This window comes from Asterias rubens, chromosome 14 (assembly GCF_902459465.1).
Source record: "Asterias rubens chromosome 14, eAstRub1.3, whole genome shotgun sequence".
Classification (NCBI taxonomy): domain Eukaryota; kingdom Metazoa; phylum Echinodermata; class Asteroidea; order Forcipulatida; family Asteriidae; genus Asterias; species Asterias rubens.
This window is the reverse complement of record NC_047075.1, coordinates 4,967,612-5,076,626: the sequence shown is the minus strand read 5'-3', so window position 1 is coordinate 5,076,626 and position 109,015 is coordinate 4,967,612. Positions and strand designations below refer to the sequence as shown.

The 109,015-nt window shown below is 39.0% G+C and overlaps 5 protein-coding genes and 1 long non-coding RNA gene across 7 annotated transcripts in view; 4 read left to right on the top strand and 2 right to left on the bottom strand.

Annotated features, from left to right (window-relative positions):
- Positions 1 to 2,833, top strand: part of LOC117299091 — a 5,472-nt gene extending 2,639 nt beyond the window's left edge. Inside the window, exons 3-4 of the mRNA XM_033782516.1 lie at positions 100 to 384; positions 1,910 to 2,833. Of these exons, the coding sequence (XP_033638407.1) occupies positions 100 to 384; positions 1,910 to 2,185 (561 nt within the window). The 3' untranslated portion in view covers positions 2,186 to 2,833. The remainder of the gene's footprint in view (positions 1 to 99; positions 385 to 1,909) is intronic.
- A 17,269-nt stretch (positions 2,834 to 20,102) lies between these two features.
- LOC117299713 (carbohydrate sulfotransferase 14-like) lies at positions 20,103 to 53,086 on the bottom strand. 2 transcript variants are annotated; one of them, XM_033783268.1, is made up of 5 exons: positions 52,982 to 53,086; positions 31,574 to 31,717; positions 22,644 to 22,714; positions 21,747 to 21,929; positions 20,103 to 21,280 (listed from the first exon to the last, which is right to left on the bottom strand). In XM_033783268.1, the coding sequence occupies exons 2-5, from the start codon at positions 31,689 to 31,691 to the stop codon at positions 20,609 to 20,611; spliced, it is 1,044 nt and encodes a 347-aa protein (XP_033639159.1). In that variant the 5' UTR covers positions 31,692 to 31,717; positions 52,982 to 53,086; the 3' UTR covers positions 20,103 to 20,608. The 2 variants fall into 2 exon arrangements, with proteins under 2 accessions (XP_033639159.1, XP_033639158.1); XM_033783267.1 differs by lacking the exon at positions 52,982 to 53,086 and adding an exon at positions 45,050 to 45,271.
- LOC117299715 lies at positions 35,844 to 41,925 on the top strand. The gene is made up of 2 exons (XR_004520098.1): positions 35,844 to 37,369; positions 41,499 to 41,925. It is a non-coding gene; the product is annotated as an uncharacterized LOC117299715 (long non-coding RNA).
- Positions 53,087 to 61,308: 8,222 nt separating the features above from the next.
- On the top strand, positions 61,309 to 80,512 carry LOC117299392 (large neutral amino acids transporter small subunit 1-like). The gene is made up of 10 exons (XM_033782932.1): positions 61,309 to 62,009; positions 65,647 to 65,772; positions 67,336 to 67,444; positions 68,699 to 68,743; positions 69,701 to 69,824; positions 71,228 to 71,331; positions 74,058 to 74,154; positions 75,030 to 75,179; positions 79,058 to 79,235; positions 80,391 to 80,512. Exons 1-10 carry the CDS (start codon positions 61,469 to 61,471, stop codon positions 80,453 to 80,455), a joined length of 1,539 nt encoding a protein of 512 aa, XP_033638823.1. The 5' UTR covers positions 61,309 to 61,468; the 3' UTR covers positions 80,456 to 80,512.
- A 3,841-nt stretch (positions 80,513 to 84,353) lies between these two features.
- On the top strand, positions 84,354 to 84,842 carry LOC117299585 (lectin BRA-3-like). Its single transcript, XM_033783135.1, has one exon. It carries the CDS (start codon positions 84,354 to 84,356, stop codon positions 84,840 to 84,842), a length of 489 nt encoding a protein of 162 aa, XP_033639026.1.
- A 2,879-nt stretch (positions 84,843 to 87,721) lies between these two features.
- Positions 87,722 to 92,171, bottom strand: LOC117299523 (CD209 antigen-like protein E). Its single transcript, XM_033783067.1, has 2 exons — positions 91,972 to 92,171; positions 87,722 to 88,420 (listed from the first exon to the last, which is right to left on the bottom strand). Exons 1-2 carry the CDS (start codon positions 92,127 to 92,129, stop codon positions 88,078 to 88,080), a joined length of 501 nt encoding a protein of 166 aa, XP_033638958.1. The 5' UTR covers positions 92,130 to 92,171; the 3' UTR covers positions 87,722 to 88,077.
- Positions 92,172 to 109,015: the final 16,844 nt, after the last annotated feature.

The following is a 109,015-nucleotide window of genomic DNA, read 5'->3' as shown; positions in this document are numbered from 1 at the left end:
CCATACATTATCGTAAGAAACAGTGAGACGGTTTGTTCCGACTTATTAAAATGTCTTAAAATTTTATCGCATTGGTTTCTGTATGTCCTTTTGATGTAGGTCAGACAAACAACTTTAGCAAATGGAGAAGTAGTCGACGCTTCAAGAGGCTGTATACCAGACTCTGACTGTTTTAACGGTTGCTCTGGGTTTCTTAGTGAGTCACAAGAATGTACCTCTTGCTGCAATGAAGACCGCTGCAATAGTGATGTACCCTATTATGGAGACGTTTCCTGCTATGACTGTTATAACATCCCAATACTAGGGACCACTGCGTGCGGTGAGCCTTTCAACCCACGTGATGCCAAGGTTCAAACGACTACATGCTCACATGGCAAATGTGCGGTAAGTAAAATAACCTGTAAAATGCACTTGACACTATTGGTAATTACTCAACATGATTATTAGCATAAAACCTGACTTGGTAACGAGTAATGGAGAGCTGTTGATAGTATACAACATTGTGAGAAACGGCTCCCTCTGAAGTAACGTAGTTTTCAGGAAAGAAGTTATTTTCTCACGATTTTGATTCCGAGACCTCAGAATAAGATTTTGAGGTCGCATAATCAAGCATCTCAAAGCACACAACTTCGTGTGACAAGGGTGTTTTCTTCCAATATTATCTCGCAAGTTCGAGCATCGACTGAGCTCAAATTTTCAGGTTTGTTATTTTATGAATATGTTGAGATACACCAAGTGTGAATACTGGTCTTTGACAAATATCAATAGTGTCCAATGTCTTGAACAGTCCGTTACACCGCCAACGTGTGGAACTGGCTAGCTTTTTAAAATTACTCTGCTATTGAATTTAGTGAGAATACAATTTCCTTACTACAATGGGAATGTCAGCATCTTTTGATTAAAGGGACACGTTGCCTTCTATTGTGCGAGTTGGTACATTAAAAGCGCTTGAAAACCGGTTGTTATAAAATGCATATGGTTAGAAAGATGTTAAAATTAGAATATAATGATTCCACGAATTTGCATGTTGTTTTCCCTATACGTCGTGAAGTGTGGAGTCAATTTTTTGACTCTACAAAATGGCCGACCATGTTAGTTCACACAATAAAAGGAAAACCGTGCGATTTCGAGGCATAATTAAATGTGTGGACCATTATATCCTACTTTTAAAATATCTTTCTAATCACGTGCATTTTGTAAGAAACGGTTTTCACATGCTTGTCAAAGACCAACTCGCCCGATCCAAGGCAACATGTTCCTTTATAAGATGTCATCATCCATCAGTGAAATAAAGCAGGATCTCAAAATGCTCGATGTTTTTCTTTTCAAGCCCCGTATGCAATTGTGCTTTTTGTCTGTTTCTTTTTTGATTCATTTTCCAGAAATTAGTTAATTAGAATTGCCTCTAGGGCGAGACACTACAAAAACCCATTTGTGAGTAATTTCGAATATTTTCTGGCACTATGACCTGCAGTCACAATATACCGCTTACATTTGAATTCCTCAGACCATAGCGACAGTTGCCATGCCACATAGTTCAGGACAAGCTTTTGCATAGCAACCTCCAGATGAGCAAACCCCTGTACCACTGTGTCATACACATCCGATAAAAATAGTGTATGGGTGTTCACCGTCTCTCTTACGTATAACAAAAGCTTGCTTGGCCCCCCTTATCTTATGACATAGCAACTCTCTCGATGTCTGAGGAATTCAAATCTTAGTGGTGACTATAATATTGTTCAAGTACGTACCATACAATTATTGAAATCTTAGAGGCAAACGGCTTTGTCGCACGCAATCTAAATTCCGTGACCAAGTTGCTCCCTATCATTGCATGTTTCGGTTTCCTCAAACTAAGTAAAGATACCTACCGAGCTTGTCTGATGGAGTTATTTATCTTTCCCATCAGGTCTACTTTCTAAATGAAACATCCACAAAGACAGTTCTGCAGAGAGGATGTCCATTGACAGAATACTTATGCATGTCGGATAAAACCCAATGCATGGAAGACATGTGTATGGACTGCTGCTCGGGTAACTTATGCAACGGACCACCCACTGTAAGAAGTGCTAACAACAATGGACAAAACGCTGGAAACAACGGGCAAGCTACTAATCGAGACAGCAATGGCTTTAACATGTTAGTTATGTCACTTGCCAGCATTTTGCTGATGATTGGTTCATAGATAACTGGCGGATTTGATTTATTGAATAGCCGCCTTCTTTCGAGTTGCAATGACATTAGTGTCTTGAAAATTTGCAACTCGATAGAATGGTTGATACTCATTTTGATAAAAGCTCTTATTTTGATTAAAATTGGCTGCCGTCCTTGGTGAAAGTTGATACAATTTGTGTGCTGTGCTAAACATTAACATTTCGTGCCATTGGTTGTTATTGAACATTGTAAAATCGAAGGCAAACACAACAAACTGCAAAATAACAGCAGATCACATGCAATATCTAAATTCTAAACTGTTAAAATAGTTGCAATTATGCAAGAAAAGGGAAAGAAACAAGTACAAAGTTATATTTATTACGTTTATTATATTGCGTTCAATGTTATAGTTCGTAATTTATGTTTTGAATAAGATAAAAAATACAACACAGTTGTATTCAATATAATCATCATATTGCTCTAAGTGTTATCGTTTGGAATTCCATTAAGACACCATTGCGTTAATTGTTATAGTTTGAAATGAATGTTTTTGATTTGAACTCGATACAGACACTGAGTGTTTAACAGAAAGTATCGCATACCGTTAAAGCCATTATACACTTTCGGAACAGAAAACAAATAAAAGTTCACATATTTACAATTAATTCACAGGGTTTACAGAAGGTAATGGTGAAAGTCTTCTCTTGAAATATTATTCCATGAAATGCTTTACTTTTTGAGAAAACATGAAAACAATTATCAATTCTCTTTATCGAGATTTACGGATTTATTTAAAACTCGTGTTATGACACGGCGACACGGCGACATTATGTCGTATTTAAATTTGTTTGGCATTCCACTAAGACACCTTTGTGTCAATTGTTATAGTTTGAAATTCAATTTTTGATTTGAACTCATACAGATACTGAGTGTTTAAAGACATTATACACTTTCGGTAAACAGTATTGTCCAAGTCCCACACTTCGTGTATCACAAGTAATAATGTATAAAATAACAAACCTGTGAGAATTTAGGTTCAATCGGTAATATGGTCCAAGGCGTCATTGACTTCATTTACTTGATTCCCTCTTTTAAACTCTTTTAATGCACAATGGGTGAATAGATGTACCCATCGCGCTATTCGTGAAAAATAATGGAGCGATTTAACAATAGCATGACGTCACAGGTGTGGTTTAAGCATTGAAAAACAAATGACCTTCGTTTCCGCATGGATGATATACCTACGACGTCAAGGTGTGATATTAGGGTGTGTCAATCACGTGATGTATTTTTCCCGAACTAGTCGTATAAGCGTCACGTGAGTCCAATAGGAATTCACCAATGAAGCCGCGCTGCTTTTACACCACGCTGTATACAATCTCACGAAGCACCAAAGCTTGCTTCTTGATCAAAGCAATTCTGGTAGTTTCCCGAACTAGTCGTCTATAGCGCCACGAAGCCATGAGGTATACAATTCACCAATACAGCCGCACTGCTTTTGCACAACGATCCCTGTACATGTACATGTAACACCACAACTTGCTTTCTGATCGAGGCAATCTTGGTATCTACGGGTTGAATACAGTATGCTCTCTGCTACCATGATCAACCTTTATCACGCCAGCCATGCGTTGAATCCTCTGATGCTGATGACGTTAATCTTCTTGTTAGATAAGGGTTTTCCTGGATTTATGACCATGTGCTTATTTAAAAAATATTGCCATCATAAAATTCAATGTCGTCGTGGTTTATGCTTGAAACATGACATTTATTATTGATCGCTACGAATTACCACCCTCTTCATTCCAGTTTTTGTTTAGTTGATATACATAATCAGAAGTAAATAATAATTAATCGGTGCATATAACTACTCATGTTTTTTAAAAGTACTGCAATACAGCGACCAAAGGCCGACATGTACAGTTTACCAAACAGTCATTAAAATATTTCATATATTAAAAACAAAATATTAAATATAAAATAATTAAACTCACACACAACAACTTTGTGACATTAAAACATAAAAAGAGCACATCATAATATGCTGATTGATTAAAATTCAACCATTGCTCATGATCCAGAGATCCTCGCCACAAGATAGAAGTGGGAACAAGTAGCATCGTTTAGCGCACAATAGAAGCTAGATCGAGATGAAATATAAAATGCAGTAAAACATATAAATAAACAAATTAACAAATAAACTTAATGTTAAAGGAACACATTGCCATGGATCGAACGAGTTGGTCTTTGAAAAGAGTGTGAATCCGTGTGTTATGAAATGTATATGGTTGGATATATATTTTACAAGTAGAATATAAGGATCCACACATGTATCGCTAGAAATTGCGCGGTTTTCCTTTTACCACGCAATTTTGAGGCAAATTTGTGTGGATCATTGTATTCTACTTTTAAAACATCTTTCTAGCCATATTCATTTTTATAACAAACGGTTACGAACGCTATTTAAAGACCAACTCGACCTATCAAAGGCAACGTGTCCCTCTAAATTTTATTGAAATCACAAGAAATGGTTCCGTTTTGATGATGCCTGAATTGATTTGTACTGCAATACCCGATGGCTCTTGTCCTCATCTATTTTTGAACAAAATCCGTTGATAATCGACAGATTTATGAGTAAAAAAACACCAAAATTTGTGGGTTTTTTTTGTGCGCCGTTTTAACTGTTGCTATAAGCAGCGCGCGCGTACAGCACAGCGGCTGCGCCCCCACAGCCTCATTTTGGGTAAGAATTATGACGTCATGCATAAAAATTAAGAGAGGCGTATGGGACGGGATCATTGAGAACGGATGCAGGCTTTAGAGCACGTAGTACGGGGAGATGGAACGGGAAGGTGGACGGGGGAACGGCACCTTTTATTTAACTGTTGCTATGGGACGGGTTCATGGAGAACGGAGGCAGGCTTTAGAGCACGTGGGACGGGGAGATGGAACGGGAAGGTGGACGGGGGAACGGCACCTTTTATTTAACTGTTGCTATGGGACGGGTTCATGGAGAACGGAGGCAGGCTTTAGAGCAAGTGGGACGGGGAGAGGGAAGGGGCAGGGGGACGGGGGAACGGCACCTTTTATTTAACTGTTGCTATGGGACGGGTTCATGGAGAACGGAGGCAGGCTTTAGAGCACGTGGGACGGGGAGAGGGAAGGGGCAGGTGGACAGGGGAACGGCACCTTTTATTTAACTGTTGCTATGGGACGGGTTCATGGAGAACGGAGGCAGGCTTTAGAGCACGTGGGACGGGGAGAGGGAAGGGGCAGGGGGGTGGGGGTGCGGAACGGCACCTATCACGCAGCTCCATTTTTTCAGGACACATGCATCCGTCCTCAAGCACTGTAATCAGATCATCAACGGTGCACATTGTTATGCGTAGCAGTTATTTAGGTTGTGTTGTCAAAACTGCAAAGTTTACCTGTCTTGCGCTACCCGCAGTACAGGAATTTGTACAAAACAAAAAACATTGCAAAAACGCGTACAAGTGCGCGAACGAGGGATAATGAACGGACGGGAACAAATTTCGTTCGACTGGCAAATAGTGCAAAACGGGAAAAACAGGACTAGAACATAATGATCAGGACGGGAACAAAATAACGGGCTGGCTGGGGAAATAATACGGGAAATGAAACAGAAAAGGGACTGTGATACGGGACCGGACAAAAATAAACTGAACGGAGTACAGACAAGGTCAGTGTAATTGGTATTGTGACGTCACTCTTTGCTTAGCAGTTAAGATTGATACAAAGTTAAGATCAATCTTAGTGCTTTGTGGTATCGATACAGCGGAAATCTAGCGGGACCCGCGTCTGTATTAAGTAGAGCAGTTTCCATCACATTATTGACGACCAAATAATGAAGTCAATTAAAATGACATACTGAGACTAGTGCAATGTTGCAGAAGAGTAAGGTAGATGGTGGGGTGGGGGGGGGGGCACATATCGCAGGGCATACGGACCAGGCATTAAGCCTTTTTTATTTTGTTGTTGATGGCAGACAAACAAAATACAAAGTTTTAGAAGGCACTTAAGACCACTTTAAGACAAGTCTGGTTGGATGCGGAGGCCGCACGCGGAGCAATCTCTTTGGATAACACTGTACACATGTGTTAGCCAAAACAACACCAATTTATAGCAGTATGAGACATGTAAAAGTCACGTCTAGTATAACTAATGAGTGTTGTTTTGACTTAAACGTTTAAAGAGTGAACCAACCTAGACCCAAAAGCCTAAACAGCCAATAGTACGCATACTAATGTTGTATCTTTAGACTTGAACCTGCTCAAACAGTGCTCTTTCCAGAACCGAATCGGGATTGTTCGTATTTTGGAAATTTATACTTTGTGTCAACAAAAATAATACTTTATAAATATCACAGCCTCAGGTTCTGAGGTAATTTGGTAGCTCATTCATATGTGCACTTTGGTCTTCGGCACCGATACACAAGGCATGAACTCTGGTCTATATACCCCAAAAACTCAACCAAGCTAACCTAGGAAATAATTTCAGGTCACAAAAAGCTGAAGGTAACACTGAAACGCTGCGGAGCGGGTAGACATGGTTGCGATCGTTTAGCTTCTCTGGGTCGACCCCGGTCTTCCCCAGGTGCGTTCGAATAGCTTTGACGTCATCCCATGGGCTCACCCGGGTCAGCCCCCAGTGCCCTGCTTGTGGAGTGGGTCGCTTTTGAGCTGGCCCCGGGTGCATGAGGTCTCCACGAGAGCGGTGAGTGGTCGTTCGTTTAGCTCTTTTCAGGGCTAACCCGAGTGAGCACCGAGGGGAGACCCAGGGAAGCTAAAGAAACCAGACATGTACAAAGAAACCAGACATGTGAGGCAAAAGGCATTGCACTATCGGTAATTACTCAAAATAATTGTAAGCATAAAACCTTACTCAGTGATGAGTAATGGGGAGCTGTTGAAAGTACACAACATTGTGATAAACGGCTCCCTCTGAAGTGATGTAGTTTTCGAGAAAAGTTTTTTTCCACGAGTTTGACTTTGAGACCCCAGGTTAAAAAATTGAGGTCTCGAAATCAAACATCTGAAAGCATGCAGCTTCCTGTGACAAGGGTGGTTTATTTTCTGTCATTATTATCTCGCAACTTCGACGACCAATTGAGCTCAAAAAAATGTGTACAGGTTTGTTATTTTATGCATTATGTTGAGATACACCAACAAGTTACAATACTGTTCTTCGACAATTACCAATAGTGTCCAGTGTCTTTAAACCAGTGCTGCATCTACAGAAAAATACAAGTCCCACATTCCCCTTGATGGGTGGTCATAACAAAACAACGGTCATTGGTCTACTTTGTTGATGAATATACTTTTACAACAGTACAATATAGACATATTATCTGTAATAGCAGAATAATAATTTATGGCAATAATGATTGGTTGGTAATTGTTTTTATATTTATTCCAAAGCGGGTCTGAGGATTATCCAAGGCCACACATTGACTATAAAAATTATACGAGCCTTTCTAAACACAGTATGCCATTAGTACGTATAAGTTTGTCTTAAAGGATTTTGGTACTTTTTGTAAACACAAACACAATGTCCACAGATTTACATTAAACTTACACCGTTTGAAGATAATGATAGTAGAGAGCGTACCTTCAAATATTAGTTGCTGAGGTGCTGTAGTTTTTGAGAAATAATAGTAAAACATTATCATGAAAATACGTTTTTACGTTTTTACATTTTTGTAATTATGATCACTGAGACGACAGTATTATTATTTTATTGACACTGTTTTACTCATTTCTCAAAAACTACAGCACCTCAGCAAGTAATATTTGAAGGTACGCTCTCTACTATCATTATCTTCAAACGGTGTAAGTTTACTGTACAAACCTGTGGACATTGTGTTTTTTGTCCTACAAAAGTACATAGCCCTTTAATACAAAACGTCTATCTAACGAGTCTCCTTTTAAAATGGCCGACATTGCAAAAGTGCAATCGACATCTCTCAAGGCATTCATAATAATCCATACTGGAAATAACAACTGCCCCTGTTGTCGCGCATATACAGTAGTTCTATCTCCATGCTCATTAGAGGTGAACAGCTGTTACGAGCATTTTAAACCCATTAAACCATTCAAGTATAACCTACTTAACAGATTATTTTAACCATTTACTTTCAAAAGGAATTTGACATAATGAGCTCAGAATTTCTTTAAAGTCACCTGGAAGTGGTATTTTTTTAGAATAAAGCTTTTGTCACTAAAATAATTGTATGTGTTTTTATGAGAGGAATGTGAATAAAAAGTTATCTAAGGTTTAACAATATTAGTTTTGATTGTATTTACAAACTTATGAGTAGGCCCCGACCCGAGAGGGCGCTGTTCGTGACGTAATTCAAGGCGCGATATTTGAAGAGAACACTTGTAGTCAGGCCCCCGTACATTACGTCTGGGAACATGGCACATCAAAACAAATTTAGACACGATTTTACACACATACGTACATTGAAACTTGAACATGTTGAACGCCTAGTGGTTTATACAAAAGCCATTGCTGCTATTTTTATTTAACTATGCGACTTTTTAGTGACCAAATGGGTTGTAAGATGTGGGTCTGCCTACGTATTATTATAGAAATACGGCCACGGAGCAGACTGCACGCACGCACTATGGCTGCTGTATAAAATGTGCGGACGGTCACATAGGACCTGCACGCACGGTGAATCGCATGCGGTACCAACAAAAAAATCGTGTCACTTGGCAAAAGCTAAAAACATACCCGAATTTTTTCACGTTTAGCAAATGCTTCTCTGGGTTCGTCACGTCTTTCAGATACCTTCTTCGACTTCCCACTAGCTGGAAAAATTGTTGGGACGGCGTCTGTTTAAGAATGGCTCTTCTCGTCATGTCAAATGAGTGGTGTATCCCGGATTCGAAGCAAGACGGCTCGAAGTGTTCGCTGCATAGCGCTGAAAAAGACGTCGGACCGGACCACTTTGCTCTAGTTAATCTGACTTTCGCAGCCCACAACCGCCTATACTTGGGATCTGCAGGAAACAGATGAAGACTGACCCCATCTTTGGTTGTTTTGCTGCATCCAGCAGCAATACACCTGGTCGGCATTGCCGGAAAAATTCCAGAAAAAAAACCCCTTTTTCGTAGCGTACAAACTCACGTCTTAGAATCACATGTACTTTTGCACGTGTGTTTATCTACGCATCGAGGTGGGTCTATGTTTGATCGAGGCAAAGTCTTCCTTTTCCTACGTCACAAAAGGGATAGGCGGAGTCAACCCCCCAAGCACTTAATTAATTTTTTTAACATATAAATCGTGACAAACAATTACTTTTATTGTTTTATTGTTAATAAACATATACTCTTATGTTTAAAAGAAAAAAAAAATCCTATTTCCAGGTGCCTTTAAAGGCACTGGACAATTTGGTAAGTGTTAAAGACCTGGGGCCTTATTCATGAAGCCTTCTTATAGAAGCACTTAGGGAGCACGTATATATTTAACCCCCCGAGAGCTAGGCCGAAACTGGCCGAATCGTCCGGTGCTGTAATGAGCATCATTATCAACAGGTGAATGCACACCGCTTGGTTTGGTACCTGCATATTCATGATCTCCTTGCCCCTGCTTCCTAGCTTTTGGTACACAAAGGAATAGATGGGTGACTGTTAATCCCTGATGACTTGGACAAAGCCCCTTTGTGCCCGGATTAGTAATCAGTCCTGGCCATAAACTTCTATTGTAAGTTTATTGCTGGTTTCTACGTTATGACTGCATTTGCAAAAAATAAATAAGGAATGATTTCTTCAACTAAATTCTGCTGTTAAAAATATAAAAACACTTGGTAGGCCTACTCTTTCGTAGGAACAAACCATAAAGGTTGGACTTAGGCCGTTCCAACTTGATAAGTTTGTTTACGGATCGCGGCGACCGATTTTCTGAAAAAAATTGAACAAACATACATTTTAGGAAATCCACAATGTTTATTTGTTTTCGCCCGGTGACGAATATTTGGTCCGATTATTTATAAAATACATCATATTTCAGTTAATTTTTTATGTTTGAGAAACGTGTTGCAATGCATCGACCGGCCGGTATATGCTACCCGGCTCTGCGACGCAAAGAAAAATCCGTCGGGGCAAGCCTTACCTCACAAAAAACAACAATGTATTAATATCCATTATCGTTCAGCACACGTGGATAATTTATAGGCACTGAAATATTGTTATCACACCATATTTTGTGTACTGAAGCAAATTTATTTTGAAAATGTTTTTAAATAAACAAACACTTGGCGGGTGAGTGGTATTCATTATTCTCGGTAGAAAAAAAAGGAAGGAAACATTCGTGTAAAAAGAGGGCGCTCTTTAGTAGGTTCCCTTAATGTATTACGCACGCAATTGTATCAACACGTCTAGCACACGACCTGTGGTAGTGTTGTCGTGAGCAAACCAACACGGCAGACCCTGTGCAACTGTACATGCATGGAGGAATAAATCAGTTGTTTTAAAATCAGCAAATTAGTGTACGTCTCGGTGCACATGACTTGTGGTAGCGAAATAAAAGTTAAATCAATCTGGCTGTTTCAAACAGCCTATTCAGTCTGAAGTTGAGGGCAGTAATCCTATAATCCCTTAATTGCCAACCACTTGACAAAGGACTTGTCATGCCTTTTGTTGCCACCTGGACCCATCCAGACCCAACAACCATTGTGTTGAGGTTGTGAAGGTTTAATGAGCAAAGGTGAGCAACTTTAACCCCAGATATGCGGATTATTCATGACACCAGTCATTTCTTTTGTAAAAGCTTTCAGAGCGGAAAACCTTCAGGTTCTGCCACTTTCGGTCTAGCTCTCGGGCGGTTAAATAGATACGTGCTCCCTTACGTGTTACTAGTTCGTTCTTAGCGAGTTGCGTCATATTCACGAAGCACTCGTAACTTCAATCGAGTGCGTAAGTCCTTACTAGTGCTACGTGGGGTGTTTTCGGCTTCGGAGCGTTTTCTTAAGCCCTGTTTTTAAACATTCCTGGCCAACATTTCCTGAGGAATTGAGCTTTATGTCAATAACAACAACTTTTAATATGTTCTACAATCCTTGCGAAATTTTCTTAAACGTTGCGAAATTTTGGAGAAGTTACCAACCTGTTTATCACTTTTTAATAAATTCTTCTTGATTTGTGTTATTTTATTTCATCATTATAATTTGTTTATTTATTTATTTACTTCACTTACGAGGGCTTCTCACTTGGTGTGTCTCAACATATGCATAAAGTAACAAACCTGTAAAAATTTAAGCTCAATTGGTCGCCGAAGTTGCGAGATAAGACACTCCTGTCACACGAAGTTGTGTGCTTTCAGATGCTTGATTTCGATACCTCAAATTCTAAATGTGAGGTCTCGAAATCAAATTCGTGGAAAATTACTTCTTTCTCGAAAACTATAACGTCACTTCATAGGGAGCCGTTTCTCACAATGTTTTATACCATCAATCTCTACCCATTACTCGTTACGGAGTAGGGTTTTATGCTAATAATTATTTTGATTGATTACCAATAATGTCCGCTGCCTTTTATATTGACGGTATCCCTAGTTTGATTATTCTATAATAATAATGACAACTTATAAAGCGCAGACATCCATCAAAGTGCTCATGGCGCTAAACACAAACAATATAAACATTAACATTATATACAATAACAAAATTTAAAACGTAAGTCTAAGTTGAGAAGAAATCTAGAACATGTGGTATAGAAATACAATACAAATACAGTATTTTGGAAAATATCCAATGTAACAAAGATAGCAAAAGAGACATGGGAAAGTGGCTGGTGCTCTATTCAAGTCTTAGGATCCCTCACTGATAAAGCATAGTTGTTAAAAATCCAATGTGGAGCTATGTTTTTTTTCCCAGTTTACTAAACATCATCTTCCCTTTGAAAACTGGCACAAAGGTGTTATATTCTTTGAATCGTACGTCAAGTTGTTATATACCGTTTCACTCATGTATATATTGTAAAAGTCCACTTTGCATTTAAAAAGAATATGTTTTTCCTTTAATTGTCAAATTTCACGTCCGGTTTGAACCGGAATTCCAGATCAAACAATGTTACGCTGTGTGCAGCGTTTGTTTAGTATTTGGAGTCCTTTCTGATTACGTATAATCAAACCAAACTGTGTGTTATTGTGATGATTTGTTTTAACCTTTAACAGCCACTAAATGATTATCTCAATATTCTAACTATTACCTTCTTATGGTCAAATAGACGTCGTGGATACCGGTTAAGAACCATTTTACTCTCAAAATTTGCATTAAGTAATAAATAACGCGAGTCAAAAATGCACCCGGCCGCGCGGCTTCTCAGCCGAGAGTCAAAAAAACGGCTTATCTATTATAATGACCAATTGACGCCAGTGACGATTTTTGCCCTAATTCGGTTTGAACACAGTTCTCCAGCTTTGGCAAACTGAGGGCTCTATTTTCCACATCAGATAGCCGCCACTGACGTCACGAGTCCTTTGTCGCGCGGGTTTGTTTAACCCCGCGTTTTTCATAAATTTGGCTTGAAGCAATATGGAGAAAAAAAAACATTATCATAAAACCTGTCTTGATTACGAGTACGGGGAGAGGTTGATAGTATAAAACATTGTGAGAAACAGCTTCCTCTGAAGTGACGTAGTTTTTGAGAAAGAAGTAATTTTCCACGAATTTGATTTCGAGACCTCAGATTTAGAGTGTGATGTCTCGAAATCAACCATCTGAAAGCACACAACTTCGTGTGACCATGGGTGCGACACGGGTGTTTTTTCTTTCATTAATATCTCGCCAGTTCGATGACTGATTGAGCTCATTTTTTTTACAGGTTCGTTATGTTATGCATATGTTGAGATACACCAAGTGAGAAGGCTAGTCTTTGACAATTACCAATAGTGTCCACTGCGTTTAAAGAGTATCAAAATAAAGAAATAAGTACCTAGTCATATCATGTTTACGCAACTTATACACTACAATATCAACTGGAAATATGTTACTTTGAATCTATTAAAAGACCGGCGAAAACACTTTTTTTAAATTTGAATAATTTCAAAAGCGTTTTTCTCGAAACATTGTGTTTCAGCTGCGTGGGCGGATTCGCCACTTCGTGAAAACGGCGACGAAATATACCCCGAACTCATGTTCTTAGCGCGTGCCAAGTTACAATGTTAATGTACAGATTAGTGTAATCACTGTTTTCCGTTTTCATGTTTGTATTTCAGCGAACATTTGCATCGTTGAGAGCCGTCAGATGTCGTCTTACTACGGTCCAGTACCGGAGCAGGATCCCGGTCAGCCTTATAACAAATACCACTGGGTGAAATCAGCAATGGATAAATTTCAAAGCGGATGCCCGAACGAAAGTAAAGGAGGTAGGCATAATTAATGACGTACCTTTACATCATTAAAGAATATCTTATTTGATATAAATGCAGAAATGTTTGTACATTTTTTTTTCTATTTTTTTTTCTTTTTCGGAGTCATCACACCACCGAGTAATCTGGATATGTTGACTAGTATGGCACGCCAAAGCGGAATTTATTCAACACTGCACGGAATCTGCGTTAACATAAAAAATATATCACAACATAACATTACTGCTGAACATTTAACCGAATTAGTGGCAACAAATTGAAATTGTGTCAACGTGATGGAAACATGGTTCAACATTACAAAATATCCTTCTACCCACGTGAAATATATATCAACATTGTTACAAAATATCCTTCAACCCGTACAAAAATATATACCAACATTGTTACAAAATATCCTTTAACCCGCAAAAAATATATATTAACATTGTTAAAACATATCCTTCAACCCGCATAAAATATATATCAACATTGTTACAAAATATCCTTGTACCCACATAAAATAATGATCAACATTGTTACAATCATTCAACCGGCATAAAATATATATCAACATTGTTACAAAATACCCTTCAACCCGCCAAAAATATATATATTTTTTTTAATACCTGTCAACAGTTTGTGAAAAAATATTTGTCAACATTTTTGGAAACTATATGTCAACATTAAAAACAAAAAATACTTCTGGTTATTTAACTATAGAAAAGTACGTGTCAACATGGTCCAAACTATTATTTTACTACTTGTTGACAAATATGTGCAAACCCATCGTGCTACACCCAACCCATCGTGCGATGCGACACCTAAAAATAAGTGTCAACATTTCGTCCAAAAATATGTGTCGACCCTAAACAAAATATATGCCAACATTCACGTGACTCCGCCGCGACGGAGTACACGAAGTATTGGATGCATATCATGCTGCCAACGTGCATCAGCGAATAGGCTGGTACCTATGCTGCACAAACATAGAATGTACTGAATAAAAGAAGTGGGTACTAGGTACTATGCAACCATCCACACACGTGTGTTAGTGCCATAACCGAACGGAACCTAGCACAGTATTGGGCCCGAAATTGTCAGCCGCGTATTCCCCAGAGGAGCTAGCCGCGTATTCGGGAAATAGATCACATGCACTACAGGGAGGTAAACAAAATTCGCACTTTTCTCGATTCTGAACGTGAATCCGTTACTTTAATCGAACGAATTTTGCTATAAAAGCCATAAAGCACAACTTTTTACCTGATAATATAACAATTTATTAACTACTATTGATTTAAAGCCATTGGACCCTCTCGGTTCAGAAAAAAAAAAAAGTTCACAGATTTACAAATAATTTACAGGGTTTACAGAAGGCAATGGTGAAAGACTTCTCTTGAAATATTATTCCATGAAATGCTTTACTTTTTGAGAAAACAGCAAAACAATATAAATTCTCATTAACGAGAATTACGGATTTATTTTAAACACATGTCATGACACGGCGAAACGCGCGGAAACAAGGGTGGGATTTTCCGTTGTTTTCTCCCGACTCCGATGACCGATTGAGCCTAAATTTTCACAGGTTTGTCATTTGATATAGAAGTTGTGGTACACAAAGTGTGGGCCTTGGACAACACTGTTTACCGAAAGGGTCCAATGGCTTTAAGAGCAAAACATTCGTCATCTCACGATAAGCATTTTTTTTTTCAAAGCAATGTCATTTTGACGCACGCCGTCAACGGCAGAAGTGTTTTTATTTCTTCATAACTTGAGGTTTGTGTCTGGTTTTTTAATCGATAAGTGTCCACATATCAAAATTACATTTAAATTGTAAACAGATACGTTATTAATAAGATTTAAAAGCATTCCCGTCAAAAAACAAATCTGCTCAAGTACCTGTTTTAGTTGACAAAGACAAAACAACACAAACAATTACATTTTTCTTCGCCCACGCTTAGAAAAATAAAACATTCTTAACGTAAAGTCTATTTTAGCCGGGAAAAATGAAAAAAAAATTCCTCGTACACTTGTTATGTTATTTTTTATTTATTTTGTATTTTCATTTTCTCGCAGTTTGTCCAAAAGAAGTCGAGATACCTCTCGGTATGGCGAGTGGATACATTCTTGATGGCGAGATAATTGCATCGTCCATTTTGAGTATCAATTATGTAGCTAGTGGAGCAAGGCTTAACAACCCAGGTACATTTTTTTAATTGTTTCAACATAGGGCGAAAACAAACATCGAAAATGGAATGATTGTGAAAGAGGCGCAATGTTGTGTGATAGAGAAGAATAATGGAAGAGAGTTGGAGAGAGAGTGAGAGAGAGTGAGCGGAGGGGTATAATGGGTATGATAGTGTGTGTATGTGGGGGGGGGGGGCATGTCTACTATTGATAACCGAGGACTTTAACAAAAGGGATCCGGGAAAAAGTCACACCGGGGGGACAGTCCTCGGTAGATTTTGTGTACAAAACCAATGGGGACTGAAAAAAAAAAAACTATGTCAAAACAATGGGAGAAAAAAGAGAAGTCCACGGTCTGCACCATAAACACGCCTGTGTGTTTTTTGTTTACGGATCCCGCACGGCGTAGTCCGGATGGTTGAAATCCCAGCGGGAATCCCGGAAGGATTTTGCAAGGATTAAGGACACTATTGGTACGTGTCAAACACCAGTCTTCTCCAGTGACGTAACCAGAGGAGGGGGGAGGGGGAATGCCCCCCACCCTCCGCTCTGAACCCTTGCCCCCGCTCTTGCCCCCCATATGACAATTACCAATAGTGTCCACGGCCTTTAACACAACTTAGTCAGATGCACTAAAAATTGCTCCAAAAAATCTGAGAATGGGATGACCTTGAATTACGTCATTATGACGTCATTACGTCTTTTAATGTAATAAAGCAAACGCAAACACCATGGTTGGATTTCTACATGCCAAAATTATGTTTCTGAGGCCAAGGAATTCAATAAGGGTGGTATTAGTTTGTAACAAATTAATATCCTTTATGGTGACTATGTTGATGCTCAATAAATTGACCTTGACCTCATTATGACGTAATATATTCAAAATGGCAGTCATTTCCTTAAAAAACGCATAACTGTAGCGTTGGTCAGCATTCGTCATATTATATTGTTAAGGAGAGGTCGAGGGACGACCGAGAGGTGACCACGATGACAATTTTCACCATCCAATCGCAATTGTTTGGCGAATTCACCGCGAATGTAAACATTTTTATTCGTAAGAATTTATTCATAATCGCAAGAATATTCGCCACATTTTGATTGAGTGATCTTCGAAAAGAGGTAGAGAGTGACTAGTAAACGTTCCGAAATTGTTACCAACGCTTACGAAACACGGCATATGTTGCGAAGTTTGAGCGATTGTCAAATAATTCTATTCGAAAGCCCATTCGCTAGCATGTTTTCCCTAGTGTGAGAGTAGCATTACTCGTTACCAAGTGAAGTTTTATGCTGGTAGTTGTTTTGAGTAATTACCAATAGTGTCCAATGCCTTTAAGCTTGTAAGCTTAAGTTTTACCTTAATTTCATATTCATAAATACCCCCAGACAGTGCTGTTTCGCTTTTCCTTCTGTGGGAGAGCTCGTCACGTGGGGGTATTTAAACGGTTGATAATGTCCAGCTGGAGCTCTGTTTATAACCGGTTGTTTTCGGATGGCATTGTGCAGGTCAACAAACAACCTTGTTCCCTGTGGTGATTGATATCGCCGCGCCATTAGCCCATGGATACGAGATAGCATTATATACTACGCACACGAGTGCAAATCCGAAAACTGTCTCAAAAAAAAAAAGAAGCACCACACGTACAGAGCTCAGACGTCAGAATACAGATTATTATGTTTTCAGTAAGAGTTTCATACTTTATTACGCACTTTAGGCGCCTTGTCAAAACCTCCAAGCTGTTCCATTCCGCGTGCATTCTGCGGGAGTCCGCGGATTTTTGTAACAAAAGAACCCGTAGCAACCGGGCATGTCCACGGCCACGACGGCTCATTTACATGTCAATAAACATGAACATTCCGGGGGCTCCGCGGAGTGACCGGTCAGCCATTGTAAGGTCCAGCTTATGAGCTGACCGGCGGAACCGCGGAGGAACGTAGGTGGTTAACAATGGTTTTACCTTAATTTGCAGATTAAAAAGCAAAGTAAGGGTGGATGTGTAACTAAAATCCATTTCCTCCAATGTGTGATTTTTAAGACTTGGTTGGGCCTACATTACCAAAACATGAATTTTAAAAATGGTTGTCTTTATTCCCGGATTCGACAAAAGTTCAAGGCTACGTGCAAACTCCGTTGTAAGCTAACCCTCTAGTCACTGCACCGCCCGAGTTTCTGAAAACCAATTTTTCAAGATTCTTGCAGTAAACAACTGGAATCGTAGTTCAATTTTTAAAAGATAGCTTAATATTTATGCAAATTTGTTTAACCTTTTGGTAATGATTGTATAAAAGTACAAGCTCCCATTTGGGAACAATAATCGGCTCTCGAATATTTGTTTGTAAGGATAAAATGGACACAATAGCTTTTCAAGGCTTTTATCTGGCTCAATGCTCATACTAATTAAATGCGAAGGCGTTAGTTTTCGACAATATCATCATTAATGATGAATAAATACAGTTTCCGTTGTGTTTACTAATTTGTATGAGCTAAATTATTTCATCGAAGCTAATGACGATGGATCGCAAATTGGATCGCAACATTTGCGATGCACTTTTTACAATTGCATAGCAAATCATCAAAATTGCATCACAAATTGCGATGTGATACAGGCGAAATCGTTCCCTGATTATCACAAGCGCTGGATGGTGTAATTATCTTGTCGGTGCGGCCTGTCCGCTTCCAGGAGGATGTTATTCATGAGTAGAAAATGTATTGTTCTGGAAGAGCACGGCCGGTCCGCGTCCAAGCCGCTGATATTTACGACCTGAAAATACAACTTGTTTATTCATGAGACTTATTGTTATACTAACAATAGCGCCCGGCAAGGATAGCTCATTAACTTCGCCGCGCTTCAACGCACATCGCCGTTCTTCACAGACTGTCCGAGGTCCTTAGCAACGGCGGTATTTGCTGTCCAGTCCGCAGACTGTCAGCGGAGGAACGCCCGGGAGGTTTTGACAAGGCGCCTTAACCAAAATGGAGTTTATGAACGGGACTAAAAGAGTAGTGGCTCGTTCTTAAACGGCCGATGAAAACCCTGCGGATTCGTGGCCGTGCGAAAAAGGCCATCGACTTCGGCCCTGCCGGTGTAAAACGGCTGTTTTTGGACCTCGTCACTGCCCTTTTATTCCCTTAATTAAAGGGTAGTGGATGGGAACTATCGACAATTTTTTCCGGCTCCATTGATTGTATTCAATACAAATGTTTTTATTCAGCTCAATGTTTAGGCAAAACACAAACATTGGTTTGTATTCACATTGTGGTGTTACCATCGTTCATTATCAAGGTATTTGGTGCGGAGGCGCTACAGACTCGACTCCATGGATACGAGTCAACTTCAATGCTAAAGTGTACATTACTGGTCTGATCACACAGGGATGGGTCAACAACATATTCTATGTAATAACCTTCTATATTAAGTACGGTGACATTTTATCCTCCTTGACATACGTGACAACTTCAGGTGGAAATATGCAACTGGTAAGTACTTTGAAATGGGCAATACTAATTTTAGTATAATACACCAATACTCTAGACGACAGATTACGTCACTTCTTCACCACCCGTTGTTATCCCGACTCCGCTACAGAATATGTAAGAAACAAAAATCGTGAAGATCACAGATTAATTACGTAAAACTTACCCGGTCTTTTGATGATGATAGTTTAAAACATCCCTTGAAATATTAATGTCTGAAATGTCATACTTATTGAGAAATGAGTAATCTAACTTCGCGTTTGCTGTTCATCGCTCCTTAAGCTTATCGCTAAGTGAGCGTTTCCCCTTTTTTTTTTGTCCCCTCGATGCTATGCAAAATATTATTTTTAATCAGTTTTTCACATTTCTCTCGTGACCCAAAATGGCCGATCGATCTCAAACTTCGACAGCGGTGTCTGTTGAAGTATATGGTGGATAACACAAAGTGCTTCCACTGCCAGCAACTGTTTTGTTAGCGACCACCAATTCTGTGTTCCTTAAACAGTTCAGCTTTCTGGTACAATACCAGTTTCTTACGGCACAGAGGAAGAGTACTATACATAGAGGGCAACGGGCGCAAATACGTTTTACACGAAACCAACATCCACACCTTCTCTTAGTACTACCAATTAAAGGCAGTGGACACTAGCCTTCACAGTTGCTGTATCTCAACATATGCATACAATAACAAAGCTGTGAAAATTTGAGCTCAATCGGTCATCGAACTTGCGAGATAGTAATAAAAGAAAAAACACCCTTGTCACACGAAGTTGTGTGCGTTTAGATGAATGATTTCGAGACCTCAAGTTCTAAATCTGAGGTCTCGAAATCAAATTCATGGAAAATTACTTCTTTCTATGGCACTTCAGAGGGAGCCGTTTCTCACAATGTGTTATACCATCAACCTCTCCCCACTACTCATCACCAAGAAAGGTTTTATGCCAAAAAATTATTTTGAGTAATTACCAATAGTGTCCACTGCCTTTAATGTCTGCAGTTTCAACCCTACCAAAGCTTGTCTTGGATGTCAAACGTTTAAAGTTTTGATTGATATAAGGCAAAAGCAAAAACAACGAGGCAGGACTCCACAAACCCGAACCTATAGGTACATTGTTTGAGTGATTAATGTTAGCCAAACTTCGACTTTTGGGTCTGTTTGTGTGTTTGGTTTAGTTTCATTGTAAACGTGTTTAGAAAGTCCTCAACAAGCGCGTCTCTTACAATGAAGAGCCATTCATAAATACCTAAGACAGTTTATCTATTCTGATTGGTCGAGAGGGCATCGCGAGGTGTTTAAACCACTAGTTGAAAACCGATTCAACACACTTCACCACACAATGATTCCCTTATTAATTAGCGTTGTTATCCCCAGTCCACCCAAAGAAGGGTAGATGCGGCGTATTGACAATTTGACCCACGCTGTTTTTAAGACAAATTTGGTTTTGGGTACCCAAACAGCTCAAAGTCTAACCTGTACACCTCCCAAAGATTTCGAAGTTGTTCTTGACTTAACTGACTCATGTAGTTATCAAATTTGTCTGAACTGTTATACGGAAGACTGGTTTCTCTCGACGGGAACGACACTTTCTTTTGTATACCCAACTTTGTCTGAATGTATTCAGAATCATTTGAAATGGTGTCCAATTTGCCAAAGTAGTCGTAGTTTATTTTGCACGGAGAACATAGTTGAAAGTACGCCATCCAGTGCACGTCAAACTTTTCCGGGCGAGATTTAGTGAGGTACGAAACCCACTCAACCCACGTAATATTCTCGCCAGTCTTCAGCTGCACGGGCGTTGCATTTTTCCTGAACTTCTTCATGATATACCTGGCAAGTTTTTGGTAGGGCGGACGCCCTCTGTAAACGTCCATGTTTGCGAACCTGTTTCCGTACGCTGATAGAGCACGTTCAAATGGATGCCGTGTGACGGTGAACTTGGTGTAGGTTTCCAGACGGTATTTTTGCTCCGTTTGGTTGTAAGAGCTGAGTCTCCTTTTATCGTAGTAATTGTGGGCCATTGGTCCTGTGATATCGTCCGTTCTATTCCGATATCCATCCATCACCATTAATACTGTCTTCCAGTTGGTGCATCCAGCCTTGTGTAGCATAAAAATAACGACACAAACGAATACAGTTTACTTCGATGAATACATCATTGGTAATGTTGTTAATACGCCTCTCTTAATATTTATGCATGACGTCATAATTCTTACCCAAAATGAGGCTATGGGCGCACGTCCCCCATCACTTGCAGTGGCTGCGACCATCGCCTCGGTGAGCAAGAAGACACTTCATTAAAATTACTTCTCTCCACCCAGTGGTTCTTGTGCATGGTTTAGCCGAGTAGCGCATATATTTTCGCACAGGCTGTATACTCCCAAGGGAGTTGAGATGGTTGATAAATGATTCAAGGCCCATTGACAAGGGGTAATAATGTCGGAAGCGCTTTGAGATGCCCTCGGGTGTGAAAAGAGCTGTATAAAAGCTGGTTATTATTACTGCAATTACATATCTTGTATAATAACCCCAAACAAAATAAAAAACGTTTCCCTTAAATAGCACCTTTGGTATGAAGCAGTAAAGAAGCCTATGCTTGTCGACCACAAGTATCTGTCTCTTTGTTGTGTGGCTGATAGCGCCCACGTTGAGGTGTGGGTGGTTAGCACATGACTCCTGGATGTACTTGTGGCGTTGGAGCTGCACTTCAGATTGTTCTTTCAAGAAGGCATCCATTGTGGAGTGCGGCTATCAAAAGAGAGAATCCAAACAAGATTTGGCTATGTTGGTTCGGAAGCACATTATGTTGTGCCATGTACAAACAACAAGACGGCTGAACAGTTTTCAAGATTTACTCAGCTTCAATTTAGCAAACCTAAATACTTTATCTTTAGTTTCTCAAGAGGTTCATACAGGATACACAGTAATTTGGAACAAACATATAAGTTTGTTTGTATGTTTGTTTACTTGTTTGTTAATTGTTTGTTTGCTTGTTTGTTTGCCTGCTTGCTTGCTTGCTTGCTTGCTTGCTTGGTTGGTTGTTTGGTTGGTTTGTTAGTTGTTTGTTTGTTTGTGTGTTTGTTTGTGTGTTTGTTTGTGTGTTTGTGTGTTTGTTTGTTTGTTTGTTTGTTTGTTTGTTTGTTTGTTTGTTTGTTTGTTTGTTTGTTTGTTTGTTTGTTTGTTTGTTTGTTTGTTTGTTTGTTTGTTTGTTTGTTTGTTTGTTTGTTTGTTTGTTTGTTTGTTTGTTGTTTGTTTGTTTGTTTGTTTGTTTGTTTGTTTGTTTGTTTGTTTGTTTGTTTGTTTGTTTGTTTGTTTGTTTGTTTGTTTGTTTGTTTGTTTGTTTGTTTGTTTGTTTGTTTGTTTGTTTGTTTGTTTGTTTGTTTGTTTGTTTGTTTGTTTGTTGGGGTGTTTGCTTGTTTGATTGTATGCAATGCGAACGCGGCAATGATACACTGAACTTACCAACTGTGGCTGTTGTTTCTGTTTGTTCACTTTATAGGGCTGGGACTGCGGCTCACTCTTCAGTCTCAAAGCTACTCCGAACAAAAATAATAGGTAAAATAATTTCACATGCGTAGATTTTTTGTCAGGTAATTACTGTAAAACTTCCCTACAATGTGACCAACACTAACAGCTTCTTGCATTGCTGTCCAAATTGCCTAGCGAAAAATAAATACAAAAGCATATACGTCGACTCCCGTTATTACGAGCTCGCATGTTACGAGGTTCCGGTTATTACGAGGTTTTTTGCCGGTCCCGAACTGCCCCGTGCGTGTTTCAATGCATTAAAATATGGATTATACGAGCACGGAAGTTGCGAGAACACGGTTACAACGATTGTTTTCAGACGTTTGTAGCGAGGGCCTGGAAAAAGTGTGTAAAAAAAGCTTACCTTCGTCAAGGTTGAGAAATGACATGAAGCCCTTAAACCCCACGATCAATACAATAGAGGTAGGGCTGTCAATACGGGTCACGTGACACGCGTAAAAACGGCGAACTTTTTCACGTCCAGTGTCAATGTTTCATCTTCCAAAAATTATTTTAACAAAATGGAGGAGAATAAAAAAAATTAAACAAAATGAATGTATTAAGACCACTTTGATGTAGTACTTGATTGAATTTGACACTTACTATAATTTTAGTGTTCTAGAAAAGGGCAATTTAAATCCGTACTTTGCGCTGAAAAATATCGCTTTTCTGCGTCCCGTCGATTTATTAATTTTTTGTTTCCGAGCGTGATGAAGTTTTTCGTTGTGGTTGTAGTCTCACGAAATATGTCCCAATATTGTCATACTTCCCCCTAAAATGAAGCTTAGATGTTTATCTTTTCATCTTTAACCCGGGTCAGGGCGATAAACATGATCTTGAATTAATGTAGCGTTTGATTATACGCAATGAGAGCCTGTCAGCCCGCGATACAGTTGCATACCGTTGGAAAGCCCCATTCGTGATCTTACGAATGACAGCAGTGTCAAAGTTCAAGAACGAGGCAGTTTCCGATGAAAGCGCAATCAACATGAGGGGTTGCTCAAGTTTATGCACCTATCCGGTACAGAGGTTGTGTATACAGCTAGTTGTCTGGTTTCCACCTCGTGTAAATAGTAACGCATGCAGCACACGGCAAAGCTGTTTACGGGGTGACGTCATTGGGCCGAAACCAGACTATTGTATGCTGCGCAGTGGTTTTGCAAAATGGAGACTACAGCGCCGCGTCCCCCGGAGAGTGTGCAATGTTGGCGTTTCCAAGGTTAAGATCGGACGTGTGGAAAGTGTCGCAAGTATTGTTTACCAAAATTGAAGAATAACAGCGGGAATTTTAAATTGTTTCCAGAGAAATTTTGGTTGTTTATAGAGTGTATTCGTATTATCTTCGAAAAACAAACTTTTGTGTTGATTTTTGTACTCTTTCAGTATCATTAGTGTTCAGTTTTCAGAATTCAGTTCTCATTTTTCAATTTTACTAAACTTTAGCTGTGTTGTTTATCTTTTTTGACATTTAAATATTGAGCAGTTTTATTGTTATCTTGTTGCTTTACAACTTCAATTTTAAATTTAACTTAGTAACTTAGCTGTGCTATTTAGCATTTTTGACATTTATACAAATTTATTGAGAAGTTTTATTGTTATCTTGTTCTTGTTGGTTTTCAGTTTTCAATTTTAATAACCTGTGTTTCATTTTTAATTTAACTAACAACTTTACTGTGTTGTCTAGCATTTTTGACTTAATAATATTAAAAAGTTTTATTGTTGCTTTTCAGCGTTTCTCCATCTTCAATTTAACTTAGTAACTTGGCTGTTGTTTTTTTGCATTGTTTTCATTTAAATTGGGAAGTTTTATTATCTTGTTGATTTCCAGTTTTCAATTTTCAATTTAACTTTTTTTAATTGTAGCTCTGTTAATTATTATTTTTTTTTTTACATTTAAATTTTGAGAACTTAATTGTTATCGTCTTTCCATTTTCAATTTCACTTAGTGATTAGTAGCTTTGCTGTGTTATTTTTTAGATTTAAATTTATATTTAATACTGAGAAGTTTCTTATCCTAATCCTGTTGGTTTTCTGTTTTAAATTTTAACTTTGCTATGTTATTTATCTGTTTTGAAAATAAAACTGTTGAGAAATTTACTGTTATCTTGTTGGATTAATTGGTAATGGCTAGTTTTGAGTATTTTTGTGATGAAGTTGGCATTAGTTTGAGTGATTTGAACAGTATGAAAGCTGGTAAAGGGGATGAGATTGTTGTTGTCAAGAAGGAATTAGAGAGTTTGAAAAATGGATTTGTGTTCGGTATGTGGGATGAACTGATGGTTGAGGAAAAGAAGGTGAGTTGTCGAAGAAATGTGATTGAGAAAATGAGAGAAATTGTGTGTAAGTTTTTTGTGTATGAGAAAAGTGTGAAAGCATTTGAGAACAGGCTAGTGCGTGTGATTGCAGCCAGGAAGCGGGGTCGGAAGGTAGGCAAGGAGCAGGTTGGACAATTGATGGAGAAGTGTTTCTGTGAGTGTGAGCGACTGCATACAGAGAATGTTGATGAAGCAAGTACAAGTGAGATGAGGCAAAGTGATGTTGTTAAGAATTTGAAAATGAAAGTTGAAGTGTTAGAAAGAAAGTTTGAGGAAAACAGGGGCATAAAGGATGCATTGCGTGAAGTCAGTGAGGAAAAGAAGATGTTGGTGGAGGAATCAGAGGTTGAGAAAAAGAGAGTGGATGAGCTTGTAATGGAAGTGGAAATGTTGAAAGCAGAGAAGAAAGTGAAATGTATGCAACTGCAAATGATGAAGAAAAAGGAAAGGAGCTCGAAGGTACTTGTGGAGAAGATAAGAACTAAGAGTACAAAGAGATTGAAGAGGTGTAGAGAACTAGGGCGTCGATTGGCTGTGAAGGAGAAAGTGGAGGTGAAGTTTAAGGCAGAGAAAGAATACAAGTTAAGAGAAAAGGAGTTGAGGAAGCAGCTAGGTATTTTTTAAGGTAAGAGCAGATGAAGCGGTTGCCAAGGTAGAGTGTGAGAGAAAGAGAAAGGTAAATGTGCAAAAGCTGATGTCGAAGAAGAAGGTACAAGTCAAGAGGTTGCAAAAGAGTGTGAGAAGTTTGCGTAGAGAACTAAAGGATGCAAATGAGGAATGCAGAAGCTTGACAAATGATAAGATGGAGATAGAGGAGAATGTTGATGATAGAGTACAAGAGTGTGTGAATGAGTTTTTGAATTGCGGAGTGTGTACTTTTAAGAATGGCATGTATCAGGATTGTATTCGTGAAGTGTATCAGGACTTGATGACAATGAATGTGGGTGCCAGGAATGTAGAGCATGTGATTCGAACTGTGTTGTCAAAGCTAACCACAATGAATGAGAAAGAGGTGAGACTACCGAGAGAGACTTTTGCGAAGACTATGCTGCTTGAAACTCGAGCGTTAGCACAGATGCAATGCGTATCCGAGGTAACCGGTAGTGATGGCCCTGTCACTTTGTGTACAGATGCTACAACAAAGTGGGGCTATCACTATGGAAACTATGATATGTCATTGTCATCTGGGAAGATGCTAACGCTTGGGCTCCGACCAATGGTGTGTGGAAGTGCCGAGAAAACGTTGGATGGGTTTAAGGAGATTGTGGATGATATTGTAAAGTGTGCAAAAGAAGGGAGTGAAAAGGTGAATGAGATTGTGCGACAAGTGAAGAACACGATGAGTGACCGGCATGCAGTGGAGAAGAAGTTCAATGGGATGTTGATACAGAGCGGGCATCTTGCCAAAGGTAGTTGAAGGTTGGGGTGAAATGAGTGAGGGTGAAAGAGGCAGCATGAAAATGATATATAGTTTCTTCTGTGGGATGCATTTCGTTGTGGGCTTGGCAGATCAAGCTGTTGCGTGTCTGAAAGTGTGGGAAAAGGATGTTTTCGGTGCGAAATAAGTGGGAAGTACGAGTTTGCCTGGTAGCAGTAGTGGTGGTTGTGGAGCAGAGCGACTGGTAAGAACAGTGTGTAAGAGTGTGCAGGAAAGAGCGTGTGAGAAGTCTGGTAAGCCAGTGTATTTCCGTGTGTTTCTGGAGAGTGAATGCGGAATGGATGCGGTACCCCTTGCACCATTTAGAGGCAATAGATTCAACATCTTGTTTCATAATGGTGCTGGGGTGTATCATCTCTATCCGCACTTGCTTGAGTTTTTTGATCGTGTGAAGAATGAGAATAAGCTGATGCGAGCTGTGTACGAAGATTTGAAAGTGGATGAGTACAAGACTGAAGTGAGAGCGTTAGGCTTAATTGATAAGATTGTGACTGCGCCTCTGTGGAAAGTGTTGAACATCAAGGAGCATGTGATTGGAATGAATGAACGATATGAGCAAATGATCAAGTGTTTTGAGACGTGGAGTGAAGATGCAAGTGAAGTTGTTCATGGTGAAGTAAGGATGTTTCATGATGTGAAGGTTGCTGTGGACTCTGTGTTTGATAGCTTGGTAACACCGTGTGAGAATGATGATGCCTGTAAGGAAGTCCTCCAGTGTCTGTTTGGTGTGTTTGTCAAGCTGGGAAGAAGAATGTTGGAGAGCCAGATCAGCGGTGGAGTGTTTGAGAACATGGATGAGCAAATGATGTATGAAACTAGCAGTGTGCCAAGGACGAATGTTGATGTGGAGCGTGACTTTGGTATGTCTGACCGATTGTTGAGGGAGAAGCCAAGAGCGACTTAGTATGCGATTGAAAGTTTGATCATGTGTAGGAGAAATCGAATGAGCGAGTGGCGAGACAACCTTTGTGAAGATGAGAAGAGCAAGATGATAAGGATAGCACAGGAGTCTGTAAAGGAGCAAAGGGAAGAGATATGTGAAAGGCGAAAAAGAAGGTTTGAAGAAAGGGAAAAGGCTATGCGTGAGAAAAAGGAGGGTGCAGAGAAGCGTGAACAGCGAGAGAGAGAGACCATCAGAAAAATTGTGTTAGATATGAATAGTGATGGTCCTTTGTGGCTGAGTGTGAGAGATATGGAGACAAGTTTGCGAGGTAAGAATGAAAAAGAGCAGGAACACCTAGTAAAAGTGCAGATGAGATACAGGAAGAAAGTAATGAAAGATGAACACTCAAAGGATGGTCTACTGAATAATGTCAAGTGCGGGGACGCAGCTGAGTGTTAAGCAAATGATAGAAAACATGAAGAAAGTGCTTGGTGTACATGCAGTAAGTGAGGATGAGCATACGAATGATGCAGGTGTGAAGGATGGTGCAAGTGATGGTAAGGATAATGATGAAGGTATTGGTGCAAAGCGTGCAAAGAGGAGCTTGAAAGTTGATGAGATGATTGGGCGTTTGGTGATGCATACAACGGTTTGTGATGAATTGAAAGAAGAGTGTGTGATATAAGAGAAGAGAAGAGGGAAGTATGTGTTTAAGTATGGTGGGTCAAAGGATGAGTTTGAGTACAGTCAGAAACAGGTAAAGGAAGATTTTGATAATGGTGATTTGAAAGAAATAGATGTAGGTGTAACAGAAGCAATGGGTCGTGACATCAAGTATATGTGGCTGGATGATGATTTGAATGAGATGTGGTACAGAGGTCGAGTAATTGATGTGGAAGGTGATGATAAATGTGTTGTTGCATACGATCCAGTGGAAGGTGATGATAATGGTGATGATGATGATGACATGTCGAGTGAAGTTTTGGTGGAGAATTTGATTGATGATTACAGGAAGCGTGAGGTAAGATTTGTGTGAAACTGGTTTGGATGTAAGAGTGCAGTGGCGTATCAAGTAATTGTAATTTAGTAATTAACCAAAAGGTTGCACATGTCCATTTGAAAGTGTCTTGGGGTATCCAGACTTTCTTAATATGGGCATGTGCAGCTGGATGGTACCACTTGTCAAATTACTTTTTAATTATTTCTTGTGTAATTTAAATCCCCCTTGCATTAACTTTGAATCGTCCTTTTGTATTTCTTAAGTTGTTCACAAAAGATTTGTTCAAAATTAGGTTTTGTGTTGGAGGAGCCTTGCATTCTGCAGTAGGGCTCCTTATGTGTCTCGGTTTCTACCACTACCAAAGAGTGTATGGCTCTTCTGTCACTTTCCTATACCCTTCATTTTTGTTTACCATGTAATTTTCACTGAAACGTCCAGTAGAGTCAGTGCACAACCTAGCTTCTGTATAAAACAATTATCAGTCTGTAAGTTGGAGCAAATTAAACACAGTTCAGTTTTTCTTTGATTTTTAACTAACATTTACTTTTATTAATAAAGAACTTTAAGTTTAACACATATTTTCTACAACAACTGCCCTTATTTTGATGAAAATTCTTGAAACAACAATTACACCTAATTTGCATATTTAAAAAAAATAGCAAATTTAATTAATTAACAAATTAGTTGGTGGATATTGTTTTTGCATACATATCCTAAAGGTATCTTGCTTTCCTATTCCTGGTCCAAAAATGAAGGTGGTGACATATTTACTTTTTGAGATATTCCTTTTTGAAAACGCGAGTTTATTATAGAACGGGATTCAAATTACCACCAATTATGCATAATTTCCATATTTAAGAAACAAAACAATAAATAAGATAATGTTTTTTTGTTTTTTTGTTAAATTATCTGAAATGAATCTCACTTTCCTATTCCTGCTCCAAAAATGAAGGTAGTCAGACATTTACTTTTTGAGATATTCCCTTTTGAAAACACAAGTTTATTCATTGTTTATTTATAAAACCGGGATCAAATTACCCGCAATTAGGCATAATTTGCATATTTAAAAAACAAACAATAAATGAGATAATGGATTGTTATTGTTGTTCTTTATTTACTTTTGAGGCACCTGAATTTTCTATTAGTGCTCCAAAAATGAACATTGTCAGACATTTACTTTTTGAGATATGTTCCTTTGAAAACATGGGTTTGTTCAATGTTTGTTTGTTTGTTTATTATAAGCCAGCCGGCCGTCGTGAATAAAAGCACACACCTTTCACTAATCCCTCGGGACTTTAGGTCTTTCTTTGAAATTTGTTAATTTAAATTCCTAGCAATCAAATTGTTTTATTTCTTCTATTCTCATAAAACTTTTTGCAAGGAAGTAATATATTTAGGTTTTGTGCGACTTGAAACCTTAGTTTGTTAATTAGGACCCTGATAACATTGTTATTTGTTTGTTTATTGTTTACGTTAGTTGCTATTAGCAACGGCCTTGTTGAACTTGACCTGTAAATTAATCATAACTTTGGAATCCCTTGACCGATTTTCTTCAAACTACCACCTAACAACTCCTATCACTGTGTTCTTTCATTATAGCCACATTGCAAAGCAAAGAAAAAAACATTATAATTTCACCTGACATCCCTAATAGAGGTGATAATTGCATGGTGCTCGTAGAGTGCCACCAGTCTATTCAACGGACTGGTTTACCCAAGCAGACAATAGAGGGCTTAAATCACGCGCGTGGCTCAAAACCACCAACGGTTTAGTCACTGACAATCCTTCTCAATTTCAAAAACATGCCGCTTACTTAATAAATTCATGTCGGCGAACGCACTCGGCAGTATTTGGGGGTTCTAAATTATGATTAATCCTTGCTCGTATCATCCATGCAAAACTTCAAAAACGTCACCGCTGTTCGAGTTTTTTTTTTTAGTAGAGCGCCTTTTTCAATTAAATATATTATTATTAATATCAATAATAACAATTAAATGAATGAAGATTCCCCCGTTTTCCAAAATGTTTTTTTTTAAGAAAAGAAAGAAAAAAACAAAGGTTGCCCGTCCGGAATATTTAATTCAATCACATCAAAAGATAGAGATGATTTAAAAGACACAGATACGCAAAGATTTTATTAAATCAATAATATCAATCAAAACGAAAATTATTTGAAAAGACACAGATACACAAAGATTTAATGAATTAAATACTGTAATAAGAATTAAAAGGAGAAATTTTAAAAATGAAACAATACAATATTATTAAAAAAGGAAACGGCAAAGTAACTGAAACAAGCTCCTTTATACAATCATCACTCCCTTCAGTCCATGTGCAACGGAACTCCAGAAACATCTCCCTGGTGTCCCACGCTTGACACGCTGTTATCATGATACTCCATGTCGATCACCAACGAAAATGAACGTTCAGTGCATGCATCATGTTCATACCATGCGCTACGCGGCAGAATCCACTCGCTCTGAACGGCAAGTTGACATCTCTTTGCTATAATTGTTATCATAAATTGTACAAAATATTACATTTCCCTGATTAATCACTCAATAAAAGACATTTAGCAATGATATTCTTGTGTACAAGATGCTCGTAATAGCTGTTCTGATAAGCAAACAGCTCCGTGCAGGCTAACACAAGTGTATATGCACATACACGTGTTGTGTACAAGTGTGTATATGCATGTACACGTGTTGTGTGCATGCACAATGATGACGTGTGTATCTATATTTAGCGCGCTGCGTTTAAGACGAGGTTCGGATAATACGAGGAAATTGGGCCAGTCCGCCGGACCTCGTATTAACGGGATCGACTGTACAGTTGAACTTTAATTTATTAATTAAAGCCAGTGAATACTATTGGCAATGACTCAAAATTAGCATAAAAACCTTACTTGGTAACGAGTAATGGGGAGAGGTTGATAGTATAAAACATACATTTTTGAGAAACGGCTCCCTCTGAAGTGACCTAGTTTTCGAGAAAGAAGTGATTTTAGAATAATGTCCTTAAAGGCTCCACTTTCATCACTCTTGTTGTGACGAGATAGCAAAAAAAACATGATTAAACAGATGGAATGGGAGACTTTTGGGACGCTTGGTGGCAGCAGACTTACCAGGTAAAATCCATTGTTCTCGCTCAGAACTACGTAAACAATGGAAATGTACCTGGTAAGTCTGCTGCCACCTAGCGTCCTGAAGTCTCCCATTGCAAACATACCGCGTGGCTTTGATAGTAGCTGATACTGGAAGAGTAAGAAGACAATCCATATCATGAAACACAGCATGACAAATACCCAGTAGACCTTGCATGTTTGACTTTTTATTCCTTCAACCATCTTGAGATGTTCCTTGTTTTTGGCCACTGAACACAAAATAAAACAAACAAAATGTTTTGTTATGCGGTAATCGTATTACTGTGTACATTTTCGCTTGAATAAATTCTCTGGGCTCTCCTGAAGTAACGTGGTTTTCGAGAAAGATGTAATTTTCCCCGAATTTGATTTCGAGACCTCAGATTTAGAATTTGAGGTCTTGAAATCAAGCCGTATGAAGCACACAACCTTGTGTGTCTTGTTATTTTATGCTTATTTTGGGATACATCAAGTGAGAAGACTGGTCTTTGACAACTACAAAACGTGTACCTTCAATTCAATTCAATTCGATTTTATTTGTCCCACCATGTAGGAAACTCTGTATGAATACATGCAATACAGAAAGAAAAATAAATAACACACAATCATAAATAAACTACTGGAAATATTAATTAATCAGAAAACTACATTACTAATAAACCACAATTTAATTATACTGAAAACTACATCTAAGCAGAAAGTAAACAAAGTATTTAAACACGGTTGAGGAGACGGACGGAGTATGGGATGAAGGAGTTGAGGTACCTGTGTGTTTTGCACCTAAGCGACTGCCATCTCCTACCACTTCTAAGTTTGATGAAGAATTTGTTTAATGGATGGTTGGTGTTAATACATACAACAGCCTCTGCTTTAGCTAGAACCTTATCTTTGCAAGTTTCATCAATATCGATGTCTATCCCTAGGATTTTTGATGCTTTTTTCACAACACGTTTCATTTTACCAGTATCTTGTTTTCTTGCTCCATTGTACCAAACCACACAATCATGAGTAATGGCACTTTCAATAACAGATGAGTAAAACAGAATCATAATTTCCTTGTCTACATGAAAATAGTTCAATTTACGCAAAAAATACATTAACCGACAGCCCTTTGTGATGAGCGCTGAGCAATGGTTACTCCAATTCAATTGATTGTCGATTATTGTACCCAGGTATTTGTAATTTTGCACAATGTCAGTATCCTGTCCAATGAGGGTAATACTATTTGCTGAAGGTTCACCCCTCTTAATATGCCTGAAATCAAACACAATCTCTTTTGTTTTTTGAGGATTCAGTATAAGAAAGTTATCATTACACCACTGGCTAAAGTTCTGTATCGCTTTCCTATATTCCCCCTCCTGCTGGTTGTTTAAGTCTACTTTTTTTCAAACACTCAAAAGATTGTTCACTTATTGGTCTACTCGTCGACTGTAAACTAACATTCATAATTACCTCAGACAGTTTCGCTATTCCTATTGGTGGAAAGCGCGTCACGTGGGTGTGTATAAACCTTTGTTTATGACCAGTAAAAAGTGTTGAAACATGGGCGTGACACGCGAGCTTGCACCTGTTCTTATAAGACAATGTTCATTCCTATTGGTCGAGAGCAACGGCTGAAACAGTTGTACCACATCACGCGATACGCGCGACGCGCACAGCATTCCTTATAAGGAGTTGTTTACCCGAGGGCGGCGGAGGGCTTTACCATTTCATAGCTGGAGGGGTGTTGTGTTGAAAGAAATCATTGAACAGTTACATTTTTGTGCATTTATTTTACTTGTTGACCAAAAAGTGTTGATTTTTTGACCGAAAAGGTATATATGAATGGGAATCAAAGTGTGTTGAATCGGTTTTCAACGTGTGGTTTAAACCCACCGAGGCCTGGTTCTTCATTATTTACTTTGACTTAGTCTCGGTAAAATGATCAAGAACCAGGCCTCGTTGGGATTCAACCACTAGTTGAAAACCTCTTCACCACACATTGAATCCCTTATTATCTTTGTCACTAAAGCAAAATAAAAATGGCCGGCGATCTGGTACTTTTTTCTTCTTCACATTATTTGCAATTAATGCCACAACGGCATATAACAATTATAACAATCAACGTTGGTTGTATCGATCGGTGCAGAATGTAGGCCTATATATTGCCAATTATTTTGTCAACTATAACAAAGTTGATCGGCCGTTGATTGGGAACATAAGCGCCAAATGTCTTTGTTTCAAATCCTACATGCAAAGTTTCAAATGCTACTTGCCAAATTCTTTGTTAACGGTAAGCAGAGCCGTGAAATCCCTATTTTTATAAAAGGATTCCATTTCAATTTGATTTTGGGAAATAGTTTGTATTGTCATGTTAGTAATCGAGTTAGCCCAAAATGATTTCGACATCCAGAGATAATATCACAGCGAGGCGACATCCTACTTTTAGGATGTCAACCTACTCTCTTAAAGGATTTGGGTACTTTTTCAAAATGTCCATAGATTTACATTAAACTTACCGGATTTGAAGATAATGATAGTGGAAAGCTTCTCTTCAAATATTACTTACTGAGGTGCTGTAGTTTTTAATGAAATGAGTAAAACAATGTCATGAAAATACGTTTGTAAATGCTTGAAATAATTTTCGTCTCATGAGACGAAACTATTTTCATGACATTGTTTTACTCATTACCCAAAAACTACAGCACCTCAGCACGTAATATTTTCAGGGAAGCTTTCTACTATCATTATCTTCAAACTGTGTAAGTTTAGGGGCCTTGTCGAAATTCCCCAGCCGTTCCTCTGCAGAAAGTATGCAGCCATTCCGGCAAGTCTGTGTTGCCAAGGAGTGCAGACGGTCTGCAGACAGAACGGTCATGTGCGGCCAAGCGCAGCACAGTTAATAAGGTGCACTGGGTTGGCACTATTGTTGGAGTGTCAATAGGCTAATGAATAAACATGAGGCACTGAATATCTGTGACCAGTCTGCAGACCGTCCGGATAACTATTCAACAAAAAGTAATCTTCAGTTGTTCTGAATCTGTTGATCTTTCCTTTAGAACCTTTGTGCAATGGTGCAGTTGATACATTTCCTTTTAGAACACGGTAAAGGATCAAGGGATGTCAATCAACTTTTCAGAAATGCCGGCAAATACACAGAGATGGATGTACTACTACTCCTACTAGGCCAATGATTAAGTTTCCCCTTCCACCTAGGGTTCTAGCCAGGCATTCCCTTACAAAAATGTCCCATGGCATACCTATGGCGATCCCATGGGATTCCCAAGGGATCTCATGGGGTTCCATGGGGAATAAGTTTTCCCCATGTCCTCCCATGGGTCTTTGCTATTGGTCCCCATGGGAATCCCATGGCGTTCCCATGGGAGCATTCCTTTCCCATTCAATCACCAAGGGAACCCCATGGGAGCATTTTTTCCCCATCCAATCACCATGGTAATATCATCGGGAACCAATGAGAGCATTTATTTCCCACCAATCACCATGGTGTCCCCATGGGGACCCCATGGGGACCCCATGGGACCATTCCTTTCCCATACAATCACCATGGTGTTCCCCCAATCACCATGGTGTTCCCATGGGGACCCCACGGGACCATTCCTTTCCCATCCAGTCACCATGGTGTTCCCATGGGGGCACATGGGACCATTCCTTTCCCATCCAGTCACCATGGTGTTCCCATAGGGGAACATGGGACCATTCCTTTCTCATCCAATCACCATGGTGTTCCCATGGGGGAACATGGGACCATCCCTTTCCCATCCAATCACCATGGTGTTCCCATGGGAACCCCATGGGGGCATTTCTTTCTCATCCAATCACCATGGTGTTCCCATGGGGGAACATGGGACCATTCCTTTCCCATCCAATCACCATGGTGTTCCCATGGGACCCCATGGGGGCATTTCTTTCTCATCCAATCACCATGGTGTTCCCATGGGGGACATGGGACCATTCCTTTCCCATCCAATCACCATGGTGTTCCCATGGGGACCCCATGGGAGTATTTTTCCCCAATCAACCATCATATCCCTATGGGATTAGTAGGAACATTCATTTCCCCTTTTGCCCTCACCATGGAAATCCGTGGAGGCCCAATGAGGGAACCTGGAGGATCCAAAAGAATACCCCTTTCCACCCCCTCAATAATTGCATGGAAAAAATCCCAACCATGGTATCTCATGACAATATTATGTGGTTCCAATGGGGGTGTAATCTCACTATTTTAAAACCATGTGTCATGTACCAAGAATCGGATTTGAAATCCCTGTGGAGGATGGGGTGCATGTACATGTACATACATGTTACATCATGCTTTAACTGGAATGTAGAAATACTTTGGTTAACTAACATGTCATTATACATGTACAATGTATTAACTTTGATTATAAAAAGAAGCCTTTCCAAGACCAACTGAATTTGTTTATTCAAGAAAATCATCCTTTTATTTACAAATTAAAAACATGAATATAATGTGCATTTATTATTTGATTAGTTAAACGAAATGAACTGAGTAGAAAAGTTTCATTAATTTTGTAGAAAAATACAATAAATTTTATTTCCAATTGTTAAGCAATTTTTTTTATTGGTTAAAGGCAGTGGATACTGGTCATGGTTTTGACATCACTTTGGGCCTATAACTTTAAGTGCCCCTCATAGCAGTCAGTATTTCCATGTTAAGATAGCAATTTACGACTTAAAGGTGCAGACATGAAAAAATCATATGATGATGTCACAAGAGCTGTTTTGGGCTCGCTACGAAACAGCTAATGACAAATTTCCAGTATGCATTGTATACAAAAATGTTTATGTAGACAAAACTCTGGAGTTGTATGAAAAACATTGTAAAAAGGCGGTACAATTTCACGGAAGAATTTAATCACTCTCAATGGTATTTGGAAACATGCAAATGAAAGAATCAGGGAAATTTTTTTTTTCTCAATGAAAATACACCTGTTTGTTATAGCAGTAGCTTTACACGCTCCAAGAACTTCACTAACACATCTTACAACCTAAATGTGAGGGGCTGAAGAACCAGTTTGTCTGTCAGTTATGATGCTTCTATGGTCATACAATACTACAGGGTTATAAATAATAAAACAAGTGCCCTCAATTATACAAATTCTAGTAATTATACACTACAGCAGAAGAATTTCTTTTTCTCACTCGAGTGTATGCTTTTGTATGAAGTAGTTTGTTGTGTACAATGGCACGATCATGGAAGGCAACATTATCAGGAACAGGGTCATTAAGTAGCCTTTCTAAGGCAAGCCTTTCTTCAATCGTTGTTTGACAAAATTTAGCACAACCAAGAACGGTTACATCATCATTAACATGGAATGCATATTTTGTAGACAACAAGCCACTTAATAAAGATTTACAGTACGTCTCTACTTGGGGAGATTTATTATACACAAATGATGTCATAAGTTGTGGAATGTACTTCCATAATGTGAAGTTGTTGATATTTTGCAAAGGCACACCCTGAGTTCCATGAAACATCTTAAGAAGATTGCCATTATAAGATTCAAAGGCAAAATGTTGAATTGGGCCATAAAGGACCCCAATTATGAACAGTATCAACAGCATGAAGTAGTTGGTGAACATGTATGTCATGTGCTTTTTGCCATACAGCTCCTCTACGAGAAACACAAATTTCTTTAACATAATATCTGCATTAATTAAATCATTTAGTGAAATAGACTCTGATAAAAGTGTCATGACATGACATGTTGTTTACTATAGTTTCCTAAGATGTGTGAAGTTTGCGGTTGTGCGCCTTGAGTTCTAGACTAGCCACTTCTACACACGAGTTCGTAAAGTTTTCAACGTTAGAGTTTACTCTCCAGATTCCCGTATTTTTCTCAAGTTTATGCCGTTATAAGGTATGTAGATCTTGCTTTTCTATCGTAGGATTATTTCAGGATAAGGCAGGTTAGGTCTGTAGGTTTGCATTACTCCTTGTTAAGCTCTTTAGTGTAGGTTTAGATCGTTTGTTGGAAATTCCCCGTTCAGTTCTGCCTAGTTGTATGCATTCAGCGTGTAGCCTGCGCCATGTTTAGGGTTGCTCTGAATATTGCGTAGGAATTGCCCCTCTTTAGTTCTCATAAGTGCTGGTGGTTTAAATAACTAGGAGTTTAGGATTTATCTGCGATAGGTTCAGGTGTTTACTAATGTCCTTCTTAGTTGATTCCTTTTGGTGTATTTTGATATACGTGGCGATCGTTACAACGCACTACTTTTTGTTGTGATTGGTTGCAAGTTAGTATAGTGGTGGTGCTACGGTCATTCAGTGACGCGGACTGATATTAATTGTCTGTGTAGGTTGGTGAGTCGCCGCCCAGAGTTAGTCTCGCTGCAGTCGTTTCTAGGCTTTAGCTAGGCCAGTGTAGTTAGGGTGTGTTTTTGCCTTTTTGGGTGATTTCTTGCTAGGCATTAGTGTACTCAGAGTTTTCTAGGGTTGGCACAAGTTCAGATTAGCTAGATTAAGGATATTTGTCTCAGTTTTGCATTATAGTGTGTACCTGTACTTATACAAGGTTTCTTTATTTTTAGCTGTTCCGACCTACCGTCGGAACAGGTGTTGTTTTCGTCGAGATTTTTATTGTTTTTATTATTATTATTCTTTGTTTCCGCCTAAAACCCCATAGCGTTTGTAAAGCGTTTTTGTTCAGGCCCCGTCTCCTAAAGTATGAGGATAAAAGAGTTAAATCATATATCAAATTGAAGCTTAGAACATAAGCTTTACTCTAACAAAAAAGTGTTAAAATTCTTAATTAATTAACCACGTGGTCTTCTTTTGAATTTTTAATTTGTAAACTTGATGCAGTCACTTTCATGTTATTGTGAAACATTCTCTTTGGTAATACAACACAGTATGTACCTCAATGAGTTGTTGACTTCTTGAGAGGAGTCTATACTATTTTGTTTCCTACCCGCGTTCTGGACACAATACTCTGTACACGCACAACGTACGGAGGTTTGGGATTTTCGTTAGAACGTGCGTTAAATTTGTCCTTGTTTTTCTAACCGCGTTCTGGACCAATTACTCTGTGCATGGGTTTCGTTAAAACGAACGTGCGTGATTAGATAGGGGTTTTTGACGACATCGACGTCGTCGTCAAAAAACCCCTTAAGGCATCTAATACTACATTTCAACCCTACTTAATAGTTATAGGCGTTAGCAGTTCATATTTAGTGACAATGGTCGCAAAATCATGAAACGAGAACTATTTCGCCGGATCATAATCCCCTCTGTTGATGCACACATGTAAAAACCCACCATTTTTACATCGTGCCCTTCTAGCCTAGTGGTCATCAGTCGCGACTACACATCTGAGAATTGCGAGTTCGAATCTCCGTCCGAAATCAATATTTTTTTATCCCCCAAAACTAAAAATATATTTCTTTTTGTAATATTTAAGTTTGATTCTTATCTTTATATCGATAGTGTTGCCTTTTCTTTTTCTCAAATGTTAGCCCAACATAACCTGTGTGCATGCATGACACGATGATGTTTAAAAACACAGTAAGCGAAAAATGGTGATCATAAGCGCAGAGTTTGGTGGTTAAGAATTCTGTGAAATCAACTTGTACTAGATCAAACATCAAACCACCGACCCATTTTTTTTTATCGTTATTTATTAACCACGTGACCCATATTTGCATATTTAATTGTACAAGGGGACAAAGTTGTTGGAACATCATGATGCTGACATCATGAGAACATCAGCATAAGTATTGGAATTGCACTACCTATTGAACCACTTGGAGTGTTCAAGGAGTCCAACACGTCAGTCTAGAGTCCAACTCTGATCGTAAAAATCAATTCAGGCATCATCTTCAATTTAATTTTATGCAACAAGCAAACTTATAAATTTTCTGATTTTATTTCAAAGGGTAACATAAATGGCTGTTAGCAAACGGTTTCCAACAAAAACTACATGGTGTACGTGCACAATACTCTTACTGGCCTCAAGCATTTACCTCTAGATAATAAATCAAGCATTCAGTTCAAAATGATAACAGTTTGTTATTGCCACATTATTCAGCGAACCATGAATCATACACAGCTAATATTCACAAGAAAATCTATGTGTGGAGGGTAACAGACAGCACACAATGGAACCGGAGTTTAACAATGACAATACCAAAAGTGCAATCGTCAGCCGTTCAAGGTTTATTATACATGGGGCTGATGGTGAAGCATTTACCTCTAGATAATAAATCAAGCATTCAGTTCAAAAGGATAAAAGTTTGTTATCGCCAAATTATTCAGCGAACCATGAATCATACACAGCTACTACTCACAAGAAAATCTATGCGTTGAGGGTAACAGACAGCACAAAATGGAACCGGAGTTTAACATGACAATACCAAAAGTGCAATCGTCCTCGCTCCCCAACCAAGGTGACTACAAAACGTTTCTAATGGATAACACGGGTATATTTCGACATGGTTTTTTTCCCAGCAAGAGTTGTGGGGCCCAATTTATCTAGTATTTATTTTGGGTATTTTGTTTATCTGTTCCATTTAAATATATGGTTAAGTTTTATTTTACGCCAACTGTTTTTGTGTTTGTTCTTCCTGTAATTTTGAATTGTTTTGCCGCTACATAAGATTACACCCACTAAATAGAATTGCTTACATTGCTTTCTTCGTTAGAAAAAAAAGGGGGGGGGGGGTCCGTACTCGTTAAGGTTTGCTTTTTATGGGCCCCTCCATCCCCTACATGTGTTTTGCATTGATTTTTAGTTTTTGTTTTCTATTATTGTACGATTGCATTTGCTAGTAATAAATTATTTATTACCTTCTGTGTAGACTAAGCAAGTCTCGCGTGTATTTGAACTTGCGGGACCATTATGTTCCAAACCTTATGGAGTTTTACGTGGGACATTTTGTTTCGTCCATTATTTTAGTTTAACGTAGTTTATGACCATGAATATTATAAATATTGTTGGAAATGTAATACTAGTTAACAAAACGTATACAAGTAAAATCCTTTCAAAAAAAGAAATCCTACTTTCGGGATGTCAACTTCCCGAGATAAATTATCACAGGAAGACGACATCCTAATTTTAGGATGTCGACTTCCCGAGATAAATTATCACAGCAAGACGACATCCTACTTTTGGGATATCGACATTCCGAGATAAATTATCACAGGAAGACGACATTCTTCTTTTAGAATGTCGACTTCCCGAGATAAATTATCACAGGAAGATGACAACTGACGTTTAGGATGTCGACATACCGAGATAAATTATCACAGCAAGACGACATCCTACTTTTAGGATGTCGACATCCCGAGATAAATTATCACAGGAAGACGACATCCTACTTTTAGGATGTCGACATTCCGAGATAAATTATCACAGGAAGACGACATTCTTCTTTAAGAATGTCGACTGTTTGTAGTTATAAGACTCCTTGGGAATAGGAGAAAAATTTGGAAAAACCGTGACCTCAATTTGACCTCTACTTCTGGGTCAACCGGAAGTGGGACCATATCTCAAGAACTACTCAACCGATTTTCAATTTGTTTTCACTTACAGACTCCTTGACATTAATATTGACTGTGAAAACTCGTGACCCCATGTTGGCCTCTACGTCCGGGTGAACCGGAAGTGGGACCATACGCCAAGTACTATACAACCGATGTTCAATCCTGTTTGTTCAGTTTTATCCTCCTAAGACATTAAAAATAAACTTTGAAAATCCATGATCCCAAGTTGACCTCTACTTCCGGGTCAACCAGAAGTGGCACCATATCTCAAGAACTACACAACCGATTTTCTAACTTTTTTTCAGTTACAGACTCCTTGGGCGTTAGAGATTAGCCTTAGGTTACCGTGACCCCATGAAGTGGCACCGTAACTCAAGACACTGTACAGTATTTTTCAAACATTCAGTTATAGACTCCTTGGTATTGTTAACACATAATCAAAGCAAAAGAACACGGAACAGCTTTGTGTTTGTTCACAAACACCTAATGTCTAGTTCTTCTTGTTTCAGGATCACACACAGTTGTTGAATAATACACATAATTGATACACAAGCAGTTTTCTTCGTCAATTTTATTGCAACAACGTGTTTAAACTTTACGAGCTCTTCACAAAAAGAATTGCAAGACTTTGTACCAACAGTAACCAATGTTTTAGATAATTATCTGGAAGAATCCCGATTAAGCATGGGATAGAAAAAAATATAATCCAAGACCTCCATTCAGACCCTTTCCAAAATCGTCTATGTAACAATGACCTTGGTGCTCGAGTTAAGTTGTTTGGAGGTTGAATACTTGTCAGTCTTTCATCTACCTTACCAATTGGGTTGCCAATATAATTATCCTCATTATGATTTGACGAGTCAAACCATAAAGATGCAAAGTATCTAGTAACCCCCAAAAGACTATTGTGTAAATAATCTACAGTAAAGCCTTGTATTATATTGAAATAACTCAATAAAAGCAAAATGGGTAAAACCCCATGGGTATAGGGTAGAATCAACATCCAATGTGCAGCATCAACATCCCATTAGTTTTGAAAATGCAGTACACACTTATTTTAACTTGTTTGTTGTCACTTTCAATTGGTTTTAATGGTTAAGGCCTAAATGTGTCATGCATTGAAAATTATGTGCTACTGTTACCATCTTGCCATACTACTTGTAATCACCTTGCTTGGTCAGAGTCGAGTAATATTTCAAACACTCTTCACCTTTAAAAAGCATTTCACAGAAAAAGTTACAGAAATCTTTGTGTGAAATGTTTTTCAAGTCAAGATAATAGTATTCTTAAATTCACTATAATTGTTTGTACATATATATGGGCCCAATTTCATGAAGCCTTTTAGCACAAAATTTGCTTAGCATGAAATTTCTTCCTTGATGAAAACAAGATTACCAGCCAAATTTGAATTTGTCGCGTATTGCTTGTTACTGGCATTCGGCTGTTGTTTGCTTATACTGGAAATCGTGTGGAAATTTGGTTGGTAATCCTGTTTTTGTTAAGGAAGACATTTCATGCTAAGCAAATTTTTGTGCTAACAGCAGGCTTTATGAAATTGGGCCATGATCTTCATGTACTTCAAAGTTAATTCTAATTCCAATAATTGTTGCATCAGTATCAAATAAACGTGTTCCAGAGCACAATTGTAACTAAAGAATGATTGCATCTTTTGAATTAATATGGTTGCTTTCATAGGCCTAGTAAGTCAACCTACAAATGGAGTGCAGACTATTATGGGGGTTCGAATAGAACCCCATGAGCTGTATTGGTTAAAAAACACCATGGTGCCTGGGGAGCATGGGTAAAACTCCATGGGTATAGGGTAAAAAAAACCATGGGTGCATGGGTAAAACCCCATGGGTATAGGGTAGAAAACACCATGGTGCCTGGGGAGCATGGGTAAAACTCCATGGGTATAGGGTAAAAAAAAACATGGGGTGCATGGGTAAAACTCCATGGGTATAGGGTAAAAAAAATAAAAAATAGGGTGCATGGGTAAAACCCCATTGGTATAGGGTAGAAAACACCATGGGTAAAACCCCATGGGTATAGGGTAGAAAACACCATGGGTAAAACCCCATGGGTATAGGGTAGAAAACACCATGGGTAAAACCCCAAGGGTATAGGGTAGAAAAAAACCATGGGGTGCATGGGTAAAACACCATGGGTATAGGGTAGAAAAAACCCATGGGGTGCATGGGTAAAACCCCATGGTATATGGTAGAAGACACCATGGGGAGCATGGGTAAAACCCCATTGGGTATAGGGGGAAAACACCATGGGGTGCATGGGTAAAACCCCATTGGTATAGGGTAGAAAACACCATGGGGAGCATGGGTAAAACCCCATTGGGTTATGGGAGAAAACACCATGGGGTGCATGGGTAAAACCCCATGGGTATAGGGTAGAAAACACCATGGGGAGCATGGGTAAAACACCATGGGTATATGGTAGAAAACACCATGGGGAGCATGGGTAAAACCCCATGGGTATATGGTAGAAAACACCATGGGGAGCATGGGTAAAACCCCATTGGGTTATGGGAGAAAACACCATGGGGAGCATGGGTAAAAACCCATGGGTATAAGGTAGAAAACACCATGGGGTGCATGGGTAAAAACCCATGGGTATAGGGGGAAAACACCATAGAGGGCATGGGTAAAACCCCATGGGTATAGGGGGAAAACACCATGGGGTGCATGGGTAAAACCCCATGGGTATAGGGGGAAAACACCATGGGGAGCATGGGTAAAAACCCATGGGTATAAGGTAGAAAACACCATGGGGTGCATGGGTAAAACTCCATGGGTATATGGTAGAAAACACCATGGGGAGCATGGGTAAAACCCCATTGGGTTATGGGAGAAAACACCATGGGGAGCATGGGTAAAACCCCATGGGTATAGGGGGAAAACACCATGGGGTGCATGGGTAAAACCCCATGGGTATAGGGGGAAAACACCATGGGGTGCATGGGTAAAACCCCATGGGTATAGGGGGAAAACACCATGGGGTGCATGGGTAAAAACCCATGGGTATAAGGTAGAAAACACCATGGGGTGCATGGGTAAAACCCCATGGGTATAGGGGGAAAACACCATGGGGTGCATGGGTAAAAACCCATGGGTATAGGGGGAAAACACCATAGAGGGGTATGGGTAAAACCCCATGTGAATCCATGGGAAATATCCCATGGGAAGTTCTCCCATGTATACATGTGGTCCAATTTCTCCTTGGGTTTCCCATGGGGAATCGCCCATGGGAAATCATCATGGGTTTCCCATGGGAAAACACCATGGGAAAATTTTGTAAGGGTTAAATAGCGTGTCGGGTCGACAAGTTATAACCAAATTCCGACACTCTTTTGATCATGCATGTTTTTTCTTTGCTTTTAAAAACTTAAACAAAAAACTTCTGTTGTGTTTTTCTGTAATCTATTTTTTATTTTATTGTTTTCAATTCAAAACATTGTCGTGACGCACTAGCTTACCATCTCGCTCTCATAACATGCAGCGTCGAAAAAGCATTCAAGAAATTACGGGATCGTTATCATCATCAGCAGGCAGCATGAACTTCACGCACGCGTGGTATGATAGCGGCGAATTCACACGTGTTTTTAGGTACCAATCTCATCTCTTCTATGACATAAACCGTCGCACTCAAGATTTGCCTATAATGACGTCAGTGTAGGCAACCTTACCGCATGCATTAATACAGGTGCTTTCCCACAGATTTTATAAGGCTTCATGACTTTCACGTGTGTGGGGGTATGCAGCGGCAAACATTTACTGATGTGCTACTTTTTCAATAAGGAATAATAATTAGTTTCAAATAATAATTAGTTTCAAAAAGTTTCATAACCTTCAACAGTAACCTTTATGCAATGTGAACAAGGCTTCACTTAGTTGAAATAAACTTTATTTGGAAACCTACCAAAGGCAAAAAAATAGTTTCCATACTCTAAAAGGTTTATCTCAACAAAAACAAAAATAATGCACAAAAGGTAAATATGTACATAGAATAGACATTGCATAAAATAAGTAAAGAAATGAAAACTCACCAGAATTATTGAGCAAACAGGGAAATACAGCAACTTGATGTCCCAACTTTTAAGAATTTTGGAGGACACAAGAGGAAACTTGAAATTGGGTCTGTCCTCAACGCTGTATCGCTGCTCACTGACCCACACTAGCACATGTGGCCAGTGGAACACAAAGCAATAGACTGGTGCGCCTCGCATCATTAATTAAGTAAAGAGTAAACTAAGTCGAGGAACTATGCAGGGGTGCCACTCCTATGAAATCAGTAACTTTAGGGGAACCACTTTGGCAAAAATCCCATTGCAATAAGGATCAATAAAAACAACGTTAAATTTCACTCCTCTACATGTGCATCAACAGAGGGGATTATGATCCGGCGAAATAATTCTCGTTTCATGATTTTGCGACCATTGTCACTAAATATGAACTGCTAAAAACGCCTATAACTATTAAGAAGGGTTGAAATGTAGTATTAGATGCCTTTAGGGTTTTTTGACGACGACGTCGATGTCGTCAAAAACCCCTATCTAATTACGTACGTTCGTTTTAACGAAAACCCATGCACAGAGTAATTGGTCCAGAACGCGGTTAGAACAAACACAAAGCTGTTCCGTGTTCTTTTGCTTTGATTATGTGTTAACAATACCAAGGAGTCTATAACTGAATGTTTGAAAAATACTGTACAGTGTCTTGAGTTACGGTGCCACTTCATGGGGTCACGGTAACCTAAGGCTAATCTCTAACGCCCAAGGAGTCTGTAACTGAAAAAAAGTTAGAAAATCGGTTGTGTAGTTCTTGAGATATGGTGCCACTTCTGGTTGACCCGGAAGTAGAGGTCAACTTGGGATCATGGATTTTCAAAGTTTATTTTTAATGTCTTAGGAGGATAAAACTGAACAAACAGGATTGAACATCGGTTGTATAGTACTTGGCGTATGGTCCCACTTCCGGTTCACCCGGACGTAGAGGCCAACATGGGGTCACGAGTTTTCACAGTCAATATTAATGTCAAGGAGTCTGTAAGTGAAAACAAATTGAAAATCGGTTGAGTAGTTCTTGAGATATGGTCCCACTTCCGGTTGACCCAGAAGTAGAGGTCAAATTGAGGTCACGGTTTTTCCAAATTTTTCTCCTATTCCCAAGGAGTCTTATAACTACAAACAGTCGACATTCTTAAAGAAGAATGTCGTCTTCGTGTGATAATTTATCTCGGAATGTCGACATCCTAAAAGTAGGATGTCGTCTTCCTGTGATAATTTATCTCGGGATGTCGACATCCTAAAAGTAGGATGTCGTCTTGCTGTGATAATTTATCTCGGTATGTCGACATCCTAAACGTCAGTTGTCATCTTCCTGTGATAATTTATCTCGGGAAGTCGACATTCTAAAAGAAGAATGTCGTCTTCCTGTGATAATTTATCTCGGAATGTCGATATCCCAAAAGTAGGATGTCGTCTTGCTGTGATAATTTATCTCGGGAAGTCGACATCCTAAAATTAGGATGTCGTCTTCCTGTGATAATTTATCTCGGGAAGTTGACATCCCGAAAGTAGGATTTCTTTTTTTGAAAGGATTTTACTTGTATACGTTTTGTTAACTAGTATTACATTTCCAACAATATTTATAATATTCATGGTCATAAACTACGTTAAACTAAAATAATGGACGAAACAAAATGTCCCACGTAAAACTCCATAAGGTTTGGAACATAATGGTCCCGCAAGTTCAAATACACGCGAGACTTGCTTAGTCTACACAGAAGGTAATAAATAATTTATTACTAGCAAATGCAATCGTACAATAATAGAAAACAAAAACTAAAAATCAATGCAAAACACATGTAGGGGATGGAGGGGCCCATAAAAAGCAAACCTTAACGAGTACGGACCCCCCCCTTTTTTTTCTAACGAAGAAAGCAATGTAAGCAATTCTATTTAGTGGGTGTAATCTTATGTAGCGGCAAAACAATTCAAAATTACAGGAAGAACAAACACAAAAACAGTTGGCGTAAAATAAAACTTAACCATATATTTAAATGGAACAGATAAACAAAATACCCAAAATAAATACTAGATAAATTGGGCCCCACAACTCTTGCTGGGAAAAAAACCATGTCGAAATATACCCGTGTTATCCATTAGAAACGTTTTGTAGTCACCTTGGTTGGGGAGCGAGGACGATTGCACTTTTGGTATTGTCATGTTAAACTCCGGTTCCATTTTGTGCTGTCTGTTACCCTCAACGCATAGATTTTCTTGTGAGTAGTAGCTGTGTATGATTCATGGTTCGCTGAATAATTTGGCGATAACAAACTTTTATCCTTTTGAACTGAATGCTTGATTTATTATCTAGAGGTAAATGCTCCACCATCAGCCCCATGTATAATAAACCTTGAACGGCTGACGATTGCACTTTTGGTATTGTCATTGTTAAACTCCGGTTCCATTGTGTGCTGTCTGTTACCCTCCACACATAGATTTTCTTGTGAATATTAGCTGTGTATGATTCATGGTTCGCTGAATAATGTGGCAATAACAAACTGTTATCATTTTGAACTGAATGCTTGATTTATTATCTAGAGGTAAATGCTTGAGGCCAGTAAGAGTATTGTGCACGTACACCATGTAGTTTTTGTTGGAAACCGTTTGCTAACAGCCATTTATGTTACCCTTTGAAATAAAATCAGAAAATTTATAAGTTTGCTTGTTGCATAAAATTAAATTGAAGATGATGCCTGAATTGATTTTTACGATCAGAGTTGGACTCTAGACTGACGTGTTGGACTCCTTGAACACTCCAAGTGGTTCAATAGGTAGTGCAATTCCAATACTTATGCTGATGTTCTCATGATGTCAGCATCATGATGTTCCAACAACTTTGTCCCCTTGTACAATTAAATATGCAAATATGGGTCACGTGGTTAATAAATAACGATAAAAAAAAATGGGTCGGTGGTTTGATGTTTGATCTAGTACAAGTTGATTTCACAGAATTCTTAACCACCAAACTCTGCGCTTATGATCACCATTTTTCGCTTACTGTGTTTTTAAACATCATCGTGTCATGCATGCACACAGGTTATGTTGGGCTAACATTTGAGAAAAAGAAAAGGCAACACTATCGATATAAAGATAAGAATCAAACTTAAATATTACAAAAAGAAATATATTTTTAGTTTTGGGGGATAAAAAAATATTGATTTCGGACGGAGATTCGAACTCGCAATTCTCAGATGTGTAGTCGCGACTGATGACCACTAGGCTAGAAGGGCACGATGTAAAAATGGTGGGTTTTTACATGTGTGCATCAACAGAGGGGATTATGATCCGGCGAAATAGTTCTCGTTTCATGATTTTGCGACCATTGTCACTAAATATGAACTGCTAACGCCTATAACTATTAAGTAGGGTTGAAATGTAGTATTAGATGCCTTAAGGGGTTTTTTGACGACGACGTCGATGTCGTCAAAAACCCCTATCTAATCACGCACGTTCGTTTTAACGAAACCCATGCACAGAGTAATTGGTCCAGAACGCGGTTAGAAAAACAAGGACAAATTTAACGCACGTTCTAACGAAAATCCTAAATGTCCGTACTTTGTGCGTGTACAGAGTTATGTGTCCAGAACGCGGGTAGGAAACAAAATACTATAGACTCCTCTCAAGAAGTTAACAACTCATATAGGTACATACTGTGTTGTATTACCAAATAGAATATTTCACACTAACATGAAAGTGACTGCATCAAGTTTACAAATTAAAAATTCAAATGAAGATCACGTGGTTAATTAATTAAGAATTTTGACATTTGTGACATTTAGAATTAAGCTTATGTTCTAAGCTTCAATTTGATATTATGATTTAACTCTTTTGACCTTGTGGTTTGGGAGATTAGGAATAAACAAAAAACGTGTACAAATGCAATGGGGTTTTAGGCGGAAACAAAGAATAATAATAAAAACAATAAAAATCTAGACGAAAACAAAACCTGTTCCGACGGTAGTTCGGAACAGCTAATAATAAATTAATAAAGCTTGCTGTTTCAAGATCAGAAGGCAGAATCTAAAATGCAACATTGTTTAACTTATAAAGAAGCGAAACAAAAATGTTTCGGGTCGACAGCTTTTTAATCCCGTAAGCCAATTTAAAATTGACAGTACAGGTAGCCTAAAGTCATGTTCCCACGAAAAAACTAACACAATAATAACACCATTATCAACGACAGTTCATAAACAACAACAAAAACAACAACAACAACAGCATAAACACATGGTTTTAACAAGGCTCAACAAAATGTTCTGACACTTTTGCATGTCGGCCACATGGTTGCAGGGTAGGCCTGCATAGCAAGTATGTTTATCAGAGGGCCCCTCATTTAAATACACCGTTCCGACCGCAGACTCTGTGCGGCCAGCCACAGAGGCACAGTTGAATAACAAAGGACTCATGTTGATTCATATGGTAATGAAGCTCTCCAGCAAAACTCCAGGACGTTACTAGGGGGCTCTTTTGTTAGAAGGGGATTAAAAAGTCTGCAATATCCTGCAGACTAACTGCAGAAAGAACGGCTGGGGAATTTCGACACTAATAGTGTAAATCTGTGGACATTGTATTTTTTGAAGAGCCATATGAAGGACAATTCTTTTTCGAGTGGTCTTCCACTCTTTTAGATTGAAGTTTGCATCTTTTTGAGTGATTTTTCACTCCATGGAGTGAAACCCCTCTAAAAGAGTGAATATATCACCACTCCTTTTGAAGAGCCATATGGGGGACAGCTTGAAATGTAAAGAGTGGTGTTTTTCACTCCTTTACATTTAGCGAGTACGGAGAAAAATTAACTGAGGAAGGCGAACAAATTACTAATTGTCTCGGTTTTTCGACTTATTTGCGTTTCGGATGTCGTCATCCTGAGATAATTTTGTTAGGATCTCAGCATGTCGGAGGGCACCTCAAGAGCTCCGTAACATTCTAATTTTAGGATGTCGAAATCCCGCGACAAGTTGTCAAATGAAGACTACTTTTATATTAGGATCGAGTCATCCCGAGGTTATTTTCACAGAAAGACGTCATACTACCTATAACGTGTTGATATCCAGACATAATTATGTCGGTTGTCGACGTATTTGCGCTTAGGATATCGTCATCCGGAGCCGAGGTCTGGAATTAAATCATCTGAAGCACACAACTTGTTCGACAGTGGTGTTTTTTTCTTCCATTATTCTCTTGCAACTTCGACGACCAAAGAGTTAAATTTCCACAGGTTTGTTGTCTAATGCATGTTGAGATACACCAAGTGAGAAGACTGGTCTCTGACAATTATTACCAAAGGTCCAATGCCTTAAAAGTGAGATAATTTGTTTACTCTACAAGTCCTGCCTCAATTTCCACAGGTTTGTTGTCTTATGCATGTTGCTGGCAGTGTAAGCACTTTAGGTAATACACCATTTATACAAACTGACAAGCCTGTAGAAGTTTGAGATCGATCGGCCATCTGGGTCACGAGAAAATTGATAGTGAAAAACCGATTACACAGTTTGCATGATATTGATTCAAACAAAACAATGAATAAAACGCTCACTGGGCAAATAAGCTCTAAACGTAAAGTAAAATTATTGATTTTGGTGACATTGCTGAAAATACCCGGCCCTGAAGGTGTCAATAACTCAAACTCAGCAGAAGCTAGTCCGAACTCTGCAAATTCCTACTCACGAAACAAGCTTCTCAGTCTCCGTTATGCCCCATCCACACATGCTACAACTCTGCTGCCTTCCTGTATAGTATCATTACATACCCTTGGCCTTTTTGTAAATCCCAACACTGTTTACCGACCTACACATCGTGGTAAAAAAGCTGGTCGCCGTAGATTTGTTCATAAACCCCCTATACCCAAAGTTACACTCCCATCTGTTCCAGTACGAGTGACTACAGCCAAATCGCAACTCAGCCTTTGTGCTATAAACACACAGTCCACCTGTAACAAGTATGACGATTTTGCTGATTTTGTTCTGCAAAAAGATCTGGACCTTGTTGCCGTTTCAGAAACATGGCTGAGACCAGACGACAACTTAACATGTCGTCAGTGTACCCCTGCTGGCTACTACTACTTTCATCACATCCCAAGACCTCACAAGACTGGTGGAGGAATTGCAATACTGTACAGATCTACTTTATCTGTCTCTGTGAAAAGTAATGACGTCCAGTACACAACTGTTGAACCCCCTTCATGCTGAAGTTTCCGGAAACTCTAAATCTGTTCGCCTTGTCATTGTATACAGACCTGAAAGGGGTTCAAACGGCCAACATGTGACTTTCTCAAGTTTGAGAAGACTGACAATCTCTGACAATTACCAAAGTTGTCCAGTGCCTTAAAAGTGAGATAATTTGTTTACTCTACAAGTCCTGCCTCAATTTCCACAGGTTTGTTGTCTTATGCATGTTGAGATACACCAATTTGAGAAGAGTAGTCTTTGGCAATTACCAAAGGTGTCCAATGCCTTAAAAGTTGGGAACATATCATTGTCAATACGTTTAGTTGGGTGAATTTGTTTATTGATATGCATGAGAATGGTGATTTATATTGCACTTTTTATTTTAAAGCATTTTTAACTAGAGCATTCACATTGTTCTTTCAACCTTGTGACCTAATATCAAATGATAATCCCTTATCCATTATCGATTTTTGAGTTTTCCTTGTATGCCCACAGATGGCTGGTGTTTACTCCCGCCCCTACAACAATCTTTATACATACTTTGTGATGCAATGATCGTGATTGATCGCATAATGTGTTAATGAATCCAGCTGTTGTTACCGGTGTTTATTTGCTAACTTATTGTTCCCATAAACACAGTCTCCATCCGACCTTCAAGGAACGTTACAAAATTTGTTTTGCTATAACAAAACAGTTGCTGGCAGTGTAAGCACTTTAGGTAATACACCATTTTATACAAACTGACAAGCCTGTAAAAGTTTGAGATCGATCGGCCATCTGGGTCACGAGAAAATTGATAGTGAAAAACCGATTACACAGTTTGCATGATATTGATGCAAACAAAACAATGAATAAAACGCTCACTGGGCAAATAAGCTCTAAAAAACGCAAAGTTAAATTATTTATTTCTCATCAAAAATGACATGGCAGAAATATTTCAAGGGATATTTTCTACTGTCATCATCGTTAGCCCGTGTAAGTTTTATGTAAACAATTTAGAAAACAAGAAGCGTGACCGAGATAACGCTTCCCAGACTGGGTATAGCTATGAGGGGTTAGTATTTCTCCATTCACATTCGCTCCTGATTTTCGGCGATGACTCCCAAACCCCACCCGAATTTGTATAGCTTGTAGTTTTGTTGCATACATCTACATTTGTATAGGATTTATACATTCAAATGGTTCCAAAACTTAAAGGTCCACGTTGCTTTGGATCGTTCGAGTTGGTCTTTGAAGCGCATGTAATCGTTTGTTTTATAATGCATTATTATGATTATAAAGATATTTTAAAAGTAGAATATGATGATCCACACAATTAGTATCACTCGAAATTGCGTGGTTTTCCTTTTACCTCGTCGACAAACACGTACGGCCATTTATGAGAGTCACATTTTTTACCCTTATAAATGGCCGACCGTATTAGTTCGCAAGTAAAATAATAAAAAACACGCAATTTCGAGGCAAATGTGTGTGGATCATTGTATTCTACTTTTTAAACATCTTTTTAACCATATGACAAACGCTTTTCAAAGACCAATTCGACCGATCCAAGGCAACGTGTTCCTTTAAAATTATACTTTGCCTTGAAGGGTTGCCATCCCTCGTAGGCAGCCATCCACCCCAAGAAGGTTAATTAAATAGTTGGGATAATACTGGTCAACAATGTGCGCTTTGCACCCTTTGCTGTTTATTTAATATTGTGACCCAAATTCAACCAAAACACAATGAAACATCATTTACTCACCAACCAATCCTCCACTAAGGCAATATCAATTGAATCGGCTCCAGGAACAGGTCTCTTCACTCGCTTCCTCCACCTTAATGCTGGATTTACGCTCTTACCATTTTACCAAACACAAAACAAGGACGCAACAAATAGACCCGACCGCGTCACCCAGCGAATCTTACTACGCAAACACTGATTAATATAGTCTGGTTCCCTGACCAAATATTCCTTGACGTCTCTTGTTAAAAATCTTAGGTCAGGTATCACCCACCGTTAAAAATAGAGCATGACGCAACTTGTCAGGGTCGGGGGTCATCTCCAGGGAAACCATGTCTGCACGTACTACTAGCGATAACGTAACCCTCCTCCCAACGGCCGCCAGGCCGGAGGGTTACGAGATTATTTTGACCGTCAATTAATGACAATCTGGTACAACACGTATAATGTCGACAGCTAGTGACCAGATTTTGCCCCATTTTTACCACTTTTAAAAATCATGAAACTTAATCCTCAATCAATGTCTAATGAACACTCAAGTCAGAACACCTTTGAAAAAAATATTTTTGAAGAAAAAGGACAAAAACTTACCAGATCCCGGAGCGATTTCCCAGGTTTATATATTTTGAACTTGTCGCATCGCTTTGCAAACGCTTTATTTAGACACAACGCCTGCATTTGCAATAGCTGGCATAAAAACTCCTGGATCTACGGCCGACATGACTGACATTACGAGTCCGTACCCAACGATATTGCCCGAATGTTGACGACAACACGTTCGGAACATTTCGGATAACTTCGAAAGAGGAGGAATTCCTCCTCTTTGGTCACGTGATTTTGGGTGATACCGGACCCTAAATTCGACAGAGCCTAGTCGGAGATTTTTGGGTCTGGGAACCAGACTATGATTAATAACCCATCAATAATAATGATACACAAATATATTGATTTATAATGCGCCACTTCAAAAAAAAAATCATAAATACCTCAGACAGTTTCGCTATTCGTATAGGAGACTTTCCAACGCTAGGCGGCAGCAGACATACCGGGTAAATTTCCATAGACCTTTTCGCAAATACCGGGGCGCGCGCGTAAAGCTTGGGATTAGGTGCATTGTGGTCTAGCTGGTATCCAAATTTGATCCATATATATCCCACAATGCACCTCATTAAACAGTCTACGCTTGCGCATTGGTATTTGCGATAAGGTCTATTGTTTACGTAGTTCTGAACATGCGCATAATTCTGAGAACAATGGATTTACCCGGTAAGTCTGCTGCCCTCTATCGTCCCAGAAAGTCTCCCATTGGTGGAAAGCGCGTCACGGTGGTGTGTATAAACCTTTGTCCATGACCAGTAAAAAGTGTTGAAACATTTGCGTGACACGCGAGCTTGCACCTATTCTTTTAAGACAGTTTCTTTATTCCTATTGGTCGAGAGCAACGACTGAAACAGTTGTGCCAAAACACGCGATACGCGTGACGCGCACAGCATTCCCTTTTAAGGAGTTGTTTACCCGAGGGCCTTGACTGGGCCTTACCATTTCATAGATGGAGGGGTGTTGTGTTGAAAGAAATCATTGAACAATGCATTTTGTTTACTCTTTGACCATAAGTGTTGACGGTCTTGTTCACCGAAAAGGTATTAATTAATGGGAATCTAAGTGTGTTGAATCTGTTTTCAACTAGTGGTTTAAACCCTCCGAGGCCTGGTCGTTGACTTCGTCTCGGTAAAATTATCAAGAAACAGGCCCCGGTGGGATTAAACCACGAGTTGAAAACCTCTTCACCACACATTGATTCCCTTATTTAAGAGCTCAACACTAGGCAAGGCAACATGAAAATGAATTCAAACATTTAAAGCAATCGCTCAACATCGGTAAACAGTACTGTCCAAAGGCCCACACTTCGTGTATAACAACTTGTATATTATAAAATAACAAACCTGTGAAAAAAATTAAGTTCAATCGGTCATCAGAGTCGGAAGAAAATAACGGGAAAAATCCACACTTGTTTCCGCACGTTTCGCCGTGTCATGACATGTGTTTGAAATAAATCCGTTATTCTCGATGTCGATAAATGATAATTGTTTCAATGTTTTCTCAAAAAGTAAAGCATTTCATGGAATAAAATTTCAAGGGACGTCTTTCACCATTACCTTCTGTAAACTCTGTAAGTTTTTTGTAAATCTGTGAACTTTGAATTTTGGTCTTTCAGAAAGTGTCCAATGGCTTTAAAGGGTCTGTGTAACTTTTATATGACACAATGTCCACAGATTTACACTAAACTTACACAGTTTGAAGATGATAGTAGAAAGCTTCCCTGAAAATACTACGTGCTGAGGTGCTGTAGTTTTGGGAAACGAGTAAAACAATGTCGAAAAATTATCAGACGAAAATTATTTTAATCATTTACAAAACGTATTTTTATGACATTGTTTGACTCATTTCTCAAAAGCTACAGCACCTCAGTAAGTAAGATTTGAAGGGAAGCTTTCCATTATCATTATCTTCAAACCCTGTAAGTTTAATGTAAATCGATGGACATTTAAAAAAAAATACCTAAATCCTTTAACGGCAGTGGACACTATTGGTAATCACTCAAAATATTTATTGGCATGAAACCTTTACTTGTAACGAGTAATGGGGAGAGGTTGATAGTAAAACAAAAACAAGTAACGTATTCTTCGAGTAATAAGTAATATCCACGAATTTGTTTTCGAGACCTAAGAATAAGATTTCGAGCATCTGAAAGCACACTACTTGAGCCTTGCAATGTACCTTGCACATGTTGTTGTTGCACATAATATTGTTCTTAGGACGCCATGCGGATTGCGGGCGTTATCAGCCTTTTTTTATTAAGCCAAACCCCAACCAAGATGAGTGACAATCCAGAGACGGCTTCATCATCGGTATATGTACCTTATAAATTGGAAGTACTGTGATTTGACTGAGCGCCTGACAGCAGCCACTCTAATCAGCTCTGTTTTTGTTTGCTAATTTCTTAGTATATTGCTCAATTTGTGTTCTTATTTTTATACAACTGGATTTGTTACTACACCTGGAATCTACAGGACCTTTTCTGTGTATCCTGGAGTCATCTGAATTGTGGAAATAGTGTTTTTCTGTTGGAATTTTTCACTGTCGCAGTTGAGAATTTTGGTGTATAAAGCTTACACACACTTAGGTGGCTGCATCCTGTGCAGTCATCCACCTAGTCCATGGACATTGTTAGCCCATCTGGGGACAATGGAGGTAAGTATCCTTTTCATTCTCTCTCTGCTTGCTAGACCATGTACTGTACAGACTCATCTGTGGTCAGCTTTGTTCCATATAGGACTCTTAATTTTGGTTTTTACCCATACACCGATGTATGTTAGCACTGTATACTCAGTATTTGCCCGAATTTGCCAGATTTGTTCATAAACCCCCTATACCCGAAGTTACACTCCCATCTGTTCCAGTACGAGTGACTCCAGCCAAATCTCAACTCAGCCTTTGTGCTATAAACACACAGTCCACCTGTAACAAGTATGACGATTTTGCTGATTTTGTTCCGAAAACAATATACAACCAATCAGAACAAGTTTTATACCAGTAGAAAGCTAACGATCTGAATATTCATAAGCAGCTCATCCCCAGGCAGCCTGACCACAATGAAGCGAGTGGGGGCTTGCGAGGACCGCCGACGTGCAGTTGAAACTCACTATTTTGCTCTTCTCCAACGCAAAATACGACGACATTGTGCTCGGTTATTATGGGGGTTTTTTTGCGACAAAAGTACAGAAAGGCTACCATATTCCTGTTGTATGTTATACTTTATGAAAGGCACCCCAATACTGGGAAAGAAACGAAACTTTTAGAAAACTTCACTTTTTCATGGAAAAAAAACCGCTCATTGATGCACGCAAGTCAAATTGAGCGGATGCTACAACGTTTCCATATAATGCGATATTTTACAGGCAACCGGTGAAGGTCACAAGGGACCGGTGGGATATGACAGTATTTATATGAATTACATACCAGCCGGGCAGCAGTGTTTGATATATTTTGGAGCTTATTTAACTGTGTTTGTGGCACACCATTTAACAAACTATTTACAGTTGTCAATACAACTAGTTACAAGTGAATGAACCAGGACATGTGTGTTATTGCGTGCCAGAAACTTCCTGATACAGCGAATAATAAATTGTACAATTATTGATAAAAAACAACTAACTAATGTACATATGTTGGTGACATGATCAGCCATCTTAAACTTATGATCAAACCAGAAACCAAGGTTTCTTAGTCTAGAGTCGGGGGAGATGTGATTACTACCAACAGAGGTATGATATAAAATATCAACTTAGGTCAGCTGGTCTTACTATCATTAATTATCAGTTTGTCAGTCAGCATCCATTGTCTCACGGCATGAACACAATCCTCCAGTTTCTTGACAGCGGCAGCTTGATCTGAACTGTTACCATGGTTGAAATAAGGGACTAAAAGGGTAGTGACGAGTTCTTTCACGTCCGTTCAAACAGGCAGGGTCGTTGCCGTGTGATAAAGACCCGAGCCGAAGGCGGTGGCCGAGTGTGAGGGCCTTTATCGCACGACAACGACCCTGCACGGTTTTAAACGGACGTTAAAAAACGAGTCACTACTCTTGTATTCCCATCCATAAATGCCCTTTTGGGCCATTCCCAGTATATCGCCGCAAAAACGTGTTTTTCATGTCGCATATGTTTTAGCAAGTGTAATAAAACATCTGGACATGATATTTTGGAAAATGTACTGCCATGTTATAAAGGAACTCAACAGTGAAAGATTTTCCAAAACATAATCTGTCGCTAATCCAGTAGTTCTTCAATTAGCGCTAGTCTTTGAAGGTGGTTTTCATCGAGTCAGTATTAAAAGTATGTGTCGCAAAAAAGAACAATGACGTTTCCATGGTTGTGCAGTTCAAACTAAATGTCACTTTCTACCCTTTCTTTCTTTAATGTATGTGGAAATGTCACGTCAACCTGATGACTGAATTTGATTTTCATATCCTACCTCTGGAACCTCGGTTTTTAAAGATCAAAGTGTGTCGCAAGTTCGACTGTAATTTACGTTACCGATAAAATCACGTCAATTCAGAATACTTTGATCAAACGTATTAACACTGTATTTGCATGTATCAACAGATTAATGTATGTATAAATCATCCCTCATAATTTTAAAACCAAACATGAAAGCATTTTCTCCATACCACAGTTTTCTCTTTTGCTTTCAAATATGTGTTTTTATGATATGAAACATACGTTACCAGATTTTAGTAACCCGCGTAAGTTGGGTATTTATAAAATGCGGCCTAAGGGTAAGCCCCGTGTCCCTACTTGGAAATTACACCATGCCCCAGTTAAACATGCTTGTATTATTGGAAAAATTCGCGCCAAAAGTACTTCTTGAAATTTACGTTACGTAACATACGTTACCGTGATTTATTATTTGTTTTAATTTATCACGAATGATGATAGAGGGCTCTAAAATTAATTAACCAAAGGCGCCACCATGTGTCAGAGACACCTTAGCAACCGGTTTCATTCATGAAATGGCGTGTAAGTATTCGACGCACATGGTGTGACGAAGAAAGAATCTTAAACTTTGGTAAGTTCTTAATATATTTTTCATAAAACTAGTTAAATATCCATTTATATCTTGGCAAAGGAAGTCAGAGGTTCTCCTCTCTGAGGTTGGTATTAAATATCAACTAAATTGTTAGACTTTTTGTTAAAATATTAATGATTTTACGGACATTGAGAGGTAACGTAAGTTTCATATAAAATACTAAAATATGTCATTGTTCATCTTGTTACGGAAGACCATTGAAGTAAATATTCAGTTCTGTTTTGAGAGAGTTATGGATCCTTGTTTGAAAAAGAGTATCACTACCTTAATTTAAAAGTTGTTGTTTACTTGTGTAGTAAGTTGATGTACGCTCGGTTTTCATTGAACTATACTTAGTAATAGTAGTAACGTAAGTTTCTTTTTTTTAATATTTATTTTTATTTGTGTGTATAGAATCGTTGAATGACCTTTGATGATCACAATCAACTTGTCTAAACTTGGTCCGTATACACACAAAATTAAAAGGGTGAGTTTAGAATTGTTTTGTTTAATTCAACTGTTTAAAATAACGGGAAACCCGTGGTAACGTAAGTTACACATAAACGCGGAAGGTTGTTTTTTACAAGGACAGTTATTTTTGCGGAAATTGAATACTCATTTCATGATTCTCTACATTCCAACTTGTTCTCTTTGTCTTTTTCCAGTTCACGGTGCGGTGGTTCCAAATATGGGGAAAACACGGACAGAAATACAAGCTGCTTATCGGGAAAGAAAACGAAATAAACTGGGTGAGAAGGCTTTCCTGGATGCTGAAAGTAAACGTGTCAAGAAATACTACGGCCTGCATCATCAGACGACCTGTGGATCCCCAGAGACAAGATTCTATGCCATATAAGTGCACCTGAACAAACAGCAACATCAAAACGTTTATTTCGCTTAAAAAACGAGGACAAATTGGACATCGAAGTTTGGCCGTTTTCTTATCGACTAACTAATAAGGAAAAACATACAATATGTATTGAAACATACGTTACCAGTTTCATACATTAATTAAATTTCCGAAGTTCTTTACGAATTGAATTGTTTTAATTATAAAGTTGTTGTTATACATTCCTGTTATAACTTGTTCGAGTTGATGAAGTTTTACAAAATATATAGCTTTAAACACTGATACAAACATAGTTTATGTTGTTGTTTAGCAAAACATTGAATCAAGAAGCAACGACTTCTTTAATAGTAGGTCTACCTTTGGTAATTGCCTTTACTGTCCGTGTTTCATGTTTGAATGAAAGCCATTGTTTAATCAGCAAATTCTAGTAAATGTTCATTACCAAAAGGGTACCCGATAAATCAAAAGCCAAATGTCCCAAATGGAAACATACGTTACCAATGTTGAAACTTACGTTATCACAGTTTGGGCCAGTTTTGCGTTAAACTCTTATCATGAGAAATTATTTCAATTGTTGAAACGAAATTTGTACAACCGTAGGCTTAAGATACTACTAAAAGGGTTTCAAGAAAATGAATATTTACAGTTTTCTCTAAAACTTAAGAAGTTTCTCTTTGGGGTAACACTTGCGTGGTATATTTGACCTGTGCTATTCATGATTTTTTGCTGACGTATAAGTTATGATTTTGTCGAAAATAGTCTTTGCTCCCATTGTAGATCATATACACATCCGAAAGTAAGATTACCTTCTCGGGATGAACTACGATGCGATTTTTAGCAGATTAAAACGAAATAAACTATAAGTAACGTAAGTTACTTTAGAGAAACTATCACCATGAACTCGAGTGTATGCAAAACCAGGGAATGTATTAAACGGTCATACTTCACCAACATATATTGAAAGATGTTAGTTTTGGTTTAATATTAAACTGCAATCTGTTATGAGAACTTGAATTTTCAGATTTTTGTTGTTTTCATTTGCACCGATATAATGGGAATGGCCCTTAAAATTGTTTAAAAGGCGTAATAAAGTAATAAACTCTCGCCCTCAAATGTTTGACTCCCATAAATGGCCGACCGTGTAAGTTCGCGCAGTAAAAGGAAAACCACACAATTCCGAGGCAAACTTGTGTGGATCATTGTATTCTACTTTAAAACATATTTCCAACCATATGCATATTATAAAAAATGGTTACAAACGCTTTTTATAGACCAACTCGTCCGATCCAAGGCAACGTGTTCCTTTAACAATAGCACGAGTTAAAGCAGTCAATATTTGTTTTATAACACCCAAACTATTTATCATCTTCGTATCACGTAACTTTCGTACGCCCGTTTCGGATACGCACAACTGATTGGGTTCAAGGTGGGTAAAAAGACGTCTGGGTACTGCACGCCGTGTGATAGTCGTCGGACTATCACTCGGCAAACGATGCACTATCATACAGCAAACGAAGCACTATCACACGGCCGCCGTCTAGTAAAACTAACACATATTTTTATCATGTGACGCGCTCTAAATCAATGAAAAGGCAGAATATTTGGAAGGGGTGTTATAAATGTTATAGTGACATGGCATACGACAATGCGATTGAGTCAGCTCTTTTTCTGTTAGTGATAACACAAGTCAGTGTAAAGCAGTGTACTGTGAAAAATCTGCATAACTGCATGATTGACTAATTAATTAAGGCCTTGATTAGATATACGAATCCCTCAGATCAGATCTCAGTCGTTCATTGGATCCGGCCGATGTGGATAGATGCAAGTTGAATAAAGGTTAACCACAGTATCACAATGCCACAAAGTCCGTTGTATACGAAGTCACACTCTGTATTTACTTGGCTTCTCGGGTTGAGATGTGTTCTTGCACGACCCGCAACAAACTATACACATTTCATCAAGATTGGAACAACCATCAACATGTCGATGTTAAACATGAGTGGTTTTTGAATGTCTTATGTCGGTAAGTGATGATGGATCTATCCGGGCTTCAAGACGCTGATGTGGGAGATGATGATGTGGATTTCAGTCCAGCAAAAAATAAATCTGTCGATGGTAGGAAAATGTCGAGTGAGAATGGTGGCTCGAGTGAAGGGGTTAAACTGGAGAAGACAATCACCCTGTTGAACGGTATAACCATCATCGTCGGCTCTATCATCGGGTCAGGTATCTTCATTTCCCCTGTCACTGTTCTCTCCAACAGCGGCTCCACGGGCATTTCAGTCATTGTCTGGGCCGCCTGCGGGTTGCTTTCCCTGGCAGGGGCGCTCTGCTACGCCGAGCTCGGCACGAGCATCAAGAAGTCTGGTGGTGATTTTACGTACATCAAGATGGCCTTCGGTGCTGTCCCGGGGTTTATGTACCTTTGGGTGACCATGATGGTATCGCTGCCGTGTCAGCAGGCCATTGTCTCCCTCACCTTTGCTGACTACGTCTCGCTGCCCTTCTTTACCGAGAAGGAATGTCCACCACCAGCTGAGCTCCGCGGCATGCTTGCTGCATTCTGCATGGGTAAGTTAGCGTGTCAAACATAACAACTGTACGGGTGTTTTTCAACTATTTACCCTAAACGAACAGCCGTGGATTTCACCAAACTCATCCTAACTAGGATTAATCCTAGGACTTAGGACGACTTAAGTTCCGTATCCTTATACGTTAGGACACAAAGTGCCCGTCCTAACTTAAGACGGGTTACCCGTCCTAACTCGAGATAGGATTAATCCTTGTGTTTCGTGAAATCGGCTGCCGATGTTTTACAAGTTGACAACATAACCGCCATGGCTTTTGTTTTGAGCCTATTTATTAACTTTTTTTAAGTGATTTTGTTTTTTGCTTTTGTTTATACCGTACCAGACACAATAATTAATGAACATAATTATAGAATAGCAGTTGTATTTGCAACTCTAATATAAAAACGGTTGGATTAAACAAATACTTAAAGTTCCGAACGGAACAATTTTCCAGAGTACCTGACGGAGCACAAGCGTGAGCCCGAATCGAGGCCTCGGTTTCAAAAAAGGCTCTAAGAAAAAGTGCATGAGTGAAAATGTCTCTTTACCAATCCATATTAAAAATGTCATATAAGGGGATGAAATAAAAATGGGAGGTCAATGATTAGGGTGGAAGTGGTAGGCGGGGCAGAGGACCACATAGCCACTGAACAAATCAGAAACCAGTTGAACGACTGCTCAGTGTACAAAAAAATATATATATTACCACGAAAATGTATCATTACAAAGGTTATTAGATTAGAGCAAAACAAACATTTTCACACGAAGTTATGTGCTTTCAGATGATTGGTTTCGGGACATCAAAATCTAATTCTGAGGTCTCGAAATAAAAACTACTTCAGAGGGAGCCTTTTCTCACAATGTTTTGAACTATCGACAGTTCTCCATTGCTTATTACCAAGTACGTTTTTCTGCTAACAATTATTTTGAGTAATTACCAATAGTGTCCAATAGCTTTAACAAAGACAAGTAGGCAAACAAACCCCCACGGGCAGTGTCGAGGTCAAGTGCTAATGTAGGTCTACTAAATGTATTAATTAATATATTGTACACTGTGATAACAAGCAATAAATACCATTACATTTGCCTTGTAATTTTACATCAATTGAGATATGAAAAAAAAACTCATATCAGCAAACCATTATCAGTAGTCATCTGTTAATTTTCCCATTACTAACTTTATTCAAAAAAGAAAAAAAAAAGGAAAAAAAAAAAACGAATTCAACGATTACAGAGGTGAACGAATCATCCCGTATGCTGATGTGCTTCATAATATAAAGTTGCTGTGGTCCCACATGGTTGTACCTGATAAAAATTTGTTGATAGTTCAAAGTAAATTAAAAACGTCACATATGGTCTAATGCTAAATACAACCATTGTGAACGTGAGATTGGTCATATTCAGCTCCCGAGTTAAATACTTTGCACTTTACCAACTTTAGTATTTTATGGTTGTCATGGTAAAACACTTCTCTAAAACTGTTTTTCTGAGCCGAACGGCCATTAAATCATACCACAAACTTACAAATTTAGTTTAAAGTGTTAATGATGACCGAGGGAGTCGAACTCTTTGGTCTCTTAGAAAGGACTATTCTGTTGTAATGTGCGATTGGACCACTCAGGTTATGCAATAAACCAGTCAGGCGTGACCGGGGCGTGCACTAAGCACCACGCAAGCCCTGGCCACGCCAGTCGTATTCCTGAAACCAACCTGTCTGCTTGTGTGTCTCTTAGAGCTCCTCCAAACCCCCAGGCTTCAGAGATGTGCGACTCACCTATCCGGTAAATATCCGAATGTCGCTATAATAGCGCCATTCACAACAATTCTATGAGGGTGGGGTGTTCAGGTCCAACTTTTATTTTTCAATACCTATTTTTGAAATAATTTTGGATGGTGTAGTTAATATTTGCCCTTTTGCTCATCGATATAACGTCAAGGAGACGATTTTAAAGGCTTATTGTAGATTGCTAGAGTGGGATAAATAGCTAAAGAAGCTGGACACTATCTGTAATTGTCAAATACCAGTATTTCCACTTTGGTGTATCTCAACACATATGCATACAAAACAAACCTGTGAAAATTTGAGCACTTGGTCGTCAAAGTTGCGAGGTCATAATGAAAGAAAAACACCCTTGTCACACGAAGTCGTGTGCTGTCAGATGCTTGATTTAAAGACCTCAAAATCTAATTCCGAGGTCTCGAAATCAAGTACGTGGAAAATTACTTCTTTCTCGAAAACTACGATACTTCAGAGGGAGCCGTTCTCACAATGTTTTATACTATCAACCTCTCCCCATTACTCGTTACCAAGTAAGGTTTTATGCTAATACATGTAATTATTTTGAGTAATTACCAATAGTGTCCACTGCCTTTCATCACTCTTGTTGTGACGCGATATCAATTAAAATAAAGAACGAGACAATATTTTGTACAAGCAGATGGCATTACAAACGTATCGCGTGGTGTTGAGTAATTACCAATAGTGTCCACTGTCTTTAATATTCAAATTCCATAACGACATAACTGTACTATACTATACTATAGGTTTTCTCGGTCAATTTCGGAAAATGAGCAGCCAATTTAACCATCAGCTTATTCTATTTGGCACAAAATTGAATGCTATCTGAAAAGGGTCAATCTTTTTCGTTTTAAGACTAGTCAAATGTACGTTATTAGATTTAACAAAATAATCATTCAATTTAACAATTCACCAAAACAGCATTCAAATTCACAGACGCTTCTTGAGACGTGTGTGTCACGAAAAAGAATGACGCTACGCTAAATTGAACAGAGTGCTTAAGGAATTTGACTCGACTCAAAACGAAATTGAATGGCCGAATTCTGAATTTGAAACGCAGTAACAACTGGAGAGGCAAAACAGTTTTAATTCGAACGCATGCAAATGAAATTGACTGCTCATTTGCCGAATTTGACCGAGAAAACCTATATTATGTATATACTATAAAGGCATTTGTAGAGTGCTCTTACAAAATATTATATCACAGTGCTTTACACAGGAAAAAATAGCAAAAACAAGATAAACATACAACACGATTAAGAGTAATATAAATAGGTTTTGAGAGCCTTTCTGAAGGCTGATCATGAAGATGAATGGCGTATATTGTAGGGTAATCTGTTCCACATAGTAGGCCCTGCAGCAAAGAAAACCCGGTCACCAGATGAAGTGCGAGTATGGGGAATGATCACAACTCTATTATCTTTGGCAGATCGCACTCCTTCTCGAGTTGGAACATACGGATTAATGAGTTCTTTGAGAAATAGCGGAGCATCTGTGTCGGTGATACATTTATAAACAATTGTGAGAAGTTTGAACTGGATGCGTTTTGAAATTCAGAGCCAATGAAGTTCACGGATAAGTGGAGAGGTGGTCATATTTCTTGGCCTGGAAAATGTACACTTTCTTCATGAGTGTTGGGTCATATAACTTATGTACTGCTTATTTGCTGCAGTTTGCAACAGTTTAGCAAAGATTTTGACAAAACGATTTCATTGTGAAAAGAAGAAAAAAAGATGTCCCCAAAATAATACAGTCGCAATCATCATGAATATTTATATTCAAACTCTAGCAATGAAATCATACTAGAGTTTTAATTGGTATTGCATTCCTGTTTCCATAGTTACGTTGACTCTCATTAATGGAATCAGTGTGCGATGGGCCACACGAGTCCAAGACGTCTTCACTCTGGGGAAGGTTCTGGCACTAATCCTCATTATCATCATGGGCATGATAGAACTTGCAAAAGGTAAGACCCTTCTTCTTAAGTAGGATTTGAAACTTTGCATGGTGGAAATAAGATATAGAATAGTTTGCGGTAACACCATGTAATAACAATCTCTAAATGAGTTGGGGTGGTTCTGAAAAGAACCGTTGGATTAACTCGACGTTTCAATCATTATGCTCTGATCGTCTTCTGGAGAATGCTGGACTCTGATGCTGCATGCTGCAATAAGTACTGGGCGGCGGATCAGCGGTGATGCACGAAGGCGGGGAAAAAGAGGCGGGAAGTGAACTCGATGATGCGTGGTGAAACCTGTTGTGGAGCTTTGGGTGGTGTGTGTGTGTGTGTGGGGGGGGGGGGGGGGGTGCTCACTGAACCGTGTCAGTAGGAACAAGCACGGGATAGTGAGGGTGTGGAGACTAGGTGACTGAGGGTATAGATGACCCAAAGCAGTCTAATGGTTGGGGGCCTAGGGGGTGACCGTGGATATAGAAGATCCATTGGTCGGGAGGAGGGGGAGCCAGATGTCGCTGATGTGGAAGCCGATGTCTTGGGGTACAGTGTCATGCTTGTGGATCTCGATGGCCTCTCTGATGCGTCTAGAATGCCACGCCTGGATTGGAGCGATGATTTCTGCTGCTTCCCAGTTCACTCGGTGGTCAGTGATGTGGGAATGCTTTACGATGGCGGATTTATCGATTTTATTCGTGCATCACCGCTGGTCCGCCGCCCAGTACTTAAGCAGCATGCAGCATCGGAGTCCAGCATTCTCCAGAAGACGATCAGAGCATACTGATCGAAACGTCGAGTTAATCCAACGGTTCTTTTCAGAACCACCCCTCATTTAGAGATTGTTATTACATGGTGTTACCGCAAACTCTTCTATACCATTATTCTTGTTTAACATTGGTTTGAATTTTGTTTTGTTTATTTGGTTTGCTTGCTTGCTTGTTTGCTTGCTTGTTTGCTTGCTTGTTTGCTTGCTTGATTGATTGCTTGATTGATTTATGCTTGCTTGCGTGCCTGTTTCTTTGGTTGCATGTTTGCTTTTTTGCTTGCTTGCTTTTTGCTTGCTTGCTTGCTTGATTGCTTGCTCGCTTGATTGCTTGCCTGTGTATTTGCTTGCTTGCTTGCTTGCCTGCTTGCTTGCTTGCTTGCTTGCTTGCTTTGCTTGCTTGATTGATTGCTTGCTTGATTGATTGCCTAATTCTTTACTTGCTTGCTTGCTTGCTGGCTTGCTTGCTTGATTACTTGCTTGCTTGGCTTGCTTGCTTGCTTGGCTTGCTTGCTTGCCTGTTTCGTTACTTGCTTGCTTGTTTGATTGCCTGTTTCTTTGCTTGCTTGGGAATGCTTGCTTGCTTGATTGCTTGCTTGTCTGTTTCTTTGCTTGCTTGAATGCTTGCTTGCTTGATTGATTGCCTGTTTCTTTGCTTGCTTGCTTGCCTGCTACATATTTGCTTGCTTGCGTGGTTGATCGATTGAACTTGCTTGACTGTATGCTTGTTTGAACGTTTGAAACACTAACCAGCCAATCATAAACTACCGATCTCTGCTTTCTGAGTTAAAGTGAGGGATATGTGATTACAGGTACTACGAGCAGTTTTGAGAACAGCTTCAACACTGTAGCCGGACTTTCGATGTCAGCCTCCGGTATGGCCCAGGCAATGTACGGCGGACTATTTGCGTACGGTGGATGGTAAGATTAAATACCCCCAACTCCCCGAACCCCACCACCAACCCCTTCAACTCACTCTTACCGAATAACATCAACTGTACTTTATTCATCTTGTTTGGCAATCAAGCATTTTGTTAGTAAAGTAGCTGGGGGCTCCCTTACTACTGGCGTGTCGTGTTCGTGTGGTTGATTTCATTGGACTCATGTCCGGTGTTTCTGTTGATTCGAATCCCGGTCGAGGCACTCGGGTCCTTGGGATAGATACCCCGGTACTTAACATGACTGATTTATCCCATTGCTAACAAATAACCCAAATCAACAGTGACAGCCTTTTAAAGGGTCTATGTACTTTCTGTAGGACAGAAAACACAATGTCCACAGATTTGCACTAAACTTACATAGTTTGAAGATAATGATAGTAGAAAGCTTCCCTGAAAATAGTATTTGCTGAGGTGCTGTAGTTTTTGAAAAATGAGTAAAACAATGTCATGGCAATAATTTCCGTCTCACCTCAGCATGTACAAATGTATTTTCATGACATTGTTTTATCTTTCATTCATAAATACCTCAGACAGTTTCGCTATTCCTATTGGAGGGGAGCGCATCACGTGGGTGTGTATAAACCTTTGTTTGTGAACGGTAAAAAGTGTTGAAACATGGGCGTGACACGCGAGCTTGCACCTGTACTGTGATAAGACAGTTTCTTCATTCCTACTGGTTGAGAGCAACGGCCGGGACAGTTTGTGCCACATCACGCGATACGTGCGACGCGCACAGCAATCCCTTATAAGGAGTTGTTTACCCGAGGGCGGCGAAAGGCTTTACCATTTCATAGCTGGAAGGGTGTTGTTTTGAAAGAAATCATTGAACAATTATATTTGTTGCATTTATTTTACTTTTTAACCAAAAAGTGTTGATGTTTTTGACCGAAAAGGTATATATGAATGGGGATCAAAGTGTGTTGAATCGGTTTTCAACGTGTGGTTTAAACCCGCCGAGGCCTGGTTCTTGATTTACCTCGACTTCGTCTCGGTAAAATTGAAAACCTCTTCACCACACATTGATTCCCTTATTATTATCTCGCATTTTCAACGACCGATTGACCTAAAATGTTCACAAGTTTGTTATTGTAGGCATATAATGTTGAGATACACCAACTGTGAAGGATAGTCTTTGACAATTACCAATAGTGTCCAATGTCTTTAAATGAGACTCATAAATCTTAGTCCAACTGCATTAATTTTCTAAATTAGAAAGGTTATGTTCGTTTTGCAGGAACTTTCTGAACTTCTTGACGGAGGAACTTCAGAACCCAATCAGGTAAGTATAACGTGACACCCTCACGGTAGGAGACTCTGACCACACGAGAATATGTCCCCTCAAAAGGGCGGAAAACCCTTTCACACGAGAGCACTTTAGCAAGGGTAAATTGTATCATGGTTGTACAACGTTATTTCTATTGTCCTTGCAAATAATGTTAAATATTGCTGCATTTTACAACCATGCTGAAATTAAGCAATGGACCCCAGTTGAATTTATAGCGTCGTGTGGACGGCACTTTTAAGTAACTGCGCCGAATGAGATACACATGTAGCTTCTGATGTGTCAGTCCGTGCACAATCACGCGAATGGATGTTAAGTCACGTTGAAGGCACTGTACACTATTGGTGATCACTCAAAATAATTGCTATCGTAAAAACTTTACTTGTTAACAAGCACTGGAGAGCTGTTGATAGTATAAAACGTTGTGAGTAACGGCTCCCTCTGAAGTAATGTAGTTTTCGAGAAAGAAGTAATTTATTACTAAAAATATTTGAATTTGATATCGAGATATCAACATTTGATTTTGAGGTCACGAAATCAAGCATTCAAAGCACACAACTTATGCGACAAGTTATTGTTATTTTATGCATATGTTGAGATACACCAAGTGAGAAGACTGGTCTTTGACAACTACGAATAGTGTCCATGTCTTAACAAGTGTCTACAAACTGTTATCATAGAAATATGAGCGGGTCTAAGTACCGTTTAGAATTATTTCAAAAAGATGTTGATTTAAAAAAAGAAAAATGCTTGCAAGCTCTGTTTTCCACATTCATTTGACTTGAAACAACAAATGTAACAGTTTGTTAAAATCTTGAATCGTTTTTATGCTTCCTGACTAGGACAAAGCAGTTATAAACAATACACTGTTCTGTTTATTAATTGAGACTATACGTGCAACTTATTACTGGCCCTCTCATCTCAAATGTTAACCTTTCGCCCTCTATTGTCAAGGAACTTGCCTCTTGCCATCTTGATCGGCTTGCCCATTGTGACCATTATCTACGTCTTAGCTAACATCAGCTACCTTGCTGTTCTAAGTCCACAGGAGATGCTCATCTCAGATGCAGTGGCACTGGTAAGTCACGGTCAATCGTAGAACTACTGTCATATGATCAAAGTCCTAATAGCGCACGTATCTACCTTACAAGGTACTCGAAGCGCTTAGTGTATATACTAACTTTCAGAAAGATAGGTTATTGAAGTGATGAATTCTGAGACCCAATTATGTAGCACCTTATAAGGGTTTACAAGGTGCTACGGCGCATACAGCAGCCACAGCCAGGAACACCGGGCGAACCTCTTCTCTTTTTCGTTAATTGCACTGGGTTATTTCACATGCATTGCACAACACACAGGACCAACGGATTTACGTCCCATCCCATCAGGGATACGAACATAACCGTTAGATGACCCTGGTGGGTGTAGGGATGGTAGCGGGGTCGGATGCTCCCTTCCTGAACCCTCCCTTCCCCTCCTAAAATGAGATCTACAAAAACAACATACACAAATGGTTTGACAAATTTATAAAATTAATAATTATATATAATAGTTATTATAATCATATATAATAATAATAATTGCTCAATATTGTAATTCAAATAAACAAAACAATCAACCATATTTTTTTGTAAATAAGAAAAATTAGGTGTAATTTGCTTAAATGTTTTTGTTTTGGGTTTTTGTTTTTGTTTTTTTCCCCGCTTACCCTACCTCTGAAATTGTTGTTTTAGCCACTTCGTCCATTGGAACAGTGGTGGTCGTACAGATTAGAGAGATTTCAAAAACAGCTATCAACAAAAATACATTGAAATTGTTTGTTGTTATTTAATTTGTGCTTGTCAGGAGTGTGGGAGTATTTGTTTGATACACTATCCAAATATATGAGTGTACCAATATGGCTACAGGTTTCCAAAATGGCTCATCGGGCCAGTGTTTCTATCAAGTTTCATTAGCAAGTAACGACTAGAAATATTTTTACTCCCTTTGACATAATTCATTCCTTTTAGTAACTCGAAGCTCTTGTTGTTCATTTATGTTCCTATATGGAGAGAAGCAATTATGATTAAATACCTTGCTCATTTACACAGTAGTGCGTTTGACTATAGGTCATGATACGAGGCCAAAATCTGTAACAAACTGTGAGTCCAGCGCCTCAGACTGCTCTGCCGCAACACGCCCTTGTAGCCTGAACATCTGACGTCACACTTCGAGGCTCGTGAATAACGCCAGAGACCGGCCTCCAGACCGGCATGTACCTTTAACCTACATTCATTTCACACAGAGAGTCAAATTCTGTTTACTGTTTGGGCATTGGAAAGCTCATGTCACTGTGCACGTTTAATCCAATGATAACATTATATCCAATGTAATCCATGGACCTAACTAGCAGGTACCTGTCTTTATCCTTGCGGATGAAGACAGGGCCCCTTGTCCAAGGGATCGTTCTTGTTTATGAACCTTTCACAACTTTATCAACAGGCATTCGGTGAGAAGACACTGGGTGTGGCGTCGGTAATTATTCCCATATCGGTCGCTATGTCAACCTTTGGAGGCGTGAACGGCCTACTCTTGGCAAGCTCAAGGTAACATTTTACTCGTTTTAAAGGAACATGTTGCCTTGGATCGGTCGAGTTGGTCTTTGAAAAACGTCTGTAACCGTTTGTTATAAAATGCATATGGGTAGAAAGATGGTAGAAAGTAGAATACAATTATCCACACAAACATGCCTCAAAATTGCACGGTTTTCCTTTTACCTTGTCGACTAACACGGTCGGCCATTTATGGGAGTCAAATTTTTGACTCCCATAAATGGCCCACCGTGTTAGTTCGCACAGTAAAATGGAAAACCACGCAATTTCGAGGCAAGTTTGTGTGGATCATTGTACCTTTAAACCATATGCATTTTATAAAACAAACGATTACAAACGCTTTTTATAGACCAACTCGTCCGATCCAAGGCAACGTGTTCCGTGTAAAAGGTTTGGGTACAATTTATATGACACGAAACACAATGTCCACAGATTTACATTAAATGTACGCGGTTTGAATATAACGATGGTTGAAAGCTTCCCATCAAAATAATAATAAATTATGCTGAGGTGCTGTAGTTTTTGAGAAACGAGTAAAACACGTCACAAAAATAATTTTTGTCTTTAGTGAGATCGGAAAAGGCGTTTAAAGCCATTGGACACTTTCGGTACAAAAAACAAATTAAAAGTTCACAGATTTGCAAATAACTTACAGGGTTTACAGAAGGTAACGGTGAAATACTTCTCTTGAAATATTATTCAATGAAATGCTTTACTTTTTGAGAAAACATTAAAACAACATCGATTCTCGATATCGAGAATTACGGATATCATTATTTTAAATACATGTCATGACACGGCGAAACGTGCGGAAACAAGGGTGGGTTTTCCCGTTATTTTCTCCCGACTCCAATGACCAATTGATCCTAAATTTTCACAGGTTTGTTATTTTATATGTAAGTTCTGATACACGAAGTGTGGGCCTTGGACAATACTGTTTACCGAAAGTGTCCAATGGCTTTAAACGTAGTCACCAGTTATGGCAGCAAGCCACACCGACCAATATGTGACCATGGAGCACACATTAACTTTGAAAGTGTGAAAGCTACATAAATACCCTTATGGTAATAACACAAAATATAATAACAAGACTTGTAATGCGCACATATCCACCCTGCTGGGTGTTCAATGCGCAGTAAAAACCAACAACAAACTAAACAAAACAAAACAAAGAAAAACAGACACAACAAAATTAGTCCTTGAAAACCTGTGACTAAAGATAAGTTTTGAGAAGAGATGTGAATGTTGTGGTACAAAGACAAGATCTAACATTAAGTGTTAGAGAGTTCCAGATGCGTGGCGCAGCCGAAAAAAAGACCCGTCTCCCCATGAGTTTTGAGGCTTGGGTTCAATGAGGAGAAGCACTGAACTTGATCGAAGATTTCTTGATGGAGTGTAAACTTGAAGAAGTATAGGAGAAAACAAAGACACAACCCTACTCACAAAGTGGCCTCTGCCAGTGATGTCCAGGGAACTCAGTCCGACGGAGATTCGGTCCCTCATATGGATAGTTATAAAGGGACACGTTGTCTGGATCGGGTGAGTTGTTCAATTGAAACAGTTTTTTATAAATGTATATGGTAAATAGAAATATGTTTTAAAAGTACATCATAACGATCCGCACAATATATGCCTCGAAGTTGCACGGTTTTCCATACAGGTCGTGAACTAACACGGTTTAAGTTGACTCCATAAAGTGGCCGACCGTATTTGTTCGCAAGGAAAACCACGCAATTTCGAGGCAATTCTAGGTTTGTGTTGATCATTTTGATCTACTTTAAAACATCTTTCTAACCATACTAATTTCATAACAAACAGTTTCAAACGATTTTCATCGAGCAACTCGACCGATCCAAGGCAACGTGTCCCTTTAACATGGGGTGGAGGAGAGGATTCAACAGAGGGCGCTATCAGCAGTGGTTTGTACGCAGTTCGTCAAATGATTTGGTGACATAATCTCCGGGGGACAGACTCTCCTGCCACACCAGCAATCGAACCGGGGTCCCCAGTGGTGTGAGTCTTTACCAACAAGCACCCATGACACCCTGAACATGTATTAATTGCATTAATGAGAGACTTTTGAGACGCTGGCGGCAGCAGACATAACAGTCCTTTTTTGCAGCTTTGAGCGTTTGCACACAATGCTCAGTAGTGCTCAAGAAGGTCTGTGCACGCGCAGAACCGCGACAAAGGTAATGTCCAGAAGACTCCAATACGCCTCTCTTAATGCATTACGTCACAGTCCTAACCCAAAACTATGACATACGCATTTCTTAATATTTATGCACGAGGTACGTCACAATGCTAACTCAAAACGAGGCGAAGGGCGCAGCCACTGCAAGTGATGGGGAACGTGCGCCCATAGCCTCATTTTGGGTAAGAATTATGGCGTCATGCATGAGGCGTATTATGCGTAGCCACTGCAAGTGTAGTGGCGGACGTGCGCCTATAGTCTCTTCTGGGGTCAATTTCACAAAGAGTTAGGACTAGTCCTAACTTAGGACTAGTCCCAGGAGATATACAAATTGCATGGATGATCTTAAGTTAGGACGAGTAACTGGTCCTAACTCGAGGTAAGACTAGTCCTTACTCTTTGTGAAATCCATCCCTGGGGTAAGAATAATGACGTCATGCATGGATATTAACGGAGGCGTATTGAGTTGCCGATACCTGCCTCTAATAACTAACATGACTTTAATGTTCTCGTTAATCTATCTCAGGCTAAACTTCTCTGGTGCTCGAGACGACAATTTACCTCAGATGTTGGGCATGATCCACGTGCAGCAGAGGACGCCCCTCCCAGCACTCATGTTTACGGTATACCTCAATGATAGTGCATCCCCTTAAAGGCAGTGGACACTATTGGTAATTGTCAAAGACTAGCCTTCACAGTTGTTGTAGCTCAACATATGGATAAAATAACAAACCTGTGAAAATTTGAGCTTAATCGTTCATCGAACTTGCGAGATAATAATGAAAGAAAAAAATACCCTTGTCACACGAAGTTGTGTGCGTTACGATAGTTGATTTCGAGACCTCAAGTTCTAAACTTGAGGTCTCGAAATCAAATTTGTGGAAAAATACTTCTTTCTCGAAAACTATGGCACTTCAGAGGGAGCCGTTTCTCACAATGTTTTATACCATCAACCTCTCCCCATTACTCGTCACCAAGAAAGGTTTTACGCTAATAATTATTTTGAGTAATTACCAATAGTGTACACTGCCTTTAATATCTGAGTCCCAAGTATTGCTATCAATGTACTTCATCTCTATCTCTGTATGTGGCTATCCCGTCGTAAACGACGATGAGTTCGATGTTTGTCACAATCATGTAGCAACTTCGAGTAGGCCTTTTGCACCGTGGCTTTATAACTAAAGGTTGAACCCAGGTTGGTCGACCAATGGTTGACTACTGTGGTCGACCATTTTTTGAAACCAACCTCGAGCCCATGGTTTATTTACTGGTGAACCAGTGACAGTATAGCGAAAAGGCGGAAGGTTGACTACAATGTATATACTTCCAAATGAGTCGTTCGAGTGAATGCTGCGTCACTGGTCAGTGGTCAATATGTAGTAAAGTAGGCCTAGTTATTATGATCCGGTTCTTGTAAAACGCGTTATATATAAAGAACTACTTGATAGTATTATCATAAGAAACATAAATAATTTGATTTGTGTTTTTCCCCCATTAGTGTTTAGTTTCTTTGATGTATCTGTTCGTCAGTGATATTGGCCAGTTACTGAACTACTTTAGTTTCGTGACGTGGACCAGTATTGGTATCTCTATATCGGGAATGGTGTATATGAGATGGAGTGAGCCAGACCTGGACAGACCAATAAAGGTAAAGTATCTTACGTCAGAGAGTATTGCATGACCAGGTGGCGGCCATTTTGGAAAGATAATGACACTGCACAATATTCTTCGATACCAAGATCTGCGCGTCTTCGCTAAACATTGACATTTATTCTTAATCTTATTGACTCTAAATTTTGCTTGTGTAATAACTTCACATCGCTGTTAAATTTTACTTCTCTTTTGTTTTGCATCCAAAAGTGCATAGAAACTTATCTGTGATTGTGATATGCGCTTTATAAAATTGGTTCATTATTATTATAATAATATTAATGTTTGCATAACGTGATATTTTCACAAAACTATGAAACTCAAACAGTAAAAACACAAAAATGTAACCCATTCCAACGACACATATTTAGATCGATGGGGACATAACATAAACAAGCAAACTACTTTACTTTCATGATCAAACCTATCACTTCCTATACACACAGAATACTTTAAGTTGCTTTACGACGGCCGGTAAGCGTCTAAGAAACATTGGTTATTACGTATGCACAATCCGTTATAATAAATTAATTTTCCGTTATAATGGGTTCACACTCCGTTTTAATTGATCCACAGTACAATACGACGGATTCACCACTCGTTATAATGCATTGGCAATACGTAACAACGTATCTAAATTCACAACTTGTTATTAATGCATTGACCATACGTTATTAAGGATAATAAAACTATCTTTACGCATTTACATTCCGTTGTTACGGATTCAAAACTCGTTATAATGCATTGACAATCCGTAAATAATATGAATCTAAAAATCAATATAACGGAGTCACAATCCGTTATTACGGGTTCACAACTCGTTAAAATGCATTTGCAATTCGTTATTACGGATTTAAACTTCATTATTACGCATTCTCAATCCGTTGTTATAGGGATCACAATCCGTTTAAACCGATTCAAAATACGCAACTGCGGAAGCACAACCTGATCAATTGATTCAAAGGCCTTATTTAAAACCCACTTTCACGCATTCATAATCAAATATTCCATAAACACAATTAACTAGAAATCCCTTTCTTGTTGAACATAAACGGACTTAGATTCCGAATTGTTTTCTAATCTGAATTGAACTTTGTTTTCCTATTTTAATACTCTCGACAATACCTTTACTATTGTAAATATTGTGGGTCACGTCATAAAGGCAAATGCTAATTATTTTATCTGAAATCGAATGGCAGACCAAAGAGGTTTACTTGTTCACCATGGTAGTGTTTTCAAGCTTAATTCAATTCAATTCAATAAAACATTTATTTCGGTATCGCCATCACTTGATAAAATACATAATAATTATATTGATGTTTCATGATGATCAGTGACAGGTAAAAACAGTAGCCAACATAATTAACAAATCAGAAGGGTAAAACTTAGGATTGGGTGAAGCCTTAATTGGCGCTTTATACATTAACCTATTGACAGGCTAACACTGCATTAAAGACAAAGGACACTATTGGTAATTGTCAAAGACCAGTCTTCTCACTAGGTGTATCTCAACATATGCATAAAATAATAAACCAGTGGAAATTTGAGCTCAATTGGTCGTCGAAGTTGCGAGATAATAATGAAAGAAAAAACACCCTTGTCACACGAATATGTGTGCCTTCATATTATGCTTGATTTCGAGACCTCAAGTTCTAAATCTGAGGTCTCGAAATCAAATTCGTGGACAATTACTTATTTCTCGAAAACTACATCACTTCAGAGGGAGCCGTTTCTAGCAATGTTTTATACTATCAACCTCTCCCCATTACTCAATATCAAGTTTTAAGCTAATAATTAGTTTGAGTAGTCCACTACCTTTAAGACGAGCACATGTAGGTGTACTAACATTATGCAAAAAATAGCCATCATTGCATTGACTCGTACTATAAAAGTCATGAACTAATATCATTGAGTAGTTTAACGCCGGTTTTGCCCCATGTTCATCTTAAACATTTCGTTTGCGCGATTGTATGCCACCCTTTTTTTAAAACTGATATCACTACACGCAGGCCAGCGTTGTGTAAATTACCTTCCAAAGTCGAAAGTTGGGACCAGCTGCAACTTTCACAGCACGCATATCTCGAACAAATTATTAGATTACTCTATAATCGCAGTCGATCCAGGGTCATAAACGAGATTATTTCCTTCAATGTTGACACGTACAATCCTTTCTAGATTACAACTTTGTCAACAGTTTTGCACTTTTTAATTTTCCTCATACACGGAGTAGCACCTTGCAGTTTTAGTACGCTACTACTCAATCATTTTGCTTAGAACATACTAAGGGTTGCTTGCTGGAGTCCCCAAATATTTAAACAAGTTGAAGAGAAATCTGAAAAAGGGAACTTATAAAATGAATAACATTAGTTTATTATTACACATTTCTGGAACGAAACAATAGAAGCATCAAAAGTGAATGCAATCACAGCTCGCACGCTACCGATGACCGAGAGTGCAACGCTTCCTTTAGGTTCTGTTTACCACAGATACAATGGATGACCGAGAGTGCAATAATTCCCATAATTATGTTCTGTACACTACAGATACAATGGATGACCGAAAGTGCAATAATTCCCATAATTATGTTCTCTACACTACAGACACAATGGATGACCGAAAGTGCAATAATTCCCATAATTATGTTCTGTACACTACAGATACAATGGATGACCGAGAGTGCAATAATTCCCATAATTATGTTCTCTACACTACAGATACAATGGATGACCGAAAGTGCAATAATTCCCATAATTATGTTCTGTACACTACAGATACAATGGATGACCGAGAGTGCAATAATTTCCATAATTATGTTCTGTACACTACAGATACAATGGATGACCGAGAGTGCAATAATTCCCATAATTGTGTTCTCTACACTACAGATACAATGGATGACCGAGAGTGCAATAATCCCCATAATTGTGTTCTGTACACTACAGATACAATGGATGACCGAGAGTGCAATAATTTCCATAATTATGTTCTGTACACTACAGATACAATGGATGACCGAGAGTGCAATAATTCCCATAATGATGTTCTCTACACTACAGATACAATGGATGACAGAGAGTGCAATAATCCCCATAATTATGTTCTGTACACTACAGATACAATGGATGACCGAGAGTGCAATAATTCCCATAATTGTGTTCTCTACACTACAGATACAATGGATGACAGAGAGTGCAATAATCCCCATAATTGTGTTCTGTACACTACAGATACAATGGATGACCGAGAGTGCAATAATTTCCATAATTATGTTCTGTACACTACAAATACAATGGATGACCGAGAGTGCAATAATCCCCATAATTGTGTTCTGTACACTACAGATACAATGGATGACCGAAAGTGCAATAATTCCCATAATTATGTTTTGTACACTACAGATACAATGGATGACCGAAAGTGCAATAATTCCCATAATTATGTTCTCTACACTACAGATACAATGGATGACCGAGAGGGCAATAATTCATGTTCTCTACACTACAGACACAATGGATGACCGAGAGTGCAATAATTCCCATAATTATGTTCTGTACACTACATACACAATGGATGACCGAGAGTGCTACTGCTTATTATGCTCTGTAAAATACAGATACAACGGACGACCGAGAGTGCAATAGTCACTATTTATTTTGTTCTATATACTACATTTACAAAGGATGACCGAGAGTGCAATACATCCTATCTGTTCTGTATATGTACTATAGATACAATGGATTACTTGGAAAAAAACATTCCTATTTGTTCTGTACACACATACAATAGATGATGTAGAGTACAGTATTTTATATTATGTGTTGTATACAGATACAATGAATGACCGAGAGTACAATATTATTTCCATGTACACTGCAGATACCATGTATTCTACCCGTGCTGTTCGTGTTTGTCTGTGTGTTCCTAGTGGTGTTTGGAGCAATTGGTCAACCCGTCGATACCCTGATTGGCTTTGCTATATCACTGAGTGGTATCCCAATTTACTTCATCGGTATCTACTGGGAAAATAAGCCAGCATGGATGTTAAACTTCATCGGTAATAGTCAATCATTTCATGCGGGCTACTCTAATGGGTCGTGGATAAACGCTTGGTGGCAGCAGACCAGCCATGCCAATCAAACCGTTTCTCGGAAATGTGCGCATGCTCCAAACTACCTCACCACTGAAAGCCACAAAGAATAAACCTTTTGCGTTGTTACAATTGCGAGTTTTGCATAGCGGCCATTGCAAGAGGCCTTAAGTCACGTGGGGGTATCCAGTGTATGCTGAGAAACGCTAGGTGGCAGCAGACCATTCTGGTCAATCTATCCGTTCTTCGGAAATCAGGTTCTTTGTAAATGTGCGCATGCTCAAAACTGTTTACGTCACCAATTGAAATGACCTGGCAAAGATCTTTTGCGATGTCTGTGCTGCAAGTTTTTGTCAACCAGTTGGGAAAAGTATGGACGGCCTTTATTGAAAAGAACTTGTATTTTTGATTACTCAATTGTAGAAACAGTACCCTCATAACATAAATCACAATAAACAAGCAAAATGTAAAACAACTGTTACTTGTATCGGATACAAACGATTCCCCTTTTAAAAAATTTACCCATGTTACCAAGCCAGTGAAAAGTTTCAAATTTGTAAGTCAAATTTTTACAAAATGAAATGCCAAACCTATTTCTGCTGCCACCAAGAGTCCAAAGTCCACTAACTGGTGATAAGGCAAAACAAAAAATGTTTTCACCTGACCTTGAATATATAATGGAAACATTAATTTGTTTACTCTCCTGTTAGACTACTTCACAATAGATAAACCTTATCGTCAATTGCTAGCTTTGTAAATATTTGTTCTGATCATGTGGAAGTGTCGTGGCCGAGCGGTTAAGAGCACGTAAAGCCGTTGGTCCCATGTGTTGTGTAACGCATGTAAAAGAACCCAGTGCACTTATCGAAAAGAGAAGGGGTTCGCTCGGTGTTCCTGGTTGTGGCTGCTTAATGCGCCGTAGCACCTTGTAAACCCTTATAAGGTGCTAAATAATTGGGTCTCAGAATTCATCACTGCAATTACCTATCTTTCTGAAAGTTTGTATATACTCAGCGCCTTGAGTACCTTGTTTGGTAGATACGTGCGCTATAATTATAAGACTTCGATATTATTATTATTATTATCATCATCTGCATTTATGTTCTGTATTTTCCAATACAGATTCGACTACGGTGTTGCTGCAAAAAACCCTCCTGGTTGTGCCGCAAAACTTGAAACAAGACTAAGACTCTGGACTGCTGGTCAAACAAACACAACAAAACGCTGAACTTTTTAAAATTGACTTTTCTTCCAGGTTTTCTGATTACTTCGTTTATTTTAGAATTGTAGTTATATACCTTTATGTGGCCATCTTGATTCCAACTCATTGTAACCAAACTGAGGCTGTACGAAATAATAGTCTGGTGCCATGTTTGCGCAATGGACGTTAGCATTCATTACTGTTATTTAAACATGACCAAGATGGTGACAGCATGATAACGGTCTATTATGCCAGTACACTGCACTTCAGTTGAATATTTTGCAATGTCAAAAATAAGGTAACTAAATAAAGTTATTTCTAAGCTTGAAATAATTTCTTCTACGGTAAAAAAAAAAAAAAAAGTCCCCCCCCTCCGATAAGCCTACCTGGTACTCACTGTCCACTTTTATATTAATTCCACCCGGTACATTTTTCCAGACCCGTTTCCTGTCCGGTCTGGAGCTGTTAGTAGGGAGTTTTCGTTTTCGACGACGGGTGGTTCTGCGACGGTTTTTCAGTCAACCGTCGTCGTTTTCAGCACAACGAAGATTCATCCCAAGTACTGTCGTAGAAATTGAGGGACGACCGTCCTCAAAGCCGACGCATGCGCAGACGACGCCAAATGTCATCATTACCGTCGCAGAACCATCCGTCGTCGTAAACGAAAACACCCTGGTAAAGTTGTTGAAGCGGTTAGGATAAATAGCTCACCATCTCCCTGGCCATACTTCAAGAGGAGTATACATGTAATGGGATGTAGCTCGTTGACTCTTGGCATTACTCCCAGCTTAAGGTTGTGTCTATTGTTTGAGGGGAGCCATGGTTGTGCACTCGAAAACAATGGGCCAACGGGGAACAGCTTGAAGCTGGGCCAGCACACCCGAGCACCGGGCAGGATACCAGTAGTTTTTTTTTTTTTTTTTTCTTTTTTTACCGTGAAAGAAAATATATCACGCCTTACAATGTTATGTCAATGTTTTTTCTGTTTTTGCTCAATAACGTATTCATAAAGTTATTATTATTGTTACTTTGCAAATGAAAAATGAGTCCGCTGAAGTTCTAGTCGGTGGGTGTTACTTCTTGATTGTCTTGGGGTGGATTTATATGATTTGAAAGTCAGTGGAGTTGGTTACGAATTGGTACGATTTTTCTAACACGTTTCACATGATTTAGTTTTATTTGAAATGACTTCATCAATCAAGGCACAATACAATTAAAATTATCCCCAAAACATACTCATGTGAGAATAAAATAGAATTATGATTTCTTAATAATATTCATATTTCATATAATTATTTTGATTTGAAGATTGGGGATAGGTTGTAGTCTGGTTCCCATACCCAGAAATCTCCGACTAGGCTCTGTCGAATTTAGGGTCCGGTATCACCGATATAAGGTGCAGACATGGTTTCCCTGGAGATGACCCCCCCCCTCCCCCGACCCTGAAAAGTTGCGTCATGCTCTATTTTTGACCGTGGGTAATACCTGACCTATAACAAGAAACGTCAAGGAATCTTTGGTGAGGGAACCAGACTAGATAGGTTGCAGCCGAAATGAATACAGTTGCTTCTTAAAACGACCTGATTTAGACTTAATTCAAGTAATTGTAACTCTGGTATTTTTGGTATTTTGTTTTGCGTGCGTGACCCATCTCGGCATGGTGTAAAAACCTACCTTTGCGTTCGTGTGGTCTAACCAGTTAGAGCACAGAAAATTCCCGCAAGTTTCTCTAATAATTGCGGTTGCTTTGTGTTTTTGTTTACTATTTACTTCGTCTAAAACGGTTGCTTTGTCCCTACCTTTTGTATTTTGTTGTGGAATGTTGTTTGGAATCTGGTGTGTAAGGATGTGAGTGCGAGAAGAAATATATGGCAGATCTCAAGAACCTCTTGACAGAGGAAGACGTGGTTTTAAGTTTGGGTGTATTTGTGTGAGAGTGAAGATCGGTATCAACTTGCCGAAGGCCTGAAACAGCAGGTTTAGTTTCCGATTTATTTTGTGGAGACAGCCACAACCAAAAAATCGTTTCAAACCGACAAATTCAGTGTCGGAAGAACTCTTTTTCCCGTTTTGGGGAAAACCACAACACTCGGCCCGTCTGAGGATCTCGCCAGTAACACAACCCGTGAGTATTTACAATGTACTTGAATTATTTTATTGTGTTCTACATCATTCAAACTATTTTACTTGGGGTTATCTAAGGTCATTGCATTGAAGTTTTTGTACAAACGATCGTTATTATTGTGTGTTCAACCAAATATTTGCAGAACTAAAGAATCGAGGTTATTTTTGCCATGGTTGCCAAAATTGAGAGAGAAATCTTTTTTTTTAGAGAACGTACCGGGGATATTTCGTATCTCTAACCAAGAGTTGATTGTAAATAATTTATTCTCGAAAAATGTGGTTCTTCTAGAAATGAGAAGTATTGCTTGTAATGCTAGCAACTGTTTGCAAACTACTTTTGAGGGTTTTGGTTTATTTTATATTAAATAGGGTGGCCGTGGGTTCAGGAGTAATCACACACTCTAAGAGAGAGATGGCGCTGGCCGAAAGATGTACTAATTCCACCGAACTGTTGTAGACGAATGATACGTACTTGGCAGTCTGGAGGTGTAGACATACCTGATGATGTTCCGGAGTTGAACGCCTCCGTGATGATGAGTTGATCGTGATTAGTAAAGCCATGATTTTGTAAAAGAATTGAAGTTGTAAATCTTGTAAAAGAAACTGAAGGTGGGAATACTCCATGGGTTGAACTAGATTATTTTAAGATTGTTTGAATCAATAAGAAAAGTCTGTTCTGGAGTTGAACTCCTCCGTGATGAGGTAATGATACAATTGTTTATAATTAACATTGTGTATATCATAAACGAACTTGAAGCTGAACTTAGTTGAATTGAAGTTTAAGATTGTTTGAATCAATAAGAAATGTTCTGGAGTTGAACTCCTCCGTAAAGAGTTAATCGATCGTGTATCACCAAGCATTTTATTTAAAGTTAGGGTGTTATAACCGAAACTGAATGTGAAAGGATTCACTAGTCGAACCAAGAGAGTTGAACATAATTTTCGTTAAGTTATTAATTTAAAATAAATGTAATTTTCTTGTATTCATAAGTCGCTTTCTTGTTAGTCGTTTCGATTATTTTCTTGTCTGTGGTTTCAGTGGTGTTAGTTTTTGAACCGGGGTCACCATTTGCAAAAGTTCACGAGAGAATTAAGGATAGGTGTTTGCTAAAATCGAATAATGGTGACAGTAATAATAACGGCACTTGCGTTCTTGGGCAAGATGCTTTACCATAACTAAAGTGTCCTTCGGATGGGACATTAAGCCTCAGGTTCCGTGAAATACGGTTGGTAGTGCACACAAACTAGCCTAAATCGTTGAAGAATACTAGTTATAGCCTATGTGTATTTGATTCACCATGGCGAACACTTGTATGTTAATGTTTCTTCAGGCTTGCGAGCTCATTGACCAATAAGTTCAATAACCCTTGGTTTTGTCGCCAAAATTGTATTAAATCTTATTGTTTCAAGAACTACGTAGCACCAGGAAGTTTATATTATTCTTAATAACATCAATATGGTTATTGAAAACTTAAGTCATGACAGATGGGGAGACTTAAAATATTCCCAAAACGATGTAATGTTGCCTATCTCTGTCAGATTAATCATGATTATTGTTTTTTAATAAACAATGTAATACAAATTTTCGCTCAATAAAGACACAGTGTGTAATGATATTAAGTAATTTTGTTATTAAGCCTTGTTTTAACTTGGGATTAGATTTAATCTGGGTATATAAGACAAGATGGATATTGAGGCACAACTCATTGCAGGAATTAATGTTACCACTGTAACAGCACGGCTATTCGGACAATCCCAACATGAGCGTTGCATTACGGTACCTTGGTGTTTTCGCACTGGCCTGTTTAGTTGTCGCCCTGCCCCAGGTAGAATGCAGATGTCCTGCGGGTGCCACTAACTGGATCGAGAAAAACAGCACCTGCTACAATTTCATCAGAAAGGAGGAAACATGGGACCAGGCCAGACTCCAGTGTGCCTTTGAAAGCGCCAATGCAGATCTCGTCATGCTGAAAACTGCAGATGAACTTACCTACGTCCACACCTTGGTACATGCCGGAATCGTCATCGGTTGCGGTAAGAAATACTGGATTGGACTAAACGATAGAGAGCTGGAGGGGGAGTTCAAGTGGGTGGATGGAACAACTGCTGGGTACACAAACTGGGCAAGATTCGAACCCAATAATGCGTTCAGGGAAGACTGCACTGAGATGGGGTACGAAGATGCACAATGGAACGACGAAGACTGCGGCAGGAAAAGGTGTTTTGTGTGCGCAGTGACCTCTGATTAGAGCGCGCCAAAGAGCTACATTTTGAACATAATTTTGAACAATACAGGACTTCGACGTCAACAAAACGAGACCATATAAGCGACCAAATAGTGGAACACCTCGGGATATAGAAGGACACAATAAGTACAAATTCTTTAGACCATTTGCACGCGGTGTCACAGAGAAGGGCGCCCTCTATTGACGGTACATTTAGCGGATGGTTTCATCAACTGGCCCCTGTCTTTACGGATAAAGACGGACACTGGTCTTACACAATGGATATGTTGTTACACGGACTGTATATACATTAGAAACAAAGTAGTACGGTGTGGCGGTATGTCTGAATACCCCCCCCCCCCCCCCCTCCATCACCAACACCACCACCCAAACAGCGAACAGTCTACCAACTTCCTCAGACAGCGTCCTCCAGACAATGTTAATTACCTACAGGGACAGGGTCTTCGGGACAGCATTTTCCTAGGAGACCGGCATGCCACTTTAATGGAATATCTGTCATAGCCTGGACATACTGCTGCGAAATAATCATTTGCTGCGAAGACAGCCATGTGACGTAAATTATAATCGAGGACACGGCTTATAGTTTCCCAACAGTTATAACATTCCCCTTGTGTTTTGTATCGTTGTCATAAAATCACATTTTGCTTCGTAAAGTTTCCCCTATAATGTTCATTCTTAACACTATGCCGTGAATCTGTGTGTAATTTTCTCAGTCAAAACTATAGTAATTGGCAAATACGATAATATAATCAGATATTAAATGATTTTTTAATATAACAATTTGATATAATTTGTTTAAATATAACTGCCCGTCACTGGCAAATAATTGTCTTAGAATGTTGGTATCGCATTAATTTCAACTAGTACACTGATGTAAATTAAACTAATCGAATGTAATAAATGCAATAATTTGAAACTGCATCAGTAATTTATTTTGTGTTTCCATTTTGTTCATAATTAAAATTAATTAAAATGTTTTTCGTCTGAAGTTGTCCCGTTGAATAGACACTGTATTCATATGTAACTTTCACAGGTGCCTATAAGTATATTTGGCAATTAATTCAGCATTCGTCAACAAAAGCAACTAACGGTCCTACTGTTTTTTATTTTATTTTTTTTTTTGCTGCGGGGTTGGAGTAGAACGTGATCACTTCAAGGCACTGGACACGTTTGATAAAAAAAAAAATCAAAGACCAGTATTTGCACAGTATTATCTCAACACATGCATGGAATAACAAATTTGTGAACATTTGGTCTTTATACTTGGTAATCTTGGCTTCAGCTGAAGTATTTTTTTATGTTTTGAGTGAGAATTTACCTCTTTCTCGAAAACTACGTTACTTCAAAGGGAGGTGTTTCTCACAATGTTTAATACTTCTGACAACACTCAAAATGCTCATTACCATGTGACTTCTTATTATACGATTATGTTTTGTAATTACCAATAGTGTCCAGTTTCTTTAAAGCCATTGGGCACTTTCGGAACAGAAAACAATTATTACAGATTTATAAATAACTTACAGGGTTTACAGAAGGTAATGGTGAAAGACCTCCCTTGAAATATTATTCCATGAAATGCTTTACTTTTTGAAAAATATTAAACAATAAATATCAATTCTCGATATCGAGCATTATGGATTTATTTTAAACACATGTCATGACACGGCGAAACGTGCGGAAACAAGGGTGGTTTTTCCTGTTATTTTCTCCCGACTCCGATGACCAATTAAGCCTAATTTTTCACAGGTTTGTTATTTAATATAGAAGTTGTGATACAGGAAGTGTAGGCCTTGGGCAATACTGTTTACCGAAAGTGACCAATGGCTTTAAGGTAATTGATGACCAATATCTTTATTACAGATGGACACATTGTGACGTAACGAGATCGTAATAAACTGACAAATAGGAAACAAATTCAATGCAAAACACAACATCGTGGTTTAGCAATGCAAAGTAAATCAGTTTAATCACGATTGCACTTTATCATTAACTAACTTGTATAATTTGTTATAGATGAGGAACTATTCGACCAGTACACTCTAAAAAAAAACGGGTCAAAATTTACCCGGAATTGGGTCCCATGGGGCCAGACTTATTTCTGGGTCTGTTTGACCGGAAACGGGTTTAAAACATTCATGTGGACATAACACAACGTCCACGCAGAGTTTTTACAGTGATGAAACATAGGATTTTCCTTAAAGTCACCTGGAAGTGGTATTTTGTCAAAATAAAGCTTTTGTCACTAAAATATGTGTTTTGATGAGTGGAATATAAAGAAACAATTAACTAAGGTTTAAACAAATTAGTTTCGATGTTCGTGACGTCAATCGAGGCGCGATGAATCGCATGCAGTGCCAACGCAAGATAGTGACGCTTGGCGCAAGCTAAAAACATGCCCTCAAAGTTGAAATAATACCTGATTTTGTTTTTTACGTTAGGCTTTATGTTAGGCTTACGCTCCTTTATGTTCGTTACGTCTTTCGTGTACCTTCTTTGACTTCCCCACTAGCTGGAATAATTGTTGGGATGGCGTCATGTTTTAGAAAATAACTTTTCTTTTCATGTCAAAATGTGTAGTGTATTCCGGATTCTCGAAGCACGACGGCTCGAAGTGTTTGCTGCACAGCGCTGGGAAAGACTTACAAACTGACCCCATCTTTAGTTGTTTTGCTGCGTCCAGCAGCAATACACCTGGTCGACATTGCCGGAAAAATGCAAGAAAAAACCCTTTCGAAACGTACAAACTCACGACTAGAACTTGAATGTACTTGCAAGTACGTGTGTTCGATGTTCGATCGAGGCAAAGTCTGCCTTGATTGACGTCACAAAAGGGGTAGGCGGAGTCCCCCCACAACTTTATTAATTTTTTAAACATATAAATCGTTAAAAACAGTTACTCAAAAAAATAGTTTATTGTTCAGAACCATAATATACTCTAGTGTTAAAAACAAAACAAAAAAATAAATAAATATATTTCCAGGTGACTTTAAGTGTACAGAACAAAGGAATGTCCATAGAGGGTATGTAAAACAGAGTTGAGTGGGTCCAAACCAAATAGTGTCATCGCAATGTGTAGGCCCTACACCACATTTCAAAATGGCTTAAATATGATTCTCAAAATAATGTTTTTGTGTTTGGGGTACCATGGATAATTATATCACGGTGTCGTGCTATCTTCCGGTCATACTGTTCTTGCAATAAAAGGTTGTCGGCAATGTAAACTTTCGGTCGTATAACTCTAATTAGCCGGTTTCTCGCACACGAAACAACGCCTCTCATTGCAATCTTCGTCGTTCCACTTGCCGTCTGTGTACTGCATCTCGATACAGTCTTCTCCCCAGCTGTTGTTTGGCTCCCATCTGTCCCAGTTGGTATAGTCGAGCACGTGGAAGGTGTCGAGCCATTCGAACCTACCCTCTTTATGGGAATCGTGGCCGCCTATCCAGTACTCTGATATGCCCGTTATGCCGCAGCTGAAAAGGGGAGGTTTTGCGTGGACCATGGTGTGGACATACGACTTCTTTTCTTCTGTGTTGACGACAACAAGATCAGCATCAGCCTGGTTAAACTTGCATTGCCTCCTAAAAATTAAATTAAAAACATACATAACAATGTTGTATTTGAACATCAATAAACGTCAATAAACTTGAAACTGGCATTTTTATGTTCAAATCATTATACTGTGACGGACAGTGCCGGGTGTATGTTATAAATAATTTATAACACCCGGCACTGTAATTATTATGCTGCGTAAGCTTATGCACGATCTGCGCATGAGTTGGCTTGCGGGGCACGCTGGTACTTCTGGGACCGTGCGTGCATCGTCAGTCTGCAGCGAGCATTCAAGGAAGAAACAGGTACGTTCTTGACTCTGATTATTACCCAAGTGTTATTTGTTGTGCAATCTGCGCTAGCTTGCGTGATTTATTGCAAGTTATATGCAGCGAGTTCCAGGTTTCACTGATTAACTGAATCTTTTGCTGGTGATCGTGAGAATATCTCTGTGTGATCAGTGAAGGGATCGACGGAAGCGGAGCGCTTGTCAATCTTTTTGGGGTAGCAGTCCGTCGCTGAGTTAGCCAACGTTAGTTTTGTGGCTGAGTGGCAGGACTGTGGTTCAGGGTATCTGTGTGAATGTCTCATCAGGGGGGTACACGTGAGTTGAAGCAGGGAAGACTGTGCTTTGTGCTAGTCCACTTCTCCTCAAACGTGGCGGCTGCGAGACTCGTGTAGGTGATTGCTTGTGCTTTACCTATGGTTGTCGATATAGCTGGGCTATATTGTGGTGTGGGTGATTGCTTTGTGCTTTACCTTTACCGGCTTTATATGGTGGCTTTAAAGGGACATCGCAAATATATATTGACGCCAATATTGACGCCAATATTTGCGACTTTTACCCCAAGTTGCAAATATTGACGCCAATATTGACGCCAATATTCACGACTTGGCCCAAAGTCGCAAATATTGACGCCAATATTCACGCCAATATTAACGACTTGGCCCAAAGTCGCAAATATTGACGCCAATATTGACGCCAATATTCACGACATGGGCCCTATGCCGCAAATATTGACGACAATATTGACGCTAATATTCACGACATGGGCTACACGTCGCAAATATTGACGCCAATATTTACGACATAGCCTCAAGTTGCAAATATTGACGCCAATATTGACGCCAATATTCACGACATTGCCTCCAAGTCGCAAATATTGACGCCAATATTGACGCCAATATTCACGACATGGGCTACACGTCGCAAATATTTACGCCAGTATTGACGCCAATATTCACGACATGGGCCCCAAGTCGCAAATATTTACGCCAATATTCACGACATGGGCCCCAAGTCGCAAACCCGCTCAGGCGTGAATATTCATTGTTTTTTTAGCAACCTAGGTAGCTGGGTGGGCAAGAAAATAGTCTGGCGCACTGGTCCCGATTTCGCTCGCGTGCTCTGACAATAATATCGTTCAGCATTGTGATTTGCGTGCACTGACGACTGCCAGGATGTAAGTTCGACTAACAAAAATGGAGACTGAAAATCGGGTAAATATAATTGTATTTCTTATTAAAGCCCAGTATCATTACTTTCATTTACCCTGCCACCCCCCCCCCCCCCATCACAACAAGGACTACTCGTGCTGCGCCGCGCCATGCGTAGGAAAGTACAGCCAGAGATCGGTGGGTCTGGGTGCCAGACTGTGTGGGAAACAGACTCCCCAAGTTGCTTTAAAAAAAAAATCACGCCTGAGTGGGTTTGCGACTTGGGCTATGTCGTGAATATTGGCGTCAATATTGGCGTAAATATTTGCGACGTGTAGCCCATGTCGTGAATATTGGCGTCAATATTGGCGTCAATATTTGCGACATAGGGCCCATGTCGTGAATATTGCCGTCAATATTGGCGTCAATATTTGCGACATAGGGCCCATGTCGTGAATATTGGCGTCAATATTGGCATCAATATTTGCGACATTTGACCCATGTTGTGAATATTGGCGTCAATATTGGCGTCAATATTTGCGACATAGGGCCCATGTCGTGAATATTGGCGTCAATATTGGCGTCAATATTTGCGACATAGGGCCCATGTCGTGAATATTGGCGTGAATATTAGCGTCAATATTTGCGACTTTGGGCCGAGTCGTGAATATTGGCGTCAATATTGGCGTCAATATTTGCAACTTGGGGTAAAATTCGCAAATATTGGCGTCAATATTGGCGTCAATATATATTTGCGATGTCCCTTTAAAGCCACCATAGCTTTACCTTTACCTTTACCTATACCGGATGTGTGGTTGGCACTGCTGTGGCGCGTGCTTGTTAACGGGTGGCGTTTTGACCTTTATTTAGGAGGTTGACGAGGCGATTGCCGGAGCTGCTTAGGCGCGAGAATCACGGGTAATAACGACCCGTGCCCGCCACAATACTAGTAATCTCCTTCCTCGCACAAATTCATGACTACTCAACCAGATCCTGTAACAACCTGTTTCTTCCTTTCACCTGCACTGTGCACTTTAGCAACACCCTTCGATTCACTGGTCCACGTCTTTGGAATGCTATCTCTAGCAATTTAAGAACAATGCCGTCCGTGGGTCGATTTAAGATCTCTTACAAAAGAGTCCTCCTCTCCCACTATGTAACATAGCTATTTTCTCCACTTATATATTTTCTTTTTTCGTCTTCAGTTAGCCTGGTTTAATATTCTTTGTATTTTGTCGTCAACATTTTGTATTGTCATTGTGTAATTGTCTTGTCCTTGTTTCTTCTTCGATGTTTGTTTGGTTGTTTGTTTGTTTGTTTGTTTGTTTGTTTGTTTGTTTGCTTGTTTGTTTGTTTGTTTGTTTGTTTGTTTGTTTGTTTGTTTGTATACTTGTCTGTATAAAGGCTGTTGTCTACAAGCCACGGCTTATCTAACAGCATCATGCTCTCGCTCCTGTCTCGTACATAGTTAATTCCAATAGTTATTAATTTATTATTTGCTTTTATATTATATTGTTTTTGTAAAATTTAATGCACTTTAGATTTGTAAAATTTCTATTTACTACTAATTCTCACAATTTTTTTTTTCAACAAGAGTGTGGAATAAATGTTTTATTGAATTGAATTGAAAAATTTAAAATTTTATTGAAGTGGCGTAATCAGTGTTGGGCATGGTTTATAACCAGCCTGGGCATGGTGAAAAGCCCCCGTTCTCATTTATAACAAGCGTGGGCATGCCGGTGAATGAGCCCCTCTCTCGTTTTTAACAAGTGTTGACATGGGGTGAACATCCCCCCTCTCTGGTTCGTAACCAGTGTGGACCTGGGGTAAATACACCAAATGAGAAGACTGGTCTTTGGCAATTACCAATAGTGTCCATTGTCTTTAAGTCGAAATGTTCTTGACCGATCGGCCACGACACGCCATAAGCCTTTTTCTGCGATATGGCGGACATAAATGCTACAAAACTATAAGGTTTTTAGTCTTCTCGCGTTTAGAGGTTATAATACTTTAAGTAACCACTCTTTAAATTCTGGGCAACACAAACTATTTTTTTAGAAGCCTTTACAGCAGCTTCCGATAGTGTACAGCATTCTGAGAAACGTTTCCCTTCTGCACTGGTTACTTTTATGCTCGATCTTACCTTGCTTCATGCCATGGCTCCTTCATCTTGAAGAGTTGTAAACAACTCGTACCATTAAACAGCGACCAATTCTTAGGGCACTTTGGGGCTGGGTCGGGCCATGCGGCAACGACAGCAACCGAAAAGAGCACAGTGAAAACTACCAACGAAACCTGCATGGTGTACTAGGGGAGTTCTAGTTCGCACAGTTAATACTGACACCCTCTCTGCTGGACGACTAAATGCTATGTGAACGAGTGGTGCCGAACCCTGTCATTTTTATTTTATTTTTCAGGAAAATCAACGATTGACATTCTGACAGTATTGTTATTATCAGATTGATGCATAGGCATATTATTCTTGATATAGGTTATCTCGTTGTTTGATAAGTGACCGCTCGCGCATGTCGAGTGGTAAAGTCACGAGGGCCTCTTTCAACATGTTTGCGGTTTTTGAAGCATTATTCAGAACGTGTGTTGAGTGCTGAACGATCAACCAATCAAAGCGCGGACTTTCCAAAAAGCGTTTTAAAAACGAATCCAATGTGGACGAGTGTTGTTTTCTAAAAGGAATTGTTCATAATTCGTAATGTATGCTGACCCCCGTCGCCTCCGATTGGTTGGAACTTTAGCTACCGATTTGGTGGCAAAAGTCGAGATTTCTAAAAAAGAAAAACCGCAACCAAGTTGAAAAAATGACCATTACATGAAGCGAAAGACGTTATCCATGGACATACACTATTATTATCCTGTGGGTAATTTTTGGGGGATACGGACACACACTTGCATCGAAATTTGTTGTTTTAGTGTTTTCAGTTGCTTGATTTCGAGACCTGGAAATCTAATTCTGAGGTCTCCAAATCAAATCGTGGAAAATTACTGCTTTCTCGAAAACTACGTCACTTACTGCTTTCTCGAAAACTACGTCACTTCATAGGAAGCCGTTTCTCACAATGTTTTATGGGTGCGTTCGTTTAGCTTCCCTGGGTCAGCCCCGGTGTGTGGCGTTTTTTTTTCCAGGACGAATGTGTGCAGAAAATTACCCACGTTCGTCCTGGAAGAAAGAAAACACCGTCACACACCGGGGTAGACCCAGGGAAGCTAAACGAACGCACCCATTATCAACCTCCCCCATTACTCGTTACCTAGTAAGGTTTTATGCTAAAATTATTTTGAGTAATTACCAATAGTGCCCACTGTCTTTAAGACACGAGTTCCAAATTTTCTCCCTCTGCAGAAGTCAGGCCAAGTCAGTCTGCAAGTGACGAGTGACAATGATTGACAGCCTTTTATCGTTTTCTGCACGTATAGAGCTCAAACCTTATATCGCTGCTCGTGGGAATTCACAGCTTTAGCGTCTCTGCAATCGGTCGGTGGTTATTTCGAGAAAGTGTTGTGACAATTTTTGCACAAAGTTGAGAACATTAATTAATAAAGGCACTGCCGTCGATTTCATGAAACGCTAAGATAAATCCTATCTCGAGTTAACACGAGTAAAAAAAACTATCCTAACTTAGGATTAATCTTAAAGTCACCTGGAAGTGGTATTTTTTCAAAATAAAGCTTTTGTCACTAATAAATGTGTTTTGATGAGTGGAATGTGAACAAACAGTTAACTAGGGTTTTAAAAAATCAGTTCTTATGTTATTTACAAATTTAAGAGTAGACCCCGACCCGAGAGGGCGCTGTTCGTGACGTCAATCGAGGCAGACTTTGCCTGTAATGCGTAGAGTAAACACAATTGCCAAGTACATGTACGGACCAAGTTGTGAGTTTGTACGTTTAAAAAAAAAAAAAATTGTTTTTTTTCCGGCAATGCCGACCAGGTGTTTTGCTGCTGAATGCAGAAAAACACTTTTTGAAATGTACCAACTCACGACTTGGACGTACATGTACTTTGCACGTGTGTTTACTATACGCATTGCAGGCAAAGTCTGCCTCGATTGACGTCACAAAAGGGGTAGGCGGATTCAGCCCCCAAAACAACTTTATATATTTTTTAAACATATAAATCGTGACAAACAATTACTAAAAAAAATTGTTTTATTGTTCGTAAGCATTTACTCTTATGTTTGAAATAAAACAAATTATATTTCCAGGTGACTTTAATGTTTACATGCTACAGTGCAGGGCGGGGATTCATCCTAAAGTCTTAAGAACAATTTTAAGTTTAGGAAGATTTGGTGAACGGACACTTGAAGTTATTACTCAAAATATTTGTCAGCATAAAAACTCTCTTAGTATTTGAGCAATGTAGAGCTGGAAAGTATACTCATTGTGAAAACGGCGATCATTCTGATTAAAGACATTTTTAAGTGTCAATACTGCCGCAAATTTGTTTGTAAAAATTAGTGAAAAAGTAGTGGCGCCATGCGGAAAATTTCAACAATGAAATAATAATGTTATTATCAAGTTACTTATTCCTGCAAATAATAAATAAACTATTACAAAAAAGACCCCTACACCTGTACCAGAGTTAAGCTACTTGGTTTAATACCACCTTTTGTTACAAAAACGTTTATTTATCACTGAGCCACTACTCCTCTTACTTCATTTGCGTTCGAGTTTCAAATTTATACCTGAGAATGAACAACTAAATTTTATATTAAAATGTATTATAGCTCATGCCTTATCCTTAGATTTTTATTCAAATTGGGTGAGAAAACTTCAACAATGAAATACTAATGTTATTATACAACTTACTTATTCCTGCAAATAATAAATAAACTATTACAAAAAATAGACCCCTTATATACCTAAGTTCTGTCATCGTTGCGCTAAACTATTTCAAATTTCAAACAAGCGGTAAGTTACTTGGTGTAATACCGCCTTTTATCACAATAACAACGTTTATTTATCACTCTGATTCCAGTCTTCGAATCTCGCATTTCGAATCATTCCGCGAGATTTTGCGGGAGCCAGTTGCTTACCCGTGTGGTCTTGGACAGGCACCGGTGATTGGAACCAGCCAAAGCAAACGGAAGGTACCCAACTACCGCTTAACACCATATAAACGCACAGTAGAGGTCTGGGTACTCGACGGCTGATGCCGTGACACGAGATTCAAAATGGCCACCAGCAACGTTTGAGAAGTTGTCAATACCGTGGATATACTTACGATGGTTTGATGTGATTTAATGTCTTTATGGGTAAGCTTTATCATGTAGTTTGTTTAAGCTCACAATGAAGAATAGAAATAGACCTCGTGGAAGACATGTAAACACCCTAGTTTGTCATAAAACGGGTAATTTTGTCGCATTTCTATGTCACCTTCATGCTCAACATAAACAACGGCAATCCGGAAGTAGCTGTAACGTTAGAGCATATAAGTCATTGCATCGTCAATGGCAACTTGCCGTCATTCAGATGAAACAATTGACTTTTCTGTGTTGTCAGATTATAATTTCTACTTCATGGATAGTTGTATCTTAAAAACATTAGATCATTGTGTGATCATTATGTTTAGGCTCTACATGTTTCTGAAATGTAAGGTTTTGTTTACATGTACAAACAAATCACTCGTTTTGTAAATAGGGAGTCCGGCACTTTTGAGGTTTTTCCAGAGCACCCACACAACATTGGTATCAATGGAAATCTTGTCCCATGAGTAATTTGATGGTAAAACAATTATTAACATAGGTTCTTTATTCACAAAGTTATGCTCGTTTAAACGTTGCTTTTTTGGGGGGAGATTGTCTGTCTTATAATATTTGGATCAATTTTGTATTAGCGCACATACACAACATTGGTATCAATGGAAAGCTTGTTCTATATGTAAGTTGATAGTAAGACAAATACTGCCATAGGTTTCTTATTCACAAAGTTATGCTCGTTTAAAGGTTTTTTTTTTTTTTTTGGGGGGGGGGGGGGGTGTCATGTGATTCAAAATTATTTATTTCAACATTTGTTAAAACCAGGGACAAAGCATTTGACAACAAAATTGGTCGATCCATTCCTGCAGGATAAGTTTCAAAATAAATAATTAAATACATTTTAAACATGAGTCAATGAGTGTAATACAATATGATGTCACTTTTGAGTCATTTTTTGTTTTGTTTCCTTTTATGTTCCCTTGATAAAACCATGATAAAAAAAAATATATATATATATATTAATATTAATAATTGACGATGTGCTTCAAGTTTAATTATTTTTTTCTCCATTGTGGATGTTCTGTGGGACCAACAAAAAATATAAAGTTTTACCACGTAACCATGGCGTAATCGCTAACACGCAGTTCAAAATGAAGAGGGCTGTAATACTTGCCATCAACCTGCCGTCAATTCGTTTGGTGCTGTCAACTTGCCGTTTACTCCTCCAATATTAATTTAAAATCCACAAAAGAGGCAGAGAACTGAAAATATTTGCTACAGAGAAAGTTTGAGGTTACATTTCAGTTCTATAATTATTGAGTTTTTCCAACGCGAAAAAACGTATCTCAATCAGCAAAGTCGTCGGCCGACATCTTGCTTTTCACTTAAAGGAACACGTTGCCTTGGATCGGACGAGTTGGTATATTAAAAGCGTTTAAAACCGTTTGTTATGAAATGCATATGGTTAGAAAGATGTTTTAAAAGTAGAATATAATGATCCACACAAGTATCACTCGAAACTGCACGGTTTTCCTTTTACGTCGCGAACTATCACGGTCGGCCATTTATGGGAGTCAAAATTTTGACTCCCATAAATGGCCGACCGTGTTAGTCGACAGGGTAAAAAGAAAACCACGCAATTTCGAGGCATATTTGTGTAGATCATTGTATTCTACTTTTACAATATCTTTCTAACCATATACATTTTACAACAAACGGTTACAGAACGATTTTCAAAGACCAACTCGACCGATCCAAGGCAACGTGTTCCTTTAACTTGACAAGATGGACAACAGAGGGCGCTTTCCTGCATATGGAATAGTCTTAGCCCAAGACGTTAATTGATCGTTATCGTAAATAACAACCTCGTCCCCATAGTTTACATAATTTTAAACCATGTTGTTACAACCGCTCGACACATCCTGGTGAAGAGGTTGCGTTCATATGTATTATGTACATCGCTTCCTGTAAAAGACTAATCAAAACCTGCCATCTGCGTAGTGGTTGTGTTGACGGCGACTTGACCAGAAAATAGTAGAACCGAAAATGGAAAACTAAAAATGATAAAATGGAGTCTGGACCTGCCTCCAAAAGATGGGCATGCGCTAAAATGCGCCAGCGTTTGCAAAAAAAAAAATGATGGATTCATGTTGTAGCGGTGACCCTGACACATCCGACTATACCCCTATTGGCCTTTTTTTTGTTTTAGATTTTCAGAAAATGAAATGAACCTGACACCAATCTGAAACAAATATTACAAACAATACAAAGTTTGAGGCAAATTTTCTTACCTTTTGAAAGTCTAAATGTTTACAACTTTATCACGATCGGGAACGGTTATTTCTCTACAAAATTTGTGTGAAATATAAATCTTGTGTCACCATCCTCATCCTCTATAAATAAATGTTTTTAGTTGGAATAAAAAGGGCCGGTTTTTTTTCTCTAAAATCAACCGACAATTATTGTTCGTTTTTTTCCCAAATCGCCTGAAGTTTCTTGCAGTGGTGTGTTTGGAGGGCGAGGCGCAGAAACATCTTGGTTTGAGTCTTCTAACCTTGTAAACCTTTTGAGACATTGCAATGTTTTCTATATAACGGTGCCTTAGAATTAAGATTCAAATTAATATTTGAGACCCACTTTTTCCAGCAATCTGTATTTTGGAGACCGTCATTTACACATGAAGAACTCTATTTTATTAATAACGGAAAATCGGCCGCCAATTGTTTTTCATTTTGAAAATCGCCTGTAATTTTATGCAGAAGTGTAAAACGGTGGGCGAGGAGCAGACAAATCTCGATAACACGGTGTCTCAAATATTGTACACATTAAAACAAATAATACGATACACACGGCGAGTACCCACCAAGAACACTGGTGGAAATCATTGCTGTTATCCCCGCCGTGCTGTTGATCCCAGATAACTGAACTCGCTACCCAACACCAAACCCCGCCACCCTCCCCCTAACACCGCCACCCTCCCCCAGCGACAATCCCCAATTGCCGTTAAATGTCAGACCATTAATTCACCGTTTCCCCACAGCGTGTGTCTTCAACTCAATTATTTTCTAAGTTCGAACAAAAGAGTCCCCTGCCGGTATGCCTATGTTTCCCGGTAAACTATATTGTGCCATACAGTACTTACAGTGTGTGCCTTTTATACACTCACAGTATGTTTTAAGTCACAACCAAATACTCCCGTCTGCCCATTCCTACTCCTAAAGTTTTTATAAGCGTATGCCTCCAACTTGCAGATTATTTACTACTCCCCTGTCTGCCCATTCCTACTCCTAAAGTAAAGCGTATGCCTTCAACTCGCAGATTATTTACTAAGTATAAAGCAAGGATATTCCTATGCCATAGTAACATGCGAGCCCTGTTTCCCAATTAAACTAATTGTCTATACTTATATACAGCGTGTGCCTTCACTCAACTCAAAAATGTTGTAAGTCCGAACCAAAGAGTTCCCCATATGACTATGTTTCCTCAGTAAATGGTCCATACCTACAGCGTGTACTATAGTTTTCACTCAAATATTTTCTAAGTCCGAACCAATGAGCCGTCCATATGCCTATGTTTCCTACAGATTGGATGTACCATGCCAACAGCATGAGCTTTTCACTCGTCAAATATAAATAAAGCACTGATTTTACTATGCCATGGCATCATGTGTTAAGTTTTCCACTCACAAATTATAAAGCATTGATATTCCCATTCCATAGTATCCTATGAAAAGTATTCAACTCGCAAATTATATACCAAGTATAAAGCATTGATATTCCCATACCATAGTATCCTATGAAAAGTATTCAACTCGCAAATTATATACCAAGTATAAAGCATTGATATTCCCATACCATAGTATCCTATGAAAAATATTCAACTCGGAAATTATACCAAGTATAAAGCACTGAAATCCCATGCCGTAGCTTTCTATGTAAAGTATGGACCGAAGGTTTATCAGGTCTAAAATGCGAATGATCTTGGGGGGGACCCAAGTGGGTGTCGTAGGTGGGTGTCGGCTTCCGTAGCGAAGGGTCCCCGGTTCGAACCCCGGTGGTGGCAGCGCGGTTGCCGTCCGAGAAGCCTCGACTCACCAGACAGTGGCACCCACCGCGCAGTGGCACTCACCGCTAGCACTCGCTGAGGAAAGAAACTTAAAACTTAAAACGAACCTATGCTCTTTTTTATATAAATTTATTTTTTTTTATTAAAAAAATATTTTTAAAACGTCTGGAACTTTTCTGTAGCGGGATGCGATCCCGGGACCTCTCGGTCCTCAGACCAGAGCCCTTCCACTGGGCCACTGGTCCTTCTTACTTAAGTGCGTTCGAGTTTAATTTTAAACCTTCGTATGGACAACTTTCAATCAAAACTTTGTAAAAGAACACCCAGGATTCGAACCCCGTACCTTTGGGTGTAGAGTCCGGAGCCCTTCCACTGGGCCACTGGTCCTTCTTACTTAAGTGCGTTCGAGTTTAATTTTAAACCTTCGTATGGACAACTTTCAATCAAAACTTTGTAAAAGAACAGCCAGGATTCGAACCCCGTACCTTTGGGTGTAGAGTCCGGAGCCCTTCCACTGGGCCACTGGTCCTTCTTACTTATTTGCGTTCGAGTTTAATTTTAAACCTTCGTATGGACAACTTTAAATCAAAACTTTGTAAAAGAACACCCAGGATTCGAACCCCGTACCTTTGGGTGTAGAGTCCGGAGCCCTTCCACTGGGCCACTGGTCCTTCTTACTTAAAGTGCGTTCGAGTTTAATTTTAAACCTTCGTATGGACAACTTTCAATCAAAATTTTGTAAAAGAACACCCAGGATTCGAACCCCGTACCTTTGGGTGTAGAGTCCGGAGCCCTTCCACTGGGCCACTGGTCCTTCTTACTTAAAGTGCGTTCGAGTTTAATTTTAAACCTTCGTATGGACAACTTTCAATCAAAACTTTGTAAAAGAACACCCAGGATTCGAACCCCGTACCTTTGGGTGTAGAGTCCGGAGCCCTTCCACTGGGCCACTGGTCCTTCTTATCTTAAATTGTGTTCGAGTTTAATTTTAAACCTTCGTATGGACAACTTTAAATCAAAACTTTGTAAAAAGAACACCCAGGATTCGAACCCCGTACCTTTGGGTGTAAAGTCCGGAGCCCTTCCACTGGGCCACTGATCCTTCTTATATAAATGCGTTCGAGTTTAATTTTAAACCTTCGTATGAACAACTTTAAATCAAAACTTTGTAAAAGAACACCCAGGATTCGAACCCCGTACCTTTGGGTGTAGAGTCCGGAGCCCTTCCATTGGGCCACATCTCCTCTTACTTAAATTGCGTTCGAGTTTATTTTTAAACCTTTACTTTATTTTTAAAAACTTTAAACCAAAACGTATTTAAAAGAACACTCGGGATTTGAACCCCGTACCATAGGGTGTAGAGTCCGGGGCTCTTCCGTTGGGCCACTACTACTCTTACATAAATTGTGTTTGAGTTAAATGTTATACCCTAGGATGAACAATTTTAAATCAAAACGTATGATAATTATGTCTTCCACTCGCAAATTATGTATGAAGTGTAAAGCAGGGATTTTCCTCCGCCATAGGGCACCGCGTAAACCCTTGTTCTCAAGCGCAGAAAAAAGAACACAGACCAGGAATCGAACCCCGTACCATAGGGTGTAGAGTCCGGGGCTCTACCATTGGGCCACTACTAGTCTTACATCAATTGCGTTCGAGTTTAATTTTATACCCTAGAATGAACAATTTTAAATCAAAACTTTGTATATTATGCCTTCCACTCGCAAATTATTTACCAGGTAAAGCAAGGAATTCCCTATGACATAGGGTACTGCGACAACCAATATTTGTAAGCGTAGAAAAAAAGACACACACCGGGGCTCGAACCCAGTACCTTTGCGTTTAGAATCCGGGGCTCGTCCACTGGACCACCGCTCTTTTTACTAACAATGGGTTCGATTTAATTATAAACCTTAGTACGAACAACTTTAAATCAAAACGTATAAATAGCGCATGACTTCCACAGGCCACAGTATAGTCACCCATGCAGGTAAAAGACACAATGAATTATGACTGTAATGTTTGTGACTGAGTACAACAGAATTGAAGCATGCACAAATTCGACGGTGTTTGGGATAAATAAAATGCACGGGAGTAAACCGAGCCTATTTAACTGAGAAAATATCAGCGATTAAATAAGTCTCTAGAAGCGGGGCAAATCGGGCGGGTGTGGGGGGGGGGGATATCCAAACAGGGGGGCCTTATGTGGCAAACAAAACCATAAATATTTACATGAAATAAATTATTTATAATCTTAGTAATTTAAATCTAGAAAAGACACGGCACGGATTTATTTAGATTTTTTTAATTTATTTGTGTAACTTTCACATAATAAACTGCTCTTAAAATCAAGTAACGACAAAATACAGGAAATTTACACTTGCAAATTATATGCTAAATTTTATTTAAATCATTGTAAGAATTAAAACGTGTATGTGCATGTGTAAATAATACAATTAATGTTGACAATGTTGTGAAGTTACCATTATTCATCGTGCCACAGTTGAGGCCAATTCTAAGTATACATTTCGAAACATTTTTTGTACAAACGTCTGCAGTTTAATAATTAGATACAATAAGAAATTCCTGGATGATCATCAGGAAAACAAAAACCTATACTGAATAACAGAATTATCCGGAGCGAAAACGCACCATCGCACATTGTGTTGTGAACAATTGCCCATAGAGTACACCTATGAGTAGACCCACCAACGAGAGCATGCATTGGCTAAACGTAGTGTATGGCTACCATGCAACACAAACATAGAAATCACATACAATTGCTGTTATCGGTGTACTTGAGAGGGATGAAAAACGTACTTTTGAATCAGAATCAACGAATATACATTAGTCTTGCCTGAACAGTTCACTGCAGATAACAACCACATCTAAAATACTCAAAATCATCCACGGAGAGAGCCAGAACCTGCCTGCTTGGAGACCATTTTGAATACATGTGTACGCGGCAAATTGCTGAGTACGAAGCATTGGTTATAAGACCAACAATAGGATACCAGACTGATAATGCCTTAATTCGGATATAACGACTGTTAAAAATCAAGATTAAACTGAACATTTGAGACCCATCTTATTGTTCCAGCAATCTGTAACTTGGAGACTGTTAAATTTTGAGGCAATTCGGAGAGAAAATGTTTTCGAGGTAGAAAAAACGGCAAGCTTACCCCTTGTCGTTTTTTCAAAAATCGGCTGAAATTCTTGTTTTCCAAATCGCCTGAAATTTCATACATAGGTGAAATTGAGGTCAAGGAGCAGGACAATCTTGGTTTTAGTCGTCTACGATGGCTACTTTTTGAGATAATGTCTTAATTCGGATATAACGACGGTTTAAGATCAAGATTAAACTGAACATTTGAGACCCATCCTAACGTTCCAGCAACCTGTAACTTGGAGACTGTCTTATCAGATGAAGAACTTCATGGTTAAATTTTGAGGCAATTCGGAGAGAAAAAGTTTTCGAGGTAGAAAAAACGGCAAGCCACTCCCCCCCCCTTGTCGTTTTTTCCAAAATCGGCCGAAATTGTTGTTTTCTAAATCGCCTGAATTTTCATACATAGGTGTAATTAAGGTCGAGGAGCCGAATTTTACTCTGTCATAGGGCTTCGCGTAAACCCTTGTTCTCAAGCGCAGAAAAAGAACACAGACCAGGAAGCGAACCCCGTACCGTAGGGTGTAGAGTCCGGAGCCCTTCCATTTGGGCCACGTCTCCTCTTACTTAAATTTCGTTTGAGTTTATTTTTAAACCTTCGTATGAAAAACTTTTAATCAAAACGTAGGTAAAGAACACCCATGATTATAACCCCGTACCTTTAGGTGTAGAGTCTGGAGCCCTTCCACTGGGCAACGTCTCCTCTTACTCAATTTGCGTTCGGGTTTAATTTTATATCTAAGAATAAACAATTTTAAACCAAAACGTAGTAAAAGAACACTCGGGGTTTGAACCCCGTACCATTGGGTGTAGAGTCGGGAGCCCTTCCATCGGGCCACTACTACTCTTACTCAATTTGCGTTCGGGTTTAATTTTATATCTAAGAATAAACAACTTTAAACCAAAACGTAGTAAAAGAACACCCATGATTCGAACCCCGTACCTTTAGGTGTAGAGTCTGGAGCCCTTCCACTGGGCAACGTCTCCTCTTACTCAATTTGCGTTCGAGTTAAATGTTATATCTAAGAATAAATAACTTTAAACCAAAACGTAGTAAAACTCACAAATTATGTATGAAGTGTAGAGCAAGGATTTTCCTCTGCCACAGGGCACCGCGTAAACCCTTGTTCTCAAGCGCAGAAAAAGAACAAAGATCGGGATTCGAACCCCGTACCATTTGGTATAGAGTCCGGAGCTCTACCATTGGGCCGCTACTAGTCTTACATGCGTTCGAGTTTAATTTTATACATGTACCCTAGAATGAACAATTTTAAATCAGTCTGCTGCCACCTAGCGCCTCAAAGTCTCCCATTACCAATAGTGTCAAGATAAAAGAGCAAACAAAAAGTTAAACATCTGTGCTGGTTTGTAAAGTTACTTGGGGCCGTGTTTACTTATTTTTTAAAGGCAGTGGACACCATTGGTAATTGTCAAAGACTAGCCTTCACAGTGGGTGTATCTCAACATATGCATAAAATAACAAACCTGTGAAAATTTGAGCTCAGTTGGTCATCGAAGTTGCAAGATAATAATGACAGAAAAATAACCCTTGTCAAACGAAGTTGTGTGCGTTTAGTTGGTTGATTTCGAGACCTCAAGTTCTAAATCTGAGGTCTCGAAATCAAATTCGTGGAAAATTACTTCTTAATCGAAAACTATGGCACTTCAGAGGGAGCCGTTTCTCACAATGTTTTATACCATCAGCCTCTCCCCATTACTCGTCACCAAGAAAGGATTTATGCCAATAATTATTTTGAGTAATTACCAATAGTGTCCACTGCCTTTAAAGAACACTGTTATTGCTCAACACAAAATAAAACAACACACTGATTAACACAGGTTACTTTTCATATTAACTGGCAGACGATTTTCTTTTATTTGATTTCTTAACAACAAATGTATCAATTTTACATTACAAAGACAAAGTAAGTTCCGCTCACGCCATTCTGTGCCACAGGTTTACAGCTTCTCAATACACGGATGATTACCACATAATCAAACATTACAACAAATAGAAATGTAGACAATACACTTCATAATACGGTAATCATGCACACGCAAAACACTAAAAGCTGGAATTGTTTGTTGACAGCCATCACAATTTGGCCATACATTGATTGATGGGACATAGGTACAAACATCGCATGCAATATTCTTCATTTATACAGGTTTAATGTTAGGGAATGGAAATGAGAGGAAAAGGCAATTCTTGCAGATGAACATTTTTTTTAACAGATCAAAAATTAGACTCCTACAATCACCTTACTGTTTCATAAACCAATATTCTGTGAGTAAAGTATCTTGGATAACGATGTTACACAAGATACTGCATCAGTTTTAGAGTCAGTCAAAATTCTCATTTTCTCGTTCTTAGGGAAACAGTCTATCTGTTTTTTGTAGCCCAGCTCTTTCCTTTTAATACCCCAGCTATTTACAGCAACTTTTGCACTGATACAACCCCACTTATATTTGTTTTGTATTTTAACTTCACATCCGTACACATTGCAAAGCGCATCAATGTTTTTTGACAATGCAATTAAATTCCAGATCCAATGCACTTATTGGTTCCAATAGGTGGCGCCCTACACCATCCTCCTATTAATTAGTAAAGAGAACACAGAGGGCGTGTGTGTCACCTAAATCTCCACATATACAATTTCGCAAATACTGGGGCGCGCGCGTAAAGCTTGGAATTAGGTGCATTGTGTTCGAGCTGGTGTCCAAACTTGATCCATATCTATCCCACAATGCACCTCATTCAACAGTCTGCGCTTGCGCAATGGTATTTGCGAAAAGGTCTATGGCAAGCCAATGAGAAGACTGGAAACAGAACATCAGGAAAATGCAATTACAATATACATGTGGTTCTAATCTTGATATGCTGTCGACTGATTATTGGTCAGGTAAAACATGCTTGATTTTTTTTATATAATAATATAGTTTCCCACACATAGCTTATACTCTACGACACTGATATGGATATTATAACATACACTAAAGGACACACCCCTGCAATATCACAATATCTGATCTCATCACAAATGACAATGAAATAATTACAAACGTCACGGTTAACAAGTACAGGTCCGTAACCCTATATATTAATATAATGCGAATTTTTTAGGGACGCTTGGTGGCAGCAGACTTACCAGGTAAAATCCAATGTTCTCGGTCATGTGCGCACGCTCAGCACTACCTAAACAACGGAAATGTACCTAGTACGTCTGCTGCCACCTAGCGCCCATTAGTAGTTTGTTGAAGCCAACCTTGAGCTTACCAACAGGAAAGTCATTGGTATGCAGTTTCTCAAGTGAAAGGTTGCCGGAATAAAACACTTGCCTAACATGATACGATGCACGCTAACTGCAGACACTATTTAGCAAACAATATGACGTCATAGACGCATGTCCAGTCAGATTGCATTATGCCAATGAGTCTCCGCAAACATGAGTTGGGACATGAAATTTCTTGACACATTGTTGGAGTATGAAGCAATATAAACAATAACCCACAAACTGCTGCATGGATTTCATTTTTGATCATTATTGAGTAAGAAAACTAAATGCAGGATTAAGGACCTGTACATTTTGGTTACCAAATCACAAAGTTAAAAAGCTCACTTCCCTATCACGGCGCACATAGTTTTAAGGCCACCTTCATAATGCATTTTACAAACAGTGTCTCCTGGCAGCGTTCAACAAACACTTCCAATGCATGTTTTAAGTCATGAGAACTTAATAAAATCAACAACTTGTTTTATAGTAGAAACCTTCTTGTATGAAAAAAAGATTCTTCTCTTTCTGTAATGCCCTTTTTAGGAATGATCTCGACTAAAAACCAATAACTCGGAAAGGTGCACTGTGGTTCATAATTTGTTTTCAATAAACTTAACAAACACACTGTAAGAAAAATAAAATAAAAAAATCGAGCCCAGGACTATGAAAGCGTTTGAAGTACCATTCTCCTCCCATGGTTTAGTACAAGTTAACACAACCCAACAACACTATTTGCACAATTGCGTTGTTTTACTGAATGTTTGAAATAATTATTGCCAAACTGATACAGGCTTATCACTAAGCTCATATCAAACAAAATGCTGTCAATTAGTTTTACAGCACTCTTTTTAAGTTTGCACTTTTGGACTCTGGATATTGTTATCATACGGTGGGATCACGGACACATTTCGCACCACAGATAGACTTATGCATATAACATCATTCAAGTAGGGCGCCCTCATAGATGGCGTTTTACTTCTTCTTTTTTCATCGCTTTGCTTCTAAAGGTGACGTCAATGCATATAAGGTCCTTTCGCAGATGGATCATTATCATGTTGCCATAATCTTGGTCAAGTTCTTTGTACCTACATGTACATGTAGTAGCTGATATTCTTTGTACAAAAAGGAACCAGACTCTGATTTCCTTCCACCCTCGGTTTGGTTACATTGAGTTAATTTAAAAAGGAGAAAATCAAGATGGCCACACCATAAGATCTATTTGGCCGATAGGTTTTCTTTTGTATTTGGCGGAGTCCCAATTGTTACAGGTTAAAATTTGTAGTTTGAAGTTGTGGCTGGATATTGCATAAGTGGCCATCATATATAGTATGACTATCTAAGAAATTAACCAAACCCTCATCAAACAAAATACACAAACCATGGCACAAATGGGCTTCCGTAGTATTACCAAATTCCATGTAGCCACTTGATCTACATGTGGGACACTGTACCCCAATCTTTCAGACAAGACTACCACTCGGAATTAAAAGATTAAATTAAATGGCGAAATGATAACCCGCATTATACAATGTACAATTATTAAGTACCGGTGGAAACAAAATTGAGGTCAAGGTTCAACAATAGGCTACAATCAAGAGTAAACACCGATATGTTAAATAGCCTAGTGCTAACTACAGTGTGAGCCGTGCGTTAACTACAGTGTGTGTAAAGGACCACTATTTAGTGCAGCCAAAACAAGTAAGCAATGGACCCTTCCCATGAAATATGCTAATTACATTCACGCATGCGTACAGACCCTGTTGGTTGGCAAAACATGGAGTTTGTACCAAGATGATTACGAGTAAATTGGAACCAATGGCCTCTTTGGGGTAATTGTTTAACATGAGCTTATTGTTCTCCGGCTCAGACGGGCTCCATTAAGCTGTGCACTGCTTAATATTGATGAACTGTAACAAATGCACACAACTCAAGTTTTGAAAGACCTAGCCCAGAGATTACCTGGAGATAACCTGGAGCTAAGCTGGAGCTAAGCCGAAGCTTAGCCAGAGCTAACCAAGAACTAAGCCATAGCTTAGCCGGAGGTAAGCCAGACCGGAAGCCAAGCTGGAAGCCACGCCAGATACGGTGTGGCAGGGGGATTCTGTCCCACATACGGCGAATTGTGTGCTGATTTCTTTTCACAGCAACCTCTTTTAAAATCAACCTACTCCCTATTATATTGATATTCCCTATCGGGGACAGAGTCTGCAGGAACAGATTTGCCTCAGACACCAGAGACAAAGTTTGGAGCCTGAGACTGATTGGAAACTGCCTACACTGCGCATTCAAATGCGTTCGTTGCCTCACATGAAATCGAAGTACATTCTTGCACCGGTTATTTTCCATAATGCCAAATGTTTTTTAAACATTTTAAAGATGATTCAACTTGTCATTTTGAAATTCAGAGTCAAATGCAGATTTAATTGTGCTGTATTTTCTACATTTTCAAAAAGAAGTGTCATTTTGAAATGAATGAATATGCTGCGCTTGTTGTTTCATCTATGGTTTCCAAGTATCGATGTCTAACCAACTTGCAAATTCATATTCAATATTTCAACGCAGCAAAAACATAACAAAACAACAAGGATTAAAAAAAAATGCATATATTTTAAAGAAAACAATTATTTACAGAAAAAGCAACTTTATTTCGAAAAAAAAAGAAGAGAGGAATAATTTGGCATCTGTGATTTTGTAAATCTCAGAGCCATTTATCACATGTAGGTCTACCTGTTATAGTTTTCATCCTCAAACTTAAAGCCTTAAGTAGCCATGATTGTCTTAAAGTCTACCAGTGATACCATACGACTCCTATAAGTACTAATAAAACATCGTGATCAATAAAAATTTGAAGAATATAAAAGTGGAAGTGCCTTTCATAAATTTATATTATTTTCCTTAATCCATTTTTAATTTGGTATATCAATGTCCTGTATGATTTGATTGGATACCGTTAAGACTTTGACTGCGGCTTCCAGTGACTATGCAGATGCATAACAAAGCACAGAGTTTAGCAAAGTCGTAGCCAGTCAGGAAATGAAGCTCAATGAAATGGATGCTTAAATTCAGTAAATAGAAAAACCAAAAGCATACAGAGCCATACGCCACCTCACTAAGATGTCATCTTCAAATTTTTTTTTTTATGCATGTCGCCAGATACACAAGGCCTGAAGGCCACTTCAAGGTGTGGGCTACAATTGTTATTTTGTCCAGAGGCCGTTGCCACCTACTCCTAGGGCTGACATACCCCTTTTAAAGTCCATACGGATGCACATTGTAGGCTTGGGTATCATCAGTCCGAAGCCTGGCCGGTAGAGCAGAAAGTACTACCTCCCCAATTTTTAAGTATGAAGTGTCACGACTGGGATTCGACGCAACACTCTGCTGGTCAAACACCAGAGCTTGAATCCGATGCTCTTAACCGCTCAGCCATGACACCCCACAAGATACGTGTTCTAAATTTGTTTTAGA

Coding starts and splice junctions, on each gene's coding strand:
- LOC117299713 (XM_033783268.1), bottom strand. CDS start 31,691: ATGGTTGAAGGAATAAAAAGTCAAACATGCAAGGTCTACTGGGTATTT. Junction 22,715..31,573: donor GCTACTATCAAAGCCACGCG/GTATGTTTGCAA, acceptor TGTTCGGAGTAG/CTTTGAGACTGAAGAGTGAG. Junction 21,281..21,746: donor TTTACTGCTTCATACCAAAG/GTGCTATTTAAG, acceptor ATGCTACACAAG/GCTGGATGCACCAACTGGAA.
- LOC117299392 (XM_033782932.1), top strand. CDS start 61,469: ATGATGGATCTATCCGGGCTTCAAGACGCTGATGTGGGAGATGATGAT. Junction 65,773..67,335: donor CATGATAGAACTTGCAAAAG/GTAAGACCCTTC, acceptor ATGTGATTACAG/GTACTACGAGCAGTTTTGAG. Junction 71,332..74,057: donor CTACTCTTGGCAAGCTCAAG/GTAACATTTTAC, acceptor AATCTATCTCAG/GCTAAACTTCTCTGGTGCTC.
- LOC117299585 (XM_033783135.1), top strand. CDS start 84,354: ATGAGCGTTGCATTACGGTACCTTGGTGTTTTCGCACTGGCCTGTTTA.
- LOC117299523 (XM_033783067.1), bottom strand. CDS start 92,129: ATGCAGGTTTCGTTGGTAGTTTTCACTGTGCTCTTTTCGGTTGCTGTC. Junction 88,421..91,971: donor GAGCCATGGCATGAAGCAAG/GTAAGATCGAGC, acceptor TTTAATTTTTAG/GAGGCAATGCAAGTTTAACC.